Genomic DNA, 122090 nt, shown 5'->3' with positions numbered 1-122090 from the left:
ATAGAAAACTGCTGAGTCGTTTCCCTTATCATTTGAGTGTCTCTGCTCCTGAATGATGAATCAGAAACTGTTTGTGTGAAGCCAAAGGTTAGTGCTGAGCATGTGAGAGTCAGTGTTTATATGTCACAATTACCAAAATATTCCAAGAATATTCCAAGAATCCTACAGTTGCAGCCAAATATAAGGACACCTTTTCACTTTAAAAAAAAAATAACTCTCAATTTCTTTAAAATAAGTTGACATTTAAAAAATGAAGCATTCAAAGAAAAGAACACCCTCCCCACAATCAATTATGGAGGAGGTGCGATAATGCTGTGGGGTTTCTTTGCTGCCTCTGGAACTGGGGGCCTTGAAAACCTCCTGGAAACAGAAGATACTCTACAGGAATGACAGAGTCCATCCAATCCCCAAGTCCAGAACAGACTATGGGAAGCGCACAGTACTACATAGAGCCATGACTACACGGAACTCTGTTCCACATCAGGTAACTGATGCAAGCAGTAGAATCAGATTTAAAAAGCAGGTGAAAATTCACCTTATTGAACAGCATGCATACAAACACATGATAACATATGCACTATACACACATGGATTTTGCATTGTAGATATGTGGTAGTGGAGTATGGGCCTGATGTTTTTTTAATAAAAAATAAAAAAAATGTTTTTAAAATGGTATAACTGCCTTCATTTTGCCGGACCCCAGGAAGAGTAGCTGCTGCCATGGCAGCAGCTAATGGGGATCCATAATAAATACAAATACAAATCAGCAGATTATGAAGGTGTTTTGGAGTGCAATGTTCAACCCAGTGTTCAAAAACCGTCTCTGGTCAAGGTTGTGTGTCTTCCAGTAGGACAACTACCCCAAAAATACATAAAACGCACCCTGGAATGGTTCTCGGAGGAGGACTGGACTGATCTGGAGTGGTGAGCGAAGAGTCCAGATCTGAATCACATCAATAACCTATGGCAAAATCTGAAAAACAGCAGTTGGTGGAGGCCACCCCTCTTCAGCAGTTTGCTGTGAGTGGGCCAAAGTGCCAGTAGAAAGGTGCAGCAAGCTCATTGATGGCCACTGTTATCTTGGATAAAAGCTGTGCAACCAAGTGCTAGCTCTGGGTTGCCAATTGCAATGTTGAAAATCCAATAAGGTGTGAAGACCAAACTTTTTTTCAATTTCAACTTATTTTAGAAGAAATAAGGAATAATTTGAACAAAGTACAAGGGTGCCAATATATTTTGCCTTAACTGTATATATTAAGAAACCTACGTATGTGTGGGTTTCGTTTTCTTTGCACGTTGACCTCTGTCCTTTAGGTGGTGTGAAATAGATTTTCTTAATTGGCTGTGTTACGTGTCCACTCTGTCAAAGATTACAAACATGGCTAGTGAATCTATTGAACAAACATCTAGGTTGAGTTTGAAAAACTTTATGATAGGGAAAAGAATTGTCCTCACCTGTCTGTGCTGCTCTGCCAGAGTGCCCTGGCCACTCCCCTGGCCCTCCCATACACAGTGCAGACAGGCTTCCAGGAGCAGAGGCGGGGAAGAGGGAACGGGGCATGACACCCCTTCTGTGAACTAGCACATGAACCTATTCATCACTCTCAAAAATAACATTGAAATAAAAGTAAACATTTAGTTTGTATAGGAGTATTATCAGTAAATGTTCTATATACACAGGCATGTACGCATGATCCTGTTTTATCTGTAGGCCCACAAGTGACAGTCAGCCAGGACCTGCAGCTGCTGAGGCAGGGGCTGTCCGTCAGTAAGGCGACACCAGAGACACCAACACAGGGGAGAGACAGCCCCACGAATGCTGTCCAACACACACACAAATTACACTCAGTCAGCATAATATATTAAAACTCTCAGATTAAGGTGTACTTCACCTCAGATTAACAATCAGAAGTGTTCCTGGTAGTATAATGTACTGTACACTAGCAGAGACGAGGAGCAGTGGACAGTGAAGACTGATCGGGGATTTGGTTATATTCACTTCTCCTGATGGACAGTTACAGCTCAGGGGACAGCCCCTGCCATGAGCACAGTCTATGAAAAATAAAAAGAGGGAAGATATTCCAATTTCTTATGATAAACATCACAATATGTTGTGTCTACCCATGTCTATAGCAGTACAGCTAATAATCTAAGAATGGAACCAATTTACTGTTAATAAGTGTGCTGTGAGATGGTAGTGCAGCAGGCCAGCATGGAAGCTGCCCTTCCTCTAATACACAAAGAGATGCAGTATAACAATAATAATCAAATCTGGGAAACACATCATAGTATTTCTGTCAAAATAAGGGTCTTGATTTCAACAGGTTTGGTCCAGATGAGAAGTGAACTATGGATTCACACATGTATTCAAACTGTAGCCAATTTAATCATCCTGCTCTGTTATAGTCCATGCTTCCCTCCCTCTCTTAACCCCTATATGGGCACACCTGATACTAGTTGATATATTCGATGATGGTCTCACAGTCCAGAGTCCTCTTCACTCTGATTTCAAAACATTTACATTACATTTACATTTAAGTCATTTAGCAGACGCTCTTATCCAGAGCGACTTACAAATTGGTGCGTTCACCTTAAGACATCCAGTGGAACAGCCACTTTACAATAGTGCATCTAAATCTTTTAAGGGGGGGGGAGTGAGAAGGATTACTTTATCCTATCCTAGGTATTCCTGAAAGAGGTGGGGTTTCAGGTGTCTCCGGAAGGTGGTGATTGACTCCGCTGTCCTGGCGTCGTGAGGGAGAATTTTGAGAAAACAATACTGATACTGAACTGACTTCAACAATGTCTATTGGATGGGTTACAGATCAGTCCAATACTGACCCTGTCTGCTGGTCCATGATGGCGTTAGGAATGTGTGAGCAGACTGTCCTCATGTCTACTGCACAGCTCCCTTGGTCCCCAGGAGAGGGACAAGGTTCTAGACTGTGCAGGTTTAAATCTGTTGCCTCACTTGGGATTCTGGGAGTTTTACTAGGAGACGGAAGGGGGGGGCGTGTTTCCATAGCGCCAAGTCAGATTTCCTCCCAGTCGTATTTGTGTCAGTAACACTCTTCCACAACCCATGATTCTCCTGCTCACCCTGTCTGTCTGCCTCCACATGCTCAAATTCCCCACTCGCTTCAATCGGCAACCTCCTCGCAGCTGGCATTAGTCTGGAAATGAGGTACAGCAACTGCAAATACACACGCGCACATGCACACACACCAATTCAGGGCTAGGCAGGACATGTCTCTGTGCAGTCAAGCAGAGAGGTACAACTGTAGGCGTATGTGACATTCCGCTAAAACAGCAGCCCCCTGCTGCTTGCATAAAGGGCATCTCAGAGTGTAGCTGGGTGATAAGAATAATTTCAGTGACACTGGGAAAATAACGTGCATACCGGTACCTTTTTATTGAGGCTGCAGGGATGATTCTACTGCTGCGGTTAAAACTGTGACTCAATCCTACAGAGCCCATAGTAAACCGGCAGCCACACAGAATCTGGCCAACAAAAACAAAGCAGTCCACATAAATACATACTATTATGATAGCACTGTCCTATTGAGCTGTGCCTTTTGGTTTGCAATATACTGTATAATTAGTATCATGTCATCCTAGATGCTGAGGGTCCCTCTCCAGTCTCACCCACCTAACACAGAAGAGCATTATGGTTTTGGGCAGGGCAGGGCAGGGCAGTGGCCAGTGCCTCCGGAACAGACACAGGGCGCACAATTTAATGACCCCCCTATAGGGAAGGACAAAAGAAGACTATGAGAGGCTATAAGAAAGAGTAGAGGGGGTAAGAAAGAGAGAGAGAGAGCAGGAAAATAAGATGGAGAGAGCGAGAGAGAGAGGGAAAGTGAGATGGAGAGAGCGAGAGCGAGAGAGAGGGAAAATGAGTTGGAGAGAGTGAGAGAGAGAGGGAAAGTGAGATGGAGAGAGCGAGAGCGAGAGAGAGGGAAAATGAGTTGGAGAGAGTGAGAGAGAGAGGGAAAGTGAGATGGAGAGCGAGAGCGAGAGAGAGAGGGAAAATGAGTTGGAGAGAGTGAGAGAGAGAGGGAAAGTGAGATGGAGAGCGAGACAGATAAAAAAATATATATATGGACACCTTGTTGTGGAGCAGGTCCCATATGATCCCCTTGTTGTGGAGCAGGTCCCACATGATCCCCTTGTTGTGGAGCAGGTCCCATATGATCCCCTTGTTGTGGAGCAGGTCCCATATGATCCCCTTGTTGTGGAGCAGGTCCCACATGATCCCCTTGTTGTGGAACAGGTCCCACATGATCCCCTTGTTGTGGAGCAGGTCCCATATGATCCCCTTGTTGTGGAGCAGGTCCCATATGATCCCCTTGTTGTGGAGCAGGTCCCACATGATCCCCTTGTTGTGGAACAGGTCCCACATGATCCCCTTGTTGTGGAACAGGTCCCATATGATCCCCTTGTTGTGGAACAGGTCCCACATGATCCCCTTGTTGTGGAGCAGGTCCCATATGATCCCCTTGTTGTGGAGCAGGTCCCACATGATCCCCTTGTTGTGGAGCAGGTCCCATATGATCCCCTTGTTGTGGAGCAGGTCCCACATGATCCCCTTGTTGTGGAGCAGGTCCCACATGATCCCCTTGTTGTGGAGCAGGTCCCACATGATCCCCTTGTTGTGGAACAGGTCCCACATGCGGTGCAGGAGGGCAGTGAGCAGCTTTCTGTGTCCCAGCAGGATGTTGACAAACTGGGACACCCAGGGGCTCGGTCTTGGGTCACAGAGCACATTAAGCTCAAAGGAGAGAAGTGCAGTTTTAAGCTGACTTGCAGTTACACTTGTGGAGGCTAAGAAGAACATAATATACACAACTATGTGCAGATGGACTGGAAAGAAAATCAAGTAGTGACAATTCTGTATTATTTCTTAATTCCGGAGGCGTCCAAAAGTCTCTGGCAGAAGCTCCTGAGGATCATGTTCTCCACCTGAACATAGACAGGACAGACAGTGTGAGAGACCGAAACAGTGAGTGTGGCATCAGAAATAACTAGAACGACAGACAAATAGAGTAGGAAACTAAATAGTTGAGACAGAGCAGAAAAAGAGGAGAAAAACAGTAGAAGACGAAGAAGAAGTAGAAGAGGGAGAAATGCAGAGACAGGAGGACAGTTGGCAGTTCCTGGCATTCCTTCCCACTTTATTGTGCAGCTCAGGGGAAGTCGACTCATCTACATGAAGCTTGATGATTGTCTGGCCAACCAGTTCCTCAGCACATTCAGGGAACACAATACTCAGCGTGTGGAAGATCCTGGCCAGACAACTCTGTCAAGTCAGAGATAATAAAACTGGTTTGATTTGTATGTGTGTGTGTGTGTGTGTGTGTTTTTGTTTAACTATTTGAACAAACAACTGGAATCAACATACACAAAACATCTGTATCAGACTCAAAGCGATAACAGAAAACTGTGTGGTCAGTCAGTGGTTGTATGGCTGTGAGTGTGAATACCAGAACTGACTTTTTGAGTGAATCTATGAAATTCATCCTTATTTCAGGCTTTACATGCAGCTGACTGGACAGAGACAACAAATACAATACCTGGACAGAGCATGTGAACACACCATTCAATAAAATCCATTCATTTTAAATCAAGAGAGAATAAGTCTTACCACACGTGGAGTTAGGAGGGCAGGGAGAAAACGAGTCAGGGAATATGGCCTTCTGAACATGCTGGAGTAGGAAAAGAGTGCAAGTGTGGCGACACATAAAAAAAGACACAGTGCAGAACACAATACGACATGTATAAGTCATCGGTACATTGATCTCAATAGGTGATTTGTGAGAGTTATGCAGCATTTTGATGCTATATTTTTAGGGTACCTACCAGCCCTCCATGATGACTGTGTCAGATATCCTTCCTGTGCTCTCAAACAAAGAGACTGCCTTGTCCACATCCTGACCTGCCTGACACTGGGGCTGAGAAGGAAGATTGCACACAAACACACAACACTGATACACACATAATTAACGCATGAAAAACATTAATTGAATAGATACAACCAGCAGAGGGCGCTCAAACCTGCACAAGAGCTCCTGCCCTAGAGACATCCTCATAAAGGCCAATCTCCTGCAGACAGAGAGAGGGGGACCCTGTTCATACAGCTGGAGGAGAGGAGATGAATGAGCTGCTGAATGAGAGGGTTTGTGGTATGGTAAGTCAACCAGTCAGAGTTAGATACATTGGAATAACTGGGTTGTCTCAGCTGATCTATATACGCCTCACATACTGGTTCAGTGACTCTCTAGGCCCTACCTTCAGGTCAGCCAGTCTGGTCTTGGCAAGGGAACCAGTCTGACTAAAGGCCCAGTCCAGCAGTAAAGTGTTAAAGCAGAGCCAGAGTATCTGTCACCTGACCTTCAGGTACTGCGGGGGTCAAAGGACACTATGTCCGACAGGAACTTCAGCAAGAAAACCACAGACTTCTTACTGTTCCAATGGTAACTGCCGGCACCACCGAAACACATCCAGGAAGACAGGAGAGAAGTCAACTTTGTCTAAGAGAGGGGACCAACATATTGGTATTCTAGTAGCCACTAACTAAACTCTGAGGGGACTAGCCTTAAACCATTCACTGTACGAGGGGAAAACACCAGGCCCTTCCAGTGCACCCTTACGGGCCAGGAGGAAAGCAGTGATCATGTTCTCCAAGTCAAGTGCTCCCGAGTGGTGCAGCGGTCTAAGACACTGCATCGCAGTGCTAGAGGGAGTCCCGTGGGGCGGCGCACAATTGGCCCAGAATCGTCCAGGTTAGGGGAAGGTTTGAACGGGGGTAGGCCCTCATTGTAAAAAATAATTTGTTCTTAACGGACTTGCATAGTTAAATAAATAAAAAAAACTCAAATGCTGAGCTTAGGAACCTGGACTGGAGCTCTGATGTACAAAGAGAGAAATTTCATTTTTTATTGATTTATTTGACCTTAATTTAACTAGGCAAGTCAGCTAAGATTCTTATTTACAATGATGGCCTACACCGGCCAAACCCGGACGATGCTAGGCCAATTGTGCGCCGTCCTGTGGGACTCCCAATCCCGACCAGTTGTGATACAGCCTGGATTCTAACCGGGGTGTCTGTAGTGACGCCTCTAGCACTGAGATGCAGTGCCTTAGAACGCTGCGCCACTCGGGAGCCCATGGGAGCATTTTTGGAAATAACTAAGTGTCTGTGTGTGTGTGTGTGTGTGTGTGTGTGTGTGTGTGTGTGTGTGTGTGTGTGTGTGTACCTTTGAGGCTTGGCTGGGTGTTTGGATTGTACACGAGCAGGGTGGAGAGACAGGAGAGCACATGCTTCCAGTTAACCTCACGAGTCTCCAGTACTTACTGCAGTTGAGAAAGCAGCTCCTCTACCTTGAATATCACTGCCAACTAGGACAGAGAAAGAAAAAGGGATAGATGTTATATCACACCACAGATACAGTCACATCACAACTCTCTATTATAAGGTCACACTTGTTTTTCTATAGACCGGTTTTAACATACCCTACTGTAATTTCACAATGTCCTGTAAAAACACCCTAATGCCATAACTCACACCCACAGGTACATCATCATTCACTTCAGATGTATGTGGTCAGTCACACCCATACACACCAATACCTCACAAACAACTACATGACAAAATACATATTTGGAAGAGCAGCTCACATTAACCAGACATGGTAATGTATTTATAGATGTACTAAGGTATATATAGATGTTTCTTTAGAACAGAGCACCAGCCATTTACATTACGAAACAAGGAGGTCAACAGTATGCAGGTTTTTAGCAAAGCCCCGCTCTCTTTGCATGGCAATGGTATCAGATACTATGTAGAATATAGGTAGAGGAGAACACAGATGAGATAGATGATATAGATGGCTGTTTTACAAGAGGCCCTATATTAAAGAGAGATGTCAATGATAACATATTCTGTGATTTTAACTTTCAGTCTGTAGGTGAGTGTATGAGACAGAGTGGGAGAAGAAACAGCGCAGTGCATCAGGTGATGGACACACCACACAAGGAAGCATCAAACATCTGTACCCTTTTCCAACAAAAGGAGATACATACAAGAGTGAATATTATGGATTATTATGTATGTTTTATAATTCTGTTTGATTAGCAGCCTTTTCCACTTCACCATCATTCAGCTGCTGTTTCACCAGTATCCAGCACACCTAAAATAACAACAACACAGGTTCAGAAATTAATATTAGCAGCCTTTTCCACTTCACCATCATTCAGCTGCTGTTTCACCAGTATCCAGCACACCTAAAATAACAACAACACAGGTTCAGAAATTAATATTAGCAGTTGGATAAGATACAGCCTCTGTCTATTGAATGCAGTTTCGAGCTGCAATGAGAGGGGACATTCAAACTCACAGGAGAGCATGTCATCCAGCACTGAACAGCAAACCAGGGAGAGCCTCCTGCATGGTCTCGTCAAAACCAGCTCGCACCAACACCGTTACCACAGCTGCAACACAATACATCGTTGGATGTACAGACTGATGTGAGGTGAATGGCAGATAATAATATATGTACACTTTATTCAGAAAGTATTCAGACCTCTTCCCTTTTTAGACATTTTGTTACGTTACAGCCTTATTCTAAAATTGATTACAATCTACAGACAATACCCCATGATGACAAAGTGAAAACAGGTTTTTAGAAATGTTTGCTAATGTATTAACAATAAAAAACAAAATAACTTATTTACATAATATTATACCCTTTGTTATGTGACTCGAAATTGAGCTCAGGTGCATCCTGTTTCCATTGATCATCCTTGAGATGTTTCTACAATTTGATTAGAATACACCTGAAGTACATTCAATTGATTGGAAATGATTTGGAAAGGCACACACTTGTCTATATAAGGTCTGACAGTTGAGAGTGCAAGTCAGAGCAAAAGCCCAGCCCTGAGGTTGAAGGAATTGTCCGTAGAGCTCAGAGACAGGATTGTGTTGAGGCACAAATCTGGGGAAGGGTACCAAAAACAATTTTGCAGCATTAAAGGTCCAAGAACACAGTGGCCTCCATCATTCTTAAATGGAAGAAGCTTGGAACTACCAAGACTCTTCCTAGAGCTGGCCGCCCGGCCTAACTGAGAAATCGGGGGAGAAGGACCTTGGTCAGGGAGGTGACCAAGAACCTGATGGTCACTCTGACAGAGCTCCAGAGTTCCTCTGTGGAGATGGGAAAACCTTCCAGAGAGACAACCATCTCTGCAGCACTCCACCAAATCAGGCCTTGATGGTAGAGTGGCCAAACGGAAGACACTCCTCAGTAAAAGGCAAATGACAGCGCACTTGTAGTTTGCCAAAAAGGCACCTAAAGGACTCTAAGACCATGAAAAACAAGATTCTCTGGTCTGATGAAACCAACATTGAACTCTTTGACCTGAATGCCAAGCGTCATGTCTGGAGAAAATCAGGCACCATCCCTACGGTGAAGCATGGTGGTGGCAGCATCATGCTGTGGGGATGTTTTTCAGTGGCGGAGACTGGGAAATTGGTCAGGATTGAGGGAAAGATGAACGGTGCAAAGTACAGAAAGAGGGGACAACGACCATAAACACACAGTCAAGAGAATGCAGGAGTGGCTTCAGGACAAGTCTCTGAATGTCCTTGACTGGCCCAGCCAGAGCCCCGACTTGAAGCCGATCAAACATCTCTGGAGAGACCTGAAAATAGCTGTGCTGTGACGCTCAACATCCAACCTGACAGAGCTTGAGAGGATCTGCAGAAAAGAATGGGAAAAATTGACAATGTTACAGGTACATTTTCGTTTCACATTATTTTTTTATACCTTTATTTAACTAGGCAAGTCAGTTAAGAACAAATTCTTATTTTCAATGATGGCCTAGGAACAGTGGGTTAACTGCCTGTTCAGGGGCAGAACAACAGATTTGTACCTTGTCAGCTTGGGGGTTTGAACTTGCAACCTTCCAGTTACCAGTCCAACGTTCTAACCACTAGGCTACCCTGCCACCCCATTATAAGTTCACAAAACCTGTATGCTGCCACTCAAAAGAAAAAAATATATAGTAAGAAATACATAAAGTTTAATAATTAATAATAAATTCAGTATTAACAGGAAAATAAATTCCCTCCAACCGCATCGATCCAACATGTATCCATCCAAAAGTATTTTATGAAATCAAACTAATAGCTAATTATTTTGATTAAATGCATCTTAACACAATGAACAGAGGCAATTTTAATGACCATCTAAATATCAATCTCCTCCGACAGGACATGGGACAAACAGATGAATGTATTATCAGGGTTGGCAAGGCTAACATTTCAGTCTGTCTCTCTTGCTGATCGATCTGTTGAAGGTAAATGGCACCAGCTAGTCCATTAGAGCTACACTGTCACTGGGATGATGAAAATGTCTGCGACAGCAGTAATGTGAGGTACTACAGTTTATTACTCTAAACAGACACATTGTTTAGTCACTGAACAGAATGTTCCTCTGTTAAGTTGTTCCTCGTTCTGCCCCTGAACAGGCAGTTAACCCACTGTTCCTAGGCCGTCATTGAAAATAAGAATTTGTTCTTGACTGACTTGCCTAGTTAAATAAAGGTAAATAAATAAACAGCACCAATGCTGAAAGAACATCGACTTGAAGGCAATTTCAGTACAGCTATGACTATGAGCTATCCATCCATACCGTCGATGGACCAGATGAGACTAGCCCTGGTTCATAATTGTATCTGTCTCTATTTTGTGTGAGAATGGCTCATATGCAAAAGTTTGAACATAAGATGAGAGAATTGTATGCCCTTCAGACAGTCTTCCTTTGTTTGTCGTTCCAGTGAATAGGCCTACTGGAGATACAAGCACACACGAATGAGAATATTTTTGAGGATTTCCTGGGAATTCCACCCATGTTTTCCTGGACACCCTGGCACTGCGGCAAGAAACCTGCTCATAGAAGGTGAAAACAAGTCATTAAAATGTAATCCCATCTGTCTCATGAATTGTTAAGTGTTTTCTTCCCTATTGTGTCACTAAACCACAGCATAGGAAGTGTAAATACTGCAGCTGCTGGAACAGTGTCATGAAATCACCTGTCAACCTGTAAAGTACAGTGGACACTGCTAGCTGGGAGAAACAAGTGGACGTGACACTGTCCTTGCACCCACAGCAGGTACAGTACTTCACCCATTTATCTAATGGAAGTGACACTTTAGGCATTTCCTTAAAGTACAACTTACAAAGGGGCACTTTGCTTAGTTTGCGTAGGATTTTACAAACCACACAGCTCATATGGTAACCTCTTGGCTCTGTAGCACCAAGAAGAGAAATATCATACCAGGTAAATTAGAGTATATAGTGTGTATCTGTGAAATAGTTTAGGCCCTATGTCTGTCTCTGTGCAGCAGAATACGAGGTGGAATGCATGGGCTGAAATCTGTGGTTATCAAAGGTCAAATTACCATTGCAAGTGAGGCTGAGCAGCTGTTGAGCCTTTCATTGAAATTACAGACAGGGGGTGCATGGCAGTGAGAGAGAGGGAAAGAGACATGCATGCATTGACAAAATTGATGACTCCCATTGGTAGTGGCATGATTGTAATTCACCATGTGAATTTACATCATTTTCATGCAACGCTTCAAATCCTTAAAATACCTTTGGCTAAAAATTGGTCCAACAGCAGGTATATTAATTAAATTGACGATATGTTGTGCATCTGAGTGTAATTGATATGCAAGGCTTATGACACTGTACAGGAGGGTCCAGAACACAATGTAAACAGAGCCATGTAAACATTTCCCATCGGCTTCAATGTGTGTTAATCCATTCGTTTTAGATTAGGGTTAGTTGCGATTGGAAAACAAAACAGGTTTTCAGTATATGGCAATTTGTAATGGAAACACAAGATGGACTTGCCACAAAAGTATTCTAGGATTTTACTATTGTTTCCCAAAATACAACTTTACCCATAAACCCCTACCTGTTTTCCAATAGAAAAGTGTCAATAATTGACAGGAATAAGGAAACAGTTAATGATTTTGGGGATAGTTGAGTTATATCTTAATTTACTGTTTTAACTATCAGGTCTCATTTACAGGAAAACAAAATACAGTGGCTCCCCACTTCGCTCAGCAGTTGAAGTATGCGAATATTGACCAAGCCCCTTCAAACAACAGAGTTCAGCCCATAGACTTCAGCATACATGCTACTTTCCTGAGCTCCCACGTCTTGTGCCAAAACCAAGCTCCAATGCCGTTTCCCACTACAAATAGGCAGAGAAACACAGTAATTAAAATACTTGAGTGGTGTAAAAGGGATAAACACTTACAAAAATGCCTTTTACAAAACGTTCACTCCCCTAAGGTGTCAGTTTTGCTTTTGCCAGAAAATGAATACATAGAGTGCATTCGGGAAAGTATTCCAATGCCTTGACTTTTTCCAAATTCTGTTACGTTATAGTCTTATTCTAAAATGGAATCAATTGTTTTATCCCCCATCACTTGACACATAATAACCCATAATGACAAAGCAAAAACTGGTTTTGAGAATTTTTTGTAAAAAAAACAAAAAACTCATATCACATTTACATAAGTATTCAGGTCCTTTACTCAGTACTTTGTTGAAGCACCTTTGGCAGCGGTTACATCCTCGAGTCTTTTTGGGTATTACGCTACATGCTTGGCACCCCTGTATTTGGAGAGTTTCTCCCATTCTTCTCTGCAGATCCTCTCAAGCGCTGTCAGGTTGGATGGGAAGTGTGGCTGCACAGCTATTTTCAGGTCTCTCCAGAGATGTTCGATCGGCTTCAAGTCGGGGCTCTGGCTGGGCCACTCAAGGACATTCAGAGACTTGTCCCGAAGCCACTCCTGCATTGTCTTGGCTGTGTGCTTAGGGTCATTGTCCTGTTGGAAGGTGAACCTTCACCCCAGTCTGAGGTCCTGAGCGCTCTGGAAGCAGATTTTCTTCAAGGACCTCTCTGTACTTTGCTCCATTCATCTTTCCCTCGATCTTGACTAATCTCCCTGCCCCTGAAAAACATCCCCACAGCATGATGCTGCCACCACCATGCTTCACCGTAGGGATGGTGCCAGGTTTCCTCCAGACATGACGCTTAGCATTCAGGCCAAAGAGTTCAATCTGAGTTTTATCACATCAGAGAATCTTGTTTCTCATGATCTGAGAGTCTTTAGGTGCCCTTTTGGCAAACTCCAAGTGGGCTGTCATGTGCCTAATACTGAGGAGTGGCTTCTGTCTAGTCACACTACCATAAAGGCCTGATTGGTAGAGTGCTGCAGAGATGGCTGTCCTTCTGGAAGGTTATCCTATCTCCACAGAGGAACTCTGGAGGTCTGTCAGAGTGCAGAGGGACCATCAGGTTCTTGGTCACCTCTCTGACCAAGGCCCTTCTCCCCCAATTGCTAAGTTTGGCTGGGCAGCCAGCTCTAGGAAGAGTCTTAGTGGTTTCAACCTTCTTCCAATTAAGAATGATGGAGGCCACTGTGTTCTTGGGGATCTTCAATGTTGCAGACATGTTTTGGTACCCTTCCCCAGATCTGTGCCTCAACACAATCCTGTTTCGAAGCTCTATGGACCATTCCTTCGACCTCATGGCTTGGTTTTTACTCTGACATACACTGTCAACTGTGGGACCTTATATAGAGACAGGTGTGTGCCTTTCCAAATCATATCCAATCAATTGAATTTACCACAGGTGGACTCCAATCAAGTTGTAGAAACATCTCAAGGATGACCAATGGAAACAGGATGTATCTGAGCTCAATTTTGAGTCTCATAGCAAAGGGTCTGAACACTTATGTAAATAAGGCATTTCTGTTTTTGATTTTTAATAAATTAGCAACATTTTCTAAAAACCTGTTTTTGCTTTGTCATTATGGGGTATTGTGTATAGATTGCTGAGTTTAAATTGTTTTATCCATTTTAGAATAAAGCCATAATATAACAAAATGGGTGAAAAGTCAAGGGGTCTGAATACTTTTCGAAATCACTGTAGGCAGCTATTATGACTGTATGAGCATATTTCACCTGCCGAAAAATCACGTTCATTCCAGTCATAACATGCCCTCTCACAAAGACCTATGTACTACACAAAAAATGTATATTGAAAACTACAACCTCCATTTCAGGAGTAAAAAGCCTTAGAAACATTAGGTAACCACATAACATGCAAACATAGATGTGTTATGAGATTGTTATAATACAAATGCAAATACACAATGCAAAGACACATGCAAATGTCCTCGCATTGGCACACACAAAGAAACCTGTTAATCAGTCCACAAATATTATGCACAGGCAAATATTGTCACGGAAACACCCTCAGAAACAAAGGTATTGCTCAGCTGTGCTGCAGCGCAATCTTTACTTTAGTACGTCTCAGTGTTAAGATTCCTTGTTGAAATAAAGATCCTCCTTGGACAAACGCAAGACTGCTTTTATGAATGCTTTTATTTCTTTACGTCTCCTCTTTATAAAGTACATGGACTCTTAGAAAACCATATTTGAATCCAGAACAACAACAAAAAATGAGTAACAGTAGTTTTTAAACACCATACTTTTCCATCTGACAAACAATCAGTTTTCAAAACCATTCCCATTCCTTTGACACATAGACCTCTTGTAAACAAATCAATCATTTCAATTACAAAAAATGTTTTATAGAAAAATATATTTTCTTTAATAGGTATTTCTCTTTCGGCCTATTTACATGAGGTACTCTTCAGTACAATCTCATTAAAAAATGAAGAAAAAAGGGGGTTAGCGGGACAAGGCCTTTGGTTTCAAGAAAAAATACATTATTTAAAATGTCCATTCGCTGTCCTGTGTACACAGTGTCAATGTCAATGATTGTTTTCATATTGTTGTGTGTGATTTGTAGCCAACACTCTGGGACCTCCACAGGTTTGGTTAAGAACAGAAACTTTGTCTACAATCAGGTTTCAGTCCGGACGGTGGGGGTACAGAACTTTCGATGGGCAAAGTGACCGAGGACGATGAGGAGCATCTCAGAGGTGCTGCTGAGCGCCACTATGAAGGGCGCTTGGGACGCAAAGTCAGCCTCGGCCCGCCGGAACGACAGCTGCATAACCGCCAGCGCCAAGAGACTGTTCTGCACCCCCACCTCAATACTGACCGTCTTCCTCTGTGGCACTGCCAGCCCTGCCAGCTTCCCCATCCCAAACCCTAGCAGCAGCCCAAACAGGGGCACGGTCACCCCCGCGACCACTATCTGAGGTCTCACGTTGGCCAGGATAGACGCCCCCATCTGGTAGGCCATGAAGATGCCACCCACGATGAGCACGAAGCTGAAGGGCCGGATCAGTGCCAGCAGCACGCGGGTCAGTTTGGGCAGACGTAGCTTCACCAGCATGCCCAGGGAGATGGGGATGGCAATGAAGAGAAGGGTGCCCAGGATCTTGATAAAGGGCACGTGGAGGGCAGCGTGGACACCCAGTAGCCTGCCGTACAGGGCAGAGCACAGGGGCATGGCTGCTGCAGCTACAACTGTGGACACCAGGGTCATGGAGATGGCCAGGGTGACGTCCCCGCCCAGTAGCAGGCTGTAGAGGTAGCCTCCGCCGCCGCCCGGGGCAGAGCATGTGATGACCAGGCCCAGGGAGAGGGCCTTTGGCAGGGAACCCAGCCTGGACAGACCATATGCGTACAGTGGCATGACCAGGAACTGCCCTGCAACCCCCAAGAGGAGGGGCACAGGCTTCCGCAGGAGACCCCTCAGCACCTCTACCTCTACCTTGCACCCGAAGGCACACTTGTTGATGAAGATGAGCGGCAGCAAGGCAAATAGGACAGGGTTCTCAGAAAAGTGGGACAGCACGCCTGACTGTATGAGCCCGGCAGCTGGGTCATCCCTGCCAGGCGCCACCCTGATGCAGTAGTCTGTCCTTTCTTCAATTACAACAGGGAAAGAATCCTGGTCCAACTCCAATAGCTGGATGAGCAGTTGTGCCCGACCCGGTAACCCAGACTTTATGCTGATAATGAAACTCTTCACGGGCCCCGCATGACTGTTACTTACATTCAGGATGGAAAGAACCTCCGAGTCCAAGGAGCTTACATTGACCGTCTGCTTCCAGCTCTCGCGGCCCTTCGTACTTACGACGCTTCGGTATTGACTGGAGATTACAATCACGCCCTTAGTGTTTTCGGGAAACTCAAATTCTTGGGAGGTCCCGTCCCCGATTTGTATATACCTTCTGTTACTGTCGGCCGTCACGTTCATGTTGTTGTTGTCTGTCAGGGACCTGCCCTCCGTTGGCGGATCTGTTCCTCTCGTTATCAAGAAGAGACAACAGAATGCAAATAGCGTCCTCATTGTTAGGTGCGCCGCAAATACACGCTGCTCCCCAGCCTGCGACCTCCCCAGTCCGTCTTAAACCGCCTCCCTTTTACAGAACGCGATAAAAACTTCTCAGATCCCCTGATACAACAACTACGTATGTAGCGGGGTCTACATTCCTTCTGGTTCCCATTTAGCTTCACCCGTATTCTTGCTCTCTTTCTACCGGAATTTAAACATCACCCCGCCCCATCCGACTTGAACGCTGCTTAAATTCCAATAAAAAAAATTGCTGTCATATTTGACCGATATCAGACGATACACGAATCATTTTTTTCGTGCTAAGAAGAAATATCTGCCTCGGCGAACCGTCGCCTCGAATTCCGGTTTTTATTGTCTATATGCCAACTGTCACCACCGCCGTTTCCCCCTGATTTCTTCTCTTATTTCACTCACTCGCTAAGACTTATTGTAATCCAATCAGAGAAGCCCCTAGCGTTAACTCTCTTTTTTTGCGTTGACTCTCTAGGTCCCTTACCAAAATAAGCACCAACGTCACTTGAGAAAAATCTAATTGCGGGGGTGTTCTTTCTTCCATGCGTGGGCTGCATTCTCAGCATCATAGAGGATACACCGTTTATTTATGGGGGAGGACCCACTGCAAAATGCTGTGGTCATGTTATGTTGACTAAAGGAAAATGGTGGAATAAGATAAACATAGTCCAAAACATATAAACTGCAGTTCATTGTGGCTGGAGATATTTTCCTTTATTTAGTTATTCTGCCCTTACAAAAAAAGATTGCAGTTTTAAAACTGCAGTTAAAGTGCAGTAACTAGCCAATTGTGGTATTTTGGAAGCAGTAATTGCTGAATAACTCAGCAATTCCAAGGAATTGTAACTGTAGTTAGACTTCAAAATTACTGCAATCTTTTTTTGTAAGGGTGGCATCACACACATGATTTATGCAATAAATAATGCATTTAAGCAGAGTTACAGTTCGCATAAAGAAATCAGTCAATTGAAATATATTGATTAGGCCCTAATCTATGGATTTTATATGACTGAAAATACTAATATGCATCTGTTGTTCACAGATACCTTTAAAAAAAAGTAGGGGCGTGGATCAGAAAACCAGTCAGTATCTAGCGTGACCACACGCTGTCGTATGCATTGTTCCAGAGCATCCCAAACATGCTCAATGCTCTGGTGAGTATGCAATCCAGAACTGGGATATTTTCAGCTTCCAGGGAATTGTGTACAGATTCTTGCGACATGGGGCCATGCATTATCATGATGGCGGCGGATGAATGGCATGACAATGGGCCTCAGGATCTCGTCACGGTATCTCTATGCATTCAAATTGCCATCAACAAATGCAATTGTGTTCGTTGTCCGTAGCTTATGCCTGCTCATACCATAACTCCACCACCATGGTGCACACCATGGGACACTCTGTTCACTAAGTTGACATCATCAAACTGCTCAACCACACAATGCCATACACGTGGTCTGCGGTTATGAGGCCGGTTGGACGTACTGCCAAATTCTCTAAAACAATGTTATAGGCGGCTTACGGTTGAGAAATTAACATTAAATTATCTGGCAACAGCTCTGGTTGTCATTCCTGCAGTCAGTATGCCAATTGCACACTCCCTCAAAATGTTAGACATCTGTGGCACTGTGTTGTGTGACAAAACTGCACATTTTAGAGTGGCCTTTTATTGTTCCCAGCACAAGGTGCACCTGTGTAATGATCATGCTGTTTAATCTGTCAGGTGGATGGATTTTCTTGGCAAAGGATAAATGCTCACTAACAGGGATGTAAAATAATGTGTGCACAACATTTCTGAGAAATAAGCTTCTTCTGCATATGGAACATTTCTGGGATCTTTTATTTCAGCTCATAAAACATGACACTAAAACTTTACATGTTGCGTTTATATTTTGGTCAGCATAGTGTGTGAGAGGGGGAGCACCTGGTATGTTTGTCGAGCAGGAGGGTGGATTTAAGGTGTTCAAGCTAGTCTGTTCTAGTACCAGATATTTGATGTCTGGTAAGCTCTTGAATAACACATCCTCTGTGTGCTATAGAAAATCTAGGTTAAACGTAGTAGGCAACTTGAGATTTTGTAACCTTTATGGTTTTATCTATGGAGAAACTTGTCAAGTCTATGAGACCATGCTGCAACGGAAGCTTGATGAGCCACTACAGGAACATGTTTCACTATCAAATTCTCTTGATCTTTGGACCGCTGCATATTTGATCACTGAGCAAAAACAGAGTGACCATGAACACACACATTGCACGGTATCCATTTCCAGGTCGCTGCTAAGACGTTCATACACAACAAATGCAATTGTGAAATTTGATACCACCATTCGCATGATGTAAGGGAACCCCCTGTGCTCTCTGAACAGCAAGGGCACATCACATAAGATTAATGGATTCATAGCATGAAGTGTCTTACCTGACTTTTTAATAGGTTAAGTGAGTCCAGTCAGCATTTTTTCTGAGAAAGCTATTTAATCGATCATAGATAGTGAGTGTAGCTACTTTCATAGTATTGATAAAAGAGTGCAGCTATCTATCGTGCAGTATGTGGCCTACTTTGACTCATGACTCAGAGGTTTCAAGAAAAAAGGGAGAGGTCTGGTCTTCTGTGAAAGCATTTAAGCCAACAACCTGCTGAACTGGAGAGCTCTCCAGACATTTCGCAGAGTGATAGTTAAGAGCCACAGGGCAGATAATATACCTCACAAAAGACACAGGAAAAAAAGCCTCTTCTCTTAAGATTCCATACGCACCTAGTGCCTTCAGAAAGTAATCACACCCTTTATTTTTTCCACATTTTTATTGTTTTACAGCCTGAATTTAAAATGGATTAAATTTAGATTTGTCATTGACCTACACACAATACCCCATGTCAAAAGTATAATTATGCTTTTAGAAATGTTTACAATTTAATTAGAAATTAAAAGCTGAAATGTCTTGAGTCAATAAGTATACAGACCCTTTGTAATGGCAAGCCTAAATAAGTTCAGGGGTAAAAATGTGCTTAACAAGTCACATAGGAAGTTGCAGGGACTCACTCTGTGTGCAATAATAATGTTTAACATGATTTTTGAATGACTACCTCATCTCTGTACTCCACACATATAATTATCAGTAATGTCCCTGAGTCGAGCAATGAATTTCAAACAGATTCAACCTCAAAGACCAGGGAGGTTTTCAAATGCCTTACAAAGAAGGGCACCTATTGGTGGATGGGTCAATATAAAAAATAAGCAGATATCAAATTTCTCTTAGAGCATGGTGAAGTTATTAATTACACTTTACATGGTATATCACTACAAAGATAGGCATCCTTCCTAACTCAGTTGCCGGAGAGGAAGGAAACCACTCAGGGATTTCACCATGAGGCCAATGTGACTTGTTTAAAACAGTTAGTTTAATGGCTGTGATAGGAGAAAACTGAGGATGGATCAACAACATTGTAGTTACTCCACAATACTTACCAAATTGGTAAAGTGAAAAGAAGGAAGCCTGTACAGAATACAAATATTCCAAAACATGCATCCTGTTTGCTATAAGGCAGTAATGTAAACCTGGGGCAAAAAAATGAAAGAAATTAACTTTATGTCCTGAACAAAAAGTGTTATGTTTGGGGCAAATCCAACACATCACTGAGTACCACTCTTCCTATTTTCAAGCATGGTGGTGGCTGCATCATGTTATGGGTATGCTTGTCATTGGCAAGGACTAAAATGAAACAGGAGAGCTAAGCACAGGCAAAATCCTAGAGGAAAACCTGGTTCAGTCTGCTTTCCAACAGACACTGGGAGACAAATTCACCTTTTAGCAGGACAATAACTTAAAACAGAAGGCCAAATATACACCTTAGTTGCTTACCAAGACGACATTGAATGTTCCTGAGTGGATTCAGGCTGTAACATAAAAGTGTGGAATAAGTCAAGGGGTATGAATACTTTCTGAAGCCATTGTAGACAATTTAGACCCTTGTTTCAGTATGACCATGGGGAGAAATGAGGTTTACTTTGAAGCTGTACAGTAGGCATGTACAGTATAAGAAGTCTGTCTCTCTGACATCAACAGTTACCTACATGACCTGTTTACATCAGATGAATGCATAACATAAACAATCTTTACTGACGGCAAGCATGTTATATAATCTGAAAGGCTAATAATAATGACCATCCCTCCCCACAGAAAAGGAAGCAAAATAATTGTGTGAAGCAGCACGAAAGAGAAATGTTCACAGCATCACAGATCATTTTTTAACAGCATGAACTCTTCAGTATGTGAGCTTATTTTGGCAAAAAGTAAAACATGCATTTGAGGATGTGTTGAAACAGCACCCACAGTCTGATGGTTGAACTCATGTCTTGGTTACATGGTTTCCTGGTTACAAATGCTGCAACCATAGGATAATCCAGAAGTCTATCAGTCTGCTTGTGGTGCCATATGCTGCTGTCATTTCCTGAGTGTTGAAATAACAAAATGTTCATATCAGATGGCTAAATATACCAAAATACTGCAAAACTTGCATAACTTTGAGTATTAATAACTATTCCCATGTAAAATAAAAGAAAGGAATGTATTCCCAAAATGTCTTAGCTACAGAAGCCAAATCTCTGGTTTGTATGTGATGTGGACAGAAAGGGGACATCCTTGTTATATGGCAACATAATTCAAGAGTTCAGGACTATAAGGTTCTATCTGCACTTGTCAAAATGTTATTGACATAGCCTTGTTCGGTTCAATGTTCTCTACTCTAAATACCACAATTCATGTTTTTAAATTCAAAAGAATACAAGATAAAAAACACACTTCAAACCAAAGAGGGTTCAGAACATTATTTTGGCAGATAGAACTTTATAGTCCCAAAACCTCAATATTAAAACCTTACATAGGATCAATCACTATATGTCTAACTACATACATCCAGGCACTGAGAAGAAGACCTATGCATACCCCTGCATCCCAATAAGGCACACATATTCAAAGTAAAATAACATAGGCATGAATTAGTAATACATTTTAACAGAAATAATCAGGAAAACAAAAAATTGTCCTCCCTCTATATAGAAATAATGACAATATGTCAGATGATTATTTCTTTTAAGAGTTAGGAGAAAGCAGTAGACAATAGTGTGTCTTAATTTTGTTTGTTAGTGTTGTCAATACAGTGTGTAAAGAGATGACTGTGATTTAGTGCTAAACAGAGTGCAAACTGGGAAACATCAGAGCACTAAATAATATTCTCCATTCAAGTCAATGATTTGTCCGTTCTATTCATTCTATGTATATTCATTTAATCTTATCTGATAGGTACAATCCAGATAAATAACTTTTGGGGGTCCAAGCTTCAATATATTACACAAATGTGTGTTTTAAAACACCCTTTTCCAATATACTATTTGGACATTTTGCAAAACTCTTCATGTTCTCAGGAAAACCCTCAATTCAAATATAAATCCAAAAATATGTCATGTGACAATGTACTGAAATTCACAAGTACAACTAACCAAGGGGGATATTTTTTCTCTCTGCATTGTTGGGAAGGGCCCGTAATTAAGCATTTCACTGTCGGTCTACACCCGTTGTTTTACGAAGGATGTGACAAATAACACTTTATTTTGATTTGAGGGATCCCCAATTAATATAAGACAATGAGTGAGAGATGGAAAGACTGATATGGGAAAAGGAAAATGAAAGGTGGGGAAAAAAAGATGTGCAACAGAAAAAGACAGACAGACAGAGAAAGAGGGGGAAGAGAGAGAGGAAGAGAGAGACCCATGCCTTCTCAGGTGGTATTTTCAGCACCACAGTGTGAGTGTGTATATAAATAGACGTGAGGATGGAAATCAATAGGCTCATTAGGTCCTCACGGTATGAACAGTTTGATAGAATCACACAGCTCCCAGCTGTTTGTTTCCAAGCGGTTGTCAAGCCTCCTTCTGTCTCGCGAATAGTTGAGAGATGTTCAGTTCCGCAAAGCAGCCAACCTGCAATGTAAATAAAAGTGTAATTGTTGATTTATATGAAAATCTTTGGTCTATGTGCATGTTGATCATTGGAATATCACTATGCATAATTAAAGAGGGGATCTATCATAGCACCAACACATCTAGCCAGAATCTACACTACTTTACAGTCAAATATTTTGAGAATAGTTTGTCAACACATTTCCTTAATTTAGAAAACAAGCCAAATGTCCCACAGTAACCAGTGAATGCTGCATTGTTAGGGTACCTGCGAGACAGCTGGTCCTCCTTCTCCTGTTGTGAGCGTGAGGAGCTCTCTCCCAATGAGGTGGCTCCTGCAGGCAGCTGGCTGAGCTGGTCCATCACCTCCAGACCACTCTCTTCTGCTATCTGGACGATGAGGTCATCCACCTGGTCCTGGGGCGTGGTCAGTGTGGTGGCCGAGCTCATAGAGTCCTCCATCACCTATAGGTGAGTGGGTTTATGTTGTTTCACAATTAATGCAATTATCCAGAAGGGTCCAGTAATGCATGTTGAGATAAAGGGTTTAGTGAAATAGGAAAATGGTCGAGGAGGCCGAGTGAGCTAGAGGTCTTAGGGAAGAAGGAGACACGGCTTGAAAACGAATGACTTCAAGAAATTAAATTGATTAGGAGTACAACCATTATGTATACTGAACAAAAATGTAAATGCAACATATAAAGTGTTGGTCCCATGTTTCATACGCACAAAAAGCTTTCTTCTCTAAATTCTTTTTGCACAAAATCTTTTACATCCCTGTTAGTGAGCATTTATAGCCAAGATAATCCATCCACTTGAAAGGTGTGGCATATTAAGAAACTGATTAAACAGCATGATCATTACACAGGGGCCCGCACATTGTGCTGGGGACAATAAAAGGCCACTCCAAAATGTGCAGTTTTGCCACACAACATAATGCCACAGATGTCTCAAGTTGAGGGAGCGTGCAGTTGGCATGCTGCCTGCAGGAATGTCCACCAGAGCTGTTGTTCATTTCTCTACCATAAGCCATCTCCAAAGTTGTTTTAGAGAATTTGGCAGTACGTCCAACCGGCCTCAAATCAAATCAAAGTTTATTTGTCACGTGCGCCAAATACAACATTGAAATACTTACTTACAGGCTCTAACCAATAGCGCAAAAAAGGTATTAGGTGAACAATAGGTAAGTAAAGAAATAAAACAACAGTAAAAAGACAGGCTATATACAGCAGCGAGCCTATAAAAGTAGCGAGGCTACATACAGACACCGGTTAGTTAGGCTGATTGAGGTAGTATGTACATGTAGATATGGATATGTAGATATGGTTAAAGTGACTATGCATATATGATGATGAAATGGGAGGAAAACTCGCCTCCCTGCGGACCTGGCATCCTTTCACTCCCTCCTCTCTACATTTTCCTCTTCTGTCGCTGCTGCTAAAGCCGCTTTCTACCACTCTAAATTCCAAGCATCTGCCTCTAACCCTAGGAAGCTCTTTGCCACCTTCTCCTCCCTCCTGAATCCCCCTTCCCCCCCCTCCTCCCTCTCTGCAGATGACTTCGTCAACCATTTTGAAAAGAAGGTCGACGACATCCAATCCTCGTTTGCTAAGTCAAACGACACCGCTGGTTCTGCTCACACTGCCCTACCCTGTGCTCTGACCTCTTTCTCCCCTCTCTCTCCAGATGAAATCTCGCGTCTTGTGACGGCCGGCCGCCCAACAACCTGCCCGCTTGACCCTATCCCCTCCTCTCTTCTCCAGACCATTTCCGGAGACCTTCTCCCTTACCTCACCTCGCTCATCAACTCATCCCTGACCGCTGGCTACGTCCCTTCCGTCTTCAAGAGAGCGAGAGTTGCACCCCTTCTGAAAAAACCTACACTCGATCCCTCCGATGTCAACAACTACAGACCAGTATCCCTTCTTTCTTTTCTCTCCAAAACCCTTGAACGTGCCGTCCTTGGCCAGCTCTCCCGCTAACTCTCTCAGAATGACCTTCTTGATCCAAATCAGTCAGGTTTCAAGACTAGTCATTCAACTGAGACTGCTCTTCTCTGTATCACGGAGGCGCTCCGCACTGCTAAAGCTAACTCTCTCTCCTCTGCTCTCATCCTTCTAGACCTATCGGCTGCCTTCGATACTGTGAACCATCAGATCCTCCTCTCCACCCTCTCCGAGTTGGGCATCTCCGGCGCGGCCCACGCTTGGATTGCGTCCTACCTGACAGGTCGCTCCTACCAGGTGGCGTGGCGAGAATCCGTCTCCTCACCACGCGCTCTCACCACTGGTGTCCACCAGGGCTCTGTTCTAGGCCCTCTCCTATTCTCGCTATACACCAAGTCACTTGGCTCTGTCATAACCTCACATGGTCTCTCCTATCATTGCTATGCAGACGACACACAATTAATCTTCTCCTTTCACCCTTCTGATGACCAGGTGGCGAATCGCATCTCTGCATGTCTGGCAGACATATCAGTGTGGATGACGGATCACCACCTCAAGCTGAACCTCGGCAAGACGGAGCTGCTCTTCCTCCCGGGGAAGGACTGCCCGTTCCATGATCTCGCCATCACATTTGACAACTCCACTGTGTCCTCCTCCCAGAGCGCTAAGAACCTTCGCGTGATCCTGGACAACACCCTGTCGTTCTCAACTAACATCAAGGCGGTGGCCCGTTCCTGTAGGTTCATGCTCTACAACATCCGCAGAGTACGACCCTGCCTCACACAGGAAGCGGCGCAGGTCCTAATCCAGGCACTTGTCATCTCCCGTCTGGATTACTGCAACTCGCTGTTGGCTGGGCTCCCTGCCTGTGCCATTAAACCCCTACAACTCATCCAGAACGCCGCAGCCCGTCTGGTGTTCAACCTTCCCAAGTTCTCTCACGTCACCCCGCTCCTCCGCTCTCTCCACTGGCTTCCAGTTGAAGCTCGCATCCGCTACAAGACCATGGTGCTTGCCTACGGAGCTGTGAGGGGAACGGCACCTCAGTACCTCCAGGCTCTGATCAGGCCCTACACCCAAACAAGGGCACTGCGTTCATCCACCTCTGGCCTGCTCGCCTCCCTACCACTGAGGAAGTACAGTTCCCGCTCAGCCCAGTCAAAACTGTTCGCTGCTCTGGCCCCCCAATGGTGGAACAAACTCCCTCACGACGCCAGGACAGCGGAGTCAATCACCACCTTCCGGAGACACCTGAAACCCAACCTCTTTAAGGAATACAAGGGATAGGATAAAGTAATACTTCTCACCCCCCCCCCTCCCCCTTAAAAGATTTAGATGCACTATTGTAAAGTGGCTGCTCCACTGGATGTCATAAGGTGAATGCACCAATTTGTAAGTCGCTCTGGATAAGAGCGTCTGCTAAATGACTTAAATGTAAATGTAATGATCAGAGAGTAGCAGTAGCGTAAAAAGAGGGGGTGGCGGGTGGGACACAATGCAGATAGCCCGGTTAGCCAATGGGTGGGGGCACTGGTTGGTCGGCCTAATTGAGGTAGTATGTACATGAATGTATAGTTAAAGTGACTATGCATACATGATAAACAGAGTAGCAGCAGCCTAAAAAAAGAAAAAAAAAGAAGAGAGTTTGGGGGGGGGGGGGGGGGCACACAATGCAAATAGTCCCGGTAGCCATTTGATTACCTGTTCAGGAGTCTTATGGCTTGGGAGTAAAAACTGTTGAGAAGCCTTTTTGTCCTAGACTTGGCACTCCGGTACCGCTTGCCATGCAATAGTAGAGAGAACAGTCTATGACTGGGGTGGCTGGGATCTTTGACAATTTTTAGGGCCTTCCTCTGACACCGCCTGGTGTAGAGGTCCTGGATGGCAGGCAGTTTAGCCCCAGTGATGTACTGGGCCGTACACACTACCCTCCGTAGTGCATTGTGGTCAGAGGCCGAGTAATTGCCGTACCAGGCAGTGATGCAATGCTCTCGATGTTGCAGCTCTAGAACCTTTTGAGGATCTCAGGACCCATGCCAAATCTTTTTAGTTTCCTGAGGGGGAATAGGCTTTGTCGTGCCCTCTTCACGACTGTCTTGGTGTGTTTCGATCATTCTAGTTTGTTGTTGACGTGGACACAGAGGAACTTAAAGCTCTCAACCTGCTCCACTACAGCCCCGTCGATGAGAATGGGGGCGTGCTCGGTCCTCCTTTTCCTGTAGTCCACAAGCATCTCCTTAGCCTTGGCTACATTGAGGGATAGGTTGTTATTCTGGCACCACACAGCCAGGTCTCTGACCTCCTCCCTACCTCCTCCCTATAGTCTCGTCGTTGTTTGTGATCAGGCCTACCACTGTTGTGTCGTCTGCAAACGACACAACAGAGGGAGGTGCTTAGTTGTACTATGGTGTTGAGCTGTAGTCAATGAATAGCATTTTCACATAAGTGTTCCTTTTGTCCAGGTGGGAAAGGGCAGTGTGGAGTGCAATAGAGATTGCATTATCTGTGGATCTGTTTGGGCTGTATGCAAATTGGAGTGGGTCTAGGGTTTCTGGGATAATGGTGTTGATGTGAGCCATTACCAACCTTTCAAAGCACTTCATGGCTACGGCCGTGAGTGCTACGGGTCTGTATCATTTAGGCAGGTTGCCTTTGTGTTCTTGGGCACAGGGACTATGGTGGTCTGCTTGAAACATGTAATCCGTCTGGCCCCGCAGCTTTGGGTATGTTGACCTGTTTAAAGATCTTCCTCACGTCGGCTATGGAGAGCGTGATCACACAGTCAATCCGGAACAGCTGATGCTCTCGTGATTGTCTCAGCGTTGCTTGCCTCGAAGCGAGAATATAGGACCTCCACATCTGGCTTCTTCACCTGTGGGTTCTGTCTGTAATAAAGCCCTTCTGTGGGGAAGAACTAATTCTCTCAAGTGGGTGGGCGTATGCCCTCCCAGGCCCATCCATGAATGCGCCCCTGTCTATTTGTGAAACCCATAGATTAGGGCCTGATTAATTTATTTCAATTGACTAATTTCCTTCTATGAACCGTAACTCAGTAAAATCTTTGAAATTGTTGCATGTTGCGTTTATATTTTTGTTTAGTATTGATGAGGAACATTTTCTATAAACTTGTGCCACTCACCGAGGTGTGAACATCCAGGTTCTGGACCTGCGTCTCAAACTTGTCCATAACAGCAGACACCTTCTGCAGGTCCATGGAACCCAGCGCTTTGTCCAGTGCCTTGGTGACCTGCGTCATATTCTTTGTGACCTAGGGATATAAAACACAGGAGTGCTACACACAAAGGTAGGACAGAGAGTACATCTCTATGAAAGTAGCCAGTAGCGAGCTGAGATTGGGGGTCAAGAGAAAAGATGACAATGACTAATGTGAGACACACAATTGGATGATATTAACATATGATTATGATTAGGCAGAGGGAATAGACTTACCGCTTTCATAGTGACAGCAGTCTGGACCTTGGAGGCAACAGCATCAACACGGGATGCCATGCGCAGACAATTAAGGCCCTCGTTCTTCTTACGGATGGCATTCTCTGCATATACTCTGGCAACTTCCACATTCTTCTGCTGAAGAGCCTGGTGAGACAAACATACACACTAAAAGTCAGTTCAGTTGCCTATGAAAACAAGTTCAGGGGCTGCATGTGTAACAATCATCTTACAGTAGGAATACTGATCTAGAATCAGGTCCCCCCCCTGTCCATGTAATCTTATTCATAGTGATCTAAAAGGCAAAACTGATCCTAAATAAGCAATCTCTGCTCTGAGACGTTTGATACATATGGCCCCTGGTCGTCTGTTTAAATCCTTAGGACAGTAATGGACTGGTGGAGCCTCAACCATGATCTTCCACTGCCACCTGCTGGTTAATGTGCTGCACACATCTTTAGTCGACCTGTCCAGTCAGACACCAACTGAACATGTAACGAGTATGCCTAATAATTATTCAGCTAAATTAACTATTTAATGACACGAATTTCAACAATAAAGTTGTTTATACGCTATTGGGATAGACTGACTGCTGATCCTGTATTACCACAGGAGGATTATGGCACCTTAATTGGGGAGGATGGGCTTGTGGTAATGGCTGAAGTGGAATAGTATCAAATACATCAAACATGTTTTCCATGTGTTTGATGCCATTCCATTTGCTCCATTCCAGCCATTATTATGAGCCGTCCTCCACTCGACAGCCTCCACTGAACAATAAATACCACACCCTGCATACCCGTAGTCGCATTCAGTAGGGCCCAGTGTACACCATACATATAGCAAAATGTTTTGCATCAAAAAACAAATATCTACTACACACAACTATGTTCAAGCCTACATTCTTTCTCAGAAAGCCCTCCCTTTACTCACCTTTTTAACTTTGGCTTGCTCGGATTTTGAATCTTTCTCTGCCTTTTTGGCAAGTTTTTCGAGCTGTTTTGCTGTAAACTGTTAGAGAAGTATAAGCAGACATTTTAAAGTGTAAAAATGTGTATTAACTATGTTTAAGCTCCACAAAGACAATGGCTAATTTCTTATATACCTTCAGTTGGAAGAGTGTGTCTGAAAGAAAGAAAGAAATAAAAAAAATGAGATGAAAGGGGTGATACACAGATACAACCCAGTGCATTGGGCCTGGAATACTTTGCACTGACAGTGTGCAATGACGACTATGACAGACTGAGGGCAACTAGCTAGTAATCTCGGAGTCTGGATCAAAATCATATAATTGTATAAATTGTCAACGCGTTCTGATCATTTCAAACTCTACACTACTCCAATGGCGAGAACACGCGTAATGCTAGCCACCTAACTACAAATAAATGAAAACGGGAAGTTAGCTATCTATCTAGGCATCCAGACAGTTTAAACAAAATAATCTCTTGAATCCCCATGTAGCTAACGTTACTCGTCTAAACCTTAACGTTTTTGAATACTCGTCTAGCTTCTGGTGACATCTGACATTGCAGTGAGATTTTAATAGCTAGCTACAAAATGTGTATATTTGGTCAAATCTAATATAAACTAATATTAGGCTATTAGCAAGCTATCATAACATTTATCTTATCGACTGGCTGCCAAGCTTTTCCTTTATGCTAGTTTATGTCGGCTAACTAGCGTTATAACGCACGACATAGATCAAAGTAAATTCACAATCTCGTCAAATAAAAAGTCGAAAACGACTTACCATCCATATCAGCGTGCCTTCACTTGACCCAAAACATGTGTTTTAGTTTGACAATGAGCTAATTTCCTTAATGTTTTTGATATTCTGTTTTTGTGATGAGTCTTTCTTTCCCCAAACGAGGTTAGCCAAAGCCACGCCCCTTTCCACTAGCGGCGTAGTCCAGCCTAAATACATCCACGTCATTGGTCAAGCGCATGAGAGCGGTGATTGGATAGATTCAGAGAACCTCAGCCAGGCGCTTACAGTGAAAAGCGTGCTGTCAAAAAGCAGTAGTTACCGTTGCTAACAACAACATATGAGAAGAATGAACCTCAATATCGCCACAGCCAGTAGCGATATTAGGATGTAAATATTGGTGGGGCAAACTAAAAAATAAAATTTTAGATGCATGACAGCAAAGCCACAACACAACACTAAACAATACATTAATTTCAATATAACGGTGACAAACGGTGCCCACAAACTGTTAGGGCCTACATAAAGCTGTCCCTAAAGCACAGCTTTCTTTTCAGCACAATGGAGGGAATCCTTACCACTGGTACACCAGGCTATCAGTGGGGTCTTGTCTGGCAGCGAAACAGTTTATTCAGCCTCATTTACTGCCTTTTAAAAAACATAGCTGATATGGCTGACTTTGTTAAATAAATGTGGTTTCTACTGACAACTGAGATGTACTATGGCATAAGGCCCTGGGGATGACGAGAAGATAAGAGGCAATCCCTCATTTCAATTAAGACATTAATGAGAGAGCTAGGATGGACTTGGTCAATATAAGTATTTCTTCAGCACTTTTGAAATGTACAGCAATAGAATGCAGAACATGGATTCAGAACATGGGCGTTCTTACAGTATTCTCCTTGTACACCAAGTCAGAACCGTGGGATAAATAAAGGAGGCATATAAGCAGACAATGAAACGTCTTACAATATATATTCGATGATTATATTTCTCTAAAACAGGCTATAGGATACATGTGCAGCACCAAGTCATAACATTAGGCTAAGTTATTTATTTTATTTATCTATTATTTTACCAGGTAAATTGACTGAGAACACATTCTCATTTGCAGCAACGACCTGGGGAATAGTTACAGGGGAGAGGAGGGGGATGAATGAGCCAATTGTAAACTGGGGATTAATTAGGTGACCGTGATGGTTTGAGGGCCAGATTGGGAATTTAGCCAGGACACCGGGGTTAACACCCCTACTCTTACAATAAGTGCCATGGGATCTTTAATGACCTCAGAGAGTCAGGACACCCGTTTAACATCCCATCCGAAAGACAGCACCCAACACAGGGCAGTGTCCCCAATCACTGCACTGGGGCATTGGGATATTTATTTATTTTAGACCAGAGGAAAGAGTGCCTCCTACTGGCCCTCCAAACACCACTTCCAGCAGCATCTGGTCTCCCATCCAGGAACTGACCAAGACCAACCCTGCTTAGCTTCAGAAGCAAGCCAGCAGTGGTATGCAGGGTGGTATGCTGCTGGCTGACCAAATTATTAGGGTGAGTGAGGCACATGGGCTACTAACAGCTACACAACATACACTTAGTACTACTATCTTAGCCACAGTATACATATCTCCCTGGCATATTACATAATTTATGCGGCAGCATACAATACATTTCTGGACTCACCGTTGTTGTGCTGTGCTCACTTGAACAAGAAGGTGGCACGGCGGTCCAAGTGGTGGGCAAATTTTGAAATTCAACTTTGTCATCAAAGTCTGACATTCTCTGGATTTCTGGTGCGTTTAAGACAACTGGGAACTCTGGGGAAAAACAAGGTTGAATCATGACGTCTGTGATCTTCTCATATGTATATAGTGTATTCTATTCTACTGTATTTTAGTCAATGCCACTCCGATATTGCTCAATCTAATATTTATATATTTCTTAATTCTATTATTTTACTTTTAGATTTGTGTGTATTGTTGTTAATCATTTTAAGATACTACTGCACTGTCAGATACTACTGCACTGTTGGAGCTAGGAACACAAGCATTTCGCTACACCTGCAATAACATCTGCTAAATATGTGTATATGACCAATAATATTTGATTTGATTTGATTTAGAAAGAGGCCCGAGTTCCCGACTTGGAATTCCAAGTTGGATGACAGTTCAAAACGTATTTTTTTCCCAGTCTCAGAGCTCGTTTTTTTCAGAGTTTCCGGTTGTCTTCAACTCACTGAAATCTGAGATTTCCCAGTTGTTTTGAATGCAGCAGAAGTCATGCAGGATGACAGCATGGACAATTTATTAAACATTTACTGACCCATGGTGTTGCGTATGAATGTTTATTCTTTTAAGCTTGGAAAAGAGACTCTTTCAGACAGATGTTTTAAATTCTTAAACCCAGACTTGGACCACACACCCTCTCCACTGAATAGCAAGCAGTGGAAGCAAAATAGTAATTGCTCTGCATTGCTTGCAGTTAGCCACCGATTCCTTTCAAACCACTCACTGTTGAATTTGCGATTTCCGACTTGCTGTGTAATGTTTATGTCCAATGGCCAATGAGCTCCGATACGTTTTATCTATAATTTCTCTTCATGTGACAAGGATTGAAAAGGATTTGCCAGTAGATTGTCAAGATTGTCATGATGATGACGGCATGTCTAGCTTCCTAGATAAGATTTTAAAAGAATGATGTTGACATGATCAGTCCAATCAAAGCGATGGTAGATATAACGTGATTTGACGTAATTTTATCTGTGGCCAATGACCTTGAGCCTTCTTGGATGGGTAATTCTAATGTAAATCTATGGCAGCACCTAAGGGGGCTTGAACTGCCTAGCTCTCCCTTTAAATCAAATAAAATCAAATGTTATTAGTCACATACACATGGTTAGCAGATGTTATTGCGAGTGTTGCAAAATGCTTGTGCTTGTAGTTCCGACAGTGCAGCAATATCTAACAAGTAATCTAACAATTCCACAACTACCTAATAAACACAAATCTAAGTAAAGGGATGGAATAAGAATATGTACATATAAATATATGGATGGGCCATGACCGACCGGCATAGACGAGATGCAATAGATGGTAGAAAATACAGTATATAATATCTGGGATGAGTAATGCAAGATATGTAAACATCATTATCAAAGTGGCATTAGTAAAGTGACTAGTGATCCATTTGTTAGTGGCCAATTACAGTGCCTTGCGAAAGTATTCGGCCCCCTTGAACTTTGCGACCTTTTGCCACATTTCAGGCTTCAAACATAAATATATAAAACTGTATTTTTTTGTGAAGAATCAACAACAAGTGGGACACAATCATGAAGTGGAACGACATTTATTGGATATTTCAAACTTTTTTAACAAATCAAAAACTGAAAAATTGGGCGTGCAAAATTATTCAGCCCCCTTAAGTTAATACTTTGTAGCGCCACCTTTTGCTGCGATTACAGCTGTAAGTCGCTTGGGGTATGTCTCTATCAGTTCTGCACATCGAGAGACTGAAATTTTTTCCCATTCCTCCTTGCAAAACAGCTTGAGCTCAGTGAGGTTGGATGGAGAGCATTTGTGAACAGCAGTTTTCAGTTCTTTCCACAGATTCTCGATTGGATTCAGGTCTGGACTTTGACTTGGCCATTCTAACACCTGGATATGATTATTTTTGAACCATTCCATTGTAGATTTTGCTTTATGTTTTGGATCATTGTCTTGTTGGAAGACAAATCTCCGTCCCAGTCTCAGGTCTTTTGCAGACTCCATCAGGTTTTCTTCCAGAATGGTCCTGTATTTGGCTCCATCCATCTTCCCATCAATTTTAACCATCTTCCCTGTCCCTGCTGAAGAAAAGCAGGCCCAAGCCATGATGCTGCCACCACCATGTTTGACAGTGGAGATGGTGTGTTCAGGGTGATGAGCTGTGTTGCTTTTATACCAAACATAACGTTTTGCATTGTTGCCAAAAAGTTCAATTTTGGTTTCATCTGACCAGAGCACCTTCTTCCACATGTTTGGTGTGTCTCCCAGGTGGCTTGTGGCAAACTTTAAACGACACTTTTTATGGATATCTTTAAGAAATGGCTTTCTTCTTGCCACTCTTCCATAAAGGCCAGATTTGTGCAATATACAACTGATTGTTGTCCTATGGACAGAGTCTCCCACCTCAGCTGTAGATCTCTGCAGTTCATCCAGAGTGATCATGGGCCTCTTGGCTGCATCTCTGATCAGTCTTCTCCTTGTATGAGCTGAAAGTTTAGAGGGACGGCCAGGTCTTGGTAGATTTGCAGTGGTCTGATACTCCTTCCATTTCAATATTATCGCTTGCACAGTGCTCCTTGGGATGTTTAAAGCTTGGGAAATCCTTTTGTATCCAAATCCAGCTTTAAACTTCTTCACAACAGTATCTCGGACCTGCCTGGTGTGTTCCTTGTTCTTCATGATGCTCTCTGCGCTTTTAACGGACCTCTGAGACTATCACAGTGCAGGTGCATTTATACGGAGACTTGATTACACACAGGTGGATTGTATTTATCATCATTAGTCATTTAGGTCAACATTGGATCATTCAGAGATCCTCACTGAACTTCTGGAGAGAGTTTGCTGCACTGAAAGTAAAGGGGCTGAATAATTTTGCATGCCCAATTTTTCAGTTTTTGATTTGTTAAAAAGGTTTGAAATATCCAATAAATGTTGTTCCACTTCATGATTGTGTCCCACTTGTTGTTGATTCTTCACAAAAAAATACAGTTTTATATCTTTATGTTTGAAGCCTGAAATGTGGCAAAAGGTCGCAAAGTTCAAGGGGGCCGAATACTTTCGCAAGGCACTGTATTTCAAGTCTGTATGTAGGTAGCAGCCTCACTGTGTTAGTGAAGGCTGTTTGACAGTCTTATGGCCTTGAGATATAAGCTTTTTTTCAGTCTCTCAGTCCCAGCTTTGATGCACCTGTACTGACCTCGCCTTTTGGATGGTAGCGGGGTGAACAGGCAGTTGCTTGGGTTGTTGTTGTCCTTGATGATCTTTTTGGCCTTCCTGTGACATCGGGTGCTGTAGGTGTCCTGGAGGGCAGGCAGTTTGCCCCCAGCGATGTGTTGTGCAGACCGCACCACTCTCTGGAGAGCCCTGCGGTTGTGGGATCCTGTATTTTCACAGCACTCACCTGATTTTCTCTTCTTTTTAAATGTTTTTATTGTATTTTTATTAACAACAAATCAATACAGGAAGTACATGAGGGAACACAAGTATATATAAATCATATACAAAGGACAATTGGTCTAGGGGGTACAATATCACATTACACAAGGACCTTAAGGGACATACATACACTTATAATTCAGCAGCTTTTTTGTTAGGAGAGTATTTAATTGTCTTAAAATATAGTTCAATTTCTTTTTGTAAGGTAAGAAAATGTTGTGTTTTGTTTGTAAATTTACATTTGTGAATATGAAATTTGGCCAAAAGAATAATTAAATCAATTACATAAAATTGTTTCAGCTTATTTCTATATCTCTCCATAATAGAGTAAAATCTTCATAAATGTGTTCAATTATAAATCTACTGATGTCTTGCCACAGTTTCCTTACATGAATACAATGCCAAAAAAGATCCAACACAGTTTCTGGGTGGTCATTACAAAAGGTATAATTAGAGTTGATGTTTTCCTTAAACTTCTTCATATAGTGGTTGACAGGAAAATATGTATGGACAATTTTAACGGAAACTTCCTTCATTCTGTTAACAACATACAAAGTTTTTTCCAACAGATATTATCAATAAATCCGTTCCAATAAGGCATGACATAAGGTATAGATAGATACAACATTCTGCTGAAACATGGTTCGTATCGCTCTGTTGTTGAATGGAACAACAGAGAAACAAATCCCTGATTTTCTCTTGTTTTTTAACGGCACGTGCCTGGTTGAGGCCCCCCGAATCCATCCAATCACGGCTCTAATGATGTTGACTAATGACGTGGACGTATGTAGGCTGGGATACGCCCCTATCTAAAAACGGACGCGGCTTTGGCTAACCTCGATTGAGGAAAAAAAAGACACGCAAAGGATACTCTGCTTGTTCAGAACAGGTCACGTGAGAGAGGCTTTTCTGTTGCTGAAGCTTAAATGGAAGAGGCCATTATTGTTAGTCACATGACATGATGCTTACTTTAACCCCTTGTCCTCCACTTTCCAAAATACACGATCAACCTTCCCAAATCATAAACATAAATGATTATTTAAAGGTATGCTCTGAGAAGGCTCATAGAAGACAGGCTATGTACACACTGCCCACAAAATGAGGTGGAAACCGAGCTGCACTTCCTAACCTCCTGCCAAGTGTATTACCATATTGGAGCCACATATTTACCTCAGATTACACAGACCCACAAAGAATAAGAAAACAAATCCAATTTTGATAAACTCCCATATCTATTGGTTGAAATACCACAGTGTGCAATCACAGCATTGTAAATTATTTCCCCTTTTGTACTTTAACTATTTGCACATCATTACAACACTGTATATATACTTACTATGAACTTTGACATGTCTTTATTCTTTTGTGAGTGTAATTGTTTATTTCACTTTTGTTTATGATCTGTTTCACTTGCTTTGGCAGTGTAAACATATATTGCCAATGAAGCCCCTTGAATTGAAATTGAGACAGAGAGACAGAGAGAGAGAGAGAGAGAGAGAGAGACCGAGAGAGAGCGAGAGCGAGGTGTCCTGTCTGAGTAATGCTCCAGGCATTGACAGACACACCAATAGACAAAGCATGGATATTTGCAGGTTGTGTTGACCAAATGTCAGATGGGGTCTGCAGTGAGCCAGCAAGCAAATGAGGGTAAGCAACCAGGCTTAAGCTCTTTATGGTAGTTATTTGTCTTGATTTTTGCAAATTGCACAATCATTAATTAATGTCTATGATAAATCTATTGTATTAAAATAATTACATAAATTGAGAGAGAACAAATATTTTGAACATCATTGTTTACTGTCAGTGGCCAATAAGCAGATTATAAAGTACTCTTGGGAGCAGATAGCCTACCAGTGTGAACATATGTTCAGTGTTTTCAATGCAAACCCATCCACCTTAAGTGTACACATCTTCTTTTTGATTCACTATTTTCTTGTAAGCTTTCAGAAAGACTTTTGAGTCAGAAAGCTTATGAGCACTATGAAAATATTATACAAAGTTACAGTTTAGACTACCTTTTTGGTTGTTGCTAGGGGACAAAAGACATTACTATTCTATTGGTTTTCCTTAAGTTGAAAACAAAAACATAAATCCCTGCAAATGTTTGTTTTTTTGGTAACGCTCAAGTAAAAAAATAACTGTAGTATTTCAGGTTTTCAAATATTTCAACAGTTAAAATTACTAACACATGAATGAGTAGATAGCAGCTGTTGTTACGAGGTTAATCTTTATTGTTCCTTGAATGATGCTCCCTCTAACACTCTTAAGAAATTAGCACAATCCAATATAAAGGTGCTTGCACTGATCGATCCTCAAGAACAAAACAGAGTGACACTATTGAGGCACGATATTCCATTGGTATTATTATAACAACCCTAATCACCCTTACTCATATCTACAAATGAAGACAACTCACTCAGATTCCTCACGATTGTGAAACCTTTGAGTGATACTTGAATTGGCTACATATGATACAGGGAGTTGCTGAAAGTATAAGTATTTTAGATTGAATTGCTACATTAAAGGCTGCCACATGTTGGTTATTTCACTTTCTGAAGAATATAACTTATAAATGCCTTAATTAGCTTTGAGAACTAAATGATATGACAATGTTCACTTCTTCATCTTCTAGTTATAGAGCCAAGTAAGCCAACCCCCTCTCCAGCAGAGATTTCGGTTGGTGAAACTTCCTCCCCCTCTTCATTCATACCCCCTGCCATAATTGTCACTGCCCCATCCAAAGAGGACCTCTATGCTCAGCCACCCACCAAAACTATAGAGGAGGCAAACAAGGAGCCACGACCTAGAAGGCAACCAATCTGTGTTGGTAGAGCCATCACTAACAAGGCATAACGATTTTGGAAAAAGTAAGGTCACATAAATACTACAGGCCTGCCATCCCCTTGAGCCAATGATTCCCTATTAATCTGTGCTATATGAGTGCTAGATGTACCAATTGCAGTAATCCATTATAAGAAGTGGTAATAGATATGTACAGATTTGAGGAACTGGTGCTTTTTGGATGCATTACATATATTTGTTGTAATTTTTCCCCAGCCTTAGAAAAAGTGGGGATATTATTGTACGATTTAATTTATATGAGGAATGATTCAAGTGGATATCGTCATATTTGTGGGGGGAAAAAAGCAATTTCTAAATAGATGTAAATACATTTCTGAGGGGAAGCTGATCTCACCGTCTTGAACCCCGGGAAAGCTTGTAGTCGTCCATTTAATAGCACGGAGTGTGTTGTTTCCTGCCATTCATACTGTTTTGAATGTTTCTGGACGTATATTCGCGTACTGGTCGCATTTTCTGTCATCACAGTACAGCAAAGGGCGAATGAACCATCATCTCGGGCGTCCAAATAACAATGGAGAACGCTGCAGACTCTGACCCGGACCCCATAAAGCTGAAGTCGATCAAGAACAACAGAACGTTCACAGTACCGCAAAAACACAGGGTAAGCAGCATGCATACAGTAGCTACTAGCTAGTGGGCATTTTATTGTTATGTGGGCCACGTATTCCTTAACAAATTACCGGCACCCTAATGGTCAGCAAGGATACATCAAATGACGCCACTTCATTTAGTCGGAATGTATTTAATACGATTTTATAAACTGGACACAAATACGTTGATACGATTGCAAGTCGGGTGCTTTGTCAGTTTAATTTGGAACGTGTTTGCAGAAAGAATGGGGTGTCAGTTATGATATGACACCTTGAGTTTGAAAAACTGTATTTTGGTTATTGAACTACTGTAAGTGAAGTGGATCAAAACCCCTTAACATAATTGTTGTTCTTAACTGGCTTGCCTGGTTAAATAAAGGTTAAATAAAACAAATTTACTACAGAAGGCAAATCATTTCTACAAAACCTTATATAAATGTTGATATTAGTTGGCATTTACTTCAACATGATTGTGTTGTGATTTATTTCTAATCTTTTATATTTCTAAGACTTTCTCTCGTAGATTAACACCCCTTTTCCATCTGTGTTGCCAGATCTTTTGGGGGGAGATGTATATTGGTTGAGAAATATATATATATATATAAGTTTACATACACTTCGGTTGGAGTCATTTAAACTTGTTTTTCAACCACACACAAATTTCTTGTTAACAAACTATAGTTTTGGCAAGTCGGTTAGGACATCTACTTTGTGCATGACACAAGTAATTTTTCCAACAATTGTTTACACAGACAGATTATTTAATTTATGATTCATTGTATCACAATTCCAGTCACAATTCCAATTCCATCACAATTGGAGGTGTACCTGTGGATGTATTTCAAGGCCTACCTTCAAAGTGCCTCAGTGCCTCTTTGCTTGACATCATGGGAAATCAAAAGAAATCAGCCAAGACCTCAGAAAACAAATTGTAGACCTCCACAAGTCTGGTTCATCCTTGGGAGCAATTTCCAAACGCCTGAAGGTACCACGTTCATCTGTACAAACAATAGTACGCAAGTATAAACACCACGAGACCAGGCAGCCGTCATACCGCTCAGGAAGGAGACGTGTTCTGTCTCCTAGAGATGAACGTACTTTGGTACAAAAAGTGCAAATCAATCCCAGAACAACAGCAAAGGGCCTTGTGAAGATGCTGGAGGAAATGTATCTATATACTCTCTACTAGTATTCTGATATTTAACATTCTTAAAATAAAGTGTTGATCCTAACTGACCTAAAACAGGGAATTTTTACTTGGATTAAATGTCCAGGAGTTGTGAGAAACTGAGTTTAAATGTATTTGGTTAAGGTGTACAGTGGGGCAAAAAAGTATTTAGTCAGCCACCAATTGTGCAAGTTCTCCCACTTAAAAAGATGAGATAGGCCTGTAATTTTCATCATAGGTACACTTCAACTATGATAGACAAAATGAGAAAAAAAAATCTAGAAAATCACATTGTAGGATTTTTCATGAATTTATTTGCAAATTATGGTGGAAAATAAGTATTTGGTCACCTACAAACAAGCAAGATTTCTGGCTCTCACAGACCTGTAACTTCTTCTTTAAGAGGCTCCTCTGTCCTCCACTCGTTACCTGTATTAATGGCACCTGTTTGAACTTGTTATCAGTATTAAAGACACCTGTCCACAACCTCAAACAGTCACACTCTAAACTCCACTATGGCCAAGACCAAAGAGCTGTCAAAGGACACCAGAAACAAAATTGTAGACCTGCACCAGGCTGGGAAGACTGATTCTGCAATAGGTAAGCAGCTTGGTTTGAAGAAATCAACTGTGGGAGCAATTATTAGGAAATGGAAGACATACAAGACCACTGATAATCTCCCTCGATCTGGGGCTCCACGCAAGATCTCACCCCGTGGGGTCAACATGAACGGTGAGCAAAAATCCCAGAACTACACGGGGGGACCTAGTGAATGACCTGCAGAGAGCTGGGACCAAAGTAACAAAGCCTACCATCAGTAACACACTACGCCGCCAGGGACTCAAATCCTGCAGTGCCAGACGTGTCCCCCTGCTTAAGCCAGTACATGTCCAGGCCTGTCTAAAGTTTGCTAGAGAGCATTTGGGAGATCCAGAAGAAGATTGGGAGAATGTCATATGGTCAGATGAAACCAAAATAGAACTTTTTGGTAAAAACTCAACTCGTCGTGTTTGGAGGACAAAGAATGCTGAGTTGCATCCAAAGAACACCATACCTACTGTGAAGCATGGGGGTGGAAACATCATGCTTTGGGGCTGTTTTTCTGCAAAGGGACCAGGATGACTGATCCGTGTCAAGGAAAGAATGAATGGGACCATGAATCGTGAAATTTTGAGTGAAAACCTCCTTCCATCAGCAAGGGCATTGAAGATGAAACGTGGCTGGGTCTTTCAGCATGACAATGATCCCAAACACACCGCCCGGGCAACGAAGGAGTGGCTTCGTAAGAAGCATTTCAAGGTCCTGGAGTGGCTTAGCCAGTCTCCAGATCTCAACCCCATAGAAAATCTTTGGAGGGAGTTGAAAGTCTGTGTTGCCCAGCAACAGCCCCAAAACATCACTGCTCTAGAGGAGATCTGCATGGAGGAATGGGCCAAAATACCAGCAACAGTGTGTGAAACCTTGTGAAGACTTACAGAAAAGGTTTGACCTCTGTCATTGCCAACAAAGGGTATATAACAAACTATTGAGAGAAACTTTTGTTATTGACCAAATACTTATTTTCCACCATAATTTGCAAATAAATTCATTAAAAATCCTGTGATTTTCTGGATTTGTTTTCTCATTTTGTCTGTCATAGTTGAAGTGTACCTATGATGAAAATTACAGGCCTCATCTTTTTAAGTGGGAGAACTTGCACAATTGGTGGCTCACTAAATACTTTTTTGTCCCAGTATGTATGTATGTATGTATGTATGTATGTATGTATGTATGTACACTGCTCAAACAATTTAAGGGAACACTTAAAAAACACAATGTAACTCCAAGTCAATCACACTTCTGTGAATTCAAACTGTCCACTTCGGAAGCAACCCTGATTGACAAATTTCACATGCTGTTGTGCAAATGGAATAGACAACAGGTGGAAATTATAGGCAATTAGCAAGACACCCCCAATAAAGGAGTGGTTCTGCAGGTGATAACCACAGACCACTTCTCAGTTCCTATGCTTCCTGGCTGATGTTTTGGTCACTTTTGAATGCTGGCGGTGCTTTCATTCTAGTGGTAGCATGAGACGGAGTCTACAACACACACAAGTGGCTCAGGTAGTGCAGCTCATCCAGGATTGCACATCAATGCGAGCTGTGGCAAGAAGGTTTGCTGTGTCTGTCAGCGTAGTGTCCAGAGCATGGAGGCGCTACCAGGAGACAGGCCAGTACATCAGGAGACGTGGAGGAGGCCGTAGAGGGCAACAACCCTGCAGCAGGACCGCTACCTCTGCATTTGTGCAAGGAGGAGCACTGCCAGAGCCCTGCAAAATGACCTCCAGCAGGCCACAAATGTGCATGTGTCTGCTCAAACGGTCAGAAACAGACTCCATGAGGGTGGTATGAGGGCCCGACGTCCACAGGTGGGGGTTGTGCTTACAGCCCAACGCCATGCAGGACTTTTGGCATTTGCCAGAGAACACCAAGATTGGCAAATTCGCCACTGGCGCCCTGTGCTCTTCACAGATGAAAGCAGGTTCACACTGAGCACGTGACAGTCTGGAGACACCGTGGATAACGTTCTGTTGCCTGCAACATCCTCCAGCATGACCGATTTGGCAGTGGGTCAGTCATGGTGTGGGGTGGCATTTCTTTGGGGGGCCGCACAGCCCTCCATGTGCTCGCCAGAGGTAGCCTGACTGCCATTAGGTACCGAGATGAGATCCTCAGACCCCTTGTGAGACCATATGCTGGTGCGGTTGGCCCTGGGTTCCTCCTAATGAAAGACGATGCTAGACCTCATGTGGCTGGAGTGTGTCAGCAGTTCCTGCAAGAGGAAGGCATTGATGCTATGGACTGGCCCGCCCGTTCCCCAGACCTGAATCCAATTGAGCACATCTGGGACATCATGTCTCGCTCCATCCACCAACGCCACTTTGTACCACAGACCGTCCAGGAGTTGGCAGATGCTTTAGTCCAGGTCTGGGAGGAGATCCCTCAGGAGACCATCCACCACCTCATCAGGAGCATGCCCAGGCATTATAGGGAAGTCATACAGGCACGTGGAGGCCACACACATTACTGAGCCTCATTTGGACTTGTTTTAAGGACATTACATTAGTTGGATCAGCCTGTAGTATGGTTTTCCACTTTCATTTTGAGTGTGACTCCAAATCCAGACCTTCATGGGTTGCTAAATTTAATTTCCATTGATAATTTTTGTGTGATTTTTGTTGTCAGCACATTCAACTATGTAAAGAAAAATGATTTAATAAGAATATTTCATTCATTCAGATCTATGATGTGTTATTTTAGTGTTCCCTTTATTTTTTTTGAGCAGTGTATATATATATATGTGTGTGTATACATATGTGTGTGTGTATATAATATATGTATCTCTGTGTGTGTGATATATATTAAAGAAGAAAAACACATCTATGCCTAAAATATTAACTTTCAGTTTTCATTTGACACCAAATTTGATATGCTCCTATAAACTGCACATGTTGGTGCTCATGGGTCCTTTACAAGGAAATGACATCTGTTGAGTTGCCAAAATGATAAAGCTTTATAGCAAAACTTTAAAAGCTACATTGTCATACCTTTCCCCACATTTTATGTATAAAGAAATGTTGCAATGTCATTAGCAATAATTGCAAAGGAGTTGATCAATTATTGAAAAAGCATGCATTTCCTCTCTTCTGTCAGTTTGGGAACTGTAGGAGTGTGAAAGAATTTGAGAAACTGAACCGAATCGGCGAGGGAACATATGGAATTGTGTGTAAGTTAACCTTGATCTGTTAACACAGGATTGGCGGCTGTTCTTAGAAAGAGATTATTAGATGGTGTAATTCACAGTACTGTCCAGAGCAACACAGATTAGGCCTACGCATAGGCCTTATTTAATTACCGGTAAGAACACTTCATACTGTACAACTGTCTAAGTGCCTGTAAGCCTAGGTTAAAACACTGTATCCCATTCACAGACAGAGCTCGAGACACCAGGTCTGATGATATTGTAGCCCTGAAGAAGGTCCGGATGGACAAGGAAAAGGATGGTAGGCTTACAGCTGGTTTCTCAGCCACTTGCCTTGCTTCAGTTGCTTTTAGCAAAGTATACAATAGTTTTCAGACATTTCCATCATATTATTATGTTATCTCTGTTATTTATGGCCTTTGTTATGTTCTGTGTTTGTTTGACTTGGTGTTGTTCTACACACAGGGATCCCTATCAGTAGTCTGAGAGAGATTACCCTGTTGCTCAAACTCAGACACCCCAACATAGTGGAGTTAAAGGAGGTGGTGGTGGGAAGTCACCTGGAGAGGTGACAGCGTATACTCCTCACAGTACACTCCTCACAGTACACTCCTCACAGTACACACACACACATCCCCTCTAATTATACTGGAACCCTTATTCAATATGCAATGATAACATCTTCAGAAATGATTAAGCCTAGACCTACTCTTTCTTAACAGATTTGTTCACATACTTTTATTTAATGCTTGTGTAACAGTTTACAATTTTACATTAAGTTTTCATTTCTACAGTAACTCAACTTTGTTGTTCCATAGTATTTTAGTTTGGGTGTATTCAGTATTTACCTGTCCCATCTTGGTTGACTGTATTCAGTAGCCTACTCATCAGTAATTGACCTGTGTGTCTCTGCTCAGTCTCTTCCTAGTTATGAGTTACTGTGAGCAGGACCTGGCCAGTCTGCTGGAAAACATGCCAACACCGTTCTCAGAGGCACAGGTACAACAGTGAAAAGTATTATGTATTAATGTCCTCTTGTCTTGTTCTTCTACTGTCTTGACATTACACAACATTGATTATTTTCGAGAACTGTGTGTTGAAATGTCTCACTTTCTTTTCTCCTTCAGGTGAAGTGTATAGCTCTGCAGCTGCTGAGAGGTCTGGATTATCTTCACCTCAACTTTATTCTGCACAGGTCAGAGACGTTCACTGTCAGGCTCCATATCTCAGACTTGTGCTGTTATTTAGGATGGAATCTCCAGGATGGAATATCCAGCCTGTTGTGGGATATATTTATTTGATTGTAATAATGGATCTGAATTCTGTAATGAATTTGTAATGTGTACTCTTGAGTGCAATTTTTCAATGTTTAGACGGTAGTGGTCTTTTAGTTTGCTGTGATTCGTATGGTTACTTTATTAAATGTCATGACTATGTGGCAGGGATCTGAAGGTGTCCAATCTGCTGATGACAGACAAAGGCTGTGTAAAGATTGGTGAGTCATCACCATACAACCGCTGTGCTCCTGGATTACGTCTGTATGCATGACCTGTACTACGCATGTCCTTTCCCTGAACAACAATACCTCAATGATTTTAAATTTGCACTGTTGTAAACAAAATGCTTTAATTGTACTGTTTTCACTTCTGATAGTGAATGTTTTACATACTGTAACATGCATAACAATTAGCAATGTGCAGAACAATTATTTTGACATAGTTTATAACCAGTTTACAGCATTATTCAACAGCTGTCGGTTATTGTGTGTGTAAAAACATGCTTCTGTCGATGGTTGATTGTGCTAATGTTTCCCTCTCTGTCCAGCTGACTTTGGCTTGGCACGTTGCTACGGTATCCCCCTACAGCCTATGACGCCCCGGGTGGTGACATTGTGGTGAGTCAGTCCTTTAACCTCAACTTTCTCCTCGGGCACTGATAACTAACCCTCCCTGAGCCTCATCAGCTCCTGTTATTTCTCTCGCTCCAGGTATAGAGCCCCAGAGCTCCTCCTAGGGACCAAGACTCAGACCACAGCCTTAGACATGTGGTAATTTGTTTTAAGTCTCTACTTTGTCCATACACATAAGATACATGGGTCACAGATCCTTTTAAACTTATTTAGAGTTTTGTCACTATCACAGAGCTCCCTCTCTTCCAAACAAGCTTTAACATACAGAAAGAGTTGTCTATGTCATGTATGTAGTTGTCTCCTTTCAGTTAGTGAACTTTACTCTGTTCCAAATAGGATCCTCTCTGTTCTAAGTAGGATTTTCTCTGTTCTAAATATGATCCAATCCTCTGTTCTAGCAGAGAATCTCCCATCCCATCTCTACATCAACCCTCCAGAGAGTATTTTCATGGCACAGTCACCAATGTTTATTACCATACCATTTGTATGAACATACTGTATCTCATATTTATCCAGGGCGGTGGGCTGCATCCTGGCTGAGCTGCTTGCACATAAACCTCTGCTGCCAGGGGGTTCTGAGATCCAACAGGTGGACCTCATAGTGCAACTGTTGGGTACCCCTAATGAAAACATCTGGCCGGTAATGAATGTCTCCTAGTGCTGAGCGATAAACCAAAATGTTTTTATTTTTTTATTGTATTTTTATAGACTAATTGACCTACATGGGTTCAATTTGAATTCCATTTAATTCAGGGGTTTTCTGTGAGCTCAATGCGCACATTGCGCTGCAGTTTCTCTAGAGATAAATCAGATCATGCCCAAACTGTGTGACGTAGTAGGGAGTTGTAGTTTCCAACAGGCCAATATTCTACATAGTTTAGTGCAGAAAACTTGATCATTAACTACAATGACCATAATCCATCACGTGGCTACTTGTCCGGTCTGTGTTTCTTTTATGCCTGCTACATAAAAGACAGAAGAATGCACGATCAAGAAGGGATACATAGAGAGCAGTTGCTTCGTGAGGTATTGCCTTATTTACTTTGAAGAACTACTAAAATAGTGATTTTGTCAGACAGCTTAGGCAACAGATCTATAGAGATGAGATGATGACTTGGAATGAAATAAGTCATCAAATAAAACAAATGTAATATACACAACAACTGAAATAGTTGATTAAAGTAATGTGTATAATGATGGTTAATAAGCAGTGGTGAGCAGTCACTACCATGATAATATTTTTATTCATTGTTTTATTTTGTGTTATAGCATTCAACCCACATAATGCATAGGGAATTTAATGTCTAAAAAACATTTTCAAATTGAAAATTGTTTTATAATCTAACCAAAACCGACCCCAAATCAAACCAATCGCTCAGTATTACTTTCTCCTAAACGATCACAGAATTTAGGATTTTACCATATCATAAATTTAATTTGAGTCACTTTAATGTTGATTAATTTTACAATCTGCAACAACCAAATGATAGTAGTGTCTCCTCAAAAAAGGATATTGTTGGTTAACCCCTGTCTGTTGTGTTAAAATTTTGCAGGGCTTCACTCGTCTTCCCCTAGTTGGACAGTACAGTTTGAGGAAACAACCATACAACAATTTGAAGAATAAGTTCACCTGGTTGTCTGATGCAGGGCTGCGTTTACTCAACCTTCTCTTCATGTACAATCCTCTACGCAGGTAACTACCAAATAACAAACCTGCTCAGCATTATAAATGCATACATGCATACATGAAGAAACCTGTATACAGTTCTACACATTGCATCATTCACATATTTACTTCCGTTAACACATGTGCAGTATACTTCCTTTCACTCCTCCATGGCTCACAAGTATTTGTCTCTCTTAGGGCCACAGCTAAGGACTGCTTGGAGAGTTCCTACTTTAAGGAGAAACCTTTGCGTAAGTGTGGCTATATGGGTTATATGACAGAAATGATTGGATCAGTGTTTGTGAAATTAAAGAAGTGATTAAGGTCTCTCTCTTTTTAGCTTGTGAGGCTGACCTGATGCCAACCTTCCCTCATCATCGCAATAAAAGGGCAGCCCCAGCTGTAGAGAGCCAATCAAAACGCAATAAAGTGTAACTTCATTAACATCCTTGATCGCAGTTTAAATAAATGAATGAATATCTTAATGTTTACTACTACACAGATTATGCACCTGGTTGTAAAAATGTGTTATCATAGAATGCATGTACCTAGCAGTAATTATCCAAATCAATGGGGTGATGGTAGTATTCAAGCTTTCAAGTATTCCACAGTTCAGTCCTCAGTTACTGCTTACAAAATCCTATTTCTTTCACTGTGTGTCTGATGAATATCCAAAAGTATATGATTAACATGCATAAGTTAAATTTAATTCACCAATGTTGCTTTGTTTTTTGAATGGATGTTGGTTAACCTTTGGCAGGTTCAAGTAACCAATAGGATTTGGTTTGCTGTATTCATGTACATAGACATTTTTTATCCCATGAAATTCAATGAATATTGTAGTTTTAGTTTTTAATAAACAGCTTTTTCAAATTAATGTGTGTGGAAAGTTTAGTTACATCAATTGGAAAGGCAGCACATGTATCTGTTTTAAATTACCTGATTCAAAACTTGTGGACTAAAATATGGGTAGAAATGAATAAAGGTTGTAGTCTTAGCCAGTGATCTGCTATATACAGTCAAGGTCAGAAGTTTACATACACTTAGGTTGGAGTCATTAAAACGAGTTTTTCAACCACTCTACAAATTTGTTAACTACAGTTTGGCAAGTCGGTAAGGACATCTACTTTGTGCATAACACAAGTAATTTTTCCAACAATTGTTTACAGATGATTTCACTATCACAATTCCAGTGGGTCAGAAGTTTACTGTGACCGTGCCATTAAACAGCTTGGAGAATAATAATGATGTCATGGCTTCAGAAAATTCTGATAGGCTAATTGACATGAGTCAATGAGAGGTGTACCTCTCATTGAGAGGTAGCCCTCCACAAGTCTGGTTCATCCTTGGGAGCAATTTCCAAACGCCTGAAGGTACCACATTCATCTGTACAAACAATAGTACGCAAGTATAAATACCATGGGCCCACGCAGCCGTCATACCACTCACAAAGGAGATGCGTTCTGTCTCCTAGAGATGAACGTACTTTGGTGTGAAAAGTGCAAATCAATCCCAGAACAACAGCAAAGATGCTGGAGGAAACCGGTACAGACTGAAACCGGTACAGAAGTATCTATAGCCACAGTAAAATGAGTCCTCTGGTCTGATGAAACAAAAATAGAACTGTTTGGCCGTAATGCCCATCATTATGTTTGGAGAAAAAGGGGGTGGCTTGCAAGCCGAAGAACACCATCCCAACTGTGACGCACAGGTAGGCGGCGCTTTGCTGCAGAAGAGACTGGTGCACTTCACAAAATAGATGGCATCATGAATGAAAATTATCTGGATATATTGAAGCAATATCTCAAGACATCAGTCAGGAAGTTAAAGTTTGGTTGCAAATGGGTCTTCCAAATGGACAATGACCCCAAGCATACTTCCAAAGTTGTGGCAAAATGGCTTAAGGACAACAAAGTCAAGGTATTGGAGTGGCATCACAAAGCCCTGACCTCAGTCCCAAAGAAAATGTGTGGGCAGAACTGAAAAAGCGTGTGCGAGCAAGGAGGCCTACAAACCTGACTTAGTTACACCAGCTCTGTCAGGAGGAATGGGACAAAATTCACCAAATTTATTGTGGGAAGCTTGTAGAAGGCTACCCAAAACGTTTGACCCAAGTTAAACAATTTTAAGACAATGCTACCAAATACTAATTGAGTGTATGTAAACCTTTAACCCACTGGGAATGTGATGAAAGAAACAAAAGCTGAAATAAATCACTACTATTATTCTGACATTTCACATTCTTAAAATAAAGAGGTGATCCTAACTGACCTATAATAGGGAATTTTTACTAGGATTAAATGTCAGGAATTGAATGCATTTGGCTAAAGTGTTTGTAAACTTCTGACTTCAACTGTAATAACATGGATCATGTAAAGTTGAAATGGAATAATGACAAACATCTTTTTATTTTTGAATTCTGGATTTACTAAGTCAGGTTATCAAGGATAGTTGTAACTGCAGTGAGATCCCCTCTGGGACCAGAACTGACACCCCCCAACTATACAGACATAGCAACACTTGACAATATGATCATGTCTGTCATGGAACTATTATTTTCAATGCTCAAATCCAGAAATAGAAAAGGGCTCTTGTCCCCATCTTCAGTCACATAACATGTCAGAGAAATACTGAAATGTAAACACCTCTTCCACTCAATGATCAGCTGTGTCCTCAGTCACTCATACAGTCAACAAATCTTGACGAGATAAAAATAAATAATCGTAAGTAACACTGCCTGTAAAATAGGGACAGCTCTAGTGGGGACTGGGAGAGGGGGCAGCTATGGTCAGTCAACTCAATTAATTTAAAAGCAGAGCGCTCCTACACAAGACATACATTAAGGCTGCGTTGAAACAGGCAGCCCAATTCTGATATTGTTTTCCACAAATCGGTATTTTTACCATTCACATCAGATCTTCAGAGCTGATCCAATTAGTCAAAAGACCAATTAGTGGAAAAAAAAGCAGAATTGTGCTGCCTATTTAAATGCAGCCTATGACTTACACACATGCAAGACAAGAGCTATGTTAAATGCAATTGTTCAAAAGCTCTTCACCCTTCCTTCATAATGATTAACAACAAAGTGCAGGATGGCAAAAAAATATATAGTCTCAGTCTTCAGGACTGCAATAGTGTATGATCGGAGGGAAATGGTATGAGGTTAAATGCTCCATCATTCTTGCCAATGCAGGTTAGTCGAACAAATCCAAGTTTGTAGTGTGGTAGTACTGTAGCTACTACTTGACAGGAGGTTGTATGAATGGGGCTTGAGAGGAGAAACAGGGTAAGGAGTAGTGAAGCCCCTGGCTGACCAGGACCTCTTAGCCCTCCTGTCCAAAGTCCTCTGTGAACTTCCTGACCTTGAACAAGTCTTCACTGTTGACTGTCGGACGCGTGGTGGACAGTGACCGCAGCATATCAGACTGGAGGGCAGAGGGACAAAGCATTAGCATTGTTCAGTATTTGTACAAATATGATTGTGTAATGCCTGAATGTGTAAACAAAATGTGAGTGTCTGTTGTGGATGTTTCTCACCATGCAGACGATGGGTTCCAGCAGCTTGTCGCTAGGCACATCCATCCAGGTTAATTCTATGGCAGCTGGGTCCCCAGGCGAACACGGGGTCAGAAGGTCATCCACCATCAATTGACTGTTGGCACGGGATGGCCCTCGCACCTAAGAGTACCACAACAAACAAATTCTAAAATCTCTTTAATAGCAGAGAAAGAGAAACACCTTTAGTGTAGTGTACAAGAGTCGACTACAATAGAGTTACTATATCATGGGCAATGTTTAATCTAATCTGCGTGTGGCCACGCAGCTCCCCAGGACTGCCACGCAGCTCCCCAGGACTGCCACGCAGAAATATCAGCCCATGGAGAGAAGCACAAGATTGAACTTTCTAGAGTTTTACCCTCTTAACACTATCAACCTTTCTCTTTACTGTGATCGAATCAACTCAATATTAGCCACTTTCAATGCAACATACTTAAACAAAACGAACTACGGAGGATGTTTTGTTGTAGGTAGTATACTTCGGAGTAGGATTCTATTACACACGACCCAGCCCATACTCTACACAGACCTGTGGGGCATAGTCAATCAGAGCTGCAGTAGGCCTTTATGCAAATAGACCATTGCAATATATATGGATCCGTGCTATTTACTATGAACTGGACTGTGTTACCAGCTGTGGTCTTGAGTAGATGGGCTTGTTTTGAGATCAAAGCAAGAGCTGCATGTAGCCACGTGTGCACATTTTGTTCATATCTTTTGCTAGGGGCAGTGTTGTATTTTGAGACAGGCTTGAATAAGCTAAGTAGCCAATAGACAGAGGGTAGCATAATTGGTCTGATTCTCTTGAAGAATGATATGGGAATAATAATGCATTTGATTTTGTAAAGTGGTTTCTTGTATCAAAAACAACATTTTCATTCACCTTGTCTAAAGAACAAGTGGATAAACAGGTTCATGTCAAGCCCTGCATGTTTTTTTCTTATTCAATGGAATGTAAGCCTACATTGAATACCACACATTGGCTGCTACTGTAGGATGAATGATAGAACAGGTATTTAAACGTTAAAATGTTATGGGATGTATTTTCTCCATTGTTTTTGATGGTAAGCCAGTCTGGTAGACCTACATTATGAGCAAATAGTCACAGTAGCCTAGTTGGCCACTGTTAAAACTAACTTAAAGCAGGTTCAGCCTCAGTGTTCACAGTAAATGCACACTAGAAGTTGCACAGAATTTTCACAAATTCAGACCCGAAATTTGCTCAGCGAGGAAAAATTAGAGGGAACATCATGGGTATAAATTACCTTTTTGAAGTGTGTGGCTGACTGCACTTTCCTGACAGGCTGCATGAGGGCATCTCGTACAATGACGCTGATGTCAGCCCCGGAGTAGCCTTCTGTCTTTTTGGCGAGCTGACGAAGGTCTGCGTCACTCAGGCTGTGGGGTGTGTTGCCCAGGTGCAGCCGGAACATCTGTGACCTGGCGGGCTCCTCTGGGAGAGGGATGTAGATACGCTTCTCAAACCTGACAGTGACATAATTCTGATGAGGATGCTTGACGATGACTATTGTATCCATTAGGAAATCATTTTTGCTTGAACAATACAACACAAAACATTTCCCATTTTGGGTGCTTATCTACTGTTCTACAAACATTTCAAGAAAACTCCAGGACTGGTCTTCCACTCAATGGAATCTACATTAATAGGTACAGACAGTATAAACAAATATTCAGGCTTTATCATTACTTTTGTGAATCTGTTAAACAACAAACATACTGTATATCCCATCCCAACCTGCCCCCTTATTGATCACTGACCTTCTACGGATGGCAGCATCCAGAACCCAGGGAATGTTAGTGGCCCCAAGGGTGAGGATTCCATCGTTGTTGTTGCCCACACCTGCCATCAGAGAGTAGGAATGAAGACTTTGTAAGCCTGTTGCTTATATAGAACATGTTACGCATTGAATCGGAAAGGTCAAGTCAACTGATGCAGTAGACTTTTAAGTTAAGTACTCTTTGATGGGGTGTTTGTTGGATCTGAAGTCTTAAAGCGGTCTTGGCAGAAAGTGGGGAGTGGGTATAGACTATAGACTAAATTCTCACCTTGCATCTGTACCAGGAACTCGGTCTTAATCCGCCGGGCTGCCTCACTCTCATTCTCATTCCTGGAGCCACAGAGCGAGTCCACCTCGTCAATAAAGATGATGGAGGGCTTGTGCTGGCGGGCAAGATCAAACAGGTTCTTCACCAGTCTGATGGATAGAGAGAGAAAGAGAGGCACAAACATTCAACAGGATACTTATGCTCGCTTCGAAGCAAGCAACACTGAAGCATGCATGAGAGCGCCAGCTGTTCCGGACGAGTGTGTAATCATGCTCTCCATAGCCGATGTGAGCAAGAGCTTTAAACAGGTCAACATTCACAAGGCCGCAGAGCCAGACAGATTACCAGGACGTGTACTCAAGGCATACACGGACCAACAGGCAAGTGTCTTCACTGACATTTTCAACCTCTCCCTGACCCGAGTCTGTAATACCTACATGTTTCAAGCAGACCACCATAGTCCCTGTACCCAAGAACACTAAAGTAACCTGCCTAAATGACTACCGTTCCGTAGCTCTCACGTCTGTAGCCATGAAGTGCTTTGAAATGCTGGTCATGGCTCACATCAACACCATCATCCCGGAAACCCTGGACCCACTCCAATTTGCATACCGCTCCAACAGATCCACAGAGGACACAATCTCAATCGCACTCCACACTGCCCATTCCCACCTGAACAAAAGGAACACCTATGTGAGAATGCTGCATTGGCTACAGCTCAGTGTTCAACACCATAGTGCCCACAAAGCTCATCACTAAGCTAAGGACCCTGGGACAAAACACCTCCCTCTGCATCTGGATCCTGGAGTTCCTGACGGGCCGCCCCCAGATGGTAAGGGTAGGCAACAACACATTTGCCACGCTGATCCTCAATACAAGGTCCCATCAGGGGTGTGTGCTGAGTCCCCTCCTGTACTGTTGGCCAAGCATGAATCCAACACCATCATTAAGTTTGCTGACGACACAACAGTGGTAGGCCTGATCAACGACGACACAGACTATAGGGAGGATGTCAGAGACCTGGCAGTGTGGTGCCAGGACAACAACCTCTCACTCAACGTGAGTATGACAAAGGAATTGATCGTGGACTACAGGAAAAGGAGGGCCGAACAGGCCCCCATTCACATAAAAAGGGCTGTAGTGGAGCAGTTCGAGAGTTTCAATGTCCTTGGTGCCCACATCACCAACAAACTATTATGGTCCAAACACACCAAGACAATCATGAAGAGGGCACTACAATGCCCTTTCCCCCTCAGGAGACTGAAAAGATTTGGCATGGGTCCCCAGATCCTCAAAAGGTTTTACAACTGCACAATCGAGAGCATCCTGACCGGTTGCATCACTGCCTGGTATGGCAACTGCTGTGCATCTGACCATAAGGCGCTACAGAGGGTACTGCGTACGGCTCAGTACATCACTGGGCCTAAGCTTCCAGCCATCCAGGACCTATATACTAGGCATGTCAGAGGATGGTCCAAAAAATTGTCAAGACTCCAAACACCCAAGTCATAGACTGTTCTCTCTGCTACCGTTTGAGCTCCAAGTCTAGGTTCAAAAGGCTCCTTAACAGCTTCTACCCACAAGCCATAAGACTGCTTAACAATTAATCAAATGGCCACCCGGACTATTTGCATTAACCTCCCCCTTTGTTTTGACACCGCTACTACTCGCTGTTTATCTATGCATAGTCACTTTACCCCGACCTACATGTACAAATTACTTCAATCATTGACTCGATACAGGTAGCCACTGTATATAGCCTGATTATTGATATGGAGTAGGTTTTTAAACTTTAGTTTATTTAGTCAATATTTTCTTAAAACTGCATTGTTGGTTAAGGGCTTGTAAGTAAGCATTTCACAGTAAGGTTGTATTCAGCGCATGTGAGAAATAAAATTAGATTTGACACATAAGTATCAGTGAGATTTTGGGGGATTTACATGAACAGTAGAATTACAAATAAGAAATTATGTCTCACTTCTCACTCTCTCCAAGCCACTTGGACATGAGGTCTGATGATGACACAGAAAAGAAGGTGGAGTTGTTGGCTTCTGTGGCTACTGCTTTGGCCAGGTAAGACTTTCCCGTCCCAGGGGGTCCAAAGAGAAGAATCCCTCTCCATGGAGTGCGTTTGCCTGCAACCAGAGATACATTCAAGCATAATGAACAAATAGACAGAATACACATACAGTATTATCATTATGGTGACATGTCCATGCAGAAGATAGTGAGAAAGAGAGTATATATGTGAGGGGAAAAAAAGGCAGTCTAACCTGTGAAGAGGTGAGGGAATTTAATGGGCAGGATTACAGCTTCCTTCAGGGCCTCCTTAGCTCCCTCTAGCCCAGCTACATCGTTCCACCGGACATTGGGCTTTTCCATCACAATGGCACCTGTACCATGACATGGATCAGTTTAGCATCAAAGTTCATATCCCTCATGAACATCAGACACAGTTTAGACAGCTGGTGTGTGAAAGAGGAGACAAACACACACTCACCCATCAGTTGCTCCTGCAGTTTCTTTCTCTCTGGGTTTTCACCTTCGCTGTCACTGTCACTCCTAAAAGGAATGTGTAATGTGAAAAACTATTTGGTGCCGGTGACTATATGGCACTTATTTGATTTCTCTCGACTCAACCCCATTCGATGTGTGGAAACGGATGTGGGTGGGTCTACATAAGGGTGGTCATTTTTTTTTAACTCACAAAAGCTCTGACGAAGGCCGTCAGGCCGATGCGTAAGCTTATTACAGATCAGTGATACTATCAAGAGCAGTGTGCGGTTTCCTTTTTCCTTCATATTGTCTGTTTGGCAAATTGTTATTTCCTAGGTATGCTTGTGTTAATGTAGGACAGTGTCTGTGTGAACAGATGTGTGACAACATACTTATCATTACTCTGTGCTTCCTTGACAGGCTTCTTCCCTGTTTTTTCTTTGTTTTTCAAGAAATCTTTGAGTTTCTCGGCCCGGTCTAGGTACTGCATACACTTCCCACGTATGCTCTCCTTTGCCTTGTCACTGTGTGCCTCATCTGGAAGAAGAGATCAAAACACATTACTTTTTGCCTTCAAAAACATCAACCTAATTTATACTCTGAATACTTAAACAAATTGGACTGTGGACAGAAAAATATTACATTTCACACTCACACTTGATAGCATGCAGGAAGTACTCCACTGCATGCTGGTAAAGGCGCAAGGCTTCCTCATAGTTCTTGTTCTTGTCCTCCTCTGTGGCTTTGGTCACAAGATCAATCGCTTTCTTTGTGAGGGAAGAGAGGATGGGATGAACCATATAAATGAAACAGGGGAGTCCAGGTTCAGACCGTGGGTCAAACCAAACAAATAAACTGTACATTTACCTTTAAGGTTGGAATCCATAACATGTAACAGATTATATGACATTTACAGACTAATAACTACTAGTACTCACTAGACTTGACAAGCAAACTATTTTGTTTGCAAGACATTCCTCGTAACAGTTATTCGTGCCAATGGTCAAACTACCAACAGTGGAAAATGTGGTGTTATTGTTGTAGCTACAGTATTCAGTTCAATAACAAGTTGACTGGTAACTATTAAGCAGAATGTATAATATTGTAGCTAGTAAACTAATGGCGATAACGTTAGCTAGCTAATGTTTTGCTACCTGTAATGTTGACGTTGTCATTTCATCTCACTCTTGTTCTCTTCGCCCAGATTCTCTGATGCTAATTCAAGGTATCTTTCAAAATATGGTTGCTATATTTTCAGGAGAGGGGTTGCTACAAAATCATGACAAAGGTAGCTTCGCCAGCCTATTTGACAGCCACTGCCCAGGCAACAGCAACAACCGTAGCTAGTGGTAACAACAGACGTTCATGCAGCGTCTGCGTCACTCTTGAAAGAGAAGAAAAACAGAAGTACTGACGCCTAGCGGACAGGATGATCACTGAGTCAGATTATTATTCTTTTTTTTAAAGAGGAGTGGCACGGTATTGCGAAATCCATTTTTTTGTTATGCTTTTCTGAAATCCATTGCAATGACAGACATCAAATCCATTTGTTACAGTTGGACATTAACATGTTTAATTCTTATAGATATTTACATTTTAGATTATTACATTACATCTTAATACAGGCTTGGAAGTCTAAAATACTTTGCATATAACAGGTCTGCAGCAGCAGGGTTTCTCCTGTGCTTTCTCTGCTAAATGATTGTGTGGAACGCAAGCTGCCACATGTAACTTTGGTTAAAAAACCCTTTCTCAAAAAAAGAAGCTTTTCTTTGCAATAACAGTATATAGCTCAAAACTAACAACCAAAAGAGAAAGATATGACAGTTTGACAATGTCAAATGCTAATTAAGATACATTCATGGGTAAATTAAGGTGGCGATCAAGCTAGAAATTGAACAGTTCAGGTATTGATAAAAATGTCCATTATTAGAAGTAGGCCTACAGAGACTGAATTGGGATAGAGTTCAGTCATACAATTGGCAGCATCCACTAGGCCCCACGTACAGTATCCGCTTACATACTGAGACAAGCTGTTAGGGTGATCACGTGGTAGAGCAGGGTCTGAAAAAGAGCTTTGACATATGTAGGACTCAGAGGTCACATACAGCAAGATGATAAGCTTATACAGGGATAAAACAAAATAAAAGAATAGCATCCCATTTGTGCTAGTAAACGCATCCAAAGCTTTCTTTCACTAAATGGACATGATGAGGTACCATATTACAGCTGAAATGGTGTTTTCTCAGATATCATAGTGCTGAATGAACATATTTGAACGTTCTTTATAGGTATATATTTCGCTTATTTTAATTATGTACTGGATGGAAACATTCCCCAGAACACTTAGCAGACAGCTTGTAGCTCAGTGACTTTACTGTGGATGCTTATTGACATTAAATATCATGTTTACATGGTGTGTATGCAACACTTCCTCAGGAATCACAGAAAAATATGAGGTCAGAAAAAGGCAGAGAAGCTTAGGTATGACCTCATGAGCTTTAATAGAAAGCATTGGCTTAGGGCTAATGCAGAAGGGAATGATAAAGGGAAGTGGTGTTCTCAGGCAGCATAGGACAATGGTTTGGCAGTGTGACTAGCCTACTGGAGGGCAGGTTGACTTTGAGGCAGGTGACAGGGGTCACTGGCGTTACGCCATGGTTTTGCAAATGCTCAAAAACAGCATCATATTTTCATAGTCAAGTCATGCTAAACATAGGATATACATACAAAATAATTAACTGAAAAACAGTACGGAAATAGCATGTTAACAATATAAGAATAATCCTATTGCTGTGCATGTTGTTGAAAGCTTACTTTGCTTTAAAACCTTTTACCTTTTGAAAATAAAAAATACTTTTACACACACTAAAAATAGCATTTATGACTACATGTAACAAGGCACAGTTGGCAATAATGATTATAACAGTCATTTTGGATAATGTGCTAGATAATCAGTTTTTGGGTAACAGGCACTCTATAAAGCCAACAGAAATGCAAAAGTATAAACCCATTCATTCTGGCAGTATGCTCTAGGCCACTCACACGCAGTCATCAACTTGGAAACCCAATTGACACATGCTCATATGAACAAACTCGTACTCTGTTCATCACATAAAAAATTGCCAAAATTACATTGGAAGGCTGTGTTGAATGATACATAGTAAAAATAAGAATATTTCTGGATATGTTCCCGACTTCAGCCTCTTCCCATTTCACGTCAGCAGGCCCAGACGAGTCAGTTTGGCAGACAGGAAGGAATGAAGAACAAACACCATGGGCTTGGGGCCAGAGTGCAGGTCAAACACCTGAAAGAAAGAGACAAGATAAAAAATACAAACAGTACATTAATCAATACAGTCAATGGACTTTTAGACCATTACACTCTAACAGTGATGTAGTTTACCATTTCACCCTCTGGACCCCCAAAGTCCAGATAGAGGTTGCGGATCCCGTCATCTGCAGACATCTTGAGCTTCTCGAAGGGGTATCTGAAGAGCACAGCACCCCCTGCAGTCTCTCCTGGCTCCCGGGTCACAGTGAAGCCCTTCTCATAGTGCAGTATGAGGCGAACGTCCTGCCTGTTCAGCATGCAACCTGAGGTACAGAGGGAGGGAAGTGTGAGAACAGTACTGCACAAAGTAAACGTGTGTGGGTGTGTGTGTGTAATTGGAACAGTATGTGCCTGTGTGAAAGAGTTTATGAACATGTTTGTGTTGCAGTGGAATAGGGAAGGAAAAGACTGAACATTTCCAGCACATACTAGCAGCCAACTATTGTTCTCTATTGAGTGGAAACATTCCCCCAACTGACTATGCTTCTTCCTTTACAACTTTTTTTCCCCCACTGGTGTTTTTGGTACATTCACTTTTTTCAGTCACCACTTCCTGTATCACTGTGAGAAGTGAATCATGTGATTCCAAAGCCTCACTCAATAATATATGCAGATATTTAGACAAAACAACATTAGACATACAGACAGACACACACACTCACCAATGGAGACCTCCTTAATGAGTTCTGCGGCAGCATGCGCCCCCTGCACCAGGGCCCGGGTCCACGAGGACAGGTCCCAGTGTGTCTCCACCCGGAACACATGGGACTCGATGCCCCGCCCTGTACCCGTCCGAGTGGCAAACACCAGGTCTGCCCCCTGTGCCGGGGAACTGCGGGCACTGCCAGAGTGCACCAGTCTACAGAGAAACAGGAACAAACCACAAGGTTATATCAACTCACTGTTTGCTCCTCCCACAAGTGATTTTTAAAGAGCTTACAGTGATTCATAAGTTATGATAACAAAATGCCAACACATCGCAGAGTGAAAATAGCAGAGAGAGAGAGAAAGAGATAGAGACAGACAGACAAAGAGAAATTACAACCTACATTCTAATTCTGTCTGGCAAACTTGTTGTCCTACCTTGTGGCAAGTAGTGGGTGTGTGAGCATGGGTGTGGACCAGGCTTCGCGGTTCCATGGCACTGATTCAAACAGCAGGATATCTTTCTCTGTCAGTGCCATGACGATTGGTCGGAACTGGTGCCGCCCACCATCCAGCTGGACCTACACCATAAAGAAAGAGAGACAGCATGAGAGAAGTGTGTCAAAGTGCTTATGTAATTTCTGATGAGATTTTCCACATCTGATTGTGTAGTTGTGTGGGTGTCATGCTAGGTGGGCCCAGAGGAAAGTTAACGCAATGGCACCTTCCTTTGGTTCTGTCTCAAAGTGCTTCCTGTCAACCCCCAACATGGCCAACAAAAAACACACACAGACAATATCTATACATTTAACATGGTGTACTGACACTACACCGCTACCCACTTTGTGGACCATTGCTCCCATGCAGCTATGCCCTGTGGACTATTGCTCCCATGCAGCTATGCCCTGTGGACTATTGCTCCCATGCAGCTATGCCCTGTGGACTATTGCTCCCATGTATTTATGCCCTGTGGACTATTGCTCCCATGCAGCTATGCCCTGTGGACTATTGCTCCCATGCAGCTATGCCCTGTGGACTATTGTTCCCATGCAGCTATGCCCTGTGGACTATTGCTCCCATGCAGCTATGCCCTGTGGACTATTGCTCCCATGCAGCTATGCCCTGTGGACTATTGCACCCATGCAGCTATGCCTTGTGGACTAGTGCTCCCCCTCCCCCCCTCCTCCCTCTCTGCAGATGACTTCGTCAACCATTTTGAAAAGAAGGTCGACGACATCCGATCCTCGTTTGCTAAGTCAAACGACACCGCTGGTTCTGCTCACACTGCCCTACCCTGTGCTCTGACCTCTTTCTCCCCTCTCTCTCCAGATGACATCTCGCGTCTTGTGACGGCCGGCCGCCCAACAACCTGCCCGCTTGACCCTATCCCCTCCTCTCTTCTCCAGACCATCTCCGGTGACCTTCTCCCTTACCTCACCTCGCTCATCAACTCATCCCTGACCGCTGGCTACGTCCCTCCTGTCTTCAAGAGAGCGAGAGTTGCACCCCTTCTGAAAAAACCTACACTCGATCCCTCCGATGTCAACAACTACAGACCAGTATCCCTTCTTTCTTTTCTCTCCAAAACTCTTGAACGTGCCGTCCTTGGCCAGCTCTCCCGCTATCTCTCTCAGAATGACCTTCTTGATCCAAATCAGTCAGGTTTCAAGACTAGTCATTCAACTGAGACTGCTCTTCTCTGTATCACGGAGGCGCTCCGCACTGCTAAAGCTAACTCTCTCTCCTCTGCTCTCATCCTTCTAGACCTATTGGCTGCCTTCGATACTGTGAACCATCAGATCCTCCTCTCCACCCTCTCCGAGTTGGGCATCTCCGGCGCGGCCCATGCTTGGATTGCGTCCTACCTGACAGGTCGCTCCTACCAGGTGGCGTGGCGAGAATCTGTCTCCTCACCACGCGCTCTCACCACTGGTGTCCCCCAGGGCTCTGTTCTAGGCCCTCTCCTATTCTCGCTATACACCAAGTCACTTGGCTCTGTCATAACCTCACATGGTCTCTCCTATCATTGCTATGCAGACGACACACAATTAATCTTCTCCTTTCCCCCCTCTGATGACCAGGTGGCGAATCGCATCTCTGCATGTCTGGCAGACATATCAGTGTGGATGACGGATCACCACCTCAAGCTGAACCTCGGCAAGACGGAGCTGCTCTTCCTCCCGGGGAAGGACTGCCCGTTCCATGATCTCGCCATCACGGTTGACAACTCCATCGTGTCCTCCTCCCAGAGCGCTAAGAACCTTGGCGTGATCCTGGACAACACCCTGTCGTTCTCAACTAACATCAAGGCGGTGGCCCGTTCCTGTAGGTTCATGCTCTACAACATCCGCAGAGTACGACCCTGCCTCACACAGGAAGCGGCGCAGGTCCTAATCCAGGCACTTGTCATCTCCCGTCTGGATTACTGCTGGGCTCCCTGCCTGTGCCATTAAACCCCTACAACTCATCCAGAACGCCGCAACCCGTCTGGTGTTCAACCTTCCCAAGTTCTCTCACGTCACCCCACTCCTCCGCTCTCTCCACTGGCTTCCAGTTGAAGCTCGCATCCGCTACAAGACCATGGTGCTTGCCTACGGAGCTGTGAGGGGAACGGCACCTCAGTACCTCCAGGCTCTGATCAGGCCCTACACCCAAACAAGGGCACTGCGTTCATCCAGCTCTGGCCTGCTCGCCTCCCTACCACTGAGGAAGTACAGTTCCCGCTCAGCCCAGTCAAAACTGTTCGCTGCTCTGGCCCCCCAATGGTGGAACAAACTCCCTCACGACGCCAGGACAGCGGAGTCAATCACCACCTTCCGGAGACACCTGAAACCCCACCTCTTTAAGGAATACCTAGGATAGGATAAAGTAATCCTTCTCACCCCCTTAAAAGACCTAGATGCACTATTGTAAAGTGGCTGTTCCACTGGATGTCATAAGGTGAAAGCACCAATTTGTAAGTCGCTCTGGATAAGAGTGTCTGCTAAATGACTTAAATGTAAATGTAATGTATTTATGCCCTGTGGACTATTGCTCCCATGCAGCTATGCCCTGTGGACTATTGCTCCCATGCAGCTATGCCCTGTGGACTATTGTTCCCATGCAGCTATGCCCTGTGGACTATTGCTCCCATGCAGCTATGCCCTGTGGACTATTGCTCCCATGCAGCTATGCCCTGTGGACTATTGCACCCATGCAGCTATGCCCTGTGGACTATTGCTCCCATGCAGCTATGCCCTGTGGACCATTGCACCCATGCAGCTATGCCCTGTGGACTATTGCTCCCATGCAGCTATGCCCTGTGGACTATTGCTCCCATGCAGCTATGCCCTGTGGACCATTGCTACTATGCCCTGTGGACTATTGCTCCAATGCAGCTATGCCCTGTGGACCATTGCTCCCACGCAGCTATGCCCTGTGGACCATTGCTCCCACGCAGCTATGCCCTGTGGACTATTGCTCCCATGCTGATATGCCCTGTGGACTATTGCTCCCATGCTGCTATGCCCTGTGGACTATTGCTGCTATACCCTGTGGACTATTTCCCCCATGCTGCTATGCCCTGTGGGCTATTGCTCCCATGCAGCTATGCCCTGTGGGCTATTGCTCCCATGCAGCTATGCTCTGTGGGCTATTGCTCCCATGCAGCTATGCTCTGTGGGCTATTGCTCCCATGCTGCTATGCTCTGTGGGCTATTGCTCCCATGCTGCTATGCTCTGTGGGCTATTGCTCCCATGCTGCTATGCTCTGTGGGCTATTGCTCCCATGCAGCTATGCTCTGTGGGCTATTGCTCCCATGCAGCTATGCCCTGTGGACTATTGCTCCCATGCTGCTATGCTCTGTGGGCTATTGCTCCCATGCTGCTATGCTCTGTGGGCTATTGCTCCCATGCAGCTATGCCCTGTGGACTATTGCTCCCATGCTGCTATGCTCTGTGGGCTATTGCTCCCATACTCTGTGGGCTATTGATCCCATGCTGCTATGCTCTGTGAGCTATTGCTCCCATGCTGCTATGCTCTGTGGGCTATTGCTCCCATGCAGCTATGCTCTGTGGGCTATTGCTCCCATGCTGCTATGCTCTGTGGGCTATTGCTCCCATGCTGCCATGCTCTGTGGGCTATTGCTCCCATGCAGCTATGCTCTGTGGGCTATTGCTCCCTTGCAGCTATGCTCTGTGGGCTATTGCTCCCATGCCGCTATGCTCTGTGGGCTATTGCTCCCATGCTGCTATGCTCTGTAGGCTATTGCTCCCATGCTGCTATGCTCTGTGGGCTATTGCTCCCATGCTGCTATGCCCTGTGGACTATTTGCTACATTCATTTTGTTCAGCTGTTTCTCTTTCCCCCCCATTGTTGACCTTTCTTCAATTGTGCTGTCTCTAGTGTTCTTTTTAATTATATGTGTAACGTGTGCTGTGACTTGTGACACATGTAACCTGCACTTTAAATTAATTCTGATTCGCACAACATATAAGACAGCACATTTAAAAGACTACAGAATATCACAACTGAAAGTTCAGAACAAACACAGTGACCCATTTATAAAACTCTTCACAGTACACATGCACTATTATACAAGGCTGAACAACACTACACAATGCTGTATGTGTGAATCTATACACAAGTGTATTTGACAGCAGCATACAGTACTTCAATTAGATTATTTTTGCTTAATATTTAGTGTGTTTGTGTAATTTATTCTAAAGGCCTATATGAGTGCAGTACCTGTTCTGCCAGCCAGCTGATGTGTTTGAGTTGGGGGTGTGACCCAGTGGTGCTGGAGCCCAGATAGGAGTTGATGTGGGCCAGAGTCTGGGGCAGCAGGGCAGCAATGTTGGTGTGGATGGCTGTGAACCAGGAGTGGGCGCTGGGGCCGTCCTTACAGCGCATCACTACCGTGTGCTGGCCATCAGGGGAGTGCAGCTCCAAGAGCCTTTGGGAGTCAACAGTCCTCATCATTATCTTACTAAAACATACCAAACCAACATTCTCATTATGTTTCATATTTTCCCTCTTATGCCACATTTCAATTGCACGCACACAATGCAGGTCTTACCTGTTCTCCAGGTCAGGCATGGTCAAGTTTCTGCTGATAAAGCACATTTTGAGGAGGATGACCTTCCTGTCCTTGGCCCCACTGTGTTTGGGGGACCCAGAGTCCTCACTGCCACTGAAGTTGGGGGACTGAGGACGCACCCCATCCCACGGCAGGTCTGCCACCAAGGAGGGCTTCTTAAACAGTGGGGAAACCTCTCTGATATATTTAACTACAGAAATGCAGAAAGACACAAAATAAAGAACATTAGTGATTAATTATGCATAGACCTCAAGTTGTACAAAAGTGTGTCTAAACGCAACACATGATTGATCATGTTTCAGACTGTGGTTGAAAAGTTGCAACGCTCAATTAAAGAGTAATACATGTCTTATAAGGATGTATTAGTCTCTTGTGGAGTTGTTCTGAGTAGGAGAGTTGGCGGAGCAGTTGTGTGCTTGGCAGGTCGGCTGCTTGGAGAAGAATGGCTTTGACTGAAATCATGAATTCACTTTCCAAATTTGGTCCTGCGGCCTATTCCACTTCTCCTCTCTCTCTCTCTCTCTCTTCTCTACTGGTGTATGTTAGTCCTCTGGGTCGCTCTGTTCTGACTGAGAAACTCGATATGAGGAGCTGAAAGGATGAGGTCATTGTTGCATGTAGGAGAGGACTAGGGTTGTGAAAGTAATTGGCCCAAACATATAGTATGAATATGGGTGGACTGTGTGTGTGTGTTTGTGTGTAATTTGACGGAAAGAGGAAGATAGTGGTGAGGCACGAGGTCAAGGATTGGAACCCATTTCCAAGACCCTGCTAACCACACTGCTCTTACTAACCGTGTCAGTGAATATTTGGTGTGTTTATGTACCGTATGAATGTGTGTATGAATGTGTTTCACGAAGCGGCTGGACCTCTAGACATGAGCTAGAGCATGAGGAAACCCCTACCCAAACCCAACCCAGAAAGAAATCAAGATGGACAGAGCCTGCTACAGTCACACTGCGAATCCTGATGAAGCAAAATAAAGATTACACTCACTGCTATAGTGGCATATGCCCAATACACACCGCCACATGTTTTAGTGAGGAGTAATAAATGACGAATCAAGTTAACGTAATTATGCTCAGTCAAGACTTCTTCCAGTCACAACACCACTGCAGTGTTCCAATGTGGTTATCAATGTCATGGTATATTTAAATACAGGTTCTGTCTGTGTGTGGCATTCCTACGTCCTCACTGTACTGTAGCTCTGGTATCTGTATGGATATTCTTTAGCAATGATACGTTGAGCTATAGGTGACAAAGACGTTATGACACTGGCTCGCATTCAGAGGGAAGATACATATTGGAGAATTGGAGATTTAACACTACATCTCCATCTGCCAACACTCTCTGCTTGAGTAAGTGCAGACTGCAGTGGAACAAGGAGGATGTTTGGGCTAGTTGGTGTTTTATGGCAGAGTAGCCTGTTGAACTGAACGAGGAGAAAGTGTGTCCCACACCCAACATGGAGTTAAAACTTTGTGAAAAGTTCTGAGTCAGATAGTTGGTTCCAGAAGCTGCTCTCACTGTCCCTTTCTGGTGCTGTTTAAAGATCTCATTATAACTGTCAGCATTGTCACTCAGCTCCAGTTCAGATTTTAATTAGGGCAGTACACAGAGGACAGTGTGTGTGTGTGTGTGTGTGTGTGTGTGTGTGTGTGTGTGTGTGTGTGTGTGTGTGTGTGTGTGTGTGTGTGTGTGTGTGTGTGTGTGTGTGTGTGTGTGTGTGTGTGTGTGTGTGTGTAAGAACGAAAGAAAGAATGAAAGAATAAAATAAAAGAATAGTGAGAGACTGAGAGAGATGAGAAGAGGTCCATAGAGATGCCATCACACATAGCTGGAGCTAGTTCGTCTCTCTCCCTCCATACCTCTATGCCCACAGCAATGCAGAGGAATGAGACAGAGAGGAGGAAGCGGAGAAAAGCCAAGGGAATCTGTCTGACTCCAACTTATATTTGGCTGAAGGAGTTGAGGTTCAATCCCCCATGGGTTGATCAGGCATACATTTTCTGTCTTCTTCTTGTAGCCTTCACCCGGGTATGGCTTTAAGTGATCGGTTACACCACAGACCCTTACCAATGTTTTTCTTTTGACCAAAATCCCCCTGTGGTTTGTCCAGCTTCACCCTCTTTTCTCTCCCCCTCCCCCTGCAACATGACTGTGTGCTGCCAGGCCTTTAATGAGAACAGTGTGTCAGACTCCCCAGATGAGGGGGGGGGGGGGTTGTAGAAGGCTCTGGAGAGGCTCCCTCTGCTCCCCTCAAATATACACACCTGCCCCCCATTCAAAAAAGCCCCCCTGCTGCTCCCATTCAAACACACACACACCTATCCCCTTCCTCGCCTCTTTTCACCCTGACCTGGATCACAAAAGGATGGCATGTCAGTTGGCAGAAGCATTGTATATATCCAGTAGGTGGATTTAAAAAAACATTATAGAAAGTACACATGCTGCTACACTGTCCATGCAATGAATCACACAAACAAATGTCTTAGGTAGGTTATGGTCAGATATTTATGTGGATATCCATCTCTGTTTACACACACAGACAACTTGAAAAAACGACGAGACAGAGACTGGAGAGCAAATGTGCTTTCCCACTGATATTAATCACATACTTCATATGTGGTGGCTTTTATGACGCATTGCAGAATCAAGTGAAATGTTCAATGGTCATTGGTCAGTAAGTTTTGGCTTGTGAACAAAAGAAAATAACTGTCTCTAATCGGGCCTGTCCCCATTTGATGAATACAGTCTTTGTCTCTTTGTAGTGTTCTTATTCTTCCTTTTAACCAGACAATGGCCTCCTCCGCTATCCACCAACGAGCAGACAAACTAAACAAGACAGCCATGAGCCAATGTACTAACTGAATGGCGTTAGTCAATGTCCATTACAGTGAGCTCATGTTTATTATGAACGGCAAAATAAAGCAGATATCGTATTAGTTAGAAACACAACATCCAGGCCTGTGTGAGAGTTCTACACAGACCTTGGGAGCAACCTGGTTGAGGAATGTGAAGTCACTAATTGCTGTAATGTCTAGCGTTTATGTACTGTGTACATTACATATTGGTCTGGAAATTGAAACCTCATTCTGACCTTCAGAGGATGAGGAGAATGCAGACAGATTGGAATTGTGGTCCATTTACAAACACCACAACTCACTCCCTGTCATTCTAACAAACAGTGACAGGCAACTGGCACATTCCTTAAACAAAATCACAGGTTTTCCGCAATGGAGAGACAGAGATTACACAAACTTATTTCGGACTATTAGGCCTATTTCAGACGAGAAGCAGAAAATACGACTTTATATTTGGGGTCATTTGACTTGCTAAATGACACAAACTGCATCACACTAACTACATCCAACCTTATCCAGTATTCATGCTGAGTTCATTTGCAAACCATTAACCACCACACAGTGCATTTCAGCCCCTGACCAGTTGTTTCCAAACCCTGGGCTTTACACTGAAGTGCTCTTAAAATCAATATATGAGCACACAAACGTGATGATTCACCGCTTTAGCATACAATGACTTATCTAAAACAATCCACTGCCACAAATACAAGGTAGCTAATTTTGTAACCACAGTGCAATACTTTCGTGTTTACAAAATACCTAAAGATAGGCTACATTGAGTCAGTTGACACCGCCCCCTATAAAATCCCATCAATGGTTGTGGAGTGTGAACTTGTTACATTGTAGCCTATGCGCTGTGGTCGGTCTGGCAATGTGTTAGAAAGTAAACATTGTAGCCTAAAACCATGGCCTGAATTCTGGCTACGTTGAAAATAAATGAAAAAGTAGCCTGGTCATCAATCAGTTCATCTAACTGGCTGCTCATTATCTTATTTTAGGTATTTATGTGTGTCTATTTCCTGATGCAATATTCTGCCCACAGCTGCATCCTAGGCCTAGGCTGCATCTTCTAAGAAAAAGGCAGAATTAAGTTGCATTTGGCTATAAATCGAACATTGTTTTGGCTACTACTGAAGGCTGCTGTCAGACTGACTGGCCTTCTCAAATCCCCGCCATTGCGTTTGGAAACTTACCCTCAAGCGTAACCTCTTTCCCGGCCTTTTTTAGAGCCTGCACCGCTAGATCATGCGTAGCCTCCCTGAGGTCATTTCCATTGACTGACAGGATCGCGTCGCCGACCCGAAGAGCCCGACTCTGATCAGCTGCAAGTCCAGGGAAGATCTTGGATATCAGGATGGGCATTCGGTTTTCCCGACCCCCCTTGATACTGATCCCCAACCCGCCAGACTCTTGTTTTACAACTCTAACTTTACGCACAGCTTCTGATGCGCCGGATTCTAAATTGATGGAAGTTTCGCCATGCCTGGAACTGAAGCTAGATCCAGGACTACCGTAACTGGACCCCGGGCTGCCAAAATCAGAGTTCGTACCGTTATCACGATTATACTTGCCAGGGCTGGGGCTATTAAAACCGTCGTAGTGACCCCGGTTGATGCCCCCGCGCGCTGGGCTACCGCTTCGTCCTAGCGCACCATGGTTCGGATGTAGTTCTGGGTTTGAGGTTTGACCACGGTTCGAATTTCCCGACGCTAAACCCGGGTCGTTTCCGTTAGACGTTCCATTCCGCAGGCCCGCTGAATTGGTGTAATCCAAGTTGTTCCCGTGTCCGCTTATCTCTGTTTCGGCCGTTAATGTGAAAGTCTCGCGGGTCAATTCGGCCGCTACCCGAATCCAGCGGTCCCGGAGCAAAAGATCTAATTGACCATTTTTGTCCGCTCGTGTCCAGACAGCCATCCTGGTAGTCCGCGGTAGATTTCAGACTAAACTCATGATGAACTTTTCCTATTTTCAGAGTGCGTAGGCTACCCAAGCACTATCCTACACTACATTTGACACACCCACTTACGCACAGATTGCAGGAAAATGTTTCAACAAAAAAAGTGGAAGGGAACAAATGCCTCTGACGGCCTCCCTCTTCATTTGGGGTGCTGAAGCGGGCCGCCTGCTGAGGAAAAACTCGGAGCCGGATGACAGAAACAGCCAATGAATGGGACCTCAAATTACTTATTCATGAAAGAGGCGGGGTGTCAAGAAATTCCCAGACATGTAGGCCTACTTTTTAAAAATCTTCTGAAGGCTAGTCCATCTCTCTTCTCACTATAGAGCTCTATTATCCCGTCTATTAAATTGTAACAGACACTTTATAATATAAGTGTTTATAATTGATTAACGAATGGTAATAGCATTTAACATGTAGGCTATAGCATATTAGTGAACAATTCATTGACATTTTCAACTATCTAACAAAGCTTTAGATCTTCTCATGGTAGCTCAAGGTCAACAAGCAGAGTAGACTACAACAGTTTTATAGAAATATACCTACAGTCTAAGGCTTCCCTAGCCTTCTAAGGGAGCAGATGGACAGATCCACACTGTAGACATAGGACTTCCTTTTTACATGAGATTTATTGCAGTTGAGGTTTACTGGGTGTTTCGAAAATTTGAGCAGATCGCACAGGACCATCGAGGGTGAGAGAGGGGGCTTAATGTCATTCTAAAGCAGCAGAGATAGGAGGCTGGGAGTCCAGTCCAGTTTGGTGCCAATGGGACAGGTCCCTTCCAGGACCATTTTCACCCCTCTAGGACCCGATTACATTCAGACAGTCGGACAGACGGTGCCACCATGCATCATCAAGTTGGACCACAGATAATCCAAGCACATTCTAAACTAAAAAAAAGACTTATAGTGAAATAAATATATCTTCTATTCAGCCTGCCATAGTGTAATTTTAACATTCCAGAAAAAATCCAGTGTTCTGAGAAGGTGTGTCAATGTAAGATGTATTATTTTGGTGTTAAAAGAGTATATTACATTCATAACTAAAACAAGGCAACTAGGGAGCTAAATAGTTTCCCTACATTTCCCTTATTTACCTTAAACTCTTGGCTCCTACAGTAAATAGAGCTCCTCTTTCCGATCATCCTCATCAATTACCCTCTCACCTCTTTCCTCTCTGCTTGTGCATTAGACCAGGGAGTGAAGTCAATATATGTGTGATAAGGCAGACTTATATGTTGTCCCTAGGCCACGTCTTATGAACCTCTCTACAGAGGAGGCAGAGAAACAACCCTTAACAAGCACTTCAGCAGGGGGAGGGGGTACTTGCAGGCTGGGGGAATGGTGGGGTGTTTTGAGTGGGTTAGTAGTGCAGCACAGGGGCAACCCTGCTAAGGAAGTGGGGTAAACCAACAGTCAATCTATTCACTTGTCTTTTCTCTTCAAGGTGGGTGGCTGTGGTGATGCGTGAGGCTGGGGTTGTGGTTTGGGTGTAGCACTCTCCCTCTTGGGAGTGTTGTTGAGGATGTCCAGGCTCCGGCGGCTGGACGAGATGACATCAGCCACAAACTTGGTGCAGTCCGCACAAACATCCCGCAGGCTGCAGCCACTGGTGTACAGGTGGGGGAACTCCTCCTCCACAGACCGGCGGGAGAGAGTACACAGAGATCTGTGGAGAGGGAGTGAGGTGTTATAATCCATCAGGGGAGTACTCAGTATATAACATGACGAGGAACCTTCTGGGCCTGGAGTTTTTCCAGATCAGGTCACATGGTTTGGAACAACTCCAAGCCCTTCCCATCTGTAGGGGTTTGCAGGAGGGATGTTAAAGATGGACCGCGGAGAAATCAGATGGGTAATTACTGCATAAAGGCTGCTTAGAGATCTGAATGAAGCAGAGACATTATATAACATATGCTGAGAGATCTAGAGGAAGGACAGTGATTAGATTGAGCATGTAAATTACTATTGGCCAGGGTGAGCAAAGACTTCTTCTGCTAAGTTAAAGACAGTTCAGTGGCCATGAAGACGGACAGACAGATAAGACTCACTTGTAGACCTCACTCTTGCGACCATGGCTCTTTGGGCTGCTGTGAAAGCCCACAGTGTAGACTGGGATGTGGGCCATCTTCTTGGAAGGTATCTTCATCTGTGGCAGAGGGCGAGGGAAAGCAGAGAGTTAAAATAGGCATGGGTGAGGTGGAGGAAGAGGAGGAGTAGGACGTTTAAAGAACTAAGTGAGATCATATCGGCAGAAGGTGAAGAGGAAATGGCAGACTTGATATGATTAAGAAATATGATAAAAGACAGGGCTGTGTGTATGAGGGAGAAACAACGTCACAAGACATCAGCCACATACCACAGACACAACACCCAAACCATAAACTCATACAACTCAGAAACTCACTGTACACAAACACAAGCAAGGAACCACCAAACATAACCATACACACATATAGCATCCCATACAACAGAACACACAACAGAACCTCAAGGCACAATCACAAAATGTATTCAGAACTGAATACATTAATTTACAAAACACAGAACTACACAGCACAAGACAAACTACAATCTCACACAACAAACTCAACAGCCCAGACCTCAAACCTACATAGCACAGAACCACAAATCCAAATGGTCTGGTGACTAAGGCACAGATCACAATAATTGACATAATTAAAAGCACAGAATAATATTATGAGCCAACACAAGAATATCTTAGATACATTTTGGTTGTAAAATAGATATTTTCAATAGAAACAACATTAACAAAAAGCACTGTAGAAAACATTACACATTCAAAGAACATGAATTTGCATTTACACAGACAAAGAAAAAGGGACTGTAGGATACCTTTGCACTGCAGAATCCACAGACAGACCTGAAGGAGAGAGAACCACAGGGGCAGAGTTAAGAATCCCCTGAATTACACTACCAAAAACACATAGAACACTATTCAATCAAACCCACAATGGTATGTCAAAAACAACATTATTATTGTGCTTCATGAGCAGAGAGGGACCAAGTTTAAATGACTTGATTATGGTGTTATTACAAAAGGAGCATGTACTAATCTAATACTACATACGTTGTAGTGTGTACTCACCTTTTACAGAGCAGGCAGGTGGATGGCCAGGAAAAGAGGGGGAACTTAATTCTGCAGCAACAGCACACCTGGGAGACACATGCATATACTGTCGATAGGACCTCACTCATAAGGCTTTGAGAGAACATTATTATACTGTAGATAGAACCTCGCTCATACGGCTTTGAGAGAATGTTATCATACTAGAACCTCGCTCATAAGGCTTTGAGAGAACGATATCATTCTGTAGATAGAACCTCACTATTGAGGCTTTGAGAGAACGCTCCCAAAGGATGTGACGTCACTGCTTGTACCTTGCCTCTCCTCAGATTGTAATACAGCTCCTTGTTCTGCAAGTACTTCTCCATCTCTGCTTTCACCAGCACACGACGCACATTGATGACCTCATCCACTGTTAAGGCAAGACTCTCCACTGGGTGACTGAATTCCTCCTTACAGAGAGAGATGGGAGGGAGGTAGTAGGTAGAGGAAGTTAGCTAGTATAATACAATGGGCAGGTTGAAGTGGAGCAGGGAGCACCCAGTGTGGAGAGGTTATCAAAGATAATGGGCCACTCACCATCCACTGGTGCTTATTGCCATTCCGATAACTGGAGCCGGTCTCAGCTCCCTCTGTGGTCTCATTCACTGAGCTGAGAGAGAGACGGGCAGGGGAGGGTGGCACCCAGCCTGGCACAGGAAGAGAGGCTGGGAACAGGGAGATGGAGACACATGAGAGAGAAGCTTTGAATCACAGTCCATGTTGTTCTATTGAGTCAGATCTCTGATCATCCAAAAGTGTATGCTACATAAATTAGCTGTCAATTAGATAAATGAGTCGTGACATGTTTTATCTATTTGGTTTTGGTGGGGTTTAATACATGCTGCCAGAAACACTTGCAAATCAGATCACAGTGGATCTTTGATAAGTATGATACGAGTCAGTTTTTCTAACATTCAAGAGAGGAACTAAATTGGGGTCAGAGGAAATCAAAAGTAGGCTAGGTATTAGTAGAAATACTTTCTACAGGATATAACCTCTAGGACTAAGTACCAACCTAGGTGTTGGTACTTGAAAGTCTCACCTGTCTTTATGCAAAATGGAAAGGAAGAAGGCGCTATGTAACCCTGAGAAATAAATGTGTGGACTCCTATAGCGTCTAACCAGACCATAGGAATCTACAGCCTTGTTAGAGCTAGGATTAGAGCGAGTTAGAGCCGGGTTAGAGTGAGGATCAGAAAACTAGAAAACAACAGCAGGCTACATGTAGGCTAATGTAAATCAGCTGCTTATGATGACATTGTTGACATTTCTGGCATGTGTGTGATGAGAAAGGGTTGACATCCCTCTAGCGGTAGAACAGGAGATATCACTGAACCACCTTTGTTTTTGCTCTCTCCTAGCTACAGTCAACACATATTTCACAAATTAAGGGGTGTATACGGTGGTTGTGATATGAAAGAAAAACATGTATCAAACCCATTAACTGTTGTCCTTCTAGCATTTTACTGCACTAGTTCCTATCTGTATGTCTTTATAAGGTGATTAGTATCCATCACAAAACCCTTCAAATGAAATAACACAGCAGTAACGCTGTAACGGCTCTCCTCTTCGTCTGATGAGGAATAGGAATCATCGGACCAACACGCAGCGTGGTAAGTGTTCATAGTAAATTTAATGAAATAAACGGAACACTGAATGACAAAAAACAACAACAAAGAGAGTGAATGACACGAAACAGTCCTGTAAGGTGAAAAAACACAAAACAACTACCCGCAGGGTAGCCTAGTGGTTAAAGCGTTGGACTGGTAACCGCTAGGTTGCAGGCAGTTAACCCACTGTTCCTAGGCTGTCATTGAAAATAAGAATTTGTTCTTAACTGACTTGCCTAGTTAAATAAAGGTTAATAAACATTTAAAAAACACAGGTGGGAACAGTCTACCTAAGTATGGATCTCAATCAGAGACAACAATTGACAGCTGCCTCTGATTGGGAACCATACCAGGCCAAACAAATAGAAGACACAGAACAAAACATAGAATGAAAAACATAGAATGCCCACCCCAACTCATTCCCTGACCAAACCAAAATAGAGACATAAAAAAGGAACTAAGGTCAGGACGTGACAAACACCTTTTAACCTGAGCAAGAAATTATTGTAAGCAATTTACGGAATGGATTGACACACATTAGGCCTATATGTGATTACCTCCTGACATTGAATAAGATATAAACACTATACCAAACTTTATAACAAACTTTGTTGCAAAATCCTCTATTGCATTTTTTAAAAAACAGTTTAGACTAATGTTTTTTCAATTGCAATTATCAGATTTTTTGTCAGGCTTGCTTTCTAACACAAATAAATATTTGACATGACAAAAATACCAATATATCGGTTTCATAAACCATATTACCGTAAGTAGTCTAATGAGTGGCTCTGCAGTATCACATGAATACATATTACAGTAAATGTCTCCCTCTGCTGACCAATACCTGAAACTGTCTGTAAGCATACTGACCTCTGTGCGTGGAGGGTAGCCCAGCCCCTGAGAGCACGTGTAACCATGGTCTCTCACCCCTCCGCATCACGGCCCCTTCCAGATGGGTGCAGTCGGACAGTGAGGGGAGCGTCTCCCCCCTGAGCTCAGCCAGGTCGTGTTCTGAGAAGGAGCGGTCCCGTTTCATAGATGTGGGAAAACTCTCAGCACGGCAGAGCTCCCCACTGTCTGGAGACTCCTCATCCTGCAACAGCAACAAGACAGGAGGACAACAGTGAGGAGGATGAGGTAGAGGAGGACAAGGAGGGGGGAGGAGGAGAAGATGGAGGGGGTGATGGAAGTGGAGGAGGTGATGGAGGTTGAGGAGGTGATGGAGGAGGAGGAGAAGGAGGTGATGGAGGAGGAGATGAAGGAGGGGATGGAGGAGGAGGAGGAGGTGATGGAGGTATATGAGGAGAAGGAGGTAATGGAGGAGGTGATGGAGGTGGAGGAGAAGAAGGAGGTGATGGAGGTGGAGGAGGAGGACGAGGTGATGGAGGAGGAGGAGGTGATGGAGGAGGTGGTGATGGAGGTGGAGGACAAGGTGATGGAGGTGGAGGAGGAGGACGAGGTGATGGAGGTGGAGGAGGAGGATGAGGTGATGGAGGTGGAGGACAAGGTGATTGAGGTGGAGGAGGAGGACGAGGTGATGGAGGTGGAGGAGGAGGATGAGGTGATGGAGGTGGAGGAGGAGGATGAGGTGATGGAGGTGGAGGAGGAGGTGATGGAGGTGTAGGAGGAGGATGAGGTGATGGAGGTGGAGGAGAAGGAGGAGGAGCAGGAAGGAAAACATAACTGATGTTGTAGTTGTTATTTCTCAGTAAGAGGTAGTGCATTTAAATGAGAAAACAATATAGTTTCTCTTCTATTTTCCGTCTAACCTCCAACATGTTCATCTCCTCCATCTCTTGAAGAGTAGGGGCTTTGAGCAGAACACGAAGACGAGAAGGGGGGCGGGACCCTAGCTCTGAGCCTGACAGGTCAATGCAGGAAGTAGATTTGAAATCACATGGGCAAGTGTGTGCCAGACAAGGCAGGGAGCCAAACGCTGGCGAATGAAACAACACACAAACACTGAACTCTCAAACACATTTAACTTAGAATACATTCCACAATATGAACATACTACATGTATAGCTCAAAGTATTAATGTAGTGACAGTGATGTCCATACATCTTTTGGAGCTGGGTGGGTCCACAGGTTTCAGTTTGCGCTCTTGTTTGATTTCAGCCAGGACACGTTCATGGAGGGACTGCTTCTCCTGAGGAGGAGGGGGCAGGTTTCGCTCTGACGCCTAGCATGCAACACAACAAAACACACAGGCAGACTGAGAACACAGGAGAAACAGACACAGACACACATTACCCAGTCTCAGACTATGACACCTTGTGACACACAAGGTACTGCCACAGTCACACTACAGTCACGTCAACAAAACAAATTGTAGTGAAAAGGGACACTCACTGGTTTGAGTGGAGGGCGGGACCTGATGAAGTCCAAAATAAGCTCATGAGCATTTCTCTTCACCCGCGTAGGGATGTCACCATCCACCTACAGAGAGAACATGAGTGAGGTCTGGGACATAAATACAGGAGAAATAACTACTTGATCCATTGATCAAGAGTCTTCTTATCAGTATCAATACCCAGCTCACCATGACTTTCCGCAGCTGGAACTTGCGGGTGCGGATGTCCTGCATGAGCATCTCAAAGGGTGTGAGGCTGAACTCAGTGGGCAGTGGGTCAAACTCCTGGTCCTGCACCTTCTTCAGCTTCACCCCCTGTCTCAGCTCCTTCATCAACTGGACCCAGAGACGAGTCTGAAACACACACATACACTCATGTACCTCACACACAGACCCCATCAACCCAATGAAGGATAATACAGTATATACACATATCCTCATATACACACACAACGACACAGACAAATACACACGATCCCTGCTTCTCACCCAGTCTGTGTGTTTAAGTGCATCAATCTCAGCTCTATCTTCCTGAGGATCCTCTGTTTTGATTTTCTTCAACATCTACAGAGAAATGATAGTACACTGATAATAACACCACTATTCAGTTAACAATGATTTCAGTGCTTTACATGTGAGTGATCTGTAATCTCTGGTATAAACAAAATCAGGAACATACCTTCTTGGTATCTCGGATTTTGGTCAGGAAAGTTTGTAGCTCCAGAGTCTCAACAAATAAGGCTCGGCACACGGCCTGGTAGTGCTCAGGGGCAAGTGCAGGGTTGGCCAGTCTGGAAGCGCAAAGTGTCATCACTTGGCGTAATGTACGCACTGGCCTCATAGGCCCCTCTTCTCCTTCCTCTTCCTCCTCCTCCTGACCACTGTAGCCCTCATCTGTAGTTCCGTTGCCACCACCACAGTCAGCCCCCAGGCTGTGATCTCCCCCTGCCATGCGCTCAATGAGCCGCTCCAGCTGAGGACTCAGCTCCCGCTCCTCACTGTCATCCAGACCCCAGTCCAGGGCCTGGTAGATTGCCACGCCCAGAGACTGGACCAGCTGAGGAGACAGATTCAGGTGATCGAGGAAATAAATAGCAGTGGACAACAAGCTGTTAGGATAGAGAGGACTGGAGGGCTGCTTGAAAGATATATATGAAGACTGGCCATGAGAAGAGAGGAGACTGACATTTACCTGTCATGACAGTATGTTGTATGTTACAAGGTGGGGATGATGGGTTCAGAAACTCACCTGGCGCTCCGCGATAGGTGGGAGGGGAGGTCCGTCTGTGTCATCTATGAAGACAAAAAAGTAGGCATGCAGCCGCATAACTAACACTGTTTAATGCTTGCTCTCCTCCCTAATAGGGTCTAGAGTTTTCCATCCATCTCACACATTTTTGATACAATACATGGTTAAAACGATCATTTCGATCTATGAATTTGAGAGCGGTTACATTTGTCCAGCCCCACCCCACAGCTGTTTACCAAAAAAGTGTCAGGGTGTGCTCTTTGTTGTTGTTTGAATCCCAGATTGCCCCTTTGAATTGTATGGGTATAATTAAGCAATAAGTATTTTTGGGTATGACGCTACAAGCTTGGCACACCTGTATTTGGGGAGTTTCTCCCATTCTTCTCTGCAGATCTCTCAAGCTCTGTCAGGTTGGATGGGGAGCTTTGCTGCACAGCTAATTTCCAGTCTATCCAGAGATGTTCGATCGGGTTCAAGTCTGGGCTCTGGCTGGGCCACTCAAGGACATTCCGAGACTTGTCCTGAAGACACTCCTGCATTTTCTTGGTTGTTGTCCTGTTGGAAAGTGAACCTTCGCCCCAGTCTGAGGTCCTGAGCACTCTGGAGCAGGTTTTCATTAAGCATTAGTCTCCCGGTCCCTGCCGCTGAAAAACATCCCCAAGCGGGCTAAAATCCAAGCGGGCTATCATGTGCTTTTTACTGAGGAGTGGATTCCGTCTGGCTACTCTACCATAAAGGCCTGATTGGTGGAATGCTGCAGAGATGGTTGTCCTTCTGGAAGGTTCTCCCATCTCCACAGAGGAACTATAGAGCTCTGTCAGAGTGACCATCGGGTTCTTGGTCACCACCCTGACCAAGGCCCTTCTCCCCTGATTGCTAAGTTTGCCGGGCGGCCAGCTCTAGGAAGAGTCTTAGTGGTTCCAAACTTCTTCAATTTAAGAATGATGGAGGCCACTGTGCTTTTTGGGACCCTCAATGCTGCAGACATTTTTTGGTACCCATTCCAAGATCTGTGTCCCGGAGCTCTATGGACAATTCCTTCAACCTCATGGCTTGGTTTTTGCTCTGACATGCACTGTCAATTTTGGGACCTTATATAGACAGTTGTGTGCCTTTTCAAATCATTTCCAATCAATTGAATTTATGATAGGTGAATTCTAATCAAGTTGTAGAAACATCTCAACATCTCGCAATGGCTCAATTTTGAGTCTCAAAGCAAAGGGTCTGAATACTTATGTAAATAAGGTATTTCTGTTATTTATTTTTAATACATTTGCAAAAATGTCTAAAAACCTGTTTTTGCTTTGTCATTATGGGGTATTGTGGATAGATTGCTGAGGATTTTCTATATTTTTTAAATCCATTTTAGAATAAGGCTGTAACATATAAAAATGTGGAAAAAGTCAAGAGATCTGAATTCTTTCCGAAGGCACTATATAGTAGAAAATGCTGACAAAATGCGTCATTTTCCCACCATTGATCCCGTATCACTCGAGAATGCGCATTTTTCATTTTATAGTCGTCAAATTCAATATATCTCATGTGCTGCAGTCACAACTCAGCTAGCCAGCAATGGCTCAGTTTTCTGTGTGTACAGAGAAGCGCACGGCTCAGATGACATTAATGACACCCGGGAGGCCTGAAACCACACGTTCAGCACATTAGTGCTGCAGAACCCAAGACTAGTGGAGAGGCCTGGGTGAGGGGTCAGTGCTGCTCCTTCTGTCCAGAACAAAGCGCTGAAAGCAAGACTAGGTCCAGATTAACAGAGCCTGTCTGAATAGATCTGCACCGTGGACAAAGAGTCGGCCTGACACATAGTCATAGTACTGTTCTCTCTCAGGAGGGTGAAGACATTTCTGTTCAAGCCTCTCAGAAGCTGAGTAATATATCCTTTTTGAAGCAGTTAGACAGGTTTCATTATGTTTGGTTAGGTTCATGTAATCAATGACACAGACAGTCGCCATGTCCGAGTACCCATACTAGCATGCTACATACTTAAACTGCATACTCATTTGGCGTTTGATCAAGTAGATTCAGAGAGTCGGAATATCTGTCTCCCTTCAGCAGGTGGCTTTTTTCATTGTTTCGCCAACCAAGCAAGGAGTTTTTGTATGTATCAAAGAGAGTTTCGAATTTGGTCAACAACAAAAATGAATGGCTTATTTGCTAGGTGAGGTTAATTTGATCGAATAGAAGTTTCGTAATGCTTAAATTGTTAGGAGTCTACTGATATAAGTAGGACACGTGACTTCTTGGCAACTTTGAGAAAAAACACTTTATTTCGGAGTTGTCTCAAGATGACAATGCATATTCATGGTATGGGGCTAGTAGCATAGCATCTCTCTCCAGTGAATACAGGCGGTCGACATCAGCAATCCTCACTGAATATTCAAAAAAGGATTACAAGAATGAGATGTATCCACCAATCCAAAGAAAGGATAGGCAGGAGCTATACAGCCTGCCGGCCGCTTTGTGGACAACGGCTCCTATTGTTTGGGTGGAGAGACATGTCTTGACAGCATATGCATAATCTTTGGTAGAATTCACTCGTCTTTTTTCAGACTCACGTGTTTGACAACAGCTGATAATCAGATAAATTGACGCGCCTAGATGACGCATTTGGAGTATTATTTTCAAAATGTCACATATGCTGGTATGGGTATTCGGACACGACCAGTGTCTCGGAGAGAACATTCTTTCATCATGTGTCTGTCAGTTGATGATAGTTATTTCTCTTTCAGGCAATGTTTTCAAGATTCCATCTCTTTTGGAGCTGTTTTATGTTTGCTGCCCCTGTGATTTCCCCCACATTCAAAATATGGACCTGGAATCTGTTGTCATAGAAATATGGGGAACAAGACATAAACATATTTTTTTTAAACACAGAGGGAGTTAAACATTTTTAAAAGTGCATCAAAGAAAACTATTACAGTCACGTCAAACAGTGCAGCCAGAATAACAGCAAAGTAGCTGCATTTGATCATTTTCTAGTGACATTTATTTGGATACATCCATAACGATGAGCTAATGATACGCAATTTCACCTGACATAGAAGATGTGCTCTCTCGTCTGGACACTGTTGTTCAGAGGAGCTAGCCAAGAACACAGCTAACACAATCACTTCAAACTGAAGCTGGAAAGACAGCAAACTAGCTGCATTTAGTTTCATTTGACCTGTTTTCTATTTACATTTCTTTGTACAGTACCAGTCAAAGGTTTGTACATCTACTCATTCCAGGGTTTTTCTTTATTTTGACTATTTTCCACATTGTAGGATAGTAGTGAAGACATCAAAACTATGAAATAACATATATGGAATCATGTAGTAACCATAAAACATATGTTTGATTTTAGATTCTTCATTCTTGGCATTCTCTCAACTAGCTTCATGAGGTAGTCATCTGGAATGCATTTCAATTAACAGGTGTGCCTTGTTAAATGTTGGTTTGTGGAATTTCTTTCCTTCAAATGTGTTTGAACCAATCAGTTTTGTTGTGACAAGGTAGCGGTGGTATATCAAGAACTTTTATAATTTCTTAAAGTGCAGTCGCAAAAACCATCAAGTGCTATGATGAAACTGGCTCTTATGAGGACTGCCACAGGAAAAGAAGACCCAGAGTTACCTCTGCTGCAGAGAATAAGTTCATTAGAATTAACTGCACCTCAGATTGCAGCCCAAATACATGTAACAGACACATCTCAACATCAACTGTTCAGAGGAGACTGAGGCCTTCATGGTCAAATTGCTGCAAAGAAACCACTACTAAAGGACACCAATAATAAGAAGAGACTTTCTTGGGCCAAGAAACACGAGCAATGGACATTAGACCGGTGGAAATCTGTCTTTTGGTCTGATGAGTCCAAATTTGAGATATTTGGTACCAACCGCCGTGTCTTTGTGAGACGCAGAGAAGGTGAACGGATGATCTCCGCATGTGTGGTTCCCACCATGTAGCATGGAGGAGAAGGTGTGATGGTGTGGGGGTGCTTTGCTGGTGACACTGTCTGGGATCTATTTAGAATTCAAGGCACACTTAACCAGCATGGCTACCACAGCATTCTGCAGCGATACACCATCCCACCTGGTTTGAGCTTAGTGGGACTGTTTTTCAACAGGACAATGACCCAACACACCTCCAGGCTGAGTAAAGGCTATTTGACCAAGAAGGAGAGTGATGGAGTGCTGCATCAGAAGACCACAATCACCCGACCTCAACCCAATTGAGATGGTTTGGGATGAGTTGGACCACAGAGTGAAGGAAAAGCAGCCAACAAGTGCTCAGCATATGTGGGAATTCCTTCAAGACTGTTGGAAAAGCATTCCAGGTGAAGCTGGTTGAGAGAATGCCAAGTGTGTGCAAAGCGGTCATCAAGGAAAAGGGAGGCTACTTTGAAGAATCTAAAATATATTTTGATTTGTTTAACACTTTTTTGGTTACTACATGATTCCATGTGTTATTTCATAGTTTGATGCCTTTATTACTATTCTACAATGTAGAAAATAGTTTAAAAAAACAACGACTAGTACTGTATATCTCCATAAAAATTATGCCAGCTGATGATTTCGACTGGCTGAGAAAAGCTGCCTGCTTGTCTGTCTCGTCCAGACTCCCTACATGTTTATTACATAGCTGGAGATCGAATTTCAATGTTGAAACAATGTTGCTGTCAGCGATTGGGTGCAGAGTTATAGCGAAGTCAGGCGCAGGACACAGGTATTGAGTAACATACATGTAACTGAGTTTACTCAATATCAAGCAAAATTCCAAATAGGAACATACAAAGAGCATTAGCACAAAACACAACCACTAACGACATAAACAATCACGGACAGAACAGGAATGTATGCCGGAGGGTTAAATAAGGAACGTGATATGATATGATATGTAATAGAAACCAGGTGTGTGTGTAATACAGAGTGCCTAAACCATTCATCCACCGCAGGAGCCTCGATTTGGCTCTGATGCCATGGTGCCAGGACCGGCTCATAACCCAGCACACACTGAAATGGTGATAGGTTGGTAGAGGAGTGGCGGAGGGAGTTTTGGGCCATCACCGCCCAGGGGATGTAAACCGCCCACTCCCCCGGCCGGTCCTGGCAAAAAGCGCAGAAACCTACCCACATCCTGGTTGACTCTTTCTACCTGCCCATTACTCTCGCGGGGAGAAAACCTGAGGTAAGGCTGACCGAGACCCCCAGACATTCCATAAACGCCATCCAGACTCTAGATGTGAATTGGGGACCCCGATCAGAAACTATATCCTCAGGCACCCCGTAGTGCCGGAATACGTGGGTGAACAGGGCCTCCGCAGTTTGTAGAGCCGTAGGGAGACCGGGCAAGGGAAGAAGGCGGCAGGACTTAGAAAACCTATCCACAACGACCAGGATCGTGGCATTACCCCGCGACGGGGGAAGATCCGTCACGAAATCCACCGATAGGTGTGACCACGGTCGTTGTGGAACGGGAAGGGGTTGTAATTTCCCTCTGGGCAGGTGTCTAGGTGCCTTGCACTGTGCACATACCGAACAGGAGGAAACATAAACCCTCACGTCCTTAGCTAAAGTGGGCCACCAGTACTTCCCAGCAAGGCAGCGCACCGTCCGACCGATGCCAGGATGACCAGAGGAGGGTGACGTGTGAGCCCAACAGATCAAACCATCGCGGACATCAAACGGAAGGTACAGACGCCCAGCTGGACACTCAGGGGGAGTAGGCTCTGCACGTGAAGCCCGCTCGATGTCCGCGTCCACCTCCCATACCACCGGTGCCACCAGGCGAGAAGCTGGAATTTTGGGAGTGCGATCCATGGACCGCTCCTCTGTATCATACAGCCGGGACAGTGCGTCTGCCTTAACGTTCTGGGAACCTGGTTTGTAAGAAAGGGTGAAAACAAAACGGGTAAAAAACATGGCCCACCTTCCCTGATGAGAGTTCAGTCTCCTCGCCGCCCGGATATACTCCAGATTGCGGTGGTCAGTCCAAATGAGAAAAGGGTGTCTAGCCCCCTCAAGCAAATGTCTCCACACTTTCAGAGCCTTGACAACAGCCAACAACTCCCGGTCCCCCACATCATAGTTTCGCTCCGCCGGGCTGAGCTTCTTCGAAAAGAATGCACAGTGGCGTACCCGAGCGCTGGGACAACACAGCCCCTATCCCTGCCTCGGACGCGTCCACCTCAACTATGAACGCTAAGGAGGGATCAGGATGAGCCAACACGGGAGCCGAGGTAAACAGAGCCTTCAGGTGACCAAAAGCCATGCCCCGCCCCAGCTGTCCACTGCAGTCGCACCGGTCCCCCCCTTCAGCAGTGAGGAAATGGGAGCCGCTACCTCACCAAAACCCCTGATAAATCTCCGGTAGTAAGTTGGCAAACCCTAAAAACCGCTGCACCTCCTTTACCGTGGTTGGAGTCGGCCAATTACGCAAGGCTGAAATGCGGTCATTCTCCATCTCTACCCCTGACGCTGAAAAGCGGTACCCTAGGAAGGAGACGGACTGTTGGAAGAACAGACATTTCTCAGCCTTGAAGTACAGGTCATGTTCCAACAGTCGACCAAGCACCCTGCATACCAGGGACACGTGCTCGACGCGTGTAGTGAAGTATATTAGAATTTCATCTATATACACCACTACACCCTGCCCGTGCAGGTCCCTGAAAATCTCATCTACAAAGGATTGGAAGACTGATGGAGCATTCATTAACCCGTACGGCATGATGAGGTACTCATAATGCCCAGAAGTGGTGCTAAATGCTGTCTTCCACTCATCTCCGGCCCGGATACGCATCAGGTTGTAAGCACTCCTGAGGTCCAATTTTGTGAAGAAGCGCGTCCGTGTAATGACTCGGTCATACTGGCTATGAGCGGTAGCGGGTAACTGTATTTTACCGTGATCTTATTTAAACCTCGATAATAAATTCATGGGCGCAAACCTCCATCCTTCTTCTTCACAAAAAAGAAACTCGAGGAGACAGGTGAGATGGAAGGTTGAATGTATCCCTGTCCCAGAGATTCGGTGACATATGTCTCCATAGCCACCGTCTCCTCCTGTGACAGAGGATACACGTGACTCCTGGGAAGTGCAGCTTCTACCAAAAGATCTATCGCACAATCCCCCTGTCGATGGGGTGGCAATTGAGTCGCCTTCTTTTTACAGAAGGCGAGTGCCAAATCGGCATATTCGGAATGTGCATGGTGGAAACCTGGTTTGGACTTTCCACCGTAGTGGCACCTAAGGAAACACCTACACACCTCCCTGAACAGTGACAGGACCATCCCTTGAGAGGCCAACCAAGGAAGACCCAATACAACAGGAAACGCAGGAGAGTCGATCAGGAAGAGACTAATTCTCTCCTTGTGACCCCCCTGCGTTCTCATAGCAATGGGCGCTGTGACCTCCCCAATTAGCCCCAACCCCAAAGGACGATTATCTAAGGCATGTACAGGGAAGGGAACATCAACAGGAACAATAGGAATCCCTAATCTATGTGCTAAGGAGCGGTCAATAAAGTTCCCAGCTGCACCTGAATCTACTGGCGCCTTATGCTGGGAATATGGGGAGAACTCAGGAAATTCTATAGGTAACCACATGTGTGCAACAGGGGGCTCTGGGTGAGTTGTGTGCCTATTCACCTGGGATGACCCACCAGTGCTCCGCCTGCTACCTCGACCTCCTGGAGAACCACCCCAGCACCGACCAGCAGTGTGCCCTCTGCGGCCAGAGTTGGTGCAGGGAATGTTCCCCCCTCCAGTCCCCCTCATAGCAGCCCCTCCTAACTCCATCGGTGTGGGATCCAAGGTGCTGGGATAGGGAACGGGCGGATCCCGATCCAGACGTCCGCGGGAGGCCAACAGGTTATCCAGCCGGATAGACAAGTCCACCAGCTGGTCCAGGTTGAGAGTAGTGTCCCTGCAGGCTAGCTCCCTACGAACGTCCTCTCGTAAACTACACCTGTAGTGGTCGATCAGGGCCCGCTCATTCCATCCCGCACCAGCTGCCAGAATTCTGAAGTCCAGTGCGAACTCTTGAGCGCTCCTCATGTCCTGTCTTAGATGAAACAGTCTCTCTTCCACCGCTCTCCCTTCAGGTGGATGATCAAAAACTGCCGGAAAGCGGCGGGAGAAGTCCTCGTAGTCATCCAGAGTCGGTCCTTCCCTTCCCTAGATGGCGTTGGCCCACTCCAGGGCTTTCCAGTCAGGCAGGAGATGAGGGCACTCACTCTCTCGCGTCCGGAAGGGGCCGGGCCGAACAGCTTCCAGGTAGAGCTGCAGCTGGAGTAGGAACCCCTGGAACCCGGCAAGTGATCCGTCATACGCTCCCGGGAGCGAGAGCCCGAATCCCACTGGGTCCTGACAACGTAGGGGTGGACATCGGTGTAGGTTGAGGTGTGGGCGGAGATGATGAAGTAGGATTGACAGGAAAGCCTCCTCTCTCCCATCTGTCCATTGTTTGTGACACGCGATCCATGGCTGTCCCTAGCCTGTTTAACATGGTCGCGTGCTGCTGAATGCGCTCCTCTACTGGGAGAGAAGGGCTGGCTGCACCTGTTGACTCCATTTGAATGGTCAGTGATTCTGTCAGCGATTGGGTGCAGAGTTATAGCGGAGTCAGGCGCAGGACACAGGTATTGAGTAACATAACTGAGTGTACTCAAATTATCAAGCAAAATTCCAAATAGGAACATCCACAAAGCACTAGCAATCTAGCAAACAATCACGGACAGAACAGGAATGTATGCCAGAGGGTTAAATAAGGAACGTGATATGTAATAGACACCAGGTGTGTGTGTAATACAGACAAAACAAAATAAAACTGAAACATGGATCGATGGTGACTAGAAAGCCGGTGACGTCGACCACCGAACAGCACCCGAACAAGGAGAAGGGCCGACTTCGGTGGAAGTCGTGACAGTTGCAAATGTCAGAGAGACAGACAGCAAGGTTTATACAAACCTCCGCTGTTGAAAATCAAATGCTAGTCTAAAAGAAATTGGAGATAATGTCTAGATGCTTTTTACAGTGGAGATCAAGTTTATAAATTGCCTGGCTGGGCTGATGAGCCAGTCTATTGCCCAGTGAAATGGAACAGAGTAAATAGGCATTTCAACTTCATAGTTTTAGCCGGTGGTAACTTGTGGAATAGACACCGGCTGGAATGTGGTTTTAACCAATCAACATACAGGATTATACCCACCTGTTGTATAATATAAAACACACCCTTAGTAACCTTGACCCTTAACCAACAATCCCTGTAGCCTACTTCATTGCCTTCATTACTCACTCATTTGCAGAGGTTAAGTAGCCTAATTGTGATGACCAAACAGGTTGTGATCTGTGATTAAAGTAAACTGTACATAAGTAAACTGCAGTGTTGGGGAGTAGTGACCTATGTAGTTCAACTAGTAATTTAACTACATATTCCAGTAGCTTGTTGGTAGTTGAAATAATTCAAATCTAGGTAGTGTTTTCAGTAGTTAATTACTTTTCTTGCCATGCAGTGGTGTAGCTAACTACTGGAACTACACACTACTTATTTTGCCAAAATAAAATATGGGTGAAGTAGCTAATCATTTCATTTATTTTTCGGCATCAGACCAGCCTAATTTTCATTTGAAACATTGTTTTTGTGTTTAACCATCATTAAGATTGCTGATGACACAACAGTGGTTGGCCTGATCACTGACAATAACGAGACAGCCTATAGGGAGGAGGTCAGAGACCTGGCCGTGTGGTGCCAGGAAAACAACCTCTCCCTCAACGTGATCAAGACAAGGGAGATGATTGTGGACTACAGGAAAAGGAGGACCGAGCACGCCTCCATTCTCATCGACAGAGCTGTAATGGAGCAGATTGAGAGCTTCAAGTTCCTTGGTGTCCACATCACCAACAAACTATCATGGTCCAAACACACCAAGATAGTTGTGAAGAGGGCAAGACAAAACCTATTCCCCCTCAAGAGACTGAAAAGATTTGGCATGGGTCCTCAGATCCTCAAAAGGTTCTACAGCTGCACCATCAAGAGCATCCTGACTGGTTGCATCACTGCCTGGTATGGCAACTGCTCGGCCTCCGACCGACCGCAAGGCACTACAGTGGGTAATGCGTCCGGCCCAGTACATCACTGAGGCCTAAGCTTCCTGCCATCCAGGACCTCTATACCAGACAGTGTCAGAGGAAGGCCCTAACCATTGTCAAAGACTCCAGCCAACCTAGTTATAGACTGTTTTCTCTGCTACCGCATGGCAAGCAGTACTGGAGCCCCAAGTCTAGGTCCAAGAGGCTTCTAATCAGCTATTACCCCAAAGCCATAAGACTCCTGAACATGTAATCAAATGGCTACCCAGACTATTTGCATTGTCCCTCCCCCCCCCCCTTTACGCTGCTGCTACTCTCTGTTATTATCTATGCATAGTCACTTTAATAACTCTACCTACATGTACATATTACCTCAATTACCTCAACAAACCGGTACCCCCGCACATTGACTCTCTACCGGTGCCACCTGTATATAGCCTCCCTATTGTTATTTTATTGCTGCTTTTAATTATTTGTTACTTTTATTTCTTGTTCCTTTTAGGTATTTTTAAAACTGCATTGTTGTAAGTAAGCACTTCACTGTAAGGTCTACCTACACCTGTTGTATTCGGCGCATGTGACAAATACAATTTTATTTTATTTGATAATAAGCTAAATTGCACATTCTGTTAACATGCAGTACTATATTTGGTATTTGGTATTTTATTAGGATCCCCATCAGCTGTTGCAAAAGCAGCAGCTACTCATCCTGGGGTCCAACACAAAACATGAAACATAATACAGAACATCATTAGACAAGAACAGCTCAATGACAGAACTACAGACATTTTTAAAAAGGCACACGTAGACTACATATCAATGCATACACACAAACTATCTAGGTCAAATAAGGGAGAGGCGTTGTGCCACAAGGTGTTGCTGTCTCGCCTTGGTCATAGTGTTTTGTGTTTTCGTTATATAGTTGGTCAGGCCAGGGTGTGACATGGGTTTATGTGTTGTGTTTCGTATTGGAGTTTGTATTATTTGGGATTGTGGCTGATTAGGGGTGTGGTATAGGTTTGGCTGCCTGAGGCGATTCCCAATCAGAGTCAGGTGCTTGTCGTTGTCTCTGATTGGGAACCGTATTTAGACAGCCTCAGTTTCGCTTTGTATTTTGTTGGGTGTTTGTCCTGTCTCTGTGTTTTAGTCACCAGATAGGCTGTAATTAGTTTCACGTTCCGTTTGTTGTTTTGTATTCTCACAGTTATTTCATGTACGTATTCTTTCATTAAAGTCATGAGTAACCTACACGCTGCATTTCGGTCCGACTCTCTTTCTACAAACGAAGAACGCAGTTACAGTTGCTTTATCTGTTTTTTGAAACCAGGTTTGCTGTTTATTTGAGCAATATGAGATTGAAGGAAGTTCCATGCAATAAGGGCTCTATATAATACTGTACGTTTTCTTGAATTTGTTCTGGATTTGGGGACTATGAAAAGACTCCTCGTGGCATGTCTGATGGGATAAGTGTGTGTGGCAGAGCTGTGTGTAAGTTGACTATGAAAACAATTTGGGATTTTCAACACATTAATGTTTCTTATAAAAATAAGACTGGCATGCATAGTATTTCTCTATCAGCCCTCTGATTACAATTCAGAGCAAAACATGCCGCTATGTTCTGGGCCAGCTTCAGCTTAACTAGGTCTTTCCTTGCAGCAGTGGACCACACGGCTGGACAATAATCAAGATTAGACAAAACTAGAGCCTACAGAACTTGCTTTTTGGAGTGTGGTGTCAAAAAAGTAGAGCATCTCTTTATTACGGCTAGACCTCTCCCCATTTTTGCAACTATTGAATCTATATGTTTTGACCATGTCAGTTTACAATATAAGGTAACGCCAAGTAATTTAGTCTCTTCAACTTGTTCAACAGCCACACCATTCTTAACCAAATTCAGCTAGCACTTAATGAATGATTTGTACCAAATACAATGCTCTTAGTTTTAGAGATGTTCAGGACCAGTTTATTACTGGCCACCCATTCCAAAACCGACAGCAACTCTTTGTTAAGGGTTTCAGTGACTTCATTAGCTGTGATTGCTGATGCGCACTGTATATAGTTGAATCATCAGTATACATGGACACACATGCTTTGTTTAATGCCAGTGGTAGGTCATTAGTAAAAATAGAAAAGAGTAGAGGGCCTAGAGAGCTGCCCTGCGGTACACCACACTTTACATGTTTGACATTAGAGACGCTTCCATTAAAAAGAAAACCCTTTGAGTTCTATTAGATAGATAACTCTGAATCCACACTATGGCAGAGTTTGAAAAGCCATAGAACTTAATTTTTTTCAACATCAGGTTATGGTCAATAATATCAAAGACGGCACTGAAATCTAACAGTACAGCTCCCACAATCTTCTTCTTATCAATTTCTTTCAACCAATTATCAGTCATTTGTGTCAGTACAGTGCATGTTGAGTGCCCTTCTCCATAAGTATGCTGAAAGTCTGTTGTTAATTTGTTTACAGAGAAATAGCATTGTATTTGGTCAAACACAATTTTTTATAAAAGTTTGCTAAGAGCTGTATGACTCCAAAGTGACTGTTCTTGCAATTTGTAGTCTATGACATTTCAAATTTACATATGATACGTTTTCACAAAGTAGTTTGGATGTAGGGAAGTACTTTTAAAAGTAACTTCAGTTAAGTAAACTTTTTTTTCCTAATAATAGCTTTAATTGGTAGCTTGGTAAAGTACATTTTCAGAGTAGCTTCCCCAACACTGGTAAACTATAACCATACTGACCAACTGCATCAACAATGCAATATAATTGGCTCATCAGCAAGGACACAAATGTCCCATACATATGCAACATGTCCTTTGTTGTGCTCATTAAATTGACTGACTTTCTTCTGTAAATGACTCCATAAGTGTAGACAACAAAAATATTCAAGAAACACCCCAGCTCCCAAGACAAGATGAACACAGGGACCCTGTAGTGGGATATCAATCACTGTCAGTGCTATTAATTATGATTTACATTGTTCATTATAGAATTTGGTCATTTCTCAATATTAATAAAAACAAAAAAGTATTTATATATTTGGGACAAAAATGTGGCCTATACAATTATGTCTCAGCAACTGATCTATAGCCTAAACTATTGGATTCGTTTTTGTCCAATGTGTTGTGACATCATTTCTGCGTTTTCTTTAGGCTACTTTTATTACCGCTATATGAAATCACCTTATCACTCACTATGCTAATGTTCGGATTCATTTTAAATAGGCTACTTTGGCCTATAAAATTTGGCCTAGCCTATTTAAAATGAAACAGAACATTAGCATAGTGAGTGATAAGGTGATTTCATATTTTTCTCTCAGTTTAAGTAATATCCATAGTCACCCTTAATGTTACAACATTTCGTAATCTACTAACCTGCTATCTTTTTCCACTCCCAGTTGTATCCTTTATCTTATCATGTCATAGCTCGGTTCCTTAGGCTATGTCAGCAACTCTGACAGAGTTTTTCTTTGGGCCCCGGCCCCGCAGTGCACTCAGGACAGTTATTTTATTGAGATCCTTTAACCGAATCACTTGTGAATGGGAAACAGATCACAAAGCTACCTCTAACTCTAAACCTTCTTTAGCAGATACAAGGGGGGATCTGTACTGTATGAATAATTGATCATTTCGTCTATTTGTATAATCCAAGCCAATTCTATTTGGGGAGTGCTACTGACGCATTTATCGTGAATTTCCCATTCAAAACAATATTGTGTGTTGAAATTACAACATACAAATAGTGAATCAATATCAAATTAATTGAGAAATAACTGAAAGGCCTATAATAAATGAGACTATATTGTAGGCCTAGGCTGGTGTTAATTAGGGTATTTTGGTACCGCAAAGGGCAGTCAGGAAGTTAGGTTAGCTAACAGAGCTCTCTTACGGTTGTTGCAGGGCTGTTGTTGTAGGGAAACCATCCCATCTCTGAGTAAGAGTATAGAGGACGGGTCCTTCACACGGGAAACTCCACCTGTCACAGTGGCCGGGCGCGGCACCCTCAGCCCGCTGCAGCATTGGTAACACACAGCCCAAGCCTGCTCCTCGTTAATGGGCTGCTCGTAGGATTTCAACACTTCTTCAAGAGACAGTTCCCTGGGGTCGCTAAGGTCCCGAGCCTCAGCCCTGTCCGTGGGAGCGGACACCCTTGAATCGCCATCCTTGCCGCTTCTGTTTGTTGACCTGGCCATGGCTGCGGTAAACTACCGATCCCATTGCTCTGTGGCCATTATCTTTTCACGCCGGGTTCCTTCCTTCCCCACAGCACACCAACTCAACTGCCACAGCTGCGAGTTACTATAACAGCAAATCAAAGCGATCTTTGATCTGCAGGAATGTCAATCAGCGCCAAGGAAAGGAGAGGAGGCAGGAGGAGGAAACCATACGCTAGTGGCGCAATCAACCTGCAAGGAGAAAATCTTGTTGAAAATGTTTGACCACCAACCAGACGAGTACTGGAAAACAATGACGAAGAGATAGATACACCCTTGAAGATGATTGTAATTGAGAGAATAGACCACACGCTCAGTTTTGACAGTCCGGTCACACAGATGATCCGCTCCGCTGCAGTGCATCCCCGCATCCCCTGTGCTCCGCCCGTCTCACGTAGCCTGAGCGTCATCAAACAAACCCACAAATCTGTCGAAGTGGCTACCTCGAGGCTGTGAGAATGTCAGCCCTCACATACATATTGTTAGATAAACAAACAGAAGTAGAGGATACATCACATAAACAATTAATTCATGAAAATCAATCCCCCGATGTTTAGGCCCAAGGAAATCATTCCGATTGTAGCCCAACATTACATAGCCAGAGCTTGCAAAGGGTTTTTAACTCTCAGTAGTTATAGACTGTTCATCATTAGTTCATATAGGATAGTCTATAAATCAATAATACATTTGTAATAAACATTGTATGAAAATGTGTCATAACTTGAATAGGCCTTAAACCATTCACAAGCCCTTCATACACCCTTTGTATACACTTTATAAAGAGTATATTAATATTACAGTTATAAATTGACATTTTTTTCCTTTGATTTATCCATGCATCAGTTGGTCCAAAAATAAATAGGTCTGCATTCCCCCTCAAGCAAAGTCACAAGTTGATTATGAACAGAAAAAGCCATATGGTTAAAGAGACTCTCCATAACTTTTGTTAACTTTTCTATTTTTAGCCAGTAGTTCTGAAAGCAGTGCCCAAGAGCCAATAGGGTCCCTGAAAGTTGTGTAGTAAGTCATCAGATAATTGCTCTCAAGCCCCTGCAGTTGTGCACAAAGACATGCACACGCTTGGGGGCTAATCCCAAAACCTCATTGGACAATGCTGTGCCGATCTGATCCCGCCTCACACCTTAACCTTGCAACCTCATTGGACGTCATTACACCTGCCAATCAACATTGTCCCTCATGTTCGGTTGTCTCTACTTCCTTGTTGTAGAGATTATGGTAAGCAAGCGATTGTGAGGATGTCATTTTATACAATTTAAAAGTTATAGCCTACTTATATGTTTACATCAAATGTCCTATTCCTTGAAAGTCAAGTAATGATTCGATGGATTAATTATTTGATTTGGATGGATGGTTGACACAACAGAAAGATACGGCGATATTTTATCTAGACATTGGGTGAAAGTTTGAGGTATACATTTCTTGAGCGCATCAAAGTTCTACGTGTGTTGTGTAGTGATTTACCCCTGGTAAAAACCTTCTAGTCTTTTGTGTAATATATTCCAAAATTCAAACAAAATACACCGGCGACACCATTTAGGAGATACAGGTTGTGAGCAGTGTTTCTGATCGGTTTGACAATTGTCTTCTAATGTATTTGTCTGTATAAAATTGCATCTTTAGCGCACATCATTTTCTGCTTGGTTTCCAGAGAAATGTAGCCTAATAAAAGAGAGAAATTCAACAACTACTAAGGTCTAACAGATCTTACTTCTAATTTACAATGTATTCCAATTTATTATGCATGGATTTGATCGAAGTGTTCAATGTATTTTCGCTGTTATCAAAATAACTAATGGTAAGTGCATGTAGCCAGGCAATCCCACTCGCTTCCAAGCATGTGCTCACTAGGAACGAGCACTTATCTCATGCACTAAATGATGCCAGATGAAAAATATAAGGATTATGTGCCTTTCTCCTCTGGGAGAGGACTGCACATGGTTTATTATGCATGTATGAGCCATACATCAAGTCTAAAACGGGAGGTTTAAAAAATAACTAGGTTGTTTTCATCCTCTGGAACACCTCTTTAAGTGTGGTGTGGTGCCAAATAAAAATGTTTCACATGAAATGTCAATTAGGAACCCTATACTTAATACCGTGATGCTAAGTTATTGTACTTTAACTAGATGGAGGGGGTCATGTCAAGCACTGTAAAGTACAGGTAACGTAAAGTGCCAAAATAAAAGAAAAACCAACGTACATACTTCATTGGGCGTTGGGCCACCACAGGCCGCCAGAACAGCTTCAATGCGCATTGGCATAGATTCTAGTGTCTGGAACTCTACTGGAGGGATACGATACCATTCTTCCATGAGAAATTCCATAATTTGGTGTTTTGTTGATGGTGGCGGAGAACACCGTCTCCACAATCTCTCATAAGTGTTTAATTGGGTTGAGATCTGGTGACTGACACACACACACTCCCTTTAAACCCCCTATGCTCCTCTGAGACCCCTCTTTCAAACTCATCGAGATTTCTTCTTCTAGCCATATTAGCCAAATGAATGGGAAACCGGGAATTTGTTTACATGACCCTAACTAAGCATGATGCATGTTAATTGCTTAATTAACGTAGGAACCACACCTGTGTGGAAGCCCCTGCTTTCAATATACTTTGCATCCTTCATTTATTCAAGTGTTTCCTTGATCTGTATCTACCATTTACCCGACAGCATCTAAGGACATTGGGGTGGCAGCGTAGCCTAGTGGTTAGTGTTGGACTAGTAACCGAAAGGTTGCCGACAAGGAGCTGACAAGGTACAAATCTGTCGTTCTGCTCCTGAACAAGGCAGTTAACCCACTGTTCCTAGGTCGTCAAGAACAAATTCTTATTTTCAATAACTGACTTGCCTAGTTAAATAAAGGTTAAATAAATAAAAAATAAACATGCGCCAATGAATGATCTCTGTTCGCAGAGGGAGCTGTTGTAATCATGCTTTCACAAAAATATGCCTCACCTTTAAATGTGTCAGGTCTAAACAAGATCTCCAACAGGTCGATCTCCAAACAACTCTGAAAGTACAAGTGTTCCACCGCAAACGGCCATAAATAAATCTCCCAAGTATCAGACACCGCAGGCTCCCAGCAACTACAGTATCTAATCAACGTAACATTGACATTGTCCCACCCATGGTTAGCAAATAGTTTCCCAATAACCTTCTCAATTAAATGTTAACTGCAAAGTTGGCTTACCTGGCAGAAGTATATCATGAGTAATAAAGTATATCGTTTGTTATTACTTGTTATTTGCTAAATTTGGCATGAAATGAGCAGCAGCTGTACAGAACCATTGCTAGACCAGCACATTAGATGGCACATTCCTCACTGGCTAGATGCGCAATTGAAAGATCAAATACGCAATTAAATGGGAATTACACTAATTACACAAAATGTTTCCTTCTGGTGTGATTTAAGCATTGACATGGAATCAGAACATATACTTTCGTTATTTCTCTATGAACATTTGTAATTTTGAGTGAAAAAAATAATAATTCTCAAACCAGGAAAAATAAAACAGGGAAAATATGGGAAAATATAAAACAGAATTTGGAAAAAAATATAAAACACTTTATAGGGCCCCCCCTTATAGTTGTTTAATTAACCATTATTTTACCTGGTATATTGACAGAAAACAGTGCACTACTTTCTCTTGTACACCAAGGACCCAGGAAAGAGTTGCAGGGGAGAGGAGAAGAGAAGAATGTGCCTATGTGAAATATAGAAAAAAATGTGTAGCTCGCGACATGTTTCATATTTTAAAAGTAGCTGTCATGCTAGAACAGGTTGGAGACCCATGGTATACTGTACCAGCAAAACATACTGTACCAGTCTTCATTTACAGTCAACATACCTTCTGTCCAGCGTACCACAACCAAACACCACCAAATCTATTTACAGCAAATAACAAAGAGTAAAATATGGGGCAAATAAGGACTCATTTAATCAAATGTAACATTTATTGCTAATAAATCAACAGGTCAAACAAAATCAATTCAGAAATCACCAGTACATCATAATCTCACCATAATCAAATAAAATCATCTGGTTATTATTAGATAATTACATTGGGAAAATTAAGATTATTTCATTAGCATTGCCTACAGTAAGCATTCTTACTGTCATTTGTACAAAACAAAGTATAACAAAGCCAGATCTAGGTGAGAAAGTCAAATCAAGTGGTGGCACCAGACCACTATCATTTTAACCAAATTCATTTTTTTCTACACCCATGAATAACAACATAATTTACATAGCAGGAGATTTGTTCACATTATACTGGGAGCCATATTGAAGTGTGACTGCACGGATAGCAAACTTCATAGCAGATTCACCTAAAAGTATCAGTCACAACATAATAAAGTAGAAAGATATTTATTTAAAAAATGTTATTTAACCTTTTTTTTTAACTATATTTGAGGACATTCCACATTTAATTATGCCCTTCAGTTAAATAATGTCATTGATATTCAACACTATGGAAATGTTCCTTAAACAAAGAGCAGGGTGCATAAACTTTTTAAGGACATAACAAAGCCATAACACTGTTTCATTTTTAACAATGCTGTGGTGTGTAAAAGGTCACTCTATTCTTGATTAATGATCTTATGGCGTTAAACAAAGCCACTGACCAACACTCATTGCAAGGTTTCCCAGACACAGATGAAGTCTAATCCTAGACTAAACCATGGAGTACCTGTTTATATAAAATGATATACACACTAACAAAACCCATAAATCCACTTTCATAGACCACCAAACCATTACAAACACACAGGCATTCACACGCACACTAGGTTGCACCCTTTCTCACATGCACACTTGTACATGTGTTTTCATCTGGTGCTTCAAACTACAATACATTCTGAGCATAACTGGTTGTGATTGAGAGAGAGGGCTTATCATCAGTCTTCACTGACGGCTACAGTACAGCAGCTCCTTCTCAAACCCCGGTCAGGAATAACATCATGCCACGGAGCTGGGCTTCATCTCTGGCTCCGGTATGTGTAGGTTGGAAATCAATGTGATTTAAGACATGCCTAACTCTTTCATTCCTTCCCCAAACACTAACCATTATTTCAGTACTTTATAGAACATTACAACAATGACAAAAAGAAAGATTAGAATTGAGAAAATAAAACAACATAACCATTAGTCTCTGTAAACATAAACCAAAGCAGATCTACATCTCGTTGACATGCATTAACCCAGGGGTCCCCAATTACATTCAGCCTTGGGCTGATATTTCCTTGAGTGGATGGTCAGGGGGGCTGGAATAACTGATCGCAAGAATCCCAAACAGATATAGTATTTGACAAAAACAGACTCATCAGATATAGTATTTGACAAAAACAGAATCATTTCAAACCTTGATTACACTGGGATACGATCACATATGCCTCTCTATTTATTAGTGTAAATACTTGGGCATGGATTTCCTAAATTAAAATCATTTTGAGCTGATTTCCTGGTGATTTGACTGTATTTTATGTTCCGTGGATCACCTATTGGGGAACTTTGCATTAACCCCTAACCAATACTGGCCTCCAAGCTCTTTTTCCAGTTCTATTTCCCTTAGGGGATGGATATTGACACCCTCTTGTTGGTGAATAGTTGCATTGTTCTCATTCCCACAAATACATTTCAGTGTGATTTGGTCTCTGAAAATATTATCTACTCATTGTTTGTCAGTTTTGGAAGGGAGCCAGCTGAAGTGATATCGTTCACGGGGAGTCAGAAGGTCCACGTCAAGTTTCTTCTGTTCTTTCTCACTGTCAACGGTCCTATACCCCAGCAAAGACATGGCGCCCTTACACACCTCCTGGATGTTCCTTACCTTGTCATGGGGCAAAGTAGTACGCCAAGCCTGAGAGACGTCTGCTGCGTTGCGGGAGGTGATTTGGAAGGCCTCCTTCTTGGTGCCCTTGCCCTTACCGTGGGTGACCTTATAGATCCACTCCTGTAGTGACTGTGTCATCTCCAGCCCCACAAACTGATACATACTGTCAATCACTGTCAAGGGGTCTCTCACCATGTCCTCGTAGCGTACCATCTTGTAACGTCCACGTAGAAAGTCTGGAGGTTTGAGCATGGCCCTCTCGTGGATGCGGATGTGGCTGCGGCATATCTCCTGCATGACGCGATACTGAGTGTCATCCACCTTGGTGTTGCCTTGCTCCAAGACCAGGGCATTATCCTTCACTAGGGCTTTGGCTGACTGCTCCCTGGAGCGCGCCACAGCCCGCGGGTCTCTCACAAGGTGGATGATGCGCAGGTCCAGAGTGGGGTCCTGCAGGAGAGGGTACAGGGAGTCTAGCTCAAAGAAGCGCACCTCTTTGAGCACCACATGGCTGTAGGTCCGACAGGCCTCTTCTGCCCCCTGCAGGCCAGGCCTGTCACACTTCTGCTTGCACTCTGTCTCGTTGCTGAAGAGGTGGCGGGGTGTGAGCTGGCAGGCAGGGGGAGAGCACAGGGCACGGCTGTGGCTCCACATAAAGAGAGCTGACATGTTGTGCTGGGCGGGAGTGTAGGCATCCATGACAGACATGTCACACTGGAAGACGCTGCGCATCAGGTCTCTCACCGCCATGCGCAGTGCCCGGGCTCCAGGCATCTGCAGAGTGGTCCACACATGCCACGATGGCTCCATCAGGTAGAAGACAGACGGGTGCTGGCTGAACACCTGGCCCAGGAAGGAGGATCCAGACCGCCATGAGGACAGCAGGAGCACGTGGACCTTGCCCTGGGAAGGAGGGCTACCACAAGGGAGCTGGACATACCATCCAAACAGCAGCACCACAGCCACTCCCTGAAGAAGCAGCAGGAACACCACGGTCGGTGGCGTCAGTCTGAAGCGCGGCATGCCGGAGACTCTCTGTGTGAGCTGCTGAGAATTTATAGGAGGGTGAGAGGGCGCAATAGAGAGAGAGAGAGAGAGAGAGAGAGAGAGAGAGAGAGAGAGAGAGAGAGAGAGAAAGGGGAGGGAGAGAATAAGGAGAGGCATATTTAGAGTTTCATTCAAAAATGCTATGTATACACATCTTCAGAAATGTTGGTAAATTAGTTTTTATTGTTAAAAAAAAATATGAAAGATGTGTTTTTCACTAATCATGGCATAGAGTTGTTTAATTAAAGACATGTATTTGTTTAAAATCTATCACTTGATGGTTTCATTTCAGAGAGACAAATAATCATGTTCTTAGCAAAATGCTATATATCTGCTTCACTGAGAAATATGTTGTACTGCTACGTTTTATAGAGTGAATCAAATAATGTAACAAATAATTACGTTTTTTATAAAGGAATGTAGAAATGAAACATTTGTGACATCAATATTTAAAAAATATTTGTTTTATATAATTCAATACACTAATATGAGAACTGTATGTAAAACATTTACATTTGACATTTACATCTGACATTTCAGTCTTTTAGCAGAGTCTCTTATCCAGATTGACTTAGAGTAAGTGCATTTATCTTAAGACAGTGGTTACCAACAGGATAATCGCGATCGACTGGTCGATCTTCAAGGTATTCCTAGTCGCTCACCAAAGACTTCTGTAGAAAAGCCAATGAAAAAGCCATGCGCTGCTTTTTAAAATTTGTATTAATCTTTCGCTGTTGGTAGTAAGTGCACTTGATTCTGAAGTCCTGCATGCCAGTTAGGCAGGGTTCCCATTTTAAACCATTTAATTTGTCTGGACGTACAAACTCTACCTACCCGGCGGAACTTAGTAGATAAATCAAGTGTACCTACTGCGCTGGCCAATCGGAAAGCTCAAATGACCGCTCCTACATTGCCAGTGTACCACAACCCTGCAGTAAAATTTGATACTAGCCTAATAGCCTTTATTTTTGAAGTTTATTTTGTCATTTTATTTTTACTCCCAATTTCGTGATATCATATTGATAGTTACAGTCTTGTCCCATCGCTGCAACTCCCGTTCGGACTCGGGAGAGGTGTAGGTCGAGAGCCATGCGTCCCCCGAAACACAACCCCGCCAAGCCGCACTGCTTCTTGACACACTGCACGCTTAACCCGGTAGCCAGCCGCACCAAGGTGTCGGAGGAAACACCCTACAGCTGGCTATCGAAGTCAGCGTGCATGTGCCCGGCACGCCACAAGGTGTCGCTAGAGCGTGATGGGACAAGGACATCGCAGCCAGCCAAACCCTCCTTTAACCCGGACGATGCTGGGACAATTGTGCACTGCCTCAATTGTGCACCGTCTCCCTGTTGTACACCGTCTCCACCATCTCCCGGTGCACCGTCTCCCTCATGCACTGCGATGCAGTGCCTTAGATGTGTGCGCCACTCGGGAGGCCCCAGAATTCATGAAGTTTAAAACCATGACCAAAGAGACACTGTTAAAGAATACAGCAAAGAGCATAGAAGGGATGCTGAAAAATCGGAATAAAACAATAATTAAAAAATGCTTTTTAGAAAAGAAAAAAAAATGTTTAAAGTTTTTATTCAGCACTGTCAACACTTTTACAAAATGTGCTTCTCCCTTCTTCCACTTGTGCTGCAGCTGCAATGAATGAGTAGCCAAATGTGTTGATAGGCCTGAGTTTCTGTTTTTATTATTAGCAGCGCGTGTGTGTCTATTTTAATATAGAGGAATATTTCACTTTCTTTGGTCATGGAAACAATATTAATTTGTGCATGAGACAGAAATAATGCAATGCAACTCGATTTTCGCCATCAGGTGGAAGACTGTTCCATCTTTCTGGTCAGGGGTGTATTTATTCTGCCGATTCTGTTGCTAAACAAAGTGGGATTAAAATTGATTTAGTTGTCATTGATCTACACAAAATACTCCATAGTGAGAATAAAATTCTACAAATAAAAATGCATAACTAAAATATAGTTGTTGCAAAAGTACTCACACATTTTGTTTACGCAAGCCTATAATAGTTCAGGAGTAAGATTTGGCTTAACAAATCACATCAGTTACATGAACAAAGTTTGTGGTCATATGCACATCCTAATGTGCTGGGCTAATAAAGAATACCTGTAAAGAACAGGAAGTCTGCAATTCACCGCTTTATTGATGACGTTTCGATCCGAACCAGATCTTCATAAAGTCAAACAGATTGAGTGGTCACATCCAAAATCTACACATTTCTCCTCACATGACGCATGGTGGGTGTGGAAACAATTAAATTCACTTTTGCGCATAGTCCATCATAATTAATCACAAAAGGTACATATGATCATAAAGCATTATATACATTTATACAACGGGTGGGTCTAATCCTGAATGCTGATTGGTTAAAACCGCATTCCAGACAGTGTCTATTTCACAAGTTACCACGGGCTAAATCTATGACTTTAAAATTCCTATTTACACTGTTCAATGTCAATGCGCAATCCACTGTCATCAGCACAGCCAGGCAATATTTTACTTGATCTCCACTATTAAAAACATCTAGACATTATCCCACATTTCTTTTAGACTAACATTTAGTTTTCAACAGCGGAGATTTGTATAAACCTTGCGGTCGCTCTCCGACATTTGCAACATTGTTTCAATATTCCAATTCGATCTCCAGCTGTCCCATAGTAATGAACGTGTCTGGAATCGGTACGAAACAGAAAGGCAGGCAGCATTTCTCAGCCAGTCGAAGTCATGAATCACTTGGCATCATTTTTTAGTTAAAAAAATGAAGTGCAGCTAGTTTGCAGTCTTTCCAGCAACAGTTCGAAGTGATTGTGTTAGCTGTGTTGTTGGATAGCTCCTCTGAACAACAGTGCCCTGACGAGAGGACATTTTCTATGCCAGGCGAAATTGTGCCTCATTGTTATGGATATATCCAAATAAATGTTTATAGAAAACAGCTTAAACAAATGCAGTTACAGTTGTTATTTTGGCTGCACTGTTTGACGTGACTGTAAATTAGCCATAGTTGACTAGCTAGCAAGCAAGGGATAAGAATTTTGCCTTGCCAGAATAGCAATGGAACATTTAGGATGAACGAGTGGGTTTCGTCCATAGACACAGAATAAAAAGACAACGACTGGGTCGCTTCTCTGGCAACCAAACTGATAGAACAAACGACCAGTCGGCGTGGGTAGCAACCAGAGATTTATGTCGGGACTATATCTTGTGGAAGGATGAAATAGTATGAATAAATTCATCAAAATAACATTTTTTATAAAAATCATTATTTGAATATGTTGGTAACCCATTGTATAAAAGTGATAATGCCCTCAAAGCCTGTGTTTGGAGGATATATTCAGGCAACATTCGCACTGAGCTAAAGGGTAGAGCTGCCGCTTTCAAGGTGCGGGACTCTAACCCGGAAACTTACAAGAAATCCTGCTATGCCCTGCGATGAACCATCAAACAGGCAAACCGTCAATACAGGGCTAAGATTGAATCATACTACACCGGCTCCGACGTTCGCCTTATGTGGCAGGGCTTGCAAACTATTACAGACTACAAAGGGATGCACAGCTGCGAGCTGCCCAGTGATACAAGCTGTTAGGAAAATTATGATTAAATGACTGAACAATATTCTCATTTTAAATAGAACTGTAACTAAGTAAACTTATACTCTGTTTTATTATATCTGATTAACAATATGAGTTCATAAGAAGGGATTGTGTGACACGGACAAGGAGTAATTAAAGTAAATGAACACCATTCCAACTAGGAAGAAAGGAATGGGTTGTGGATTAAGTAAACAGATAAGGTAGTTAAGCTATGATTGAACCGACGAAACTGAGCTCTGGGGTGTATTAGATAAGGCAGTGAGTGCATTCCTAGGTTTTCTGTTAGTTAGAACTGTCAGCTAAGTGGACAAAAGGAACACTTATGTGAGAATGCAATTCATTGACTGCAGCTCAGCGTTCAACACCATTGTACCCTCAAAGCTCATCACTAAGCTAAGGATCCTGGGACAAAACACCTCCCTCTGCAACTGGATCCTGGAATTCCTGATGGGCCGCCCCCAGGTGGTGAGGGTAGGTAGCAACACATTTGCCAGGCTGATCCTCAACACTGGAGCTCCACAGGGGTAAGTGCTCAGTACTCTCCTGTACTCCCTGTTCACCCACGACTGCATGGCCAGGCACGACTCCAACACCATCATTAACAGGGCTCCGGGCAGCCAAGCGGAAATGGAGGAAAACTCGCCTCCCTGCGGACCTGGCATCCTTTCACTCCCTCCTCTCTACATTTTCCTCCTCTGTCTCTGCTGCTAAAGCCACTTTCTACCACTCTAAATTCCAAGCATCTGCCTCTAACCCTAGGAAGCTCTTTGCCACCTTCTCCTCCCTCTTGAATCCTCCTCCCCCTCCCCCCCCTCCTCCCTCTCTGCAGATGACTTCGTCAACCATTTTGAAAAGAAGGTCGACGACATCCGATCCTCGTTTGCTAAGTCAAACGACACCGCTGGTTCTGCTCACACTGCCCTACCCTGTGCTCTGACCTCTTTCTCCCCTCTCTCTCCAGATGACATCTCGCGTCTTGTGCCGCCCAACAACCTGCCCGCTTGACCCTATCCCCTCCTCTCTTCTCCAGACCATCTCCGGTGACCTTCTCCCTTACCTCACCTCGCTCATCAACTCATCCCTGACCGCTGGCTACGTCCCTCCTGTCTTCAAGAGAGCGAGAGTTGCACCCCTTCTGAAAAAACCTACACTCGATCCCTCCGATGTCAACAACTACAGACCAGTATCCCTTCTTTCTTTTCTCTCCAAAACTCTTGAACGTGCCGTCCTTGGCCAGCTCTCCCGCTATCTCTCTCAGAATGACCTTCTTGATCCAAATCAGTCAGGTTTCAAGACTAGTCATTCAACTGAGACTGCTCTTCTCTGTATCACGGAGGCGCTCCGCACTGCTAAAGCTAACTCTCTCTCCTCTGCTCTCATCCTTCTAGACCTATCGGCTGCCTTCGATACTGTGAACCATCAGATCCTCCTCTCCACCCTCTCCGAGTTGGGCATCTCCGGCGCGGCCCATGCTTGGATTGCGTCCTACCTGACAGGTCGCTCCTACCAGGTGGCGTGGCGAGAATCTGTCTCCTCACCACGCGCTCTCACCACTGGTGTCCCCCAGGGCTCTGTTCTAGGCCCTCTCCTATTCTCGCTATACACCAAGTCACTTGGCTCTGTCATAACCTCACATGGTCTCTCCTATCATTGCTATGCAGACGACACACAATTAATCTTCTCCTTTCCCCCTCTGATGACCAGGTGGCGAATCGCATCTCTGCATGTCTGGCAGACATATCAGTGTGGATGACGGATCACCACCTCAAGCTGAACCTCGGCAAGACGGAGCTGCTCTTCCTCCCGGGGAAGGACTGCCCGTTCATGATCTCGCCATCACGGTTGACAACTCCATCGTGTCCTCCTCCCAGAGCGCTAAGAACCTTGGCGTGATCCTGGACAACACCCTGTCGTTCTCAACTAACATCAAGGCGGTGGCCCGTTCCTGTAGGTTCATGCTCTACAACATCCGCAGAGTACGACCCTGCCTCACACAGGAAGCGGCGCAGGTCCTAATCCAGGCACTTGTCATCTCCCGTCTGGATTACTGCAACTCGCTGTTGGCTGGGCTCCCTGCCTGTGCCATTAAACCCCTACAACTCATCCAGAACGCCGCAGCCCGTCTGGTGTTCAACCTTCCCAAGTTCTCTCACGTCACCCCGCTCCTCCGCTCTCTCCACTGGCTTCCAGTTGAAGCTCGCATCCGCTACAAGACCATGGTGCTTGCCTACGGAGCTGTGAGGGGAACGGCACCTCAGTACCTCCAGGCTCTGATCAGGCCCTACACCCAAACAAGGGCACTGCGTTCATCCACCTCTGGCCTGCTCGCCTCCCTACCACTGAGGAAGTACAGTTCCCGCTCAGCCCAGTCAAAACTGTTCGCTGCTCTGGCCCCCCAATGGTGGAACAAACTCCCTCACGACGCCAGGACAGCGGAGTCAATCACCACCTTCCGGAGACACCTGAAACCCCACCTCTTTAAGGAATACCTAGGATAGGATAAAGTAATCCTTCTCCCCCCCCCCCCCTTAAAAGATTTAGATGCACTATTGTAAAGTGGCTGTTCCACTGGATGTCATAAGGTGAATGCACCAATTTGTAAGTCGCTCTGGATAAGAGCGTCTGCTAAATTACTTAAATGTAAATGTAAATGTAATTAAGTTTGCAGACGACACAACAGTGGTAGGCCTGATCACAGACAACGATGAGACAGCCCTTAGGGAGGAGGTCAGAGACCTGGCGTTGTGGTGCCAGAATAACAACCTATCCCTCAACGTAACCAATACTAAGGAGATGATTGTGGACTACAGGAAAAGGAGCCGCTACCCAGTAGCACAGGGTATGGTAGGTTCTCAACCAAACCTAGGTTACTTCGGAACTGCCCTCTGGTGGTGTTAATCTCTAAATCTGCGGTTGGGTAAGTTTTGGTGTCCCCGTGTACACAGGTGATGTCCATGGTTGGAGTGGTAGTTCTCTGTGGCTGGGTTAATAGTGAAGGCATGATGAGGGAGACCAAGCTCTGGGAGTCTAGAAGAGCATCAACTTGGACCTGTACCCGTCTGAGGTGCGGTGGGTGGCGGAGGGCTTGCACACGGGTAGAATGACATGGAAATGGTGTAGATTGGAAATGTCAACCTGCATGGGTTCCTCCTTCTTGGGACAGTTCCATGCGATGCGTCCTATTTCGCCACAGCAGTAGCACTCTCGGATGTCAGTATCCACCCCTCTATTCCCTGTCTTTGCTTCATGTTGGAAAACACAATTCTGGTGCCCAAGTTTCCCATCCGCTCTTTGGATTTTCTCTTTCCAAACCCGGGGAGTCTGCAGTTGAGATGTCTTCCTTCCTCCTTCTTTGAGGCCTCCCTTTCCGGGGGGGGGGGGGGGGGTCTGTCCAGCTGACTGGGTTTGAGCAGTTCTTCAGTTGCTCGACATCACTGAACAAGGTAAACCACTCCGTCCGCTGTGGTGAGACTGCCCAGGCTGACAACCTTTAACTTGTAAGGTAAGGCAGGGATGTAGTGGTCAATCATGATTCTTTCCATGATGTCCCCAGTACTGAGGGTTGCGGGCTGTAGCCATTTTTTTGCCAGGTGGACCAGGTCAAACTTTAAATGCGCAGCCACAAGGTTTCTCTGATCAATAGTCCTGATATTACTCCTGTGTTCTCCTGTCCTGCTATGCATTGTAAGAGCTTGTTTAATTTCTCCTACATAGCATAAACCAGAAATACATTTGATAAGTTATACCACATGTTTTATAGAACACTTGATGAAACCCTGAATCTGAATGGCCTTGTTTGTAATGAGGTGATTGAACATTGTGCTGTGATAGCTGTGCTGTTGTGCTGTGATGTGATGTTGTGACAGCCATGCTGGTTAAGCGTATTGGGGTGATTGAACATTTGTTCAAGTTACACTGGGTACATCTGTCACATCTGTAATTACCGTCCGACATTGTCTAGGAAGGTGCTACATGGTAGCCGTGGAAGATCAGACCTCACCACCATTTGACTGATGTTGGGGCCGCGTCTGAAGACTACCTGCTTGGTTTATTGTTACTGTAATTTAATTATACCAATGTGTTTTCATTAATTGAATTCCCTTAATCTATTTCATGAGAATTTGTAAGATTCTTGTTTGCATAAAATAGACGGAGACCAGTCTTATCAATAATAGGTAACAGAATTTATTCTCGGAGCGCGCTACCACGTTACCACGAGCAACAGTTTATATACAATAACATGACGTCATTTCATTGCTTAACAGAATCCCCTCCTCTCGACCGGGACAAAGTGAGGTTAAAAGTTCATTCTAACTTACTAACACACTCCCAGGTCACACAACATATTTGAATTAACTTTTGACCCCTCAACATTATCGATCACCACTTAGCTGACAGTTCTAATTAACAGAAAACCTAGGAATGCACTAACTTCCTTATCTAAAACACCCCAGAGCTCAGTTTCGTCGGTTCAACCATAGGTTAACTACTTTATCTGTTTACTTAATCCACAAACCATTTCTTTCTTCCTAGTTGGAATGGTATTCATTAACTTGAATTACTCCTTGTCCGTGTCACACAATCCCTTCTTATGAACTCATATTGTTAATCAGACATTATAAAACAGAGTATAAGTTTACTTAGTTACAGTTCTATTTGAAATATGGATATTGTTTATTCATTTATTCCTAATAATTCTAACATTTATTTACAAGTATTTTCCAGTTGTGGGTCAGTGCTCAATATGTGCCAGTGTTTTTTAACGACGTGGTCGAACTGTTTGCCTAGTGGGGAGTATTGAAAAAAGCATTGGACTCGTTGGTCAGGGGGGCGGGGTGGTTTGAGAGTGAAGCTCTCATCCTGGGTCATATTTTTGTAACGGACCTGTGCCAATCCTCTGGTTAACCCCACTGTCTAAAGCACCCATCCAGACAGTGAGCATTTTTGTCATAGTCACTCTGTGTTCAACAGATCCTGCGTATGTGACTGTATTGGCTGATAGGGAAGCCCTTTTTCTGGGGTGTATATTGTTGAAGCTATCTCCGCATAACAGGGAATTCTCATTAGTTGGCTTCCTGTATAGATCCGTGCTAAAGCAACCCCCTCCCTCTTTATCAAAATGTCCATAAAACTTGTTTCATGCACATAAAAGGTGAGAGTGAATTTCAGATGTTCTCTGCTTGTATTGATGAAGGAGTGAAATGTATGAAGTTCCTGTGCTGTGCCCTGGAATAGAAGGAATATGTCATCAATGAACACTGGCGTAGCACTCACCCCCGCAAGGTGATGGGTGAGTGCTACGAGCCTCCCGGGGGGCCCACGAGCCCCCTGGAGGTCAGGCCCCCAAAACTGTGAAGGACCTCCGCGTTAATCTGGACCTTGATGTCTCTTTTGACGAACATATCACGAATATTTCAAGAACAGATTTTTTTCAATCTCTGTATCATTGCAAAAAATCTGACATTTTTTGTCCAAAAATGATGCAGAAAAGCTAATCCATGTTTTTGTCACTTCTAGATTAGACTATTGCAATGCTCTACTCTCCGGCTACCCAAATAAATCACTAAATATACTTCAGTTAGTGCTAAACACGGCTGCTAGAATCTTGACTAGAACCCAAAAATGTTATCATATTACTCCAGTACTAGTCTCTATACACTGGCTTCCTGTTAAGGCTAGGGCTGATTTCAAGGTTTTACTGCTAAGCTACAAAGAATTACATGGGCGTGCTCCTACCTATCTCTCCGATTTGGTCCTGCCGTACATACCTACACGTACGCTATGGACACAAGACACAGGCCTCCTTATTGTTTCTAAGAAAACAGCCGGAGGCAGGGCTTTCTCCTATAGAGCTACATTTTTATGGAATGGTCTGCCTATCCATGTGAGAGACGCAGACTCGGTCTCAACCTTTAAGTCTTTACTGAAGACTCATCTCTTCAGTATATCTTATGATTGAGTGTAGTCTGGCTCAGGGGTGCGAATGTGAACAGCAAGGCACTGGAGAGATGAACCGCCCTTACTGTTTGCCTGGCGGGCTCCCCTCTCTCCGCTGGGAGAGATTCTATGCCTCCGACCCTATTACGGGGGCTGAGTCATTGGCTTACTAGTGCTCCTCCATGCCGTCACTAGGGGTGCATCACTTTAGTGGGTTGAGTCACTGACGTGATCTTCCTGTCCTGTTTTGTGCCTCCTAGGGCTTGTGTGGTGGAGGAGATCTTCGAGGGCTACACTCAGCCTTGTCTCAGGGTAGTAAGTTTTTGGTCTGTTGATCTCCCTTTAGTGTTGTGGGGTCTGCACTTTGGCAAAGTGGGTGTCTTATCTGGTGTCCTGTGTGAATTTAAGTATGCTCCCTCGAATTCTCTCTCTCCCTCCACTACCGGAGGACCTGAGCCATAGGACCATGCCTAAGGATTAACTGGCCTGATGACTCCTACCTGTCCCCAGTTCACCTGTTCGTGCTGCTGCTCCAGTTTCAACAGTTCTGCCTGCGGCTATGGAACACTGACCTGCTCACCAGATGTGTTACCTTGTCCCAGACCTGCTGATTTCGACCCTCTCTCTCTACCGCACCTGCTGTCTCGACCTCTGAATAATCGGCTATGAAAAGCCAACTGATATTTACTCCTGAGGTACTAACCTGTTGCACCCTCTACAACCACTGATTATCATTTGACCCTGCTGGTCATCTATGAACGTGTGAACATCTTGAAGAACAATCTGGCCTTAATGGCCATGTACTCTTATAATCTCCACCAGGCACAGCTAGAAGAGGACTGGCCACTCCTCAGAGCCTGGTTCCTCTCTAGATTTCTTCCTAGGTTTCTGCCTTTCTAGGGAGTTTTTCCTAGCCACTGTGCTTCTACATCTGCATTGCTTGCTGTTTGGGGTTGAAGTCTGGGTTTCTGTATAGCACTGTGTGACATCTACTGATTTTGATTGATTGATGTAATATATAGGCCTAGTGCCTAACACCTTGATCAGACCGACAGCGTCATTGTGTTTTGGTACACCAGAAGTACATTAATTTCCAATGGAACACTGCATTAGCCTTGCATTGCAGAGGCAGTTGCAGTGTGTTCTGTGTGGTGCATACGTATACATCAAATTGTATGTGTAGACTTGACAGAAATAGTAACAAAACGTAAATGTTTAACTTTTGTTCGACTATCCAGGGATGTAGTGCTGCTAGAGTGCCTTTTTTCAATTTGAGAATACAAGGAGCTGGTAAAAATATTTCAGGAAAAAATATTCTGAAGTGTCCTGCAAGATCACATAATGATGAATGAGTATTTTACATAACAAGACCAAATATAATAGCATAGTAGGTCTATAATGTTACTGTTACACCAAAAACACCTCATTTCTAGTGAAATTTTAGGATGGTTAACTGAAGTTGAATAGGCACATTTATTTTCTCATGCGGCCAAAACTCAACAGTGTGTGCCACTAGGCAGGATATGTTTGGATTAAAACAAAATAAATACAAGGCTAATAGTTTGTTAACACCATCTGCTCTAATTCACTGGTAAAATGTGAAGAATTATCATTCATGATTGACAGTGATGATGGCCTATTTTGAAATCAGGTATGCCCTACTTGGTGATTGAGGGTTTTAAAAATATAACATTTTCTTGAGACAATACATAAGCATATGTTGCAATTGGAGGATGCATTTTATGCATATTCCATTATAATATTCAACTGCTTCTCCAGTTTCAACTGTTCTGCCTGCGGCTATGGAACCCTGACCTGTTCACCGGACATACCACCTTATCCCGGACCTGCTGTTTTCGACCCCCTCTCGCGACCTCTGAATGCTTGGCTATGAAAAGCCAACTGACATTTACTCCTGAGGTGCTGTCCTTTTGCACCCTCTACAACCACTGTGATTATTATTTGACCCTGCTGGTCATCTATGATCGTTTGAACATCTTGAAAAATACGATCTGTTCCTAATGGCCCTGTACTTTTATAATCGCCACCTGGCACAGCTAGAAGAAGACTGGCCACCCCTCAGAGCCTGGTTCCTCTCTAGGTTTCTTCATAGGTTCCTGCATTTCTAGTGAGATTTTCTTAGCCACTGTGCTTCTACATCTGCTTTGCTTGCTGTTTGGGGTTTTAGGCTGGGTTTCTGTATAAGCACTATGTGACATCTGCTGATGTAAAAGGTGCTTTATAAATACATTTGATTTGATGGTACAAACTTTGATTGAGCTAATTAAAAAATATATTTGCGCTCCTGACACCTAAAAAAAAAATAGCACTACACCACTGCACATTTCTACAAAAAATGTTGGATTGCATAATGAAAAAAAGTTTTACTGTAGGACGTATTATGCAGCATTGATGCGATGACGCTGTCGGTCTGGTCGAGGCTATGCCTGTAAATGGGGCAAGGGGTACAAGTCCCAAAATCAATGGGCAAAGGCATGCTACAAAGTTTCTTCATCGAACAGTTCAAATGAATGAATAGTCTACATTTAGGACATGTTAACATCATTTATATGGTATATATATGCCTATATAATAATACATGTACTGTATATAAGTATTCATACATAATACATAACATACATAATAAAACATAATTATTCTTTAGATAGGCCTTGTATTAATTTTAGAACCGAATACATTTTTTAAAAGTAATGTGCTGAAATTGAATGGAACACTCAGCTACATTAGCCTAAATGAAACCGTCTGTAGGGGTGCAATCCTTAGTTTCGGGCTATCCAATATCATACAGAACTACATACCAGACAACAGTGGACAAACACTGTTACAAACAGCGATCGGTAACCGTGATCCACAGATACATAAAACAATGTCGCTAAAAATAGTTTTTGTCGGAGCTGGTCAGTCCCAGTAGTTCGTTTATGCATGAATACTTTACCTTCTCCGCTGTGTTGCTGGGCGACGAGACCGCAATGAGTGAGCAGAGCTCTGAAACTAACTGTTGTATTACATTCACGGTCTTTAGGCAAACATCCCCTGCCTTCAGAGTGTTAGTTTGCGTAGCCTACAAAGAGTTTTGAGACGTGGCCATGAGAGCTGCGCCTGGCAGTGCAGACTGGTCTCATAGACTAGACGTAACATAGTAAACGTAAATCCGGGATACAGCCATGTGTATGGGATGTTAAGTTTGGTATGGTTACATAAGACAGAAGGTTATTTAAAATAGGGTGGTTGGTCAAAGTAGATGGGTGGGTGTATAATGTAAACATCTAGCAAACCAAAAATTGTGTGTTCAAATCTCATCACGGACAACTTTAGCATTTTAGCTACTTTGCAATTACTTAGCATGTTAGCCCTAACCTTACCCCTTTTAGCTAACCCTTCCCCTATCCCTTTTAGCTAACCCCTCCCCTAACTTTAACCTAACTCCTAACCTTAACCCCTAGCCACCAAGCTAACGTTAGGAATGACAAATTGGAATTCGTAATATAGCATACGTTTTGCAAATTCATAAAATATTAAACATTTAGCAAATTTGTAACATATGGTACGAATTGCAATTCCTAACATATCATATGAAATGGATGATGGATGTTCACAATATAATACGTACGATATGAAGCATAACATATAATGCAAAAAACAAAAGTCCTTTGAAACCTGATTCAAATGTGATGCTATGTCAAACATTATAGTCCTATGTTATACAGGGGTAAATTGGTGCCAGCTTTTTCTCTCACACACTTTGCAGCAAACTTTCGCCCATTACCTAAAGCAGACTGCTGCGCTGTACAAAGTGGCGTGCTCTCTTAAAGCAGCATACCAGATGGAGTGTCTCAGATTTGCGTACAGAAAAATACGAAAAGTCTTGAGACCACATTGGGCAGTGGGATGGGCAGGGGACAGCAGGGGTGAGAGGGGTGGCATAGGAATCTCTTACCTAAAACCCTTTCAAGTAAACTTTCCTGGGTTGGAAAGGCAGTGCATAAAGAGAAGTGAGCTCATATAGATCATATTAAATTACTGCATTACCCTGTAGATTATAGACTCATTTACTTTCATCAGGGGGTTATTGGGCTCATTAGGCCAAATGTCCCCCCAAAACATTTGGTATTTAATAACTAATAACCATGAAATAAAATGTAACTTTTGTACCACTTTGTTACTGCCTGTTTGGAATTCACAAATCACAACATGCTACTGAGGCGCATTATTTGCATAGCCTTGGGCACAACTTTATAGGATGGTTACTCTGACCTAAAATGTCACAGATTAATATAATTCTGATCATGGACAGGTTCATTATGACTTATTTTGGACACTTGATTGATCAGTTTCAACTAACTTCCACAATATAATCCACCTTCACAAAGGATGCATCTGGTTCCTGATCACTGGTTCCTGACTCACATTCTGTGCTGCTCATTGTTTGGAAGATTGAAATAAAGCATATCAGGCTATAACTGAGTTAAAAATCTCTCTTAACTACACACCAAAGATTCCCTACATAAGGGAGCACATCACACCTTCTTTGGTGGTGACATTGAAAAATGTAATATTGAGCAGAAAGTTAAGGAAAGAAAGTGTTTTATTGAGCTACAGTGGGTGGGACTGTTGCTGATCTGGCCAGCCGAAATGGCTGCCAAGCTAAATGAGCCACACATTGGTATTGGACCAGAATGACAGGGAAATAATGACAGCATGTTTGTGTCACTGAAAGAGAGAGAGAGAGAGAGAGAGAGAGAGAGAGAGAGAGAGAGAGAGAGAGAGAGAGAGAGCGAGAGTGATTGTATCCATTTCTTTTCACGGTCCTCAGTGAAAACAATGTCCTGAGAAAATGTTGAATTGGCTTCTTACCAAAATACCGTAAGACAGACCACGTGTACACACTGCAAACCCTTATTGACAAACAAACAAATGCAAAGTATTCTCATGCTTTGTGTATTTCAAAAAAGCTTTTGACTCAATTTGGCATGAGGGTCTGCTATACAAACTGATGGCAAGCAATGTTGAGTAAAAAAATATGCCATTATAAAATCAATGTACACAAACAACACGTGTGCACTTAAAATTGGCAACAAACACACATTTTTCTCAGGGCTGTATGGTGCGACAGGGATACATCTTGAGCCCCACCCTCTTCAACATACACTGAGTGTACAAACATTAAGAACACCTTCCCAATATTGAGTTTTACCTCCCAACCCCCTTCAGAAAAGCCTAAATTTGTTGGGGCATGGACTCTACAAGGTGTCGAAAGCATTCCACAGAGATTTTGGAACTCCCAGGTAGCGCAGCGGTCTAATACACTGCATTGCAGTGCTAGAGGCATCACTACAGACCTGGATTCAATCCCAGGCTGTATCACAACCAGCCATGATCATGAGTCCCATACGGCGGCGCACAATTGGCCCAGCGTCGTCTGGGTTAGGGGAGGGTTTAGCAGGGGAGGCTTTACAAGTAGGCTGTCATTGTAAGTAAGAATTTGTTCTTAACTGACTTGCCTAGTTTTAATTTATTTTGACTTCAATGCTTCCCACAGTTGTGTCAAGTTGGCTGGATGTCCTTTGGATGTTGGACCATTCTTGACACATACAGGAAACTGTTCAGTGTGAAAAACCCAGCAGCATTGCAGTTTTTGACACAAACCGGTGCACCTGACCGACACCTACTACCATATGCATTCAAGGGCACTTAAATCTTTATCTTTCCCATTCACCCTTGGAATTGCACACATATACAATCCATGTCTCAACTGTCTCTCAAGGCTTTAAAATCCTTCTATAACCTGTCTCCTCCCCTTCATCAACACTGATTTGAAGTGGATTTAACAAGTGACATCAATAAGGGATGATAGCTTTCACCTGGATTCATCTGGTCAGTCCATGTAATGGAATGAGCAGGTGTCCTTAATGTTTTGTACACTCAGTGTATATATCAATGAATTGGCAAGGGCACTGGAACAGTCTGCAGCACCCAGCCTCACCCTACTGGACTTGGAAATCAAATGTCTACTGTTTGCAGATGATCTGGTGCTTCTTTCCCCAACAAAGGAGGGCCTACAGCAGCACCTAGATCTTCTGCACAGATTCTGTCAGACTTGGGCCCTGACAGTGAATCTCAGTAAGATAAAAAATAATGGTGTTCCAAAAAAGGTCCAGTAACCAGGACAACAAATATAAATAATTTCTAGACACTGTTGCCCTTGAGCGCACAAAGAACTATATCTACCTCTGCATAAACATCAACACCACAGGTCATTTTCACAAGGCTGTGAACAATCTAAAGAGACAAGGCAAGAAGGACCTTTTACACCATCAATAAGGAACATAGCCTGTCTTCTCTCAACGGCCAGGTCTGCCTATGTGCCACTGCCCACAAAATGAGCTGGAAACTGAGCTGTACTTCCTCCTTCCAAATGTATTACCACATTAGAGATACATATTTCCCACAGATCACACAGACCCACAAAGAGTTTGAAAACAAATCAAACATTGATAAACTCCCATATATGTTAGGAGAAATACCGTGTAATCACAGCAGCAAGATTTGTGGCCTGTTGCCATGACAAAAGGGAAGCCAGTGGAGCAGAAACAGCATTGTAAATACCACCAATATTTATCTTTTTACCATCTTCCCCTACTATTTGCACCTTGCTAAAACACTGTACACTGTACACACTGTACATAACAATTGAAATGACTTTACCGTTTTAAATCATTCTTCAGTTCAGTATTTATTGTTAAATTCTAATCGTTTATTGTTGATGTTTTGTGTCTTCTGACTTTTGTCTATTGTTTATTTAACTTTGCTTTGGCAATGTAAACAGGTTTCCCATGTCCAGTGGTGGGAAAAGTACTCAATTATAATATTTGAGTAAAAGTAAAGATAGCTTAATAGAAAATGACTCAAGTAAAGTGAAAGCCACCCAGTAAAATACTACTTGAGTAAAAGTCAAAAAGTATTTGGTTTTAAATATACTTAAGTATCAACAGTAAATGTAGTTGCTAAAATATATTTAAGTATCAAAAGTAAAGTAAGAATGATTTAAAATGCCTTATTTTAAGCAAACCAGACTGCACAATTGTCTTTCTTTTTTAAATTTACGGATAGCCAAGGTCACACTCCAACACTCATCATTTAAAAACAAAGCATTTGTGTTTCGTGAGTCCACCAGATCTGAGGCAGTAGGGATGACCAGGGATGTTCTATTGATAAGTGAGGGAATTGGACCATTTTCTGTCCTGCTAAGCATTCAAAATGTATCAAGTACTTTTCGGTGTCAGGGAAAATGTTAGGAGTAAAAAGTACATCATTTTTATAAGGAATGTAGTAGAGTAAAAGTAAAAGTTATCAAAAATATAAATAGTAAAGTACAGATACCGCAAAAAAACTACTTAAGTAGTACTTTAAAGAATTTTTACTTTCGTACTTTACACCACTTCCCATGTCAATAAAGCCCATTTGAATTGAGAGAGAGAGAGGCACGTATCGGTTACGTATCGGCCTAACGGCCTTTCTTCAGAGCTTTTGTGAGTGTAAAAAAAAAATTGCACCCTTATGTAGACATAGACCCACCCACATCCGTTCCACACATGGAAAGGGGTTGGAGGCAAAGGAAAAACAAATAAGAGCTACCAAATATAACAATATGCATTTCATAAATATTTGAATAAAGTGTGTAAATAAGACGTATTAAACACGTCTGTAAAACCACAATGAGGACATAGACCTACTGAACAAGTTTCTCATGAATCATTGGGTACATCGTACGAAAAACATCAGTCATCTTAAATAGGGGCATAATTAATGTTCAAATTCACATAACATAACATATATAGGAATATCATCATTAAGACCTTATCCAGTCGCAGTACATTTTAATGACCTAAAGCATGACATTTCTACCTTTAGATTTTGTGGCATAGAGAAAGTTAAGATATCAGACAGGGGAGGTGATATTAATAATACTCTGAGTAAAAGAGAATGTTTTGGGATTTTCACCCTCCAGACATTATTTCCTAAAGGTCTTAATGATGAAATGCCTATGTATGTTATGTTGTGAATTTGAACATGAATTATGCCCCTATTTAAGATGACTGATGTTTTTCGTACGATGTACCCAATGATTCATGAGAAACTTGTTCGGTAGGTCTATGTCCTCATTGTGGTTTTACAGACGTGTTTAATACGTCTTATTTACACACTTTATTCAAATATTTATGAAATGCATATTGTTATATTTGGTAGCTCTTATTTGTTTTTCCTTTGCCTCCAACCCCTTTCCATGTGTGGAACGGATATGGGTGGGTCTATGTCTACATAAGGGTGCTAATTTAAAAAACTCACAAAAGCTCTGACGAAGGCCGTGAGGCCGATACGTAACCTTATTAAAGATCAGTGATACTATCAAGAGCAGTGTGCAGTTTCCTTTTTTCTTTCATCTTGTTCAACTGTTACTATGCACCTGCAAAAAATATTGCTCAGATGTGCGAGTGCCTTTTGAATTTTTATTCTTTAGTAGACTGCCATAGGCAAAGAACAGGGTGAAACTGAGCCATTAATCTGCCAGTCTAAATCAAATGTCTAGACATGATTTACACATCTAAACAAAGCCTCAAAAGCCTCAATATAAATAAATTGCACCCTGAATAGGTACTTTAGCTACTGGTGGAACCATTTAACCTTTATAGAAGCATTATTACTATTACACCATTATTTACTGTACATTGAAGGACACTTTCCACTTTTTAGAGACAGATGAGTGAGGATGATCACAGGAACCCACGTTACTTAGATACACTAGTAAGACAAGGACAGGATATACAGTTGAAGTCGGAAGTTTACATACACCATAGCCAAATACATTTAAACTCAGTTTTTCACAATTCCTGACATTTAATCCTAGTAAAAATTCCCTGTCTTAGGTCAGTTAGGATCACCACTTCATTTGAAGAATGTGAAATGTCAGAATAACAGTAGCGAGAATGATTTATTTCAGCTTTTATTTCTTTCATCACATTCCCAGTGAGTCAGAAGTTTACATACACTCAATTAGTATTTAAGAGCATTGCCTTTAAATAGTTTAACTTGGGTCAAACAAGTCATGTAGCCTTCCATAAGCTTCCCACAATAAGTTGGGTGAATTTTGGCCCATTCCTCCTGACAGAGCTGGTGTAACTGAGTCAGGTTTGAAGGCCTCCTTGTTCGCACACACTTTTTCAGTTCTGCCCACAAATTTTCTGTAGAATTTAGGTCAGGGCTTTGTGATGGCCACTCCAAAACCTTGACTTTGTTGTCCTTAAGCCATTTTACCATAACTTGGAAGTATGCTTGGGATCATTGTCCATTTGGAAGACCCATTTGCGACCAAGCTTTAACTTCCTGACTGATGTCTTGAGATGTAGCTTCAATATATCCACATACATTTCATACCTCATGATGCCATCTATTTTGTGAAGTGCACCAGTCTCTCCTGCAGCAAAGCACCCCCACAACATGATGCTGCCACCCCCGTGCTTCACGGTTGGGATGGTGTTCTTTGGATTGCAAGCCTCCCCTTTTTCCTCCAAACACAACGATGGTCATTATGACCAAACAGTTCTATTTTTGTTTCATCAAACCAGAGGACATTTCTCCAAAATGTACAATCTTTCTCCCCATGTGCAGTTGCAAACCGTACTGTGGCTCTTTTATGGCGGTTTTGGAGAAGTGTCTTCTTCCTTACTGAGGGGCCTTTCAGGTTATGTCGTTTTGGACTCGTTTTACTGTGGCTATAGATACTTTGTACCTGTTTCCTCCAGCATCTTCACAAGGTCCTTTGCTGTTGTTCTGGGATTGATTTGCATTTTTCGCACCAAAGTACATTCATCTCTAGGAGACAGAACGCGTCTCCTTCCTGAGTAGTATGACACGCTGCGTGGTCCCATGGTGTTTATACTTGCGTACAATTGTTTGTACAGATGAACGTGGTACCTTCAGGCGTTTGGAAATTGCTCCTAAGGATGAACCCAGACATGTGGAGGTCTACAATTTTTTTTCTGAGGTCTTGGCTGATTTCTTTTGATTTTCCCATGATGTCAAGCAAAGAGGCACTGAGTTTGAAGGTAGGCCTTGAGATACATCCACAGGTACACCTCCAATTGATTCAAATGATGTCAATTGGCCTATCAGAAGCTTCTATAGTCATGACATCATTTTCTGGATTTTTTCCCAAGCTGTTTAAAGGCAGTCAACTTAGTGTATGCAAACATCTGACGACCCACTGGAATTGTGATACAGTGAGTTATAAGTGAAATAATCTGTCTGTAAACAATTGTTGGAATAATTACTTGTGTCATTCACAAAGTAGATGTCCTAACCGGCTTGCCAAAACTATAGTTTGTTAACAAGAAATGTATGGAGTGGTTGAAAAACGAGTATTAATGACTCCAACCTAATTGTATGTAAACCTCCGACTTCAACTGTAGCTCACACATAAATACACACTTACCTAAAACAAGTCAACTGAATTCAATTATCCTTCAAGAAACACACACACCCAAACACCTATCACTAAGCTCACACACAAGCACACAGACAGTGTGCAGAGCCAAACCTATTCTGATGAAAATATCACAACTGAGAAGGCATTAAAAGATTCCTCAGCCCTGCCTGACACTGTAACAGGTATGTTAATACACCTTGAAATGTAAGCATATTGTAGAGGGACGAAAGTGGAGCTATGAATTAAACAGGAATACTACACACTTCAGCTTTAGCTGTCAATGTACACATTCAAATAACAACTACTACAAGTGGCAGACAGTGGCTTTACACAAATGCAGTCTGACGTCACTACAGGTTACTGGTTAGATCTTCTCTGTGATCTGGACTCAGATAAGGCTTAATACTATTGACAAAAACGTTTCATCAAATCAAATTTGTCACATGCACCGAATACAACAGGTTTAATGCTTACTTACGAGCACCTTCCCAACAATGCAGTTAAAAGGTACAAATAATAAAGCAAATAAGACAAAAAAGGAAATAGTAACACAATCAAATAACAATAATGAGGCTATATACAAGGAACACCGGTACCAAGTCAATGTGCAGGGGTACAAGGTAGTTGAGGCAATATGTACAGTGGGGAGAACAAGTGTTTGATACACTGCTGATTTTGCAGGTTTATCTACTTACAAAGCATGTAGAGATCTGTAATTTTTTATCATATGTATACTTCAACTGTGAGAGACGGAATCTAAAACAAAAATCCAGAAAATCGCATAGTATGATTTTTAAGTAATAAATTAGCATTTTATTGCATGACAAAAGTATTTGATACATCAGAAAAGCAGAACTTAATATTTGGTACAGAAACCTTTGTTTGCAATTACAGAGATCATACGTTTCCTGTAGTTCTTGAACAGGTTTGCACACACTGCAGCAGGGATTTTGGCCCACTCCTTCATACAGACCTTCTCCAGATCCTTCAGGTTTCGGGGCTGTTGCTGGGCAATACGGACATTCAGCTCCCTCCAAAGATTTTCTATTGGGTTCAGGTCTGGAGACTGGCTAGGCCACTCCAGGACCTTGAGATGCTTCTTAAGGAGCCACTCCTTAGTTGCCCTGGCTGTGTGTTTCAAGTCTGTCACACCCTGACCAGTTTGCTTTGTATGTTCTATGTTTTGTTTGGTCAGGGTGTGATCTGAGTGGGCATTCTATGTTGGATGTCTTGTTTGTCTGTTTCTGTGTTTGGGCCTGATATGGTTCTCAATCAGAGGCAGGTGTTAGTCATTGTCTCTGATTGGGAGCCATATTTAGGTAGCCTGTTTTGTGTTGGGTTTTGTGGGTGATTGTCTCCTGTGTCAGTTCCACACGGGACTGTTTTGGGTTTACACGTTTGTTGTTTTTGTAGTTTATTCATGTATAGTTTTCTTATTAAAAACAAACATGAATTTCAACCACGCTGCATTTTGGTCCTCCTCTCCTTCCCAAGAAGAACTGCGTTACAAGGTCATTGTCATGCTGGAAGACCCAGCCACGACCCATCTTCAATGCTCTTACTGAGGGAAGGAGGTTGTTGGCCAAGATCTCGCGATACATGGCCCCATCCATCCTCCCCTCAATACGGTGCAGTCATCCTGTCCCCTTTGCAGAAAATCATCCCCTAAGAATGATGTTTCCACCTCCATGCTTCACGGTTGGAATGGTGTTCTTGGGGTTGTACTCATCCTTCTTCTTCCTCCAAACACAGCGAGTGGAGTTTAGACCAAAAAGCTCTTTTTGTCTCATCAGACCACATGACCTTCTCCCATTCCTCCTCTGGATCATCCAGATGGTAATTGGCAAACTTCAGACGGGCCTGGACATGCGCAGGGGGACCTTGCGTGCGCTGCAGGATTTTAATCCATGACTGCGTAGTGTGTTACTAATGGGTTTTCTTTGAAACTTCAGGTCATTGACCAAGTCCTGGGCTAATCCCTCACCTTCCTCATGATCAGTAATGCCCCACGAGGTGAGATCTTGTATGGAGCCCCAGACCGAGGGTGATTGACCGTCATCTTGAACTTCTTCCATTTTCTAATAATTGCACCAACAGTTGTTGCCTTCTCACCAAGCTGATTGCCTATTGTCCTGTAGCCCATCCCAGCCTTGTGCACGTCTACAATTTTATCCCTGATGTTCTTACACAGCTCTCTGGTCTTGGCCATTGTGGAGAGGTTGGAGTCTGTTTGATTGAGTGTGTGGACAGGTGTCTTTTATACAGGTAACGAGTTCAAACAGGTGCAGTTAATACAGGTAATGAGTGGAGAACAGGAGGGCTTCCTAAAGAAAAACTAACAGGTCTGTGAGAGCCGGAATTCTTACTGGTTGGTAGGTGATCAAATACTTATTTCATGCAATAAAATGCAAATTAATTACTTAAAAATCATACAAATGCGATTTTCTGGATATTTGTTTTAGATTCCGTCTCTCACAGTTGAAGTGTACCTATGATAAAAAATTACAGACCTCTACATGCTTTGTAAGTAGGAAAACCTGCAAAATTGGCAGTGTATCAAATACTTGTTCTCCCCACTGTATATGTAGGTTGGGGTAAAAGTGACTGGGCAATCAGGATAGATAATAAACTGAATAGCAGCAACGTATATGAAGTGTGAAGGTGTGTCTATGTGTGGCGTTAATATGGATGTGTGTGTGTGTGTTGGAGTGTCAGTGTAGTGTGACTGTGGGTAGAGTCCAGTGAGTGTGCATAGAGCCAGTGCAAGAATGTCCGTGCAAAAAAAAGGAGTTCAATGCAAATAGTCTGGGTAGCCATTTGATTAACTGTTCATCAATCTTATGGCTTGGGGTAGAAGCTGTTCAGGAGTCTTTTGGTCCCAGACTTGGCGCTTCGGTACCGTTTGCCGTGTGGTAGCAGAGAGAAGTCTATGACTTGGGTGGCTGGAGTATTTGACCATTTTTAGGGTCTTCCTCTGACACTCTGGCCCTGGATGGCCCTGCATACTGTGCCGTATGCACTACCCTCTTTAGCGCCTTGCAGTCAGATGCTAAGTAGTTGCCATACCAAGTGGTGATGCAGCAAATCAAGATGCTCACAATGGTGCAGCTGTAGAACTTTTTGAGGATCTGAGGGCCCATGCCAAATATTTCCCAGCCTCCTGAGGGGGAAGAGGCGTTGTCGTGCCCTCTTCACGACTGTGTTGGTGTGTTTGGACCATGATAGGTCCTTAGTGATGTTGACACCAAGGAATTTGAAGCTCTCGGCCTGCTCCACTACAGGCCCGTCGATCAATACATTTCAGTTCCACCCTTCTGTGTATTTATTCTGACTATATAGATTACCCACGTTCTGAGCTTATCAGTGAATGAAAATGAGAAAAAGTACAAACGTATCATTATAGTGGTGTAAAATACTTTAAAGTACACTTTAGTGTTTTGGGGTATCTGTACTTTACTATTTATATTTTGGACAACTTTTACTTCACTACATTCCTAAAGAAAATAATGTACTTTTTACTCCATACATTTTCCATGACACGCCAAAGTACTCGTTACATTTGGAATGCTTAGCAGGACAGGAATATAGTCGAATTCACACTTATCAAGAGAACATCCGTTGTCATCTCTGCCTCTGATCTGGTGGACTGACTAAACGCAAATGCTTTGTTTGTAAATTATGTCTGAGTGTCCAAGTGTGCCCCTGGTAATCTGTAAATTAAAAAACATTGTGTCGTCTGGCTTGCTTAATATAAGACATTTAAAATGATTTATACTTTGTTTTACTTTTGATACTTAAGTATATTTAAAACCAAATACTTTTAGACTTTTACTCAAGTAGTATTTTACTAGGTGGCTTTCACTGGAGTCATTTTCTATATGGTATCTTAACTTTTACTGAAGTATGACAATTAGGTACTTTTTCCACCACT

At 43.1% G+C, this 122090-nt stretch overlaps 9 protein-coding genes across 15 annotated transcripts in view; 1 reads left to right on the top strand and 8 right to left on the bottom strand.

The window, feature by feature from the left end:
• Nucleotides 1-3746: 3746 nt before the first annotated feature.
• LOC135564517 (uncharacterized) lies at nt 3747-7393 on the bottom strand. Its single transcript, XM_065009713.1, has 3 exons — nt 5860-7393; nt 5645-5705; nt 3747-4962 (listed from the first exon to the last, which is right to left on the bottom strand). The coding sequence occupies exon 3, from the start codon at nt 4835-4837 to the stop codon at nt 3779-3781; it is 1059 nt and encodes a 352-aa protein (XP_064865785.1). The 5' UTR covers nt 4838-4962; nt 5645-5705; nt 5860-7393; the 3' UTR covers nt 3747-3778.
• Nucleotides 7394-14446: 7053 nt separating this feature from the next.
• On the bottom strand, nt 14447-16929 carry LOC115108892 (P3 protein-like). The gene has a single exon (XM_029633454.2). It carries the CDS (start codon nt 16347-16349, stop codon nt 14949-14951), a length of 1401 nt encoding a protein of 466 aa, XP_029489314.1. The 5' UTR covers nt 16350-16929; the 3' UTR covers nt 14447-14948.
• A 2813-nt stretch (nt 16930-19742) lies between these two features.
• LOC115109323 (charged multivesicular body protein 1a) lies at nt 19743-29608 on the bottom strand. 2 transcript variants are annotated; one of them, XR_003860501.2, is made up of 8 exons: nt 29468-29608; nt 28823-28842; nt 28651-28728; nt 27718-27864; nt 27407-27535; nt 22590-22786; nt 22226-22342; nt 19743-20814 (listed from the first exon to the last, which is right to left on the bottom strand). XR_003860501.2 is itself a non-coding variant. In XM_029634104.2 (7 exons), the coding sequence occupies exons 1-7, from the start codon at nt 29472-29474 to the stop codon at nt 22321-22323; spliced, it is 600 nt and encodes a 199-aa protein (XP_029489964.1). In that variant the 5' UTR covers nt 29475-29608; the 3' UTR covers nt 19743-22320. The 2 variants fall into 2 exon arrangements, 1 of the variants encoding a protein (XP_029489964.1); XM_029634104.2 differs by having other exon boundaries at nt 19743-22342.
• Nucleotides 29609-36175: 6567 nt separating this feature from the next.
• Nucleotides 36176-47439, top strand: cdk10 (cyclin dependent kinase 10). Of its 3 annotated transcripts, XM_029634102.2 has the most exons (15): nt 36176-36270; nt 37256-37490; nt 37951-38086; nt 42939-43011; nt 43217-43288; nt 43453-43555; nt 43905-43986; nt 44115-44182; nt 44430-44482; nt 44812-44881; nt 44975-45034; nt 45413-45536; nt 46450-46589; nt 46761-46813; nt 46903-47439. In XM_029634102.2, the coding sequence occupies exons 3-15, from the start codon at nt 37997-37999 to the stop codon at nt 46995-46997; spliced, it is 1083 nt and encodes a 360-aa protein (XP_029489962.1). In that variant the 5' UTR covers nt 36176-36270; nt 37256-37490; nt 37951-37996; the 3' UTR covers nt 46998-47439. The 3 variants fall into 3 exon arrangements, with proteins under 3 accessions (XP_029489962.1, XP_029489963.1, XP_029489961.1); XM_029634101.1 differs by lacking the exons at nt 36176-36270; nt 37256-37490 and having other exon boundaries at nt 37557-38086; XM_029634103.2 differs by lacking the exons at nt 36176-36270; nt 37256-37490; nt 46761-46813; nt 46903-47439 and adding an exon at nt 45870-45922 and having other exon boundaries at nt 37539-38086; nt 46450-46572.
• Nucleotides 47440-48965: 1526 nt separating this feature from the next.
• On the bottom strand, nt 48966-56049 carry vps4a (vacuolar protein sorting 4 homolog A). Its single transcript, XM_065009712.1, has 11 exons — nt 55838-56049; nt 55339-55450; nt 55076-55220; nt 54688-54749; nt 54461-54580; nt 54166-54322; nt 52188-52336; nt 51900-51981; nt 51386-51605; nt 50100-50240; nt 48966-49987 (listed from the first exon to the last, which is right to left on the bottom strand). Exons 1-11 carry the CDS (start codon nt 55856-55858, stop codon nt 49886-49888), a joined length of 1311 nt encoding a protein of 436 aa, XP_064865784.1. The 5' UTR covers nt 55859-56049; the 3' UTR covers nt 48966-49885.
• Nucleotides 56050-57168: 1119 nt separating this feature from the next.
• sntb2 (syntrophin, beta 2) lies at nt 57169-68721 on the bottom strand. Its single transcript, XM_029634099.2, has 7 exons — nt 67798-68721; nt 63720-63930; nt 63389-63596; nt 59101-59243; nt 58680-58876; nt 58090-58280; nt 57169-57991 (listed from the first exon to the last, which is right to left on the bottom strand). The coding sequence occupies exons 1-7, from the start codon at nt 68516-68518 to the stop codon at nt 57899-57901; spliced, it is 1764 nt and encodes a 587-aa protein (XP_029489959.2). The 5' UTR covers nt 68519-68721; the 3' UTR covers nt 57169-57898.
• A 450-nt stretch (nt 68722-69171) lies between these two features.
• spire2 (spire-type actin nucleation factor 2) lies at nt 69172-91565 on the bottom strand. 3 transcript variants are annotated; one of them, XM_029634097.2, is made up of 15 exons: nt 90879-91565; nt 76904-76947; nt 76334-76711; nt 76144-76218; nt 75844-76008; nt 75654-75740; nt 75363-75483; nt 75071-75237; nt 74172-74394; nt 72229-72356; nt 71964-72101; nt 71671-71738; nt 71418-71445; nt 70613-70710; nt 69172-70230 (listed from the first exon to the last, which is right to left on the bottom strand). In XM_029634097.2, the coding sequence occupies exons 1-15, from the start codon at nt 91180-91182 to the stop codon at nt 69987-69989; spliced, it is 2268 nt and encodes a 755-aa protein (XP_029489957.1). In that variant the 5' UTR covers nt 91183-91565; the 3' UTR covers nt 69172-69986. The 3 variants fall into 3 exon arrangements, with proteins under 3 accessions (XP_029489957.1, XP_029489958.1, XP_064865783.1); XM_029634098.2 differs by having other exon boundaries at nt 75071-75162; XM_065009711.1 differs by lacking the exon at nt 90879-91565 and adding an exon at nt 77259-79020.
• A 4601-nt stretch (nt 91566-96166) lies between these two features.
• On the bottom strand, nt 96167-110774 carry chst6 (carbohydrate sulfotransferase 6). Of its 2 annotated transcripts, none has more exons than XM_029634095.2 (2): nt 110612-110774; nt 96167-98107 (listed from the first exon to the last, which is right to left on the bottom strand). In XM_029634095.2, the coding sequence occupies exon 2, from the start codon at nt 98081-98083 to the stop codon at nt 96899-96901; it is 1185 nt and encodes a 394-aa protein (XP_029489955.1). In that variant the 5' UTR covers nt 98084-98107; nt 110612-110774; the 3' UTR covers nt 96167-96898. The 2 variants fall into 2 exon arrangements, with proteins under 2 accessions (XP_029489955.1, XP_029489956.1); XM_029634096.2 differs by having other exon boundaries at nt 96167-98104.
• An 11300-nt stretch (nt 110775-122074) lies between these two features.
• tmem231 (transmembrane protein 231) overlaps nt 122075-122090 on the bottom strand; it is a 4077-nt gene continuing 4061 nt past the window's right edge. Inside the window, exon 7 of the mRNA XM_029634092.2 lies at nt 122075-122090. This exon is cut by the window's right edge and continues 560 nt beyond it. The gene's annotated coding sequence lies outside the window, so the exon portion shown is untranslated.

The sequence above is a fragment of the Oncorhynchus nerka genome, linkage group LG25, assembly GCF_034236695.1.
Source record: "Oncorhynchus nerka isolate Pitt River linkage group LG25, Oner_Uvic_2.0, whole genome shotgun sequence".
Classification (NCBI taxonomy): domain Eukaryota; kingdom Metazoa; phylum Chordata; class Actinopteri; order Salmoniformes; family Salmonidae; genus Oncorhynchus; species Oncorhynchus nerka.
The sequence above is the reverse complement of the archived record's forward strand: the minus strand, read 5'-3'. Positions and strand labels throughout refer to the sequence as shown.

What these genes read in the sequence shown, in the direction of transcription:
- LOC135564517 (XM_065009713.1), bottom strand. Translation starts at nt 4,837, where the DNA reads ATGTTCTTCTTAGCCTCCACAAGTGTAACTGCAAGTCAGCTTAAAACT.
- chst6 (XM_029634095.2), bottom strand. Translation starts at nt 98,083, where the DNA reads ATGCCGCGCTTCAGACTGACGCCACCGACCGTGGTGTTCCTGCTGCTT.
- LOC115109323 (XM_029634104.2), bottom strand. An exon ending in ACACACTCTTCCAACTGAAG is followed by an intron (nt 28,729 to 28,822) that starts GTATATAAGAAA and finishes CTTCTCTAACAG; the next exon opens with TTTACAGCAAAACAGCTCGA. An exon ending in AGCAAGCCAAAGTTAAAAAG is followed by an intron (nt 27,865 to 28,650) that starts GTGAGTAAAGGG and finishes TTGTCTCACCAG; the next exon opens with GCTCTTCAGCAGAAGAATGT.
- vps4a (XM_065009712.1), bottom strand. Translation starts at nt 55,858, where the DNA reads ATGACAACGTCAACATTACAG. An exon ending in GATGCTGCCATCCGTAGAAG is followed by an intron (nt 51,606 to 51,899) that starts GTCAGTGATCAA and finishes TGTCACTGTCAG; the next exon opens with GTTTGAGAAGCGTATCTACA. An exon ending in CAGCCACACACTTCAAAAAG is followed by an intron (nt 50,241 to 51,385) that starts GTAATTTATACC and finishes TGGTACTCTTAG; the next exon opens with GTGCGAGGGCCATCCCGTGC.
- sntb2 (XM_029634099.2), bottom strand. Translation starts at nt 68,518, where the DNA reads ATGGCTGTCTGGACACGAGCGGACAAAAATGGTCAATTAGATCTTTTG. An exon ending in CATTAAGGAGGTCTCCATTG is followed by an intron (nt 58,281 to 58,679) that starts GTGAGTGTGTGT and finishes TCTGTACCTCAG; the next exon opens with GTTGCATGCTGAACAGGCAG. An exon ending in GGGGTCCAGAGGGTGAAATG is followed by an intron (nt 57,992 to 58,089) that starts GTAAACTACATC and finishes TCTTTCTTTCAG; the next exon opens with GTGTTTGACCTGCACTCTGG.
- cdk10 (XM_029634102.2), top strand. Translation starts at nt 37,997, where the DNA reads ATGGAGAACGCTGCAGACTCTGACCCGGACCCCATAAAGCTGAAGTCG. An exon ending in GTGGGAAGTCACCTGGAGAG is followed by an intron (nt 43,556 to 43,904) that starts GTGACAGCGTAT and finishes GTCTCTGCTCAG; the next exon opens with TCTCTTCCTAGTTATGAGTT. An exon ending in CAAAGGCTGTGTAAAGATTG is followed by an intron (nt 44,483 to 44,811) that starts GTGAGTCATCAC and finishes CTCTCTGTCCAG; the next exon opens with CTGACTTTGGCTTGGCACGT.
- spire2 (XM_029634097.2), bottom strand. Translation starts at nt 91,182, where the DNA reads ATGGCCAGGTCAACAAACAGAAGCGGCAAGGATGGCGATTCAAGGGTG. An exon ending in ACAATCTGAGGAGAGGCAAG is followed by an intron (nt 71,739 to 71,963) that starts GTACAAGCAGTG and finishes TGTGTCTCCCAG; the next exon opens with GTGTGCTGTTGCTGCAGAAT. An exon ending in CGCAAGAGTGAGGTCTACAA is followed by an intron (nt 70,231 to 70,612) that starts GTGAGTCTTATC and finishes CCCTCTCCACAG; the next exon opens with ATCTCTGTGTACTCTCTCCC.
- LOC115108892 (XM_029633454.2), bottom strand. Translation starts at nt 16,349, where the DNA reads ATGAGGACGCTATTTGCATTCTGTTGTCTCTTCTTGATAACGAGAGGA.